General features: G+C 42.8%; 1 protein-coding gene across 1 annotated transcript; it reads left to right on the forward strand.

Annotated features, from left to right (window-relative positions):
* The first annotated feature begins 16,057 nt into the window (after positions 1-16,057).
* nectin1b (nectin cell adhesion molecule 1b) lies at positions 16,058-111,475 on the forward strand. Its single transcript, XM_034701050.1, has 6 exons — positions 16,058-17,009; positions 77,472-77,843; positions 79,815-80,114; positions 81,198-81,315; positions 87,408-87,559; positions 105,214-111,475. The coding sequence occupies exons 1-6, from the start codon at positions 16,958-16,960 to the stop codon at positions 105,717-105,719; spliced, it is 1,500 nt and encodes a 499-aa protein (XP_034556941.1). The 5' UTR covers positions 16,058-16,957; the 3' UTR covers positions 105,720-111,475.
* Positions 111,476-121,896: the final 10,421 nt, after the last annotated feature.

Genomic DNA, 121,896 nt, shown 5'->3' on the forward strand with positions numbered 1-121,896 from the left:
TGTCCTCTCCAAATTCAAAGTATTTTCCTCCAGGCTGGAGGGTCCAGGTCCAGACTCACGTGCCCGAAAATGAGGCACCAAGAGCAGGTGAAATACCTCCATGATGACCCTCGGAGGAAAAGCATATTTTCCTCTCCAAATTCAAAGTATTTTCCTCCAGGCTCCACGGGCCACGTCCGGACTCAAGCGGCCGAAAATGAGGCACCGAGAGCAGGTAAAATACCTTTGCGATGACCCCCGGAGGAAAAGCTTTTTTTCATCTCCAAATTCAAAGTATTTTCATCCAGGCTCCAGGGGCCACGTCTGGACTCATGTGCCCGAAAATGAGGCACCAAGAGCAGGTAAAATACCTCCTCGATGACCCCTGCAGGAAAAGCTTTTTTCCTCTCCAAATTCAAAGTGTTTTCATCCAGGCTCCAGGGGCCACGTCCGGACTCACGCGGCCAAGAATGAGGTCAACCTATATGTTCCAGTTGAATATGTTCATCTTCAGTCTTGCGCAGACATAATTTTGGAAAAACTTAAATGGCTCCTTTTAGTGGGGAAAACTGTGTAGAACTACTTTGTTCCCCCTCAAAAAAATACTCAGGAGAATTGATAAGGAATTGGATTGATAAGCAGAATCACCAATGGCATTGACATTGATGAAATCTTATCAATTCCCACCCCTAATTGGGAATGCTTATTTCTATGGGGTATAAATGTAAACATTAGATATATATACAGGAGCTTACAAAGTTTTGGAGGAACAGGAGCAGGAAGTAACTTCTTTTTATGGCCAGAACTTTTTCAATGCGCTGTATTTGTGACCGCCAACCACAGATAATAATCCCACTCAAAAGACAGACTCAAATTTATCTCCTGCCTGCAGTGCATTTCCTGAAAGCTAAACATAAGAACTATTGATTGAATTTGGATGCACATCTGATGGCGTTTATAATTGTTAATATTGATGGCAGTGCAGAATATTACATTGAAATTTGCAAGAACACAGGCAGTGAAATTACTTTCTGTCTGCTGCTATGCTGTTAAAGGCATTAAAGTGTATTTATGGAGTGCAGACACTGTCTGTCTTCCTTATTACGTGTATGAATCAGCAGACAGTCAGCTCCAGAAAGTCAAATCATGTCTTACTCTCATATTCTATCATGATTCATTAAAAGAACACCGCAACTCGTTCCTGCCCTGAGTCCCTGTCGGCTGCAAAGTGAGACAAAAGATGGTTCACACAATATCATGACACATGACCTGATACTGAGGGCAGCATGATGATACCTTGTGTAAATGTTATTGTAACCTTCAAGACATGCACTTACATCATGAATACAGCCATATTGAAGGAACAAGAAATGTGTTGATGAAGTTCAACATACATAAACATAAAGAAAAACAAGATGTTGGTCTGTATGGACATTAAAATAGTGTCTAAACGGCATACACACACACAAACAATACTTCTAGACATTACTATCATTATTACTCACCATAACATTGGTCACATGATATAGAACATTTGTTTAGAGATTGTCCAAACTTGCTTTGAAGCTTTTCAGTCTATACAGACCAACACAGAAGTTTAAACCTTCTGTAGCTGACACAACTGCACTGGAAAAAAAATGCCCCTCCAAAAACAAGAACAAAACACTTATTTCAAGGTACTTTTACCTTGAAATAAGCTAAAAAATCTGCTAATAGAACAAGCAAAAATGTGCTTGTGAAGATTTCTTAAAATAAGACGTAATATTTAGAAAACTGGGATCTTAAAATTAGCAGGGAAACTTATTTTAAGCAATATTTTACAAGTATGTTAAAGCTTAGTGTCTCAGAATAAGACAGGAATGCTAACAATTAGTATTTTTCACTCAAAAAAGATTTTTGCACTTATAAATGTCATGTCAACTTCTTCATTTGAGATATATTCACCTTAATTTGAGTTGTATTATAGCAGCACTTCTCTAGGTTTAAGAACATCTTGTACTTGAAATAAGATTACAAAGTTTAATTCGAGCATTTTGAGATATAATGTCTTCTCATAGTGAGCTGGATATACTAATATTCAGTCATGTTGTTTTTTAGGATAAGCCAGCTATGCTCTAAAGTAGGTGTTTCATTGTGTGTATGTAGTTTGAGGATGAATATTTTTATCTGATTTAGAAGAAACAGTGCCTGAAAACTGAAACCCACCCTTAAAAACAATCTTTCTTTCTTGCTTTTATCAATGGAGCTCTTTTCTGATAGATTATCCAATAAAATGCATTGACTTAAATCAAGTAAAGGGTTTGTCTTAAATCAAGATTATCTGTCTTCTACAAATAAGATCTCAGCTTGAAAAATGTCTGAAATGTAAAATAAACCTTGTTTCTTCTAAATTACAACTCAAAACAAGATCATTTCAAGATTGTTTGACTTAACAAGATATTTATAAGATGTCTTAAAACAAGTCCCTCTATCTTGCTCAAATGTTACTTGTTAAGTAAATGTATCTTAAATCAAGAGGGATAAGACATTTTGACTAAAAATGAGACAATTTCACTTGGTAAGATTTTGAGTTTTTGCAGTGTGCATTGCAATCTGGAAGCCCTGGCTTACTCATGTCTCCCTGTTGCATCCAAAGCAATCATCCACTCCTGAGCCGTAGTATGATTACATGACTACATTATTTTGATGTTCCTTTAGTGTCACAAAACCAAAAATGAAACAGCTGATGTTGAATTCTAATCTAATAAACAATATTCCAGACAGACGGTAAAAAAATGTACGACTCCAAACCAGTCTAGCTTCGACTGACTCCTCCCACTGTCTGTGCCACACACGATCCTGTATTAAAGAGACAGTGTCTTCTCATCAAAAAAGAACCTAAAATATTATAAAACAACAAAATCCACTTATAATTGTTACATGCTTTAACAAAACAATTTCTTAACTATACTACCGCTAAATAAATCTATAAACAGTCATTAATAACCTGTAACATCACTTTGCCTCATACATCTTCTGTGACACATTTTTGTTATTAGGGCCCGAGCACCGACAAGGTCGGCGAAGGCCCTCTTGTTACCCTAAGGATTTTTCTTTCTTTCTACCTAGCAAAGTAAATTGCCTTTTTGCCCGAAAACTCACCAAAATTGACACACTCATCTGGCCTGGCAACATGTTGATACTGGTGCAAAAAGTCCCAAAAATGGCTCAATAGCACCCCCTTCTTTCCAACTGGGCACCCCCGCAACTGAGTTCAACTTACATGCATGACACGTTTTTTCACATATCTATCATGCCAAGGCCTACATAAAAGATACCTAATGTCATGGTCAAATCCCAACAGGAAGTCGGCCATTTTTCCCCCTCAATTTTTCACCTGATTTGCAAAGGGTACATATTTAAGGGATCATGCCCTAGGCCTTTTCTCCAATAAAGTCCAAACCACGCATATTCTGTAGAAGACACATAGAAGATTCAAAGTTGTTACAGGCATACTGTTCAGACTAAAATTGTGGGCGTGGCAGACATTCAGGCTTTGCATCAAACGCACGTCTCACCATAAACATGAAATGGATTTTTGGGGGCTTGAAAATGCCCGAAATCTCACCAAATCATCATGTGGTGGCTCACATGAGGCGGTGGTTGCAGGTGTGCGAGGGCCTGGTCATCGCCATTTGCAGCTTTAATTCTATTTATGACACATCTGTGGTTTTAGTAATATAACATGATACAGTGCTATTCAGTGATACTTGTTGTACCAAAGAGGAAACATTTCCAATCCAATGATAGCTATCCAGTTTCAATGAGCAGATGCAATCGATGGTGGAATCCAGTAATCTGTAAATTTGTGTTTGTGTAACCAATAATGTATCTTTGCCAAATTTGCGTGGGATGGTATTTACATTGAAGCGTTTTGCTTTGTGAGAAAAATTTCACTCCAACAAGTCAGGACACATTTTAAACCTGCTTCTTGAACTTTCATCAAACTCTGCATAAATAAATGAAACACAGGTAAACAGTGAGTCAGCACCGCTGCTTCAACATGGTCTCTTCTAAATTTGAAAGCATTCAGTTGACTTGTTTAGAAGTTTATTTTCATTCTCTGCCTCTAACTCCAGCTTATTGGAGTGTTTTTTGCATCCATGTGAGAAAACAGAGTGGCCTTTGTGTCACTTCATCCTGGTAAATTTATGCTAATAACCTCCTGGTAAATAAATCATGAAATATAAATAGAAGTTAATAGGCACCAACAGAAAGCATGTGTCTGTCTGCAAACACTTTTAATGATGTGTTCCTTTGAAATAAAGAAATGAAATCGCCGCCTCAGGCAAACGTCTGGAATAGCCTGAGCAAGATGCAGTCAGCATTCAAAATGTCCAATCTAGGCTTTTGTACATTTACTTTGCATTAATTTACATAGTCCAAGGAAAACAACATTTACTATAAACCTTTTTTTCTCTTTCTATCATCACCCAATTTTGTTGTTTTTGATTGTCTGACTGCATATATCTGTTTGTGATTACCTGCATTCAAAAGCACAGAAATGGCATTCAGTCTTAAATATAAGAGGAAACCCCCGTTACTGCAATAAGTGATACTTAGTTCATGCAAACAGCACATTGGGGTGCACTGTTCTGGAAAAAACAAGGGATGGGGTTTAATGATTGTAGGTGACACAGTGGAAGAGAGACAATGTAATTACATAAACAAGTAATTTGGTTAAGTTAGTGCTGAATCATGGAGCATCCAAACTGGAGGACTGAGTCTCTGAGAGAAACATGGTGGCAGAGCAGCTGTGTCACCTTCAGGTGTCCTCTTCACACTCTGACAGAAGGAGATTTCTTTTTTTTTTTTTCCATTATCACTTTGTAAAATAGCTGATGTAGTCTGTACTGTATGATGACAACATTGTGGAAGTTTTCCCCCACATTACTTTTCGACCTTGCAGATATTTGCATTGACTCTCCGCTCTCTCAGAGTGTAGAGGTGTGGTTTGTGGGTGTTGCTGATTTCAAATTGTCCTTAAATATTCGGAGATGTCCTGACGCCAAGGTAATAGAAAAGTCTTTATGAGCCATGCAGCTCCACTCGCTTGTTTTTCCCCGCTAAAATGCTAAACCCTTGTTGTATAGGACCAGGAAGCTTGTCAATTATATTAGGTATTTTATCAGAAAAGGACAGGCAGGGAACATTTTCTGCAAATTTGTGAAGCACATGTGCTAAACCGTGGCTTTGAATGCGGGCACAAAAGCTGGATTCAATTCGTTCTCCATTCAGCAATCAATTCAGCAAAGTGGTTATTCTTCAAAAATTCAAAAAACTGAAAAGCTTTTGGCATGAAAAGGTTGTCACAGAGAACTAGCAGATATCACAATGAATACTCAACCATTAGCAAATGAGGCAGTTTCTATTTACAATGTGAATTGATTGGACTAAAAGCGAATCAACCCTGGCTGGCTCACATGGGCATTAGTGACAGTAACCTGCCTTCCACAGCTTTAGAAGGCACAGTTATGCTAAACCCGGGCTATTTTTAGCTCTGATGAGTGAAATAAATGTGGCTTATTGCCACCAGGAAGGGTGTGATTAAGAAACCGTGAGTGATTTAGGGATGGCTGATAGCACTCTCAGAATGATAATTTACTTTGCATGTGGGCCTGAACTCTGGTGCAGAAACATCCACATTTTAACAAGGCAGGCAGTCAGAGTGGAGACAGCCCAGCCTGGGTTTAGGGGGCTGAAGTGGCTTGAAAATGAGCTCGTTGATAGATAGTTAAAACCATGTAAGTTAGCAAGCGCTGCCATGCATGTGATCCATCTCATTATCCTCAGAGAAGAGATTTTTATCCTGCTGCCGCTGCAAAAGCTCCCCCGTGCTGAGATGTAGCGGCTGGAGCCACAGTCTGCAAAGATAATGCAATCACAACACTTCTGCACAGTTTCAACAAGAGCTGAGAGGCACAAAAAATCAAGTGTGAATGGATTAGCATAGCTTTGAATATGTAAAAATATAAACAATAAATGTCAGGCAGTGAATTCGAACTTGAGAAATGCAGATGATAAGTTCTACCTGATGCATTCATGCTCTTAAGGAAGCATTACTTAGCTTTTTGATACAGAAACAAATCTGAATCTGTTTTAATGTCCTCTTTATTTCATGCATGTGATGACATACAACAATTGGGACATTGTCTTTGAGCCAATGAAAACCCTCTTTTCTGTCTGCTCAGCTTTCTGCCACAATGACTCTTTAACTAGCACATAAGCTAAGGCTAACGCTCTCTCATTAGTGTCAGCTAGCTAGCAGACACAGGTCAATTGTGTCCCTGTGTGCCAGTGCATCTTACCCTGACTCACTCTCACTCAATTCCTGGCTGCCTAGTTAACTCTGCTGCTGTTGTAGATGAGCAACAGGATGTGACTTTAGAGCTCCTTTATTGGAGATTGATTTCCTCTTGAAGTAAAAAACAGGCATTTTCTTAAATGTTCCCTCAAGGAAACATTCTTCCAAACTCTCTCACACATTCACATACACACATTAGCGGCACACACTCACACCTACATGCTAAACTACACCATATTTCTTTGTCTGGAACTGAAACACATCAGTATTCATAAATAAAAGACAGAATCCCAGCTCAGTACTCATGCTTTGCGATGCTGTTGGCTACAGTACGTCATCAGTATTTCTTTGGGAAGCCATTATTTGTGTGTTTTGGCTTGTTTTAAATTATAAAAACACAACAGCTCTGAACTGTGCATTTGGCTTGACAAAGAGAAATCACCACTTTTTCTCACAGTAACAAGGTAACTTGTTATCATTAGGTGATATTTTCTCTTTAGTACAAAATCTGTATCCAGTCGTATGAAGGAGGAGGATCATTAGGTGGTTTTCTCGTGACTAAGCACCTATTTGGTTCCTAACATCCTCCTGTTAACCTTTAAAACACCAGCACACATCTCAGATTTAACCACAACAGTCACCTAACCCTAATCCTAGGGTTAGGTATAGGTTTGTAATTAGGGTTAGGGTTATGATTAGGGTTAGGGTTAGGGTTAGGATTAGGGTTATGATTAGGGTTAGGGTTATGATTAGGGTTAGGGTTAGGATTATGATTAGGGTTAGGGTTAGGGTTAGGATTAGGGTTATGATTAGGGTTAGGGTTATGATTAGGGTTAGGGTTAGGGTTAGGGTTAGGGTTAGGGTTAGGATTAGATTAGGGTTAGGGTTAGGGTTAGGATTAGGGTTAGGGTTAGGGTTATGATTAGGGTTAGGTTTAGGATTAGGGTTAGGGTTATGATTAGGGTTAGGGTTAGGTTTAGGATTAGGGTTAGGGTTGGGGTTAGGGTTAGGATTAGGGTTAGGGTTATGATTAGGGTTAGGGTTAGGGTTAGGATTAGGGTTAGGGTTAGGGTTAGGTTTAGGATTAGGGTTAGGGTTAGGGTTAGGGTTGGGGTTAGGGTTAGGGTTAGGATTAGGGTTAGGGTTATGATTAGGGTTAGGATTAGGGTTAGGGTTAGGATTAGATTAGGGTTAGGGTTAGGGTTAGGGTTGGGGTTAGGGTTAGGATTAGGGTTAGGGTTATGATTAGGTTTAGGGTTAGGATTAGGGTTAGGGTTAGGGTTAGGGTTAGGTTTAGGATTAGGGTTAGGGTTAGGGTTGGGGTTAGGGTTAGGGTTAGGATTAGGGTTAGGGTTAGGATTAGGGTTAGGGTTAGGGTTAGGGTTAGGGTTATGATTAGGGTTAGGGTTATGATTAGGGTTAGGGTTAGGATTAGGGTTAGGGTTAGGGTTAGGGTTAGGATTAGGATTAGGGTTAGGGTTGGGGTTAGGATTAGGGTTAGGGTTAGGGTTAGGATTAGGGTTAGGGTTAGGATTAGGGTTAGGGTTAGGGTTAGGATTAGGGTTAGGGTTAGGGTTGGGGTTAGGGTTAGGGTTAGGGTTAGCGTTAGGGTTAGGATTAGGGTTAGGGTTAGGATTAGGGTTAGGGTTAGGATTAGGGTTAGGGTTAGGATTAGGGTTAGGGTTAGGGTTAGGTTTAGGATTAGGGTTAGGGTTAGGGTTAGGGTTAGCATTAGGGTTAGGATTAGGGTTAGGGTTAGGGTTAGGTTTAGGATTAGGGTTAGGGTTAGGGTTAGGTTTAGGATTAGGGTTAGGGTTAGGATTAGGGTTAGGGTTAGGATTCTGATTTGGGTTAGAACCAGAACCAAAGCATAACTCAAGCAAACAGAACCAGGACCCAACCAGAACCAAACCAGAACTGAACCAGAACCGAACCAGAACCAGAACCGAACCTGAACCAAACTGAACCAGAACCTGAACCCGAACCTGAACCGAACCTGAACCGAACCGAACCGAACCAGAACCGAACCAGAACCGAACCAGAACCGAACCAGAACCGAACCGAACCAGAACCGAACCTGAACCGAACCAGAACCGAACCAGAACCGAACCTGAACCTGAACCAGAACCGAACCAGAACCGAACCCGAACCAGAACCAGAACCAGAACCAGAACCGAACCAGAACCGAACAGAACCAGAACCAAACCAGAACCGAACCAGAACCGAACCTGAACCTGAACCTGAACCTGAACCAGAACCAGAACTGAACCTGAACGGAACTCAAGCAAACAGAATCAGAACCAGAACCAAACTCAAGTAAACAGAACCAGAACCAAAGTCAAGCATGCAAGCATTGCCGCCATGCTGACCAATCAAAACAAAGTTCTGTTGTGAGCAGAGCTGGGGCTGAGCACTGAGAGCTAAGCAGCGAAAGGCTCTTCTGATTCAATATAAAGCATCTCTCAGAGCCACAGCTTTTGATCATGACACATCACTAATGTGCTTACTAATGTGCTTAATCTATGTTACAACTATGAGGGGTCCTTGGACAATTTTCTCACCTGTAAGGGGCCCCTGGCTCCAAAAAGTTTGAGAACCCCTGATCTAAAGAGGCTGAATATGTGATGGTTTTTTGCAGCTTCTTAAACATTGTAATCAGCTAAACGTACCACTATATGCGACCTTTCAGCTCCAGATTGAATTTAATACATGATGCGTTTTCACTGATTTGTCTGATTACTACCTGTATAACAGGAAGTACGGTCTTGACCTGCTCTTTTTGTAAAACGTTTGGAGATGGGTTTATAGGGTGTGATTTATGGATAAACAGCACAATAGGAAGACTTTCCCCTCCCTCAAGGGATTCAAGACAGATAGCCCGGTGTGTGTGGAAGTATTTTTAGCATACTGAAGTAATGCAGCATCTAAAATTATACCGAAAAAGATATTTAAAATGATGTGATGGACCACAGATGAAAAGATGTGAATAAAATCACCCTCAGTCTTCATCTTTTCTTGTTAGAAATCAGGTACTAAAGTGGAGCTGCTTGGTGCAAACAGCAGCTAAAAGTGACGTTTTCTTCAGTTCATTTCATTTCATCACTTTACTTGTCTTTCACTGGACCAATTCTAGGGACTCCAATGAATATTCAAGCAACATTAAACATAACGCACAGAATATATTGTAGTTTTCACATGGCTGAAAGCAGAGACCAGATTGCAGGAAATGGGAGGAACTCAGGTGTATAACCCACTGTCCATAGTAAAGAAGCCCATAAACCCACTTATTTAGATTTAACCTCTGGATTTAGAGGCACGTTATCTTACTTTGTCCAACACTGAGGCGCCAGAAGTGAGACAAGTCTGACTGACTCCTGATCTGGTGTTTTCCTGGACTTTTCTTCGGACCTACTGAGAGTCAAACTCTCTAAAGCTTCCCCCTTTCTTCTCCCACTGGTTTTGGAGCTCATGCTGCCGATGCCAGAGAGCCGGTATCTGTCCCTTTGACTGATCTTTGAAGAAAAAAGATAATACAGGGTCAATAGGAAGGACTGTAGAAGCTTGATAAGACCTTTTGCGCTCACTCTGAAAGAGATTAGCTGCCTCATACGATGCTGCAGATATGCCTTTCCCCTTCTATGCTGCATTTGTATTCTTAGGTTTGGGAACATGATGATTTTGTAATGCCACTTTATTAACTGTAAGATCTTGCAACCAGTTTGCCTTCACACCTCCTGTTACAGTATGTGTCTGTAAGGTGATCTATAATCATCTGTATCCTTGTCTTTAAACTTCAAGGAGATTTAAAACTAGCTAAGAATAAAATCATCATTAATTTGTTGGCTTCTGTATTTAACAGGTTCACATGTCTCTGGTGTCGGTCTGTTAGACAAAAAAAATTGCCATCCACTTTATCAAGCTATTACTTAAAATTGTCAGTAATTAATTTTCAACAGAATAATTGCACGGTATGAAACACTGAGGGCAATCATTGAAAACCAGCCTGCCAGGGGGGAAGGTTTGTCCAGTTATTAATACAGGGCGTTCGGGGTGAAGTTTGCACTCTGGATCATGTTTTCCAAGAGTTTCATATGTTGAGATTTAAACATCTGTGTTTGTTCACAACAGACACACAGAGCTGCAGACGGTTCCTCTCCGACACAGATTTGTCTATCACATTTTTTTCAGGCCAGGGAAACAAACAGTTTTGGATCAGATGAGTCTTTTTCTCTCCAGGGAGGAAGACCTGGGTCAGGCCCAATGCAGATTTCATGCTTTTTCTGGACTGCTGAAAACCTGGATTCTGTTTTGCTCATCAGCACTTTGCCAAAGTTCTGCCATCATTTCTGTTGCCACAATTTCAAGTTTGTGACAGCTCACATCGGTCACCAATAAGACAGATGTCATGGTTTATAAATCATGTTTGCATCACTGAAGATGATTTGACTCACGCCCTGTGTCACAGTTATTGATATGACATAATGTGACTGAATTATGCTGTTTTCCTGCATGGCTTTTATTTAGAAAATGTGCCTACACAGACTTACAGGCTTGTATTTAACCACATTTTCATAACCAGATTAAGTAATTGCATTACATCTTATAAACAAGAATATGAAATGATGACATGACATGACATCAATTATTATTTACATGTATTGAACAGCAGCTATAAGGAGTGGACTAAGCCACCCTGACTTCACCTCCAGGTTCTTAGAAGATCATGGCTCTTGCCAGCTTGTCCTTTTTAAGATCCTGTATCGACCATATTTGGACACCATGAGGCATGTGGACCAGATTGAGGGGTCAGGAAACACCAAGTTATCAGGTATTGGCAGTTCTAGCAGGTTCAGCAAGGTGCATCCGTGAATCATTTTTTAATCATTCAGGGTGTTTGGCAAGTAACTAACAGAGTTCTTTCAAGGCGCTGGTTTGTTATAGTGAGAAAGTTGCGTTCTGACCCATGTACAGAAGCTATAGTCGTCAAGTCGGCGGCTTGGGTTCCATTCCTGCATGTCATTCCCATACACTGTATAAATAATGGACGTTGTTGGAGCTATTTACATTGTTTCTTATATTTGATTATTTTCACTTCAATCAATTCATTTATTGTTATTACATTCAAGGTAATCATAGGATTAAGTTTGATGCCATAGGGGTTGTTAGTATATTTCGTTACTCACTTTTGATTGGTTTTGCACTGGGTGATGTGTATATAGATGGGCACAGGTAAGATAGGAGGGGCAGACACCAGGGGGAGGTGAATGTTTTTTTTACTTGGAGATTTGAAGGCTTAGAGACGTTCCCTTTTGTTTGAGTGTAGCCTTTTTTGTGTTTTACAATAAACCACCAAAATACTGAATACTTGGCTGGACATTGGCAATCTTTTGGGTACAGTGTACGATCCACTCTCCCCGTGCCCCGTGGCAGTTTTGAGTTATGTAAAGTTGACCAAGTCAAATAGCCAATACAGATGTAGTATCCGTGACGCCACCCATCTGTTCCTGAGCGCTGTTTTGAAGCCAAACGTCGGCGGGAGCCATATCGGTAATGCTTAACTCAACCAAGCTTAGTGTGAAGTAAAGAGGCGGGGTTTGAGCCTCCTAGCCAACAGCTATGCGTTCCTGCCTGTCAGTCAAGTCAGTCATGTCCTTATTTGGGCAAAAACTCACGATCCTAGTATCTTCTGAACCGTTGCATTAGAAAAATTTCACCCCCATACAGTGTGTGCAGATAGAGAAATTAACCACGTAGACCCAAGCTGGTTTTTGTACCAGGCTGTAAACATGTTTATTAATGCTGCAAAGATTAACTTTTTTGAATTGGTGTGTATGTGGTTTCCTGTGTTTCCGCAGCCAGCCTCAAGTGGATGCTCGATGAATTGCAGTTTATAACACTTCCACATGGGCTTCATATTTTGAGACTGGAGGATGCTGCTTGGTCATTCCCCACTCTCTCTCACAGTTCCCAGCTATGTCCTGGTCTATCCTCTTTGAATGAATGCATAGAAGCCTGAAACATATAACCAAGAAAAAAAGTCTTGCACAAAAATGCACTGTCTTGTGGCGCTCTTAAGTGTACCCTGCTACCTTCAATTGCTATCTTTAATTCTTCTCTTAGGGGACCATCATTTATAAAGAACATTATTTTTATGATATGAATTAGACTTGAAACACCTAAATAATGAGTAAGATGTCTATCTAGATAATATAGCAAGTGTAAAGGGGGTATTTCCTTTCAGCTTCCACAGACACCAGTGGAGTCGCCTCCTGCTGGCCAATGGAAAAAATGCATGTCAATGAGAGATTAGTATCGGCTTTACTATCTGGATCCAGAGGTTGCATCCACTTCTTATACATTCTACACTTGGATAAGTATGAAGTCAGAATCTCTGTGTAGTCTTCTGTTAAGTTAAACTCTGATCATCTTTTATGCTTAAAGATAAGTATTTATGAGTGCATCACTGCCTTTATTGAAAGATATATTGGGGACACCTTCGTCAGCAAAATATCAATTACTTTTCTTTGCAGTGCAATGCATCATCACTGCTTATTTGATTCTGATGTATTAATCATAAAACCCTTCATCTATCACTTTTTATTGAGCAGACGATATAATACAGTCATTTTCCTGATGGATCTCCAAATATTCATGCAGAACAGTTCTTAAATCTCCACAGAGGCTCAGGCGTCGGCCTTGAGCAGAGGCCCAAGCTGTAGTTCTGAATGAGTGTATCAAATTTCATCAGCTCGCTTGTAAATCAATCACAACCTCGGCCGCTCGATGGAAGGGGCATCGGAGTTAATGCACCAAAGTCAAGAGGCGAGCTCAGAGTTTTTTAGCCATTATCTCTCTCGCCTGTAAAGTTTGTCTGGAGCTCTTTTGACTCAAACTGCTTCAGATGCTTGCTATGAGTAAACCGTCTGGATGATGCCTTGCTCTGAGTAAACCTTCTGGATGATGCCTTGCTCATGGGCACATTTGGGGTAGCTGCCCTTGAAGAAGAGGATTTCATGTTCAAAGTCTATCAGATTTAGAGTACTTCCCTGCTCTGAATACCCTCAGGCAGTCGCTGCTGCTGCTACTTCTGCTGCTGCACTGACCTTTTCAAGGTTTATGAAGTTAACTTATTATCTGCCAAATGGTAAAATGTAGTGTAGAATTGATGTAGTTAATTCATACTGGATATATTTTATTCATAATGCTGAAAATACTCCTGCTATCTTGCATGATACCCAACAGACAGTCAATAGGCGTTAATCTATTTCAGTTGCAAACTCTATAGTTCATCCAGCCGACAGGATTCCATTTGCTGAAACCATTAGTTTGGGATAAGCACACAGAATTTCAAGCAGCAGCCTTTTTGTTTTTTTGTATTTGACAAACCAAATGTCAAGTGTTGGGTTTATCTGTATTCTCCAGTATGAATGCGCCGCTCTTCTTCTGTTGTGTTTAACAGGATTGTAGGCTTGTTTATTAACTACACATCCCTCACTTAGAGGGATGGTGCAATGTTGCACAACGTCCTCCACTTTACACTCTCTGATTTATGTTGCCATGCCACAAACACTACACTGACCTTAATAACCAAGTGGCCTTGTGCTGTTTTGTCAAGCTAGGTAATTCCTCTTTCTGTTCAGCTGATAATTCTGTACCGTTCTCACTAAATCTCAAGCAAAGACCAGATTTTGACCACACAACCCCCAATGCACATTATCAAGCATGTTGGTCTTTTGTCTGTTGTAATTATCTGAGGAACTAGTGTCCACAAGAGGGAAGTGTTATCACACTCATCCTCCCATTCATTTACAGGCTGCACCTTCACATGTCTGATCCTGTTCAGTTGCTTTGGGAGGAAAGGATGAACTGGCTGAAGAGTGAGGAGGATGGAAGGAAGGAAAGGAGGAAGGAAAGGGGGGGAGTAGGCTACTGTTGGTCAGCTCTCACAGCTGCACATGAGGTAAAATAGACACCCTCCCTTCCTCTCTACTCCCGCTCCTCTTGCCTAAAACACACTCCTTTGTGGTTACAGATTTAAGGCAATGTTGACATTATTCCAGGATGTCACATGTACTCCCAAGACCACCAAAATAAAAGCCCTCATTCTATTTACTTTAAATCATGACCTCACTATGAGAATATGTGCAGATGACTATTTGGTTAATGTTTGATTTTAGTTCACTGCCCCTCCCTGGCTTGTTTATTAGACTTGTGGTTCGCATGAGGTCTGGGGTGCGGCATGAGTCAAAAGGGGATCCCTGATGAGTCCCTGCAGAATAAAATACCACATTTTCTTATTTATGATCTCTATCTTCCTCTTATGTGAGACCTAAAGGGAAATATGCTGCTGTTTAAGACATGTATGGATTTGTTTTCCCCTAATTGTAAGTATATGTTGTCCTATTTTAGAGCTATTTGAGAAATAATGGAATTTACTTTTGATTTAACTATGTGCCATTTTGCTTGCATTTCCTATTTCCATTTACTCGAGGGTTTCAGTGGCTCTGGGATTTCCACATGTGACTGTTGTCTCACTTAGCATTGTTACACTTCTGCATGCCAGTGCACACAGTTGTATCGTCCCACACACATCCTCTGTGATCTCTGGGGATCTGTGTTCAGCTCTTGAGTGACCCAGCACTTGGTACCTTGGTCATTATTGTGGTGAGGTTAATTGTTGATGAAGATAATGGAAGGTCTTAAATGGTTTGGTTGCTTCATTGTAGATGTTCCTTATTTTATTATTATAAGAGAAAAAAAAATCCTTATTTACTTTTGTGCATTGCCTTTACACTGCTTGTCAGTACCTGCACCCAAAAGGACTTGAATCACTGTGTGACTCTTACTGATCTTGTTTCCTCTTGTCTGGATCTTTGCTTGTGTTGTTCTTGTTCTCCTATGTACTCTCTCAACTCAACTCAACACCTTTCATACATAAAAACATGTAGCCCAAATTGCTTCACAGAGTAACAGACCGTCAGAAAACAACAGGTGATAAAATGATAAAAGGCATGATTAAAAAAGGAAATACTTAAAAAAGAAAATCAATACAGTAAAATTAATAAAATAAGCAAGAGTGGAAAGAAAAGTTAAAATAAGGTAGAGTTAACGAGATCAGATGAACACAAAATAAATAAGATAAATAAATACATGTTAAAACAATGGTTTAGATAATAATGATTAAAACAATAATAATAATAATAATAATAATAATAATAATAATAATAAAAATAATAATAATAATAATAATGATAATAATATTAATAAATATGCAGTCTAGGGCTAAAATAAACTACTCCAAATTAAAAGCTAGATTAAAAAGGTAAGTCTTAAGTTTACTTTTAAAAACACCCAGAGAGCTCTCCGTTCTGATGTCCAGTGGCTGAGTTCCACAGCCTAGGGCATAAACACAGAAAGCTCTCTGGCCGGTCCCTGTGTGAGACACACGAGGAACATTTAAAAGGGAAGCATTCGATGTACATCGCTTTGGATAAAAGCGTCTGCTAAATGACATTGTAACATCCCAATCCTAGTCTTTGCGTCGGATGTTTCCCTGGAATTGTTTTAGATTTCTCCCCTTCTGCGTAAAAACACTCATTGCTTAGATACAAAAACTTTGAGTCACTTCCTAGAGGGGCTTCCAGGCTGCTATAGCTTTTTCCAGGCTGGTGCGTTTTCCTTTTTGCAGGACAATCCAGGCTCCTCCCTTTGCACAACGTCACCCGATCCCGATCTCTCCCAAAGCGTCAGCGATAGTCAGCAGCACACTGTGGTGGCAGCAGATCAGCGGGGCGGTACGCAGAGCGGGATAAAGCAGCTACACTGTATTTCATCCAACAGAAAAAAACCTAGAACGGACAAAAAGGGGGGCTCATCCCTCCATTTCCAGACTTCCAGCTAACTTCACCCGGCCTGCTGTGTGGATCCCTCCGGCTGTGTGTTGCTGCAGACCGGGGAGAAACCGGGGAACTTATAAGGAACTAAAAAACCAGGGACGGTGCCCAAGCAGATTATCTGTGAGGTGCTTGTGTCAATTGCGCAGACGGAAGAAAAAAGGCGACATAGGAACTCTCCAAGTGTTGGAAACTTCCCCAGCGCAGCATCGATCGAGGACCTCCCGCCCACTTTACCTCCTATCCACGATCCTGGAAAGGGGGGAGAGAGAGAGAGAGTCCTGCAGCCGCTGCAGTGGATGGAGCAACAAAAGGCTGGATGTTTAAACTAGAAGAGCTGCTCTGATAAAAAAAGAACAAACTCTGCTTTTCTCTCCTGCGTCTCTTACAGACTCCATCACCCCCTTAAACAGGCTCATCTGCAGCCCGCTTTTGGATCTCATTTTAAGGATCCGGACAGGTTTTTACTTTGTGCCAACTCTCCACCAGATAAAAAAAAAAGGGGGGAGAATCGACGCAGACGTGTGCAATTGATGCTTTGCTATACGGAGAGAAGCGCACCAACGATCCTCTAGTTTTGCGCAAGTCTCGTGCAGCAGCTCAGTGAAAGGAGGTAGACTTAATAGTTGGGGGGTCGAAGTGGGATTTTTTCAGAAGTTACATGCTTGGTCTTTGTCGTCACGAGTGAGCCCGATTCATCCAGTGTCAGGTTATCAGAGAAGATCCGGATAGTTGAGGAGCCATGGCGATGTGTGTGGGGATGTGGATCCTCCTGTTAGCGCTGCACATCCAAGGTAAGCTGGAGAAACGCAGACCACATTATCTGACTCATATCTGCTCATTTTTATCATCACTGTGTGCGTCAATGTGTGTGTGTGTGTGTGATCCGTGATATTTGGCATGACCATAGACATGATTAATGCATGAATGGGTGGATCGATGTGACTGCTGGCTCTGTTTTTTTGCAACATGTGCAAATGAGTGAGAGAAAATTGGAAAGTGTTTCAGTCTTGGACTCTCTACCCCTTCACAAACGGCTGCAGAATACTTATTTGGCTGCACAATAATGAAGTTACTCTTGCAGCAGGCAGATGGCGATATGTGCGAACCGTGCAGGGGCCAGCACTCTCCAAGTTTTCCAATATCTCATTCCAATGGCAACTCTGAGCCTCGGAGAGCTCCTGAATGATAATTGATACCCGTGGCCTCTCCATCCTCTCTTGCTGCTGTCTGTTATAGTCATGTCATTAAATGCATAGAATGCAGCAATCAGCACCCATTGTGTTTGAAAAAGTCCTTTATTTATAGTGGAAAGGAAATCCTCAGGGCCTGTGCTGCTCTCATATTCTATCTTTATATTTTCAGAGGAAGAGTGAGTCAGGTTATGGTGACATTTGTCTTTGGCTTCAGTCATCCTCATAAATTATTCTGAATACAGATTTAAGGAGACAAGGAGAGAGAGAAGGAGAGATAGGGAGTGTGTGTTGGGCGGATGTTTAGCTGTGGAGGAAAACACTACTGGCTGATAAATGGAGTGATAATTTGACATTGATCACACTGACATTAAAGCTTCCCAAAGAGGGCCTAATCATTTAAACGCATGCGTAAAACGTGTATCTGACTCTCATCGGAAGACGCATCATTATTCTGGTTCTATTGACAACCTGCTAATTGGGAAACAAAACAAACGTCATGCATTTAAATCCCTGTGTGTGTATGTGTGTTTGTGTATTGTGCTGTAGGGCTTAGCTGAAAGTTTTCTGGCTTGTTTATATGTTGGATGAGTAAATTCTGTCTGGCGCCCTTATTTTAAGAAAGGAATGGATGAGGGTCAAGTGTGGTCAAGAAAAGTCAGAACATGCTTGGCACTAATGCACTGTTATTCTCCTTTTCACTGAATGTCCTGCCTTTTCAGTGACCTTGTTTTCACTGCTCATTTTCTCATCTTAATAAGACTAAAAAGTTAATTCTGCACAGAAATCTTGTCACATCTTTGTTTTTATCAAACCTCCCCTTGAGCTCCAGAACAACCACAGTGTTGACCTTGTTCAGAGTGAGGCTTCTTAAAGCATCATGTGTTTAAGACTGATTGAATACTTTGATCAAAAGCCCCTGTCTGATTTACATTGAGATGATCCCTTTGCTTGTGCAGAAGATCAGGATTAGCTGGTTCCCTTGGGATTCACGGTGGAAATCTTTTGAAGCTGTTCAATCAAGGGAGTGGAAAATGTCTCAAAAAATTGCTCTTAAAGCGTCCGGGAGATGCACCCGGAGGTGCTTCCTGAGACTAATTAGACATCATACGAATACACTTTGCCCTTATTCCTGTTTTGTTCAGCTGCTGTAGTTTATTTAAACCAGAGTGTCTGCATAATTCATGCTTTCAGACATCTTTATGGAGGGGAGGGCTTGGAAATAGTTTTTATTTCAGCTGTTGTTTGGACCCATTTCTTTTGACATGCAAAAACAAGAATCTGCCTTTTCACCCTGAGGTTAAAGGGCGTTGCCATAAATGCCCAGCGTCTTTGATGGCTTAATTGATATACAACATGTTCCAGACTCTTCCCTCATCGCCCAAGCACAAACAAGTGGGGGAAAATGGTGCTAACAAATGCAAGTGGCTGAAAAGCCTGTTGCAGTCATCCATTTGGGAAAGCCATTTGTGCTTGTCATTGTAATAACCATTAGTAGAAAACACTAGAGCGCCAAATTCATAAACAGAAAATATCCTGAGCTGCGTGCCAAATAGATTATCAAAAAGGAACATAGAGAATAATGGATCTGTGAATTATAACAGCAGCTCTGTTCCTGCTTTCCCATATTAGCTCCTGCTCTCTCCAGCATTGCACACTGGTATTTAATTGGGTGTGAATTGAGTTTGCAGCCAGGTGGTTGTTTATGACTTGGCTCCATCCCGGGGTCCTGCTGCTGTACGAGCCCATATAGATATCTCTCTCAGCGGTGGGATAAGGAGATTTTTCAGCTTTAATTCCTCATCTTAGTTGGATTAAACATTTGGGAAATGAAATGCAGGATTTGTGGACAAGCATCAACTTTTGAACGTGCCATTATGCAGAACTGAAAATGTGTGTTAGATGTGAATTATAATCTTTGTTAGAACTTGGCAGCGTGCAGCTCTGAAATCATTCTGCTGGAGACCCCTGTTGTGCAGATCTGTCACTCATTTCATGCATGAGTATTTGGTAGTAAGCGTCTCTTTTACTATCACAACACAGCTGCTTTATGTGTGTGTCACTGCCCTTTAACTGTGTTTATTTCCCTTCCTGACATCCCCTGAGAGATGGGAACCACAGGTGATGTTTCCCGGTTTAGTTTTGATTGACATCTTTATTGTTTCAACATTTTAGGGTTAATTGCGCAGCTAACGGTCTGATTTCTATGCACGAGCCTGTCACTGCAGCCTGAAACACAACAGTTGGTTTTGACTCATGACAGTCGCATGCTGAGCTGCTGCAGCGTGCGTGTGTTTTTCACACCCATTTGAAACACATTGAAGTCAACCTAAGTGTGTGAAATGTGTCGTACTCAGCTGATTGATTGATTGATTGAACAGTCAGGGAGCATGAGGACTGGCTGCATGTTCATGTTAAGTGCAGAAGCAGATGCTTGTGATGTTCAGCAGCACTGAAAAAGGCAGGGAAATGTTTCACCAGATGCATCATGGGACGAAAGCTGCAGTGACTTTGGAACAGCATCATTAGCGCTCTGACTTTGCTAATTCTTTCTGTCTTTTGAAGGAAACTGTAATTGCTTCTCTGTGGCATTTTGCATTTCATTGAGCTGACAGTGAGGCGCAGAGAGGCACTGTGGGATTGTTGGGCCTTGATGGTTGGAGTGTGGATGCAAATTGCTCTGATCCAGGCTCCTTTGGGGAGTCTCCCTTTGGTCCCTGCTGAGGTGATGGATGGGAGAGAGAGCTGCGAGTCCTGGGAGACTGGCTTGAGGGGAGCTGACAGGAGATTAAGCTTCTCTTTTTTGCCATAGAAACTAATGGAGGTACTGGGCCACTCAAACTTCATCTCTTTGAGCATTTAGCTCATTGTGGTTCTGCTGTCAGTTCTTTAGCAAATCCCTCTCACAACACTGCTTGAAATGTCTCTTTAGAGCGTAGTTTCTCTTATTTTTTCATCTGCTATGACTCCAGCAATGGATTGACCCTTCATTTATTTCAGGAGCTGCTCTCAAACAAGTGATTTTTCTATTATTCGGCTATAAAATATTAGTATTGGCAAAGTTTAATTCCCCATGCCACATCCTAAAGGCACATTGTCATTTCTCTGTGCATGTTCGTGAAGCACATTTCCGCCCCTGTGGTCCCTGCATACAGGCAGCGTATCACAAAATAGATGAATAAAACATGACGATAAGCACTGAACCTAAATAATGGAAAGGTTACGACAAAATGGAGTGTTCTCTGCGTGCGGAAGACTGAACAAATAGTATTAAGGGCTGAATGAATGTAAAATTAAGTTCAGCTCTGCCATTGTTTGGAGATTATATCAAGCATTCTTGTCATCATGATGAGAATAAATAAATGAGTCATGGCTTACAGCTCCTCTGCATGTCTCTGTGTGATGATAAAGCAGTTTGGATGTGGATGAGACCACTTCAGGAAACTAGAAGTTTAGTCAAATAACACAAGTCATGTTTGTCCCAGACAGCAGCAGTCTAAGGTTACCAGAAAGCCTGTTTGGTCAGAACACACAGTTCAATGTCTCTTTTTCATTTGGCTTTAATTTCAGGATGCATCATGCTTCTCTTCTGCTCCCTCACCCCTGCACACCAGACAGTCTCCATGTTGGATCAGGATAAAAAACACATTTATCAGCAAGCAGCAGCTGCAATTTTCTGCCTTTTTAAAATTCTTCTCTGTTTCAACTCCAATCGCAGAATCAGCAAAGTAAAGAAAAAGGAAATCAATAAGTGGGATCAAATCTCGCCTTGAGCTGTTCTGATTTGGCATTAATCTGTCGAGTCTTCCTCTTTCTTTTACACCGGGTCTTGTCAAAGGGATTAAATGGTTAAATTCCTCACTGCGTTGACTGATTACACTTGTTCCATATTTTCCTAGTTTGTCGGATAACTGTTTTCAGCATCTGAGGAAAGACTTATTACTTCTCCTGAGTGGATGTAAATCTCCTCCTCCTCAGAAGAAAGTAAATAATCTCACATGTTGGAGGGATTCTGACAGCCTGCTCTGTTTTTATGGGGCACTATCTAGGCCTGCCAATAGCTTGTAGAGTTTGTCTGCACTGTTTCCCCCCCTCCCAGTGCTCTGTTACTATAGTTACTACCTGTAATCAGTCATTTCAGTTAAAGGCAGATCGTATTAATGTCTGCACGGAAAAGCATCCATTTCTGTGTCTTTCCCTGCTGCTGTGTGGAGGGAACGCAGCCTTTTAAAACATCATTAAAACATTTTTATGCAGTCGTCTCGTATTTTCTGCTCCGGCGCTTTAGGGGAAGAAGCCATAAGGGAATACCGTTCTTTGCTCATTGTGTCGGGGTTTACAACTGGGGCACTTAGTCATGGGCTGATCTGGGATTGAGAGAGTGGATAATTCCTGGTGTTCTCGCTAAGGCTGTATGCCTTTAAAATAAAGCAGATCTGATCAGTGCAGCCCCCCACCCCACCAACCCCTCTCCTGTGTGACTGCCTGAACAAGTCAATTTACAGCAGGCAGCTGGGCTGATGTGCCTAACTAGTCAGTGAATAACCTGCTGAGTGTGAGGGGAAAGAGGAACACGGAGCATGCTAGGTGGAAACGTATTATTTCAGTCATCAGACTGTGACCTGATACAGGTGTTTTAGAAAACATGAAGCAGAGTCACTGGGATGATATGGTGCATATTGTGGTATCCCAAGCCAAGCAGCCAAGCATTCCAAGCAGCAATTTCCGGTCCAAAAATATGAGGCCAATGCGGAAGTGCTAAAAACTGCAGTTCATAGAGGATCCGCTTGAGGCCGGCTCTGGAAGTACAGGAAACCACATACACACCGATTCAAAAAAGCCGATCTTTACAGCAGAAATAAACATGTTTACAGCCTGATTCAAAAGACGAGTGTAGTCTGGATAGATCATTTCTCAATCAGCACACACTGTACCGGGGGTGAATTTTTTTATTAACGCTGCAATTTCTAAGATATTTAGATTAAGAGTCTTCCAATGAGAGGCACAGCTGACTTGATTGACAGGCGGGAACACTGTAGCTGTTGGCTAGGAGGCTCAAACTCCGCCTCTTTACATCACACTCGCTTGACAGCAGTTATGTTGAATTCAACATTTCCAATATGGCTGCCGCCGCTGCCAACTGCCCTCAAAATAGGGCTTCAGAAACAGATGAGTGATGTCACGGATACTACAAATACAGTCTATGGTGGAAACATTCTCTCAGTCATCAAATTGTGACCTGATACAGGTGTTTTTAGAAAACATGAAGGAGAGTCACTGGGATGATATGGTCCATATTGTGGTATCCCACTGGTTACATCATCTTTGATGATTTGTCCCATTGGTTGTGTTCCAAGTGGCAACCTCCGGTCCAAAAATATGAGGCCAATGCGGAAGTGCTAAAAACTGCAGTTCATAGAGGATCCGCTTGAGGCTGGCTCCAGAAGTACAGGAAACCACATACACACCGATTCAAAAAAGCCGATCTTTACAGCAGAAATAAACATGTTTACAGCCTGATTCAAAAGACGAGTGTAGTCTGGATAGATCATTTCTCCATCAGCACACACTATACCGGGGGTGAATCTTTTTCTAACGCTGCAATTTCTAAGATATTTAGATTAGGAGTCTTCCAATGAGAGGCACAGCTGACTTGATTGACAGGCGGGAACACTGTAGCTGTTGGCTAGGAGGCTCAAACTCCGCCTCTTTACATCACACTCGCTTGACAAGCAGTTATGTTGAATTCAACATTTCCAATATGGCTGCCGCCGCCGACTGCCCTCAAAATAGGGCTTCAGAAACAGATGAGTGATGTCACGGATACTACAAATACATTCTATGGTGGAAACATTCTCTCAGTCATCAAATTGTGACCTGATACAGGTGTTTTTAGAAAACATGAAGTAGAGTCACTGGGATGATATGGTGCAACTTGTGGTTTCACAAGGCTCAAGGAAAAACAATCATGTGATCATCTGAATGCATCAAATTAGAGACAATGAAATGTAATTTTAAATGTGTTGTTATTAGTGATGGACTGTGATGAGTAGCCTATGTGTTGTTTTAAATGCTAGTATGTTTTCATCATTTGTACTGTGCATTGGTTTACATCCTCCTGCCCAGGGACCATGGATGAGAATTAGCTTATAGCTAACTCTGGCTTGACATTTTTGTTTTGCAAGGCCCCTGTCAAGTAAACTAATAAATAAATAAAAAAATCACACTGGTTAGATCACCTTTGAAGATTGGCCACATTGGCTGTGTTCTAACATCAATCACTCTCAAGGATACAAAGTTATTTGTCTCACTCAACTTTGTGATCTAGTGGAGTTGGACTGGGACTCATTTTCCATCTTGATGGACTAGTTGTCGTGTTGCCGTCTGTCTGCAGTTTGACTCAGTTGGATTTTGTGCTGACTTGTGCAGACTGTTGACAGTAGCTGGCCTGCAGCTCCGATCCTCCTGTCCTGTGTCAGAGCGATGTATCAGCTGGCTGCTGTCGGGTCGGTATAGCCCTTCCATTAAATATTTAATAGACGTACCTCTCTGACGACTGTGCTATTCTGAGGCTGCTCTTTGACACTATTTTATTATTCCCCCTTTAAAGAATAATATAATTTAACCGTTCAATCGCTTTGACTAAAATACATTTTCAAAGTCCTTTTATATCTTTTGGATTCTTCCTCAAGTATTTCAAAGAGTCGTTTTATTTTCAGTCTCATTGAAGATTTATTGTGTTTTTGAAAGTCGAGTGCAGAATAAGAGGCTTTTTCATCCTGCGATTTCTGACATTTTCTTAAATAAATGACCTCAAACTTATAAGGCATTAAATCTTTGCACAAGCTGTCTCCAGCTTCAGTCTGAAAACACCCATACTGCCTTCAAAAACCATATCTGTCAATCCCATTACAAGCCCTCAGCTCACCCACTGCACATGTCGTCCACTGATAAATACCCTCCAGGGCTGCAGCTGAAACACATGATTAGCTTGGAGAACAACATCCAAGCAGAAATAGAAATATGTCTGATATTTTTCTGCATTTTCTCTCTGTAATGTTTAGAATCAAAGTGCTATCAAAATGTTCTCATGGTGACACAGAGCTACAGAAGTAACACAGAGCTGATCTCTTTCCAGAACTTTACATTTTCCCCTTCTACTTTCTACAAACTTGGGTGTACTCCCGCCCCCTGAATCTCATCTCTCCCCTTTCCTCTCCCTCCTGACTCCCCGCTCTGCCTTTGAGGACGCTGCTCGCTGAGAGTCGGCTTGGTTAGCACTTGATACAAAAGGGGGTTTGTTTCATGAAATGTTTCCCTTTTTAATGAGTGATGGTGTTCGCTCATTTAATATTCCGTGCTGATATCTCTCCGGGAGCTGACTGCGCTTCAAAGCAACAGCGTGGTTGTAAATGGGAGTGGGTGGGTGGGTGGTGGGTATAAGGAGAGGGGGGGGAAGGGGGAAGGGGGCTGCTTAGAAAAACACAAACACAGGTTTATTTATTCTCCCTGACATATAGCTAAGCTTCCAGTGTGCTGCAGCTTGGTGCAAAGCTCCTTAGTGGCCTCGTCCTGTGCAGACAGCAAAATATGACTGATAGCAGGTCAGCTCTGCGTCTGTCATATTTCTGTCAGTGTGCGTCTTTCATTCATGTTTGCACCGACCCCAGCTGTGATCGACTTTAAAGATAAGTGCTCAATCAAAAGGATTTTTATTACTTAGATGTGAGCATTTCTGAAAAATATTAAACCTACCATTTTATTATTCCATCCCCTGCCTCAGCTGACATGATAGTTTCCCGGTGTTCATCATTATGCTCAGATTGAGGTCAACCTACATGAGTGACAGAATTCTTCTTTTTCGAGCACGTGGTTCGACTCCTCTGTAAAAGAGATGAAGATAAACTCAGAGAAAGCCTGCAGTTTGGCATTGATCCTTCCATTTTGTAAGTAGGGTCTATGCCAAAGCAACTAATGTAGTCTGCTATTGATTCCACTGTTTCAAGCCTGGCTGAATTTCCCTCCAATGTTGCATTGTTTTCACAGTCAGGTGTGCCAAACAGCCTCCTCTTCCTGTATGTCCCGTGTCTCTCTTTTTTAACTGCCTCTACTCTCCTTGTGGTTGTCGGTTGGTTTTGTATCTAAATGTGGGTGAAAAAATAAAAAAGAGGTGAGTGGGTGGGTGAGTAATCGAACCAATAGCCCCACCTCAGAGCAGGGGAACAGGCTCTGTTTATCCCTTTATCTCTGGCTGTAACGGACAGAGTCTGCGTCAGCACTGCACTTGTTTAAACTATTGACTTGTATGCATAAAAGCAAAGCTGTGGAGTGCAACTTGGCTCTGCATCAAATATATTTACTCCTTTAAATGCAGTGCACTACAGCACCGATACAAAGCGTTGTGTGTCAGTGAAGCAGAAGAAAACAGGGGAAATGTCATTAAATACACTTCTTCTCATATTTGACATTTATGAGAGGCTTATACGATCATGGAGCAAAGGGACTCTTACCCTCTACTCTTGAGGTCTCCGTCAAAGACAGTGCACACAGGGCTGCTGCAGTGTCCCGAATGCATTACAGTAACTGACTAACTCACTGGAACTCTGCCTCATGAGGAGGCACCTCTGCACCTGGAAGTTCCCCGTCAGCACCTCTTTCTTCTAAAGCCAAGGCTGAGGCTTATTATGCTTCACATATATTTGTGTTACACATAGTACAGTATTGCATATGTTGCCTCTTGGACAACTGATATGGTACATCAAATGTACAGATACAAGTCTTAGACATGATATTTTACAGCTAAAAAAAACCATGATTACACAAAAGAAAGAAAGCATAGTTGCTAATAATGTGCTTTTAAAAAGCAGCAACCTCCACAGTTAAAAAATGAAGCCAGTGTAATAGTGCAGGAGACCCCATGTTGTCCCATGTTGTACCAAGCTTTACAGCAGGAACAAACATGTTCTTCATAAACGTGTTCACAGCCTGATACCAAATCAATTTTGTTCTGACTAGCCCATTTATCTCTTCACTCATTACTCCTCACTGTTAGGTGGGGTTGAATTTTAACTCATAAATTTGGAAGAAATGAAGTTTACGAGCTCTGCATAATTAGGTATAATTAGGGGCGTGGCTCGTTTGACTGAGAGGCAGTTATATTAGCCAGAGGGCGAAAAGACCCGCCCCAACTCTGCCTGTAGCCCTTCATAGGTCGACCGAAACTTAGACTGAGTCAGCACTCCCAGTCTGGCACTGCCATAGGCTTCAAAACTGAGACAACATCCATGTTTCATACAGTTTATGATTTATTTTTTTAAATAGTTATATTTTGGGCATTTTCGTCTTAATGGACAGGACAGCTGAGGAGAGACAGGAGGTGTGGGGAGTGGAGAGTGGGGGAGGACATGCAGTGTATGGGGCGTGAGCTTAGACCACTAGGCCAACGGCGCCCCAGTTTATGAGAAAATAAAACATAGGTCAAAAACAAACATTAAAAAAGCTTCATTAAACATTTCTTCTTTGAGTTTATGTTGCTTAAAGCTGCTGTGAGGAACTTGGCGCCCCCTGTAGGTGAAGATGCACACCTCATAGCTTTTTTAAGATCTTGTCCTGTACGTGTCACCGTGACAGAACATTTCATCCTGCTTTCTTTTAAAAGTAAAACAAGTCAGTTGTAAATACTTGCGGTTGATCATCTGCTCTGACACCTACCCTCTCATAGCAGCTTCAAGGCATTGACAAATACAATAAAGGAATCATCAGTCTTGTTGCTGATGGTCTCACTTGCCTCTGAAGGTCATAAAGGGGCAACGATGTTATTTTCAGTCTGTTTCACAACCAGTTAGAACTCCTCACAGTAGCTTGAACAAACAAGGTATTCATGTAAGGTGTCACCTGGATTTCTGTGTTACTAGTTTGAATCACCAGTTTCCTCTTCAGGTTACTGTTTTATCTCATTTGCAAAAGTTTTGCATAGTTTTTGCATTTTCCAGATGAAGACTTTTTTGAGAGGGAATGATTGTTTTGCAAAGATCGCATTGACAGATTCCATTAAAAGACAGTTGGCACAGTTGGTATTCATGTCACATCACCTCACTGGGTGTGTAGTTTATGAATTCGGTGACAGTCGTCATGATATCCAAAAAGACAATGAGCTGAAACTGTGAGACATCTAGAAACTTTCGGTGAAGGTTACAGAGCGCTTCAGGTCCTAGATGACCTTGATCTGAAGACTCTAGTCAACACTGACGATTCGTCTTTGTTACTCTTCACTATCTCCCCCTGAAGGTAATCTCTTCTTTATGCAGAACAGTTGCATTAAAAGCCTGCCTTCTCCCCCCTTCCTCTCCTCTTCTTGCCTCTTCCAGCTGAGTTACTTTGCCAGAGGTTTCCACATGGGAGCCTCCACTCTGGCAGCACACGTCTTGCTTGGCTTCGAGTATGAGAGTGGAATTAACCAGTCAAGAATCTGGAGAGCGCTTTGATAGCAGGAAAGGAATCACGCGGGGCCATTTTGTAGTTCACAGCGATTGTCAGTCGGGCCATGAAGATGCCAAATGTCACGCCAGGCCAGAGAAACAGCAAGTTGGGAGGGTCAAGGGTTTCATCCTCCCATGCCCACAAGTCGAGTGTTTGAGTTCTAACATTTATACAATGATAAGTTATGCAGATATAAGTGGCCACCAGAACACCCACTCTCTGACCCTGCACCCACACAGCTCAGAGAGTGAACAGAGCGTTTTTCCTGCCTTTTATTGGTGTATCTGAGTTCAGTTTCTACCTCCACCTAAAGCATACATTCTGTTCAAATGTAGCACAAGCTTTGGAAATGTTTATTTGGGATGTTTTCAGGGGTTGGCAGTTGATCCCGGCACTGTGTACCTTCTTTGTCAGCATTATGAAACTGGAAATGGGAGCTAAAGAGGAACAAATGTTGGAATGGGAAACTTGATACACAGGCTGTTTAATACCGCAGCAAAACTCTGAAATACTTTCCCTCTTACGGCCTGCAGACTCATACCCTTCACAATGCCAAGTTTCAAATTGTTCTGCAGAATGAGTCTGAGGTTTGTGCCCTGCTTTCCAGAGAAGTGGGGTGGAGGGAGAAGCAGCAAAGGAAAATAAAGACGTTAATGTAAAGAGGAAAAGGGGAAATGGAGATTTACATGCAGAAGCTGCGGGGGATGGGAGTTTGCAGAGGGTCATGCTGTTCCTGAGTGAGGCTTTCTGTCCAAAGGTGACTCAAGTTCGCCTTGAAATGGTGTTCTTGGCTGAGGTTCTATTTAGGCGGGCGTTGGGGGCTGCTCGCTGAAAGAAAAGACTTGAGCAAATAAAAGTTCATTCAATTTTTTCCAGCTCATTAGGCCTTTTTTCTCTCTGTGCAGGGAGCCAGTGGATCCCCCCCTTTCCAAAACTACCTCATATTCTCCATTAAAGCTATCCTTAACCAACGCATTGCCTGTTGCCTAATTATAATAATATCATTATACATAAAACAGTTAATTAAATTAAATTAGAAGCTCTGTAGAGTGCTAAAGATCATATTGTCTGCTAAATTAGTTTAATTAGAGCTTTTCTTAATAAGAGGCTCGATCTGATTATTATAACAAGTGGGTCCAAGTCAAGATGAAATGGGAGTCCCATGTTTCAATAGATCCTCAGTATGAGATGAAAGTAGACTGGGGCTGAAACTGATTGGATTTCCCTCACATCACCAAAGGGTGAGTTTCATCCCTGCTGTTTGTGAAATTTTGGTTGAATAGAAAACACACCATTCCTCATGTAGTGGTGCTCCAGTGAACATAATCTTCATAACAGGGCGTGATTCTGTTTGTGGTTGCGTGGGATTTAAAGAGTTAATCCAATCGATCGGGTGGTGGATTTGCTCGCGTGATTCTGCAGGAAGTTTTTCTGACTCCTCATTGGAGAGATCCAGGGGGTGGGTGGGGGTTTGTTTCTACTCTGCCCTCACCCCTCTCTTCATCTTGACACTGCTGAGGCTTTGTGACCGGTGTGGTGTGGTGTGGGTATTTGTTTTTGGTGGAAAGACCCGCGAAGGGTTCCACCCAGGCGTGAACTCACACGCGTGTGTGCGCCGACCGAGTGCGCAAGTGCATACGTCCGCGTGCAAGGCAGGCCCGAGGCAGAGGCAGCTTCTCGTTTGCCGGCCCTGCCTGCTCCCCCCCCCCAACAACCCTGATCCTGACCCACTTTCCTTTCCCCGCTCGTCGCTCCCTCTTTAATTGCCGCGCGGCACACTGAGGCCATCTGCTCGACTGAGGCCCGTCGCCATGGAGATGCTGGGAGGCTTTTCGGATTTGCTGTGGACTGACCAACAGGGAAATAGAGGTCAGGGAATGGGGGCAGGGTGTTGGGCAGTCACAGGGGCACCACAACTGTGTGAGGAGGGACTAGTTTGTCAAAAGTGCACCTGTGGGAAACATCTGGAGCAGATGCAGCAACAACATCTCTCTGCTTTGTGGGAAAGATGTTTGTCAGGCAAAAACCAGCTCAACAAGATCAGCTTTTCAGGATGTGTGATTCAAAAAGACGAAAACTGCAAGGGCAAAGAAAATGCGAACCCACCTGTTAAACTAGAAACACGATGAGAATGAAAGTTGGACTTCCATGAATCTGAACTGACATCAGTGGTTATCTATAAATGTTCTGAACTACTAAAAAGTTTACAACTTTTCTCAGTTATATTTCTTTTGGGTCCACAGAGAGAGATAAAGTTTTTTAATATAACAAAGGACTCATTTCATTTGAGCTATGAGTGCGTTTGCAGACAAAGGACTATTTGTCAGCGTTAAGATTACTGTTTCCACAGACAGATGTGTATTTAGCGTTGTTTCATCTGCCTGCTCTGATCAAACTCCTTTATTCTCGCGAGTGTCTTTGTATATTTCGCTGCTCCTGCTTCTTTGCTTTCCAATGACACGCCTCAGTGAGGAAGCAGTTGTGCCGTGTTTCCAATTAACACTCAGGCGTATTTCAGAGCCGCGGTTTGCACGGTTAGGTCGCCGCTCTCCTCCTCCGTCTGTCAGCGGCCCCCTGCATCAAGCCCACCCTGCGTGTGTGTGGTTCAAACATTTAAATATTCTCACCCTGTTCCACGGGATCATTTCACCAAGAAGCTAAATGTGGCATTTTACTCCAGGAGTATGTATCACTTATATTTCTCTAATGGAGTCGTGGTATTGACCTCTAGCACATGCACACAGCTAAGCTTTGGGAGACACTCCTTATATTCACTCCTCCTTTTAAAGGTCAATTTTGGTAGCTGTCATTTCTGAAGTGCCATTTATAGGTCAATAGCTCATTAGTAATCTGCAGGAGTTTGGATCAAATGCAGCTGCCGTCTTGTCTCTGTCGCTGAGCTGCAACCAATTCCACTTTCAAGTTCAGAGCAAAGCACAAAGGATTCTGTTACAACAATGCACAACCGAACTTGTCAGCAATCTTCTGAAGTCTAAGGGACTGTTATCATCATTATTACTCTATGTAGGTGTGTGATAGGAAGATATTAGATAAGACAGAGTGATCGTTGCATCGGCACATTCTGTGGTTATCTGTTGCAGTCCTATGCTTATAAATCCAAGCATGTTGGTGTCGTTTTTAATGAGCGCTCTGATGCAGACAACAAGCCAAACAAATGGCACGTCTGTCACATCCAGTGAAGTCTTTACAAAGTATAAAAATACAAAGCTTATCTTTCTTTTTTTTTTGTTATTGTTCGTTATATTTTGGAGCTTTTTCGCCTTTATTGACAGGACAGCTGAAGAGAGACAGGACACATGGGGAGTAGAGAGTGGGGGAAGACATGCTGCAAATGGTCGACTGGCTGGGAGTGGAACTGGCGACCTCTGCGACGAGGACTATAGCCTCAATACGTGGGGCGCTTAGACCCCCAGGCCTCCAGCCTTGAGCCTTATTTTTCAAAAGTTATCTTTTGAGGTCGTTATTGCAAATGAGAATTGGTTCTCAATTAACTCACCTGGTTAAATAAAGGTTAAATAAATAAAGTTATTAGTGTTTTGTGACACGCTGTGTATTAACGATGGAGCAACAGACTCTGTGTCTCTTTATATTGGATTGTACACACTCGGTGTCCTGCAAAGATGGTAAACACAAAGACAGTCTCACTCTGTTTATAGAAAAAAATCACACTGAAATTATTACTTACTCTATCTTGTTGATCATTTGAGACAAATGCACAGCTTACTTCTGTCTGACATGAATCAAGCAGAATAAAACAATGATCTTAAAGAGAGGTGATTTAACTACTGCAGCAGATTGAGCCTGTATGGGTACTTTTCTGTATGGTTATGCTGGCGTTTGAGTCTTGATTAGTTGATGAATTCTTTATCTCTTTTCAGTTAGAGTAAGACTTCCTTGTATCTTTTGCGATACCATCAGATTACAATGTCAATCATGTCGCTTTTTATCTTATTAGAAAGTGAAATTCAAGAGGGAAGTACTTCTAATTAAAATGAACAGTTACATGCTTAGTGCTGCCTCAGAAACAAAAGTCACACACTGATATGCTAACTTGATAAGCTAGCTGTTCCTCAGCAGAAGTGCACTTAGCCAAAGTGCCGTGTTATTTACCTTTTTCAAACAAATGTTAATTTTTGAATTACGCAATAAAAAAAAAAAGTCTGAGGCTGAGTGTACCTGCAGTCTTTTCCTTGTCAAGGTTCTTGTTAAATGTCAATTGTGCTTGGCACAAGTAGCCAAATTGCACACACAAATTGAATCTGATCAAAAGGGCACTTTGACCTAAATGGTCTATTATTCCTCTCCTTGTAAGGACTCTATTTTTCAGATGGGGAAATTTGGTTTTATTGGCCAGTATCTTGCAAAATAGTCTCAAAAAAGAATGGTAGAGGTTGTGCCATTAAAAAAAGAATTAATGTAATATATTTTTTCCATATCACCCACCCATCACTCAGTGTGCTGATTATTAACTCAGTTTGACGTGTTGAATAGAATGAAGTAGAATAAAGTCTAACCTGCTCCTCTGTTATCCTGACATAATTTCCTGTTATTAGTTGAAGGAATGATTGATTGACATGACAAATTCAAAATAGCTTCTAACTGTGCATAATTATAATATGTACCTTTAAGACCATTTCAAAGAAATCTGTATTAATGTTAAATATATGAGCTGAAAAAGTCCTGGAGGTTTGTATTCTCTACTGAATGTGAGACCAAATGTTTATTGATCAGCTAATCACAATCAGATTGGAATCAATTGTTTCTGCTCTGCCATCAGACTACATGAGTCGATTGTCGACCTGTAGTGGATGTAAATGTGTCCCATAGTGTGTATTAGTCTAGAGTCAACATGTCATGACGGTCAGATTAAACCATAGAGGAAGGACTACGCCTCTGTGAATTTTGTGCACTGTGTGTCATTGTTACACTGCATTGCTACTAGATTGCTGAACAAGAGTCAGACCTCCTACGAAGCCTGTCAGAATCCTCCGCCTTTGATGCCATCACTATCTGCATAGACGCCACAGACAGCTTATTCTGCTCTTCCATCACCCGCCAGTGACAGAGTAACACAGGAGGCTGTGACAGCAGAAAAGGTAGCTCTGTCAATTTCGACTCCAGCGAGCGCTTGATCTCTGAGCTGCCCAAATGTACAGTCTGAGCCAGAGTTAACAAGACAATGTACCCAGCGCCTGTAATTGGACCGAGCCCCTGTTTCAGCGAGTGAGAGAAAAGATAGAGAGAGCCCGTCTGTCAGCCTGCTCTCCAGTCAAGGTCAGGGTGTCGAGCTCTGGGTGTGTTGTAGCTGCTACCGTGCCCTTCGTCCTATCACAGCTTATCCAGCTGCTGCTGTGCAGAGGTGGGGTGTGGACTGCTGCGCTCTGTAGGCAGCACACTAGATTATGTGTAGGGAGAGATTAATCAAATCCTGTGAAGTTATGCTATCAAAGAGTGACCAAGGAAAATTTCAGCCAGCCTTCCTGCAAGCGTATATGCCCCTGAAGCTTTGTAGTTTTTGTTTGTCCTTCCTGTCATTGCCAAAGGGACGGTACATTTATATCAGGACATAAAGTGGTGCAATAATGAGTAATAAACACACTTTCTAGGGGATTATGTCATGGTGGAGCACTGTGGATGGATCTAGTTAGCTCAAGTGATTTTCATAGTCCTTGTTGTGCCAAACTCCTGATTGCAGTTTGAATGGAGGCCACGCTAAAGGAGGACTCTAATTACCTCTGCTCAAGAGCACATGCTGACTGTGCACTGGTGCCTTTTTGATTGGCTTAACAAGGGACGTCTGCCTGCTCTCTCCTTATGTGAACTGAGCTTTACCACTACTTTTAGTATCCTGAGACTGCGGACTCTCTCCTGCGTCTGTGCGCAGCTGTTTATGCTCAGAGGCCATGGACTAAAAAGCATTTCTTCTCCCTTTTCTATGGACGACATGGGGGGGAAGTAAAGGTTGTTCTCTATTCAACAGAATGCAATCCACTCCACCACTCAACTGAATATATATTTATTTATTTATTTATTTACCCTCCCTGATGCCATTTTGGTCTGCAGAATCCCTGGAGAGGAAAATGCATTAAGCCACTCACTGTATTTACTTGCGTCGGATTGACGCTGATGTGTGAGGGCAGGCCACAGGACGGAGGATGGGAAATTGATCATCGGTGAATGAGTGTCAGGGGAATCTTGATATCCACAACTCCTTTTCACGCGTCGAGCTTGAAGAATCCGTCAAGCAGAAACTGGGTGCCATCTGAGAATACAGCTACTCATCACACAGATTAAGACGCTCCTATGTGCTTCAGCGCTGCGTTTTAGTCGACTGTGCGTGATAATTGACTCATCCTGCTTGATTGTATCCTTTTCTGCATTAGTTCACATGAATCCAAACATACACACTGAGCAGTGATTCATTTGGTGATGTTTTTTCTCTCACATATTAAACGTGATAACAGGTTAGAGGAAGTGTGAAAATGAGGCCCCTCCCAAAGTTACACTTCACCTAGAGCTGTGTTCTTGTATAATAATTGGATGGATTAGAGTCTTACATTTCCTCTCAAAGTTTATGGCATCGATTCCAAACCGAGGCAAAACAAAATCCCACCTTTTAAAAAAGAACACCACAGGTCTTACAAACACCCTTTGATTTGCAGCAGTAGCATTTTGCTGGCATATAAGCTGTCATCATCCTTAATTATCCTGCAGTACATCAACTCCAAATCAACAAACATCGCCCTTTATCTGGAAATCACTGTCAGTCTTTGCTCTTTTGCCAAGCATAAACATAGAAAATGTCAAATGTCTTGATATATTTCAGAATAACCTGCAGCACAATTAGACGTCCTCGGTCTCCGCAAGATCAAAATAAACAGCGATCACAGCGTGAGGAAGTGGTTCGAACACAGACGTCTCCGGTCTGAGGGAAAATGGGCAGTTAGGGGAGTGTAAGTGAAAGGTATTGCTTAAAAAAAAAAGGGAGAAGTGATGGATGGATTAGCAGTCGGTGCGCTCCCTCAAAAGAGCTCTGCGCAGAATACTCTGTCATTTTTATGATAGTGTAATAGTACCGTCCTATTGTGGATCTTTCTATTGAGTATGAGGATGACAATCATGCATTTGTAAGGTAATCCCTGGAGCAAAGGTCTGGTTTATTTAACATTTACACAAAGAACGTCTCCAAAACTAAGCGCAGCTAAGAGTCTGTATTCTGCAAATACAGTTTGAATAATGAAGGCTGTCCTTTTTAAAAATTCTCTGCCAGATAAACAAAAGCCAGGAATGAAAGGCGGCTTATCTTTGTGCCTTTGAGGTTTCCCTTCCCACACACCTTGAACACAGTTTTCCTCTGACAAATCATAATTTTTTCTCTAATTCAAAAGACCTGCAGAATGTAAGACCAGAGCCAATGAAAACTGCCATTAAAGGATGTGTTATAGTTTGAATTAAAGCCATTTCAAGGATGGGTAGCAAGATCTCCCAGGCATGAATAAGCTCTTTGTGTTGCACATGTAGACTCATTTGTTTAGCTGGTTTAGAGGTAGACAGTACTGATTTCATGTGGTGGAAGAGAAAGTGGTGTTTATGAATAAGGAGTGGATTACAGGTATTACTGTTTCATGATGGTGCAAGTTTACGTGGATCCACATAATTGTAGATTATTTCCCAATCTTTCCAGGAGTGTAATTCCAGCTCCCACAGGTTTGATCCAGAATACGCCGGTCGCCAGTCTCCGCGTTTCACATTTCCAAGTCATTAATGTAAATCGGATTTTGTTCTCAGCTGATTTCCCTGCTTAAACAAAGGTTTAATTAAAAATTAAACGCCACACACTGAATTAGTGAGCATATTTTGTTGCAGTTGCTTTCACACAACTCTTAAAGTTAGAAACATCATCCTGATTCTTTCAGTCAGGTTCTGTAGCCAAGGGCGACAGAGACGACTTCCAGTGCTAGTTCCTTCACAGGATTAATTAAATTTACTTAATGAATATTCTCAACTGGTTATGTCTTTCAGAATATTCACCAGCATGACTTGAACCTTGGATTTATGATTAATATTTATAGAAGAGTGTCAGGAGCTGTCAGCTTCATGAATCAACATGGCTTCAAAAATCCAGAGCCCTGTTGATGTGCGATAAATCAAAGGCTGAGCAGGAGAAATCCCACCATGATGAATAAGAAAGGACCCATTTAGAAATGTGTAATCTTACTGCAGGGAGACTTACTCTCTGATTTATGAACACAAAGATTTAGACTCCTCCCCCTGTTCTATTCTATGTTTTGAGTATGGGAGGAAATGAAAATGTCTGAGAGTGTGAATGAGCTCTGGCAGCATTCTCACAGCTCATGCATTACAATAGAGTGTGTGCATGCAGGCCTGCCTTTCATGCGAGGTCCCCAAAGCATGCACACATACACAAAAGTGAGCTACTACTATACTATACTGTGCAATCCTCCAGAGTGTGCTTGCATGTGTGGAGGTATTTTTAACAGCACACACACTCAATCACACTAACACACACACACAGTGGTTTCCAACGCGATGTGTCAGGACGGCATCATGTCAGGGACTCAGTCAGATGGTCCTTAACGCTTCGCCCTGAGCTCTGCAGAAGGGATGTGTTTGTACCGAGCTCCGGAGGGGGGTCACGTGCTGACCTCATTGTGTGCACGAGTAAGTGCATTCTGCAGCATCAGTGTGCAGCTACTCTCCGTGTTATGAGTAAGAAATCAGATCAGCATATATAGAAGCTAATTGGTTATTTAGCACAAGTACCTCGAATCCAAAGAGTTTCTAATCTTCTGAAGTCGGTTAAAGAGGCAAGTGCTGCTTTAAGAAGTGAAAATGACCTCCTTCTCTGTGAATAGTAATAATTAATATTTTAACCTCTTCAAACTGACACGATTTATCCCTCTGCTACATCACCCCGCCCATCCCCGACACAGGGAAGCTACAGTGGTATGGAAAAACACTTGGCAATAAAAGAAGGAGACTGCTCCTCAGTAAACACAGAGGTTAATGTCTTATTTACAAGCTGCAGCCCCCACGGCTGACATGTTGGCACAAACGTCTCGCTGTCTTTCTCATTTAGGACAGACAGATCCATCTTCTGTTGTTGTCTCCTCAGTGTCTTAGCCTTACAGAATTCCCATAACCCCCTTTTCCTGGACCTTCAAAGATTGCAGCTGGCCTGCGTCCTTCATCGGTACATTAACTTGTGCAGCCCGAGCTAACGGCTTCACTGGAGCAGATGCAGCCAGAAGAAAACAAAGCTGGCAGGCCAGGGGGGTTAATCACACTCATCTAGAGGTCTGCAGTGCTGTTGCCAGGTGTGTCACACTCAAAGTACACTTAGCTTCCTTTCGTTGCTGCTCTTTGACCTCTGCCTTTCACACCAAGTGCAGTATGTGTTTGTGTGCACATAAAAAAAACAGGATCTATTCAGGATCCTTATCCTGATGGATTCGGTTACAGCCTATACGTTAAGTTTATACCCAGGGCGTGTGGAACAGGCCGGAAGAGGGGGATAAATGAGGCTTAGAGTTCAGAATTGTGTTGTTTTTCTGAAGGATTGGAGTAAAATAGTCACCAACACTTCAACAACGTCGTCCCTGGGTTTGCTTGAAGGTCATTAAAAGGCCTCTGAATCCTCCACGCTGTCTCTGAAGGCCGAGTTAAGCAAGACGACAGAAACAAACTGCTGCTGTAGTCAAAGAGGAATTACAGAAAACCTTGGATTTATATAAGATATCTTTTTTTCTGTTACAACTCTGATATTTGATTTTACCTTGTGTCCCAGCATGTGTCCATTCCTTTATCTGATAAATTGTTACACAATACAGCCGGCCTGCCTACACGCATATGTGTCAGAGGAAAACATGTTATTCCTTTTCCTTCCCTGGATTGTAACATTTGTGTTGTAACTCAGTTGGTATTGCTTGTGACAGATTGTGTCTGAGTAAGGCCAGAACTGTGCATCAATATGCCTGTGAGATTTCCTTCTTGCCAGCATCCTGACTTTGTTTACATTTTGTAACCAGCAGGGAGAAGAACTTGCTTCTTTAAAAAAGGAATCATAAACAACTCGTTCTGGCATCCTCAGCTCATTAGAGGATGAGCTTGATACCTACTCCAGAACATCAAGGTTGCCTCTCGGCCTTGTATTGTCACGAAATACAATGTGGAATTTTCCAAGCTAATGTTGCCATGGTTAAATTCCTGATAAGTCTGTTATATGCTTCTCGTTTCTCTTGGTTCCCCGTGATGCATGTGTGTGGTAAAATGCCAATTCCCTTTTTTTGAATGCGTCTCCTAAGACACAGCTGCCTGCTTAGATAGCTAATGGCTGTGTTTTGTGCTACAGAGCTGTGAGCTGAGTGTGGCGTGATGGCATTTGTTCTGTCTGCCCGAGGCCCGCTCTGTCATTGTGTATCAGGCCGGCCAGTGGCCGTGACTCACACATGAACCCTCTGGGTGCTGCAGCTCACCCAGAAGACACAGGAGTTTAATGTCCAGCACCGGGAAACACATATGTCGGAGGCAGAGGTTGGGGGGGATGAGGGTGTTAGTGAACAGTCTTTTCTCGCCGATCTTGGTCTCTGCAAAATCATCACCAGTTTTTTGTGCATTTGTTGTACTTTTCTGTGCAAGCAAACAGGCTGTCCAGCACGGTGGCATCTGCTTCCTTGGATTTTCTGTTGATTTAGTTGATCTGTTTAGACCCTGGCCTTTTCTGCGTCTGCTTAGTCATACTGCTGCTCATCTCAATCCCCCCCCCCCCCCTCCACTTCTCTTGTTTGTATCCACAAATTACTGTTTTCTGCTTTTGCTCACTTTAACCTCAACACTTTCTGTGCTGTAGGAGATTTTCCCAGGAGAGTGAGGCAGCATTTTGGAACAGAAAATATCAAAGCTTTCACCACTCAGGGTGGTTAGCGTTTTTATTTTATCACCTAATGATAAAGAACAGCAAAACAAACATTTACATAAATGAAAAGTCACAGATAATTACCCTGAACCAGGTCCTGTAGTTGCTCCCTGATACTGTCAGGTTCATTTTTTTTCATGCCCTCTGCTTGCATTTTCTGCTTCCTCTGATGGCTCCATCTCACAGGCTGACAAATTTTGAGAATCATATCCATCAATAGATGTCAGACAGAGCCCCCCACCCCTCCCTGCTCACTGACAAAAACAGTGGCCGTTGTATAACATCATCTATCATCCCTCGGCCTTTGTTCAGCATCCTGTCTGGTACGGGGGGCGAGCAGCCAGTGAGAGGGTGGCATTCTGTTTGACGTGCCGGTGCAGATGCTAAATGACAGTGACACAAAGAGGAGGCCCACCACGCAGGTCCTGACAGGGCTGTTTTCCATAGAGCACAGGCTTGACTTGACTTAAAGGCCCAACCCAAAATCAGATTACAGCCCTGCTCTTGACACCTCTTTGGCTTCGTTTTCATGTTTGTAATTTCCCTCGATAGGAAACACTTTTCTCCTGAGATGATCTGACTGCTGGATGACAGATTTGAAATGTTCTTTGAAGCTCTCGGGGGTTTCTTTGCCTTTGGCTAGCTTGAAATTTACTTTTGTTGACACTTAAATATCTACAAAAGATCCCTTTTAGTTTGAAAGGATTAAACTTTTAGTTTGTTTTGAAGTTTGAAGTTGGAACATGAATTTTTCCACAGCTTATCTAACATGCAACATCAACCGTGTGTCCTCCTTAAAGTGTCCTGAAGCCAGAAACTGAACCATTGTCACTTCTATCATTGTACTTTGGATGAGTTCCCCAAATGCCTCAAGAGCAAATGTAACGATAATATTCATCTTGACATTCCAGTTTACATGTATCAATTTTCTTGGATGCCTTGGAGCAGAACTGACGCTCAGAACTCTTTTGTTAAGTGCTGAATATAATTTACAGTCAGACCTGCAGTCATATATTGATACACAGACATGTCAGATTACACTGTTGCCTTTTGCAAAGTTGTCTTTCTTGCTTAGGTGTGTCGATGCACTTTTTATGTGTGTGTGTTTGCAGTCACAGTTTGAGCTGAGGGCTGTAATCTTGCAGGATTAGTGTCTTTCAAAGCTTTATTGTCTTGCACAGTGCCTTTCTTGCTGTAGTTTTCATGTGACTCGGCCTCAAATGTCCAGTATAAAGTATCTCAGAACATCCGAACATATTTGGATGATCAAAAGTTCTTTCGGGCAGATCCATCACAATGTGTTCCAAATGATGTCCAGCCCCAGAAAGAGAAGAATTACATTAATGGCCTCATTTCAAAGCTCTTTCTATGCATCTTTGAAGTCTGGTCAGTCTCACTGTGTAGGATCCATTAGCAGGAAGGAAAGCTCGCCTTGATTTGCCTCTAGTGAAATAAATGAAATATAAATGTGGGGTATTTATAGATCTGAGGAGGCTCTGTGAGGATGTTCATCTTTGAACCGAACAGTGATGAGAAGCCAGATCAAAGCAGAGGACGTACTGCGTTACTCACTCACAGGTGACTGATTGTCCACCTGGAACAAACGCGTCGACACATGCGTATCACTCATCATGATCTGTTGTTGCTCATGTTTGTCGTCTGCAGTCTTCTATGTCATCTACAGATCTGAGGTCTCTTTATGTGTCAGCAGGGAGTCCATCTCATTGAATGGTTAAGGCCACAGGCGAGGAACACATTCATCATATTAGGTGGACCTGCATCAAGTGAAGTTTAAAAAAGATTCGCTCACTCTGAGAAGGTTTATTTTTATCATTTGTGCTACTTTCTGCAGAAGTTCTGGCTTTGTGTGATTTGAGAATGGAGGTCATAGGTTATGAAACCTTCCTGGATGAATACAGACTCTGAGTGCTCTCCAGTAAAAGGAGAATCAGTGAATCAGTGACTTATTTACTTAAATCAGGTCACTGAGACATACATTTCTACACACAACCTTTTTTTGTATGTAATACAAATCGCAGGGACTCTCCACTTTCCTCTTTAGGAATGCTCAATGAAGCCACTTGGTCCATCTGAAGAAGTGGAATTAAAAGAAGAATGACACACAGACATTACTGCACTTGATCTGCTTTCTCTTGAAGTTTGTGGCCTCGCAAATAATAGATTTTTTTCCCTTAGTTTCCTGAGAACTAGTGTTGGTTTCGATGAAGTGAGGAAATAGCCCCGTCATCATCCTACTGTCCCAGACAGAAACCCATTCCTTTATTCTTTGAAATACAACATGGGATTGCCTCATCATCAAGCGTCAATAATTGCTAACACAGAAGGCACCACAGCTCTTTAAAACAGATGTTCTCCTCATGACTGAGGCCAGTTGTGACTCACTAGTATGACGCCAGGTGGACGACAGATGAAGAGACACGGTGAACAAACTGAGGCTCATAAACAACCATACTCAGGCCAACACATTACACGCGTTACTCACATATACTGTGTAAAATGTGGACGTAGAAGGGGTGAACGGGGTTGGTTGTCACACTTTTTACTGTTTTGATGATTGCTTATCATCAAAACATCTTTCAATAGTCATTCCTACATTAAATTGAAGCTTAAGGTGTTGGCTTCAAATGTGTATCCCTCTCATTTTCCAACTCATTTTAACAAAGAGGCAATTTACTATCAAAGACACTCTGACACATTGTGACAACCAACCCCATCATGGGGATGGTTGTCACACACTATGGGGTTGGTTGTCACACACTATGGAGTTGGTTGTCACACACTATGGGGTTGGTAGTCACACACTATGGGGTTGGTTGTCACACACTATGGGGTTGGTTGTCACACACTATGGGGTTGGTTGTCACACACTATGGGGTTGGTAGTCACACACTATGGGGTTGGTAGTCACACACTATGGGGTTGGTTGTCACACACTATGGGGTTGGTTGTCACACACTATGGGGTTGGTAGTCACACACTATGGGGTTGGTTGTCACATTATGGGGTTGGTTGTCACACACTATGGGGTTGCTTGTCACACACTATGGGGTTGGTTGTCACACACTATGGTAATGGTTGTCACACACTATGGGGTTGGTAGTCACACACTATGGGGTTGGTTGTCACACACTATGGGGTTGGTTGTCACACACTATGGGGATGGTTGTCACACACTATGGGGTTGGTTGTCACACACTATGGGGTTGGTTGTCACACACTATGGGGTTGGTTGTCACACACTATGGGGTTGGTTGTCACACACTATGGGGTTGGTTGTCACACACTATGGGGTTGGTTGTCACAATGGTGTTTCAATGGGAAAAATCTTTTAAAACAGGCAAGAAATTTGAAAGTTTAATTGCACTGACATGTGATAGGTCTACATAACTTAATGCATTTTAACATAAAATGAGCAAGGAACATGAACAGGAAACACATCTGTAGGCCAGCCTATATAGCAACATAAAGAACAAAACAAACAGGCCTAACAATAATGGCCGACTCAACTAGGCTACATGCAGTCACTGTCTGAGTCACAGTGATGGCAAATGTAGGGTCTGCGCACTCCAACTCATTTCACCATGCATGATTTTGCCAACATAGGGGTTGGTTGTTACATGTGACAACCAACCCCAAAGAGAATGTGACGACCAACCCCAACTGGAATTTTTTGCTAGCATCAAGGCTAACAACCATCTAACAACTACTTAGCTAGCTAATACAAATCTAAACTATAGATTTCCCCTCACACTTTGTAAGGGTAAAACTTGTTTTGTTATAAACCCATCGTTTCAAAGCCTAGAAGAAAAATACTGAGGAGCTGAATATTTACAATTTGACATGAAAAACACAAAAAGTCCTCTCACCTCAAGTTCAGCTGTCTTACTCCAGAGAAGACTATGTAGGTGAGCTCTGATCCTAATTCTGGAAATGTCCATACCCCAATTTGAGAGACAGCGCCCTCTAGTGGCGAGATATAACGAGTGTGCCAACCAACCCGTGTGACAGCTAACCCTGTTCTCCCCTATCCGTGATGTCACCCATAGTGCTGTTTTGAAGCCAATCGACGGCGGCAGCCATATTGGAAATGCAGAACTCTACCAGGCAGAGTGTGATGTAAAGGGGCGGAGTTTGCGCCTTTTAGCCAACAGCTATTTGTTCCCAACCGAGAGTCAAGTCAGCCATGTCCTTATTTGGGCAAAAACTTGCCCAAAAAGTTTGAGTTAAGGAGTGACACTGAGCTTTTGAATAGTGACAATCACTGATGGCTCATAAATGTGTCTTTAACTCAGAGGGTTGAGGGAGCTGATTAGGGACAGGGGGGATTCTGCACTCACAGAACAGGTTGTTTTGACTCGGCTCACACAGAAGGACTCCTTTTGTTCAGCTCTGAATGGGTTTACTCGTGTCTTGAAAGGCAGACTCAGTTGTGCGCTGGGGGAAAATCAGACGACTTTGTCTTTTTTGCAGCTTTAAAAAAAACAGCTGTCTGTCCTTTTAATGGCAGCGTTTCTGACACCATCTCTCTGGGAATGACACAGCTACATTTCTGTTCAAATGGGTCCTTCACACTTGCCATTAGTACAGATATGGATTTAGTGTGCAGTCTAGTGAATCAGTATCTCTGAAAAAAAAAAGCCTTTGTATCTCCAGAGAAGTGCAGAATTGCTGGTGTCAGCTTTAGCTTTTAGTTGCCTAAACGCCTGACATTTCCTGTAGCATTAGCAGCTTCTCTGAAACTTTGTGGACTGCAGGGACATAAAACAAGAGATACTAGAGAGTTAGATGCCACAGGTCCTGCCAAACATTGAACCGGCCATTGAAATGTTGGGAAACTAAGCACCATTAATATCCTGCTCACTGCAGAAAAGGCTGACTCATCTAAAGAGGGCTCACTTTCCTCCTTATGGAGGGAGTTTTACAATTTTATTTGCCAAGCCTTCTGTCGTGTATTTTTAGTGATAACCCAGGGAGACTTTGTAGTCCAGCTTTTTGTCAGCCTGCACCACCTGATCCCTCAACTGTAACAGCATCCCTCCTTACACCTTCATTCTCTGCTGCAGAGCTGAAATTTCAGCCTGCTTTCTCTCTGAGAGCACTCTGCAGTCATCTTTTTTTTTTTTCATATGCTGCTGCACACCCCTTCATTTACATAAAACAGACACAGAGCAAGCAGTAAATTATGTTTTAAGAACAAATCTATTGGTGATGACACAGACATCTTCAGACAAATTGGCAACAAGTGAGTTTTTTGTTTCAGGAAATGAGGACTTTGTAAATTCTTGCCTTAGAGCTCTAATAGGCGACAGGTGAGAAGCGCTCTGCCGAATGCAAGCTGTTTCCTGTGACAGCTTCATCTGTGAAACCATATTCTCCAAGGGCTCAAAGCCTGCCCAGGGATCACTGAGACCGTTTAAGATTACATGTCTGCTGGCAGGGAGCAGCAGATAGGTGAAAATAATTGGCTTTGTCACCATCAGCCTTTCCGCCTCCCCTCCCTTCCCCCTTCTTATACTCCCGGTGACGACAAACAGCAACACGGTGAGGTAAAAGGAACCTCCCAAACACCCACCTGAGCAGCTAGTGGAGTCGAAACCAACTCTGTTACCCAGCTCCTGTGGCATATAATCAAGAGAGGGGACCCTGCTGCCCCCCGCTGATTGGGTGTAAAAGAGGTTGCAGACCTAGTTTCATGCAATTAGTGGAGGAATGCCAGACGCTAATGGAACACAGAAGTGTTGGCAAAGCATTATGATGGGAGTGTCGGGGCCACGGCAAGTAAAAAAAAGAGGACATTTGCCCAGAGGAAGAGTAGCAGTGTACAGTATATGAAACAATAAAGTGGAAAGGACTTAGGGGAAATTACCCTCGCACAGCATGCTGCTGGGGCTGATCGGGGAGGGGCATTGTGGGAAAGTGAGGCTTCCCAGTGTAATATGATAAATATTATGGAAGTAATGCAGATGGTGGGGCGCAGGGGAGCACTCTGAAGGGGGAACAATGGTGAATGGGATTTTCTGTAGCAATTAAGCTCTAATTTGTGTTGACGGCAGATACGTTGTTGATGAAGACTCAGCCAAATCTGATTGGTGACAGCAGAGGGGAGGAGACCTTTTGTGGTGATACAAAGCATCGCAGAGAGAATGAGACAGCAGAGCATTAGAATCAGAGAATAGTAATATTCCTTTAATGAATGATTTAAAGGACATGTTCTGAATATGTGAAGAGAACCACAGAATGATATGCTAGAGGATCATACTCCTGACTTTAAAAAGGGCTTTAGAAAGGCTGGGAAGTTTCTGGAGTGTGTCCAAATTGCCATGTGCAGGTAATTTGAGTTGTTTATGTACTAAAGCATTTACAGGATACCCCGTTGAGGTTGTTAGGCAATGATTTTTTTATGTTGAAGCAAACTTAAAGGTAACATGTATGGAATAGATAGTGTATTACTAGTTTGTTCATTCTGTAGAAACTAGGGATGGGCATTACAAGCCAAAATACTATTTGATAATCATTGACATCTATACGAGCCCCCTCCACACACACACCTGTCCCATTAACAGCCTGTTTGTGTGGCAGTCATGGTACCCAGCAGCAGGATGAGGTGCTGCTAGTAAAAGGGACTCTCGGTGTCTCTCTCGATCTTTACGTTGGTGTTTCTGTGATGCAGCGTGTGTGTTTACATTTTACAGCAATGCTCAGTCTCTGGAAATACGTGTGTCATAGTGTGAGATTCAGAAACTGAGAAAAATCGCTGCAAATGATTTCTTCTTCTTTTGCTTTTTAATGCAGTTAGCATTCTTCTTCTTCTGTTTGCTAATGCGGTCAGCAAACAGCAGGCAAACTGGCAGGAATACCATATTACAACCAGACAGAAAATGATGCAAAATTGTACTTAAAATGAGAAAATGCTCAAACTAACTTTTCAGTTTTTGCAAAGTGAATGAATATTCGAATATTTGAAAATCATGGCCCATCCCTAGAAACATGGCGATGCAGAATGGCAGCCTCAGAGGAAGGGGACCTGCTTGTATCAATCAATCAATCAATCTTTATTTGTAAAGCGCCACATCACAACAAACGTTATCTCAGGACGCTTTTACAAACATAGGAGGTCTAGACCACTCTATGTCAAATTATGAACAGAGACCCAACTTCAAGACAGGGTAAGACTCAGTCTGACCCCACCTTCATCCATCATGAGCATTGCACATCGCAGTATTTAGCTAGTTACAGTGGCGAGGAAAAACTTCCTTTTAACAGGCAGAAACCTCAGGCAGAACCAGACTCATGTTAGACAGCCATCATGCCTCGACTGAGTTGATTTAAAGCTATATTTTTGGGCCTTTTTGCCTTTATTGCATAGGACAGCTGAAGAGAGACAGGAAATATGGGGGGTAGAGAGTGGGGGGGGGGACATGCAGGAAATGGTTGACCGGTTGGGAATCGAACCGGCGACCCCTGCGGCGAGGACTGTAGCCTCTGTATGTGGGGCGCTTAGACTGCTAGGGCACCAGCGCCCCTCGTATGTAGATTTAAAAGGCTCATTTTGAGAAATCAGAAACAAAATATTTTTTATATCCTGGTGATTTTACACTCATTGAAACATACTTATGAATGTTATATTCCATTTCTACCAAGTTTCTTCTACTAAATGGTGCTAAATATTACACATTGTACCTTTTAAGTGTAATTTGAAAGGACGATAAAAACAAGGTAGCATCAAACACTGTGCCATCATTTTCTTTTCTAGTTAACCTTCATGATAAGTGCATGGATCATTGAGTTAATGAAATATCAGAAACAATCCAAAACCTGAAGATACCAAGGTTTCCAGTAACATTAAAGACAAAAAGCAGCAAATGTATGAAGCAAGCGGCTGGCATTGTTCCTGGGCGTTTGACTGTAAACATATTGATTGCCGTTAATGTTGCCGATGAATTATCTCTGCTTGGACTATTTGCTTCAGCACTTTCATAAACCTCAAGATGCAGGATGTGGTTTCTAGATGAAAACAAGGATCAGACTCTCCTGCCACACAGCAGCTTGATAATGAAGAGTGTTACTTGTATATAGCACCTTAAAGCGTCAATGTATTATTCATGTCAAGTCTATCAACAAGGAGTCATACAACCAGCAGGCGTTGCAGAAAATAAAGGTGCACCATGGGACAGAAGTGGCACAGTGCTGGTTCAGCAGTAGTTGGGTCCAGGTACACCTCTTGGTTGGCTTTGTTGTGTCCCTGTTAGCAGAGCAATTAGAACCCCAATGCATCCTGGGTAACATTAAAGCAGCACAGTTGAATTCAGAAGTTTCAGTAAGTGTGGCGGATGCTCTGAGTTAAAGGGGGGGGTTGTATTATCGCCACCTCTGCACCTTCCGGGACATCTGAACAGTTCCTCCAGCATCCTCTCGGGTACTCTTCTGCTTTTTCCTCTTTGTCGGCCCTTCCCCCCTCAAGAAACGCCGGGCTGCCAAAGTGTCACTGGAACTTCTAAATAAATAATCACAATATGCACTTATCAGATGACAGCTCGGCATTCTCTCCTCCCTCAGACACTCGTCTCCTGGAAGTTCAGGTTTGAGCTGTGACAGGAAGGACAAGTCGCTGCCTGCACCTACATTGCCAGAAACCAACCGTCTCTTAGCCACTGTTGAAACAATTACTCATAATTCCAGGAGCTCAGCCCACTGAATAGAGCTGTTGTTCTGTTGCCATGTGACCACTCCTCACATGAATCACGCTTGATGCTTCTGATCCTTGACATTGGTTCGCACAGATTCTGACGGGAGAAGGAGGTATCAAAGTGTCACCTAAGACAAACGTACAATAAAAACCATTTGTTTGGTAGGAAAACCAAACAGATGGGTGAGCAATGAAGAGGAAGGTGCTTCCCCCCCCACACACTGAGGCTCTGTTATTGCCTCTCTGTTTCCCTCCTGAGGCTCGGTGTCCTTGGTACAGATGTTGAGACTTCATGTGTGGTTGAGAGCATTTTCATAGCCTTTCAGACACACTGCTCCTGCTGGATAATGGCAGGGGATGGGCCCAGAGTGGCTGTCAAACCTTGAAGCTTGTTTGCACAAAGCAGGGACTGAGACGTGTTTGGCTGGCAGCGGCGCTCGCTGGAGGTTTCAAGCGTCTCATCTTGGCCATGTCGTGGTTAGTGAAATGTGTAGAAATTATATGTGACTCTGGCCAGAGAGTAAGCTTGCGGCGGAGGTGGCCACACCCGACTCGCCCACACGTCTGCACCAAACCGAAAAAGAAAAAAGGGAAGAGGAAAGCAGCAGCAGCAGGCAGTAGAAGCAGCAGCATGGGTGACATCAGCTGTGGACCGAGCTGTTTAACCGGTCTGTGAATGGGAGTCGTAATCTAGAAAAGCCGTTAAACTCACCCTGAGGTGGTTTGGACGGGAGTGTGTGTACGTTTGTTAAAGATGGAGTGTTTGTTTAGTGTGTATCTCCATTAGGGATTTGTTTGAGTTCGGGAGACATGTATTGAGTGTGTTATTTAGACACTGTGCGAGCGCTGGGGATTAGTTTGGTCGAGTTTGCACAAGTAGACCCTGCCATTGCTAAATAGGGTCAGAACTGTGTTGTATTATGGAGGGGTAGTGATAAGCCTCTGAATAGTAAGCCCAATGTATCTCTTTAAGACCGTCCTGAGTGGATCATGTTTAAGCAAAGCAGAGCAAGGAAACTATTGAATATAACCTCATCTAGATGATTCAGGTGCAGGTTACATAAAACTTGAAAAAGTCTCTTAAAACCAAATTCAGCCTGTTTTTAACAAAGCAGTCTAGACATCTTTTGACCTGTCAATCACTAAAACTAAATTCCCCCCACTTGAATCCACTAACCTTCAAATATGCAGCTTTCATAATACAGGAAACCTTCTCCATTTACCTGATTTAAAGGAGGTACAGTCATTATGAATGTGTCCTCAGTGGCCAGTGTGACAGCAGTAACAATGCATGGATCTTTTCTCAGGCTTTTGGCGGACCGCTGTGAACAAACATGTCTTAATATGAGAGCAGGAGGATCAGGGACGAGCGGCTGCATTTTAATAGAACAGTTAAAGTAGAGCCAAAGGCAACAGGAACACATTAAGTCACTTCATTATACCCAGCCTGCTGCTGATATGTTTACCTGGAATGTTCATTTGGACAAAGTGTCTAGAAAACACAAAGGATGTCCTTCAGCGTTGAAGGATTTAATAAGGGACTCTCTTCTCTGTCATGTCTTTTTTTTAACTCTGCTTGTTGACTGTTTTTAAATGTCACTTCACATTCTTTCTTCAAACCTGAAAGACCCGGACGTGTCTACCTGAGAGATGAAACTCACAAAACTCACAAAACTCCAATGTGCCACTTGCACCTTTCAATTTTTGTGATTGAACTTCAATTTGAAAACCATCTGCACTTTTGAAAGTGGGATCGGTTCTGACACCGTTTCCACACCATTCTGAAATCTCACAATTTCAAACTGCAGACTATAAACCGGCCTTATCTCAGCAGCCAGCCCTCTCCATCCGCTGCTGTTAGCTCTGCTCCTCTCTCTCTCCTGTCTCATTCATAAAGTCCACTTCAAATTTATTACCCCTAATCGAAACTCTTTACATTTGATGTATCATATTTTCTGAAGTGTGCCTTGTGAGTTCTTGCTCTATAGCCTCTTCCTGTGTCAAGATGCCCTCAGTGCATTGCTTTATTGACCTCCACTGAAAGAAACGAGGCCTCATCTCTGAGTTATTGAACGTGGAGAGAAGGAAAAAAAAAACAAATGGACATTCTTCTGCGTTGTTTTGCACCGAGCGCTGTGTTCACACGTTTTTATTGGACAAAATTATTAAGCAGCCTGCCTGCAGTTTAATAAACGTGTTTTATGCCTGTGAATATTATAATCCTTTGGGCTGTTTACTCATTCTTTTTACACCCACATTACACAGCGCAATTTCTCCTCAATGGCACATCTGTTGTGTGCATCTGTGAAGCGGGTGCCAAGGCTGGGCACCAGGTGTGCCGCAGAACAAGACCCAGAGTATTACACAGTGGGTTAGTGCTCACGTCTCTGACACGGTTTTTTCATCCCTCACTCACTGATGACTGCAGCAGAGCTCTTCAGCAGGATTGCGCTCTGATACGTAGACACGTTGACCTTTCATTTTTTGAAAGGGACTCTGATTTTTTTGTGGAAACAGAAATCAAGTTTCTCAGAGGTTTGTTTAGGACAGGTTGTCAGGAAGAAAGACAAAAGCTTGTCAAATGTCGGTTCAGCCTTTTTTCTTCTTCAAAGTTTGTTTGTTTTGCATTTGTTGTAGTGTGCGCCTCTCACCGGGTACTCATTCATTCTACTGTCTTCCTGTGAATAGGACACTGATTGATGTTCTTGTAAAAGTTACTCTTGAAATCCATCCTCCTTGGACATTGTAGAATCCCTCCAACATTTTGTTCATGCCTCAAATAAAAGGCATAATAACTGTTTTTAGAGGACTTGAATCCACAGAGAGACAAGTAAACTATGTCAGGTAGCTGCATAAAAGAGGGTGCAGCTCTATGGTATGCTGCTTTAAACTCACATTACACTTCACATAGAATGTACTCATGTCGTTTCTTGTGCCACTTGTGCATGCAAGCATCGTGTCCCCGTCTGCATCGGCTCTAAATCTTTTCATAACACTGACCCATGAGTGAAAACGAAGAGCTCTTACTCTCACAGCTACGTGCCTGCATGAGAGTAGATTTACTTTAGCTGTGAAGTGCGTCTTCACCAGATTTTCATGAAAGGACCACACATGCACGCCTGTGAATACGAGCCGTGTTTACAATCAACAACTCCCACAGTCCTGACATGTTGGGTTTGTGTGAGCTTTTTTGGCGACGATGCCTATGGAGACATTCCAGTACATGTTTACCCAACACAACAATACTGGAAGAAGACTTGCACTAAAAGAAACTGTGCTTGAGCGAATCTGCTGTTAATATGTGCATAAAAATTAATTGAAATGTAGGTAAAGATTGGACTATAATTGTGCACACATTACATTATAAATCCACATTTTGCTTGATGGGCCCTCACTGTCCTTTAATTAGCTTAATTAAATCATTCAACTGTGTTCTCAGCGCGCTCTATAAATACGCCACATTTTTATTCAGCTGTTCCTCAAGGATATTTTCTGCTGCTTTGGTTCCATAATGCATTCCTAAGCTGTGCACTGATGCTCATATGAAAATTTGATGCACTACACGCTTGGTTCTCCTCCATGGCTGCACAGGGGCAAAACAAGCCCCTCTGCTTCTCTCATCCCTATTTGATCTGTCACCCCAGATGTTCCTCTGCTGCCTGTCCTCTGCATCCACCTCCTGCTGCCTCCCCTCTTTTTTTCCCATCACCCTCAGCTCTCTCTCAAATGTGCAGAAAAATTTAAACTTACAGGCTTATGTGTGCCTGTGCAACATTGGTGTGGTACTTGCTGATTTTCAGAGGGGGGAGAAGCTTATGTGTCCTCTCCATGAAAAATTCCCCCTTGGCTGACCTCTGAGGTGTCAGGATCTGTAAAGTGCTGGAACATGGTTTCTTGGTGCTTTTAAGAAACTACCCTCGGGAGGACTGCAGAACTGTCCTAAAAAGCCTTTAAAGTAGGACTGTGGTCACCTCTTAGGACTATGTTTTCCAATTAACCATTGATTCTAGTGGAAATCAATAAAAAAAACTATCTGAATGATGCAGAGCACACCAGTGATTGTCCTAAAAATCCAGTTGTTGAAGTCTCTGAGAGATATGAGGTAGAAATAATGAAATTCCCTCTCACTCTCAGCTTGCTTAACACCTTTCCCTCATCAGGAACTTTATTGTTTACAGTGTGGGCGTTGCACATTCACAAGGTAGAGTGCAGTATCTCTCTAAACACATAAAAGGAGACAAAGGAGACAGCAAATAGAAGCGGTGTCTGATAAAATGAATCTCTGAGGAATGAAAGTGCTCATCTGTGTCTTTCTCATCCCACCGTTTGTCTATTTTTGTGTCTCTGCCTGCCTTTTTCTCTTAAAACTCCCCCGCCTTCTCTCATTGTGCCGTCCCTGAGCTGTTTAATAGTAGTGGGCTACACTTATCCTCCGACGTGGCAGTGTTTGGGTAGTGTGAATGAAAATTAAAACAAAGATCTTCCCCTTCAGAAAGAAAACAGGCAGCGTTTTTTTTTACTTTTGTTTGCCTGTATTTTTCAGTTTCCGCTGTCAGCAGCCCCTCAGAGGAGCTTCTACATGCCTGTGAAGCATGCAGAGCGGCCCATATATTCAGTGTAAACATGTCAGAGCCAAATCTCAGGGTGATAGCCTCAGCAAGGGCAGTGAAGGACACACACACACACATACACACACACCTTACTATGCAGTAATGCTGCTGGTTTATCCTGCGCTCTCTGTGTTGGATTTATTGAATATTTAGACAGGATGAAATTCAACTGTATCTCACTGTGTTTTTATTCATTAGCAGCTTCAGGTTTAGTGAAGTGGGGCATTTCAGGTCAATGCATTCTGATGGAGTAAACCTTATTCTCTCCTACTTTAATCCCATCTGTGGGTGTGTGAATCCAAATGCCTCGTACAGTAAATCAGCAGAATAATCTGCTAATTTTTTCAGAAAGCTAATCTGCTGAGTATTTCTGTTTTCTTGAAAGGTCTGGATTAATGTCTCACTTTAGACAGCTGCACCTTCAAGGGCATCTCTTTTACATCTTCAAACACACAATTGCAGCAGTCCTCCGAGAAAGAACAGAACTAATCATCAGCTCTCCGTTCACGGCATGCTGCGATGATAAGGAGGAAAAGTGTCATGCAAGTGCTCGACAGCAACATGTCGGATTGCTTTATACGTCAGCGTGGCGGAAATAGAAATGTCAGCTCGGTGTGTGTCAAATTGTTGCCTCAGATGCGGCCGGGCGAGCGCTGAACGCTATAGCTTTCTATAATTCATGGCACAGTTTTTGGAATTGTTATTACTTATAGTGACATGCAGTGGGCTAAACTGAGCTCATTGCTGCACTGAAATGTGCCACACTCCCCCCAGTTGTTAAACTGCCCGCTTCTCCTTCTCAAAAACTCTTCAGACTTGGCTCACTAACTCAGAATCCAGCGCTCAGGGACGGAGCGCAGGCCGGATGATTAAAACGCCATCATTAGTTTGGCATTGTGATCATCTGTAGAGCGTTTAATACGGGAAGCTTTCATACTTTATGAGTTAGAAATTATAGTCTTGTGAGTTAATTTACCCCTCTGGCATTTTGCAGTGTATAGAACTTTGGACTGCAGTAAAGGTGCCTTTTCAAAATAAATGCATCTGTGTATGATTATGCTTAATTATTTCTCTATGCTGGAATCCCACATGAGTTTTTAACTAAACCTCTGTGTGAGCTCCTGTTTTTCACCAGGCTAGTGTTTAATAATAATAATAATTAAAACCGCAAGCGGCGATGAACGGGCCGCCACATGTAAACCACCGCCTGATATTTGCCACCACATGATGCGAAAGCAAGATCTGAGAGTATATACTGGCTTAGGTGGTGCAAATGTTCCAAGTTTTGGGCAGATTGCCAAGAAAAGCTCCAAACTTGACAGAGTGCCACGCCCACAATTTTAGTCTGAACAGAATTTCTTTAACAATAAATTAATCATCAATATGTCTAAGTTAATAGCGAAAGTATGCTCCCTTATTTTGGCCCCGTTTTTCATGTTCAAAGCTAGGTGGCGCTCTTCCTGTTGAGTTTGGGACATCGGTGCAAGAGGCTTTTTTTGTGCGTCCTGATGCCATTAATATGTGTAAGATTTTTCATGCATGTAGCTCAAAAAACTTGATGCATAGGGTGTTATTTTTACCTCTAGGGGGCGCTACAGAATTTGGCAAAGGCCCGGTCCCCCAAGGTACGGTGCTTGGATTTAGTAATGGGAGTGAGGAGGTTGGAGTCAGAGGATCGGAGGCGGCGGGAGGGGTGGTAGTACTTGAGAAGGTCAGTGAGGTATGGGGGGCCAGGTTATTGAGGGATTTGTACGTGGTGAGCAGGATCTTGAAATGGATGCGCTGTTTTACGGGGAGCCAGTGGAGCTGTTGAAGGACAGGGGTGATGTGGTCTCTGGAGCGGGAGTGGGTGTGTAGCCGGGCAGCAGAGTTCTGTACGTATTGTAGTTTTTGTAGATGGGAGGAGTTTACACATTTCATCTATTAATCACAGACTCGTTTACATTTAAACTCTATCAAACTTGACTATCACATGCTACTTTTTTCTAGGCTGCATAAACATTACACAGAAGTGACAGCCTGGACAAAGGAGACACCAGACAGAGTGATGAAGCAGCAGAGGAACTTATAGCGAGTTGAAAACATGTGAATATGTTGGTACCATTTCCCTGTAATACATGCAATGAAAGTATCTAGACCTGTTACCTGTTTACTGAGATGCACTGACAGAAAGAAGAGTATATAAACTTGACTTGAAACTTTGACTATTGACATCTCTCACCGGTTTTAACAAAATACAAGCAGTAACCTCCTGTCTCAAAATATGAAGCCCATGTGGAAGTGTTGTAAACTGCAATTCATTGAGAATCCACTTGAGGCTGGCTGCAGAAACACTGGAAACCACATGCACACCCATTAAAAAAAGACTATCTTTGCAGCAGAAATAAACATATTTACAGCCTGGTTCAAAAAATGGCTTCAGTCTATGTAGATAATTTCTCTAACGGCACACACTGTATGGGGTGAATTTATCCAGAAGATATTAAGATTACAAGTTTTTGCCCAAATGAGGACATAACTGACTTGACTGACAGGTGGGAACACATAGCTATTAGCTAGGAGGCTCAAACCCAGCCTCTTTACGCCACACTCTTTGGGATGAGTTCAGCATTTCCAATATGGCTCCTGCTGACGATTGGCTTCAAAACAGCGCCCAGGAACATCAGGGTGACATCACGGATACTACATCCATTATTTATACAGTCTATGGTTGTACCCCTGCAATGCAACTGTGAAGAAAAAATAGTCAGACACAAGCCTCAGCTTTCTCAGAAGTTGTTTTTTTAAAAGACAGTTACATTTTATATTTCAGTGAATATAGATTATAGCCCAGGCAAGACATCTGCAAACAAACACTCATTACACTGCTTGCTGTATTGGCCTGAAAGGATGACCCTGATTAGAAGATTACTGATTACAAGAGTAATCCTAAAATGTAAAACATTGTGTAACAGTGCAGAAAAAAAATCATTTACTTACCTAATCACATTATTTTGCTAACATTGGCTATTTGACTGTGGTCCTGTTTGTTCAAGCTTAATGAAGTTTTGCTCAAATTTGCTAATAGCTTGTTGAATTTAGCATCTCAACAGCCTGTTAAACTAATGATTTATTATTTTAACACGTCACAGATTTCTTAATGGTTATCAGGCGCTTGCATTTTTCATATAAACACATAGGCTCCTTTATTGAACAGAGATATCAGCTGCCCCACTGTTATCCAATCCAATTAAGCTGCCACCCACCCAGGGGCTAATCAAACTTTTAATTCTCTCATGGCGCCTCATTCTGTAATTGGTTTATGCAGTGAAACCAACAAACAGTTCACATCTCGTCTAGTAATCCCCTGACAGGCTCACATGCTGAGTCTGCTAAATTAGCTCTCAACAAATAAACAAAAAAAAAAAAAAAAAAAAAAAAGGGAAACTTTGGAGAACTTTGAGGAAATCCGACCCTTGTTAGGTGGATGTGGAGGGCCAGCAGGGAGCTGTCACTGAGTGTTTGGAGAGGAGTTAACAGTCACTTTAAGGGATGAAGGACTAAGCCAGAAGAACGATTATACAGTGAAATAGTAGTTTGCTATAATTGCCTCGCTGTGTGATTTTCTTACTGTTTGCCTGGTTTGATTTTAACAACCTATCATTGAAGAGAAATTAGTAATTTTCTCTTTTCTCTCTGAAGGAAGGAGCGATAATGTTAGTTATTCACTTTAATTCACTCTGTGAATGTGCTTTTTTATCTCTTTGAGTCATTCAGATTCATTGGAGTTTAGTGCTGATGTTGGAAGTTTTGAATCCAAACCACTTGCCTCAAGCAAAACCTTCATGGACATCAGCTCCTTTAAGGCTGGAAATGGATGCTACACAGTCCCAGTGGTTGTGTTAGATTGCAGTAATAACACAGCAGGTGTGGAAAAAGGTCCTAGCTGTAAATATTAGGTGTTATCTTTACTGAAAGTGGAACCTCGACAACAACAAGGGGAGCAGTTTGCATGACTTTTACTTTTCCTAGACACGGCTCACAAAAAAAAAAAGCTCCTCATTCTCAGAAATGTGATCTCCGTGCTGTAACATGAACAAGAATTCATCTTGTGGGAATTCATCATACCACTTTAAGAGGGTTCTTTGTATAATAAGCATGCAGAGGTTTGGCAGCTTCTCTCACGATGGGATTTTGTCAAGCTCAAGTAAAAATGTACAGTGGTCTCACTGATTGCTTCTGTATAGCAGCCCCTCATGACCCCAGCAGGATGTTGGATTCTATTTCGGCAAACGTGAAGGAGATGTAGAAGTGCAATGGTATGAGGTATGCTGTATGTTTCATACCTGCAGAGAGGTAAAAAGAGCAGCGCAAAATAACAACCTTTCAAGCACAAGAGGCCCTTTGTAACACCTCTCAGTTGTGAGGGGAGAATTATCAAAAAACGACCAGCCGAAAGTGCTACAGTGTGCTTTGAGACCCATAAATGGTGCTGATAGGCGCTCTAACTGGGGTAGAATGGCCTCTCTGAGTGATCTGAATAATAATTTTCAAAGCCAAGAAATCTTTTTGCGCACCCTTACTCACAAACTTTTGTTTAGATCAACTTGTGAAGCGAGTTCCCTGGAGTTTCAGTGCTCCCGAGGCTGCTATCACTGTACTGACTCATTTAAGATTGTGCAAGGTAAATCATGTCGGGGCAGGTTTCGTGACGTTGTTTATGCTCCTTCTTCTTGTATGGAAACACAAGCAGCTGGCTGTACGGGCTGCTACTCTTACATCCTGACAGTGGGGATCCTTCAGGTGCTCACTGGAGTGTGTCACGGGTGCAGCCGAGCCAGCTGATATGAAGGTTGAGAGCCATCAGCAGAGTTCTACAATGTTTCACACTCCTGCCTGCTGAAAAAAGCAAAAAAAAAAAAGCAGCACAAACAACCTTGGAGTTGTGTCCCGTCACAGTTCATCAGCCAAGCAAAGTCAAGCCGGCTGAGCTGTGGGAAAAGAGGGGCGCGTCGCCTCAGCCTGTCCGGGCCTGCTCACCCTGCAGGGGAGTGGCAGCACATTAACAAAGAGAGGAGCTACGGCCTCCTGCAAGCAGCCACGGTTTTGTCCTTCAGCCACCTAATCAGCCCAAGGAGGAGGACACAGACCTGGCTGGCCCTCGCCCCGGCTAACAAACTGTCAATAAGGATCCTCGTGAAAAGTATCATGTTGATGCGGCCGTTTCTGCTTGGCTAGTCCCTCAGATACAGGGCGAGCTTCGTCGTGTGGCATTCTTCTAAGTAGGTCACAACAAGTTTCATTTTAGTGCAGCCGAGCGAGATCAGCTTGTAGCTAGGAAAATGGATGTATAAATATTAAACAGTTTTTTTTAATTCATGTATTTCTTCCTCTCCTCACAACAACAGGATTAAGAAAAAGGGGGAAGAGACATTTGTATTCATAAAGTAAATTGCATTTCAAAACTATAAAATTATGGCGAGCATGATAATTGCCAAATAACTAACTGTTTGGGGAATAGAAAAACAATACTCTGCTAATTGCTGCACACCATCACTGTTCCCACCTCCTAGGAAACCAGTGTCTTTGATCCTTGCTGGAATAGAACAAAAATGCAGTTAAATCTAAATGCGTCTGCTATTAATACCAGTTTGTTGTTTAAATCTGCTTTCATTAGACACAATAAGATGACATATTAATAAGCTGCTGTTGTACTGGAGACTTACAGTGCATCAAGCTTGGTGTAGCCATGGTTTTAATAGACATATCTAATATAATTTGCCACTTTTTTTGCTTCCATTTATTGAAAATGAGAGTCTGACATGAGTTTAAATGCCACCTTTGTTAGCTAGTGTTACAAATAATATTTCCTCCTTAACTGAACTGACACAAAGGAGTGAGAGTTAATGTCAAAATGATCAGCAATCATTTCAAAAATACAACATGGTGCCATCATCAGCTGCTGCTGCTTCTTCGTTATGTATGTACATATGGTTACTGCTTATTACCATGAAGCATTCAAGCCTGATGAAACAGTGGCACAAAAAAATGTCCCTGCCCTGCAACAACCTTTGGCCTCCAGCAGCTGTAGCTCCCATGGACACCAACACATCTATTATGTATGAAGGGTCGGCTGTGTCACTGTACAGCATGTGAGCATACATTTCAGCCCGGCTGTTGCAGATAAAAAGCAGCTTTAAGAGCCCAGTCTCTCTTGAAATCCTTCAGCTCACCACTGGCCTTCATCGCTCAGTGAGGGTGGCACAGTGTGAAGGGTTAGCATGTAAACCTTGGGCTGTAAATGTATTTTTTAAACACAATACATCATGTATGTAAATGTATGTGTACACTCTGCTTGGAAGAGCAAGGCTAAACTCTTAAGAAATGATATACAAGTAGTATTTATCACTGAATGAATGAATGAGTGTGTAGCTCCAGTTTTCCTGAAGATAAAGTGACTAATGCTTTTATTTTTCATGTTTTCTTTTCCAATCCAAAACATATCCATCATTCTGAAATTAACACAAGCGGTAATTCCCACGTTGATATGCATGACAGATTAATGCACCACACAGAGTGAAATTTTGAATAACTTTCAACAAGATTAAACACAAGATTGTACCCACAAGGGATCCACCTGCCACAGCTCACTGCCCTTTATTTCTCTCTGGCCCTGCATTGAGCCATATGTCGCGCTTAGTTCCAGCATCCACTCGCAGCCCGTTTTGTGTACACCTCTCCTCAACTTCCAATGCACTAATGTAATTTTGTCAATTTTCAAGACAGCTCACTCGCTCATTCCTTCTCAGACGTTTTTCCAAGCAGCTCTGAGAGTCTGGGATTGCAGGTGAGTGATGAGAGGGCAAGCAGGTACACTCACAGTCTGTGGAGGGCGCAGGGAAAATGAGACATTTTCGCCCCAGCTATTATTATTTTGAAGCAACAGATACATGCTCTACGCCGTGCACTTCAGCTGGGAAACTGGCATTTATAATCCTGGTGGCAGAAAAGCGTTCCCCAAGTGTCTATAAAAATACCCAGACTGCACTGCAAAGGTGTGATTCTTAACTAATGAGAAACTATCTGTGTCTCATTGTTCTAATTGTCACTGGTGTAATTACATTTACTGCTACAAGTGACGGTAGAGATAATAGCATTGCTCCTTGGATTTTATTAGCGAAAAAGTGGTGTTAGAACTGCTGGGCTTTTCTTTCATTACGGGATTCAAAATGGCAGAAGAGGAGTTTATATTGAGGACAGAATGTTTGAAATAATGACTAAATGTCTAAACCTTCCAACAGGATTTTAAACATGTATCCCAGGGTGTCAATACAATACTGGTGCAATTCTCTATATTACTTTGAGGCATATACAGTATCTCACAAAAGTGAGTGCACCCCTCACATTTCTGCACATATTTAATTATATATTTTCATGGAACAACGCTGCAGAAATGACACTTTGATATAACGTTAAGTAGTCAGTGTACAGCTTGTATAAACAGTGTAAATTTACTGTCCCCTCAAAATAACTCAACACACAGCCTTTAATGTCTAAACCCTGGGCAACAAAAGTGAGTACACCCCTCAGTGAAAATGTCCAAATTGGCCCAAAGTGTCAATATTTTGTGTGGCCACCAATATTTTCCAGCACTGCCTTAACCCTCTTGGCCATGGAGTTCACCAGAGCTTCACTGGTTGCCACTGGAGTCCTCTTCCACTCCTCCATGACGACATCACAGAGCTGGTGGATGTTAGAGACCTTGCGCTCCTCTACCTTCCATTTGAGGATGCCCCACAGATGCTCAATAGGGCTTAGATCTAGGAGACATGCTTGGCCACTCCATCACCTTTACCATCAGCTTCTTTAGCAAGGCAGGGGCCGTCTTGGAGGTGTGTTTGGGGTCGATATCATGTTGGAGTACTGACCTGTGGCCCAGTTTTTGAAGGGAGGGGATCAGGCTCTGCTTCAGTATGTCACAGTACATGTTGGCATTCGTGGTTCCCTCAATGAACTGTAGCTCCCCAGTGCCAGCAGCACTCACGCAGCCCCAGACCGTGGGCCCAAAGTGTCAATATTTTCTGTGGCCACCATTATTCTCCAGCTCTGCCTTAACCCTCTTGGGCATGGAGTTCACCAGAGCTTCACAGGTTGCCACTGGAATCCTCTTTCACCCCTCCATGACGACATCATGGAGCTGGTGGATGTTAGAGACCTTGCGCTTCTCCACCTTCCATTTGAGGATGCCCCACAGATGCTCAATAGGGCTTAGATCTAGGACACATGCTTGGCCACTCCATCACCTTCAACCTCACCTTCTTTGGCAAGGCAGTGGCCGTCTTGGAGGTGTGTTTGGGGTCGTTATCATGTTGGAGTACAGCCCTGTGGCCCAGTTTTTGAAGGGAGGGCATCATGCTCTGCTTCAGTATGTCACAGTACATGTTGGCATTCGTGGTTCCCTCAATGAACTGTAGCTCCCCAATGCCGGCAGGACTCACGCAGCCCCAGACCATGGGTCCAAAGTGTCAATATTTTCTGTGGCCACCATTATTCTCCAGCTCTGCCTTAACCCTCTTGACCTTGCGCTCCTCCCCCTTCCGTTTGAAGATGCCCCACAGATGCTCAATAGGGTTTAGATCTAGGAGACATGCTTGGCCACTCCATCACCTTCACCCTCAGCTTCTTTGGCAAGGCAGTGCCCATCTTGGAGGTGTGTTTGGGGTCAATATCATGTTGGAGTACTGCCCTGTGGCCCAGTTTTTGAAGGGAGGGGATCATGCTCTGCTTCAGTATGACACAGTACATGTTGGCATTCGTGGTTCCCTCAATGAACTGTAGCTCCCCAGTGCCGGCAGCACTCACGCAGCCCCAGACCATGGGCCCAAAGTGTCAATATTTTCTGTGGCCACCATTATTTTCCAGCACTGCCTTAACCCTCTTGGGCATGGAGTTCACCAGAGCTTCACAGGTTGCCACTGGAGTCCTCTTCCACTCCTCCATGACGACATCACGGAGCTGGTGGATGTTAGAGACCTTGCGCTCCTCCACCTTCCGTTTGAGGATGCCCCATAGATGCTCAATAGGGTTTAGGTCTGGAGACATGCTCGGCCACTCCATCACCTTCACCCTCAGCTTCTTTAGCAAGGCAGTGCCCGTCTTGGAGGTGTGTTTGGGGTCGTTATCATGTTGGAGTACTGCCCTGTGGCCCAGTTTTTGAAGGGAGGGGATCATGCTCTGCTTCAGTATGTCACAGTACATGTTGGCATTCATGGTTCCCTCAATGAACTGTAGCTCCCCAGTGCCAGCAGCACTCATGCAGCCCCAGACCATGACACTCCCACCACCATGCTTGACTGTAGGCAAGACACACTTGTCTTTGTACTCCTCACCTGGTTGCCACCACACATGCTTGACACCATCTGAACCAAACAAGTTTATCTTGGTCTCATCAGACCACAAGACATGGTTCCAGTAATCCATGTCCTTAGTCTGCTAGTCTTTAGCAAATTGTTTGCAGGTTTCTTGTGCATCATCTTTAGAAGAATTGTGAAAGGTGTACTCACTTTTGTGAGATACTGTACATGCATTTTTCTTAAACTCTTTCATTTGGCAAAAAAAAAGAAACTCTTAAGTAAATAGAAATACGATGGCAACCAGTAAATCCCTGAATAAAGCATAAGTAAACACGACTAAAAATACATTTTCTGTAGCTCCAGGACATCGCACCACATCCTCCCTCTCATCCTCCTGCCTGACTTCTTCTTGAAAGCAACGTCTCCAAAATAAAAGAAAGACGATGCACAGGAGAGAGAGTCAGCCACAGAGCAGCTGCAAAAAGAGATGTGACCTCACACTCCACCCCCACCCCCACCTCCACCTCCACCTCCACCCTTTCCACCAGCTTCACACCTACTTACGACACTGCTGTAGAAGTGTGAACTCGCTCCTTCTACTTTACAGTGCTACGTCTTCATCAAACATCTAAATGTGGAAAAAACACAGCCATTAAGGGCTTACGCTGTTCTCCAGGTTGGTAGTACATTGTAGCGGCTTATTCGGTGTGAAGAGTCATTTAGCAGTTCATGAACAGCCTTTAAAGAGCGAGGCTTCTTTGGAGTCGACCTTTGTTGTCAATCACTGGAGCTTTAACAGTGAACTGATTTTAATCAAGTGAATTAAAGGTGTCTTATCGTTGCTCATTAGTGAAACACAAATGATTATGACAGAAAATTGTCAGAGTACAGTTCCTCATAGCTGAGAGATGTGAAAACGAGCAGGTCGGATAGCACTTGTTTGGCAGTGTCTTAAAAAATGTCTTTGTTCACTAAGCCAGTTTATTCAGCGACTTTATTTTCCCACAGCAAACACAAACAAGACTACAAAACATATTAATGTGATAAAAAAAAAAAAGGTGCTGCACAAAGCGCCTCTGTGCTCAGCCGCTGAATCATATCAAGACAGACCAGCTCGGTGAGTGTGCGGGGGAAGGGATCTGGAAAACCTGCGGAAATGGAAGTACTCATGAGATGAAAGTAGCGATGAGTGGTGTGTGGGACACGGTTCCAGATATCTGTGGTGAAAGTCACCCATCCCTTGAAGTCTTATCCCATGGCCTAAGCTGTGGTATTAGGTTTCATTTCACAGATAATTTTGAGATACAATGTCTAAAGAAGAGCATTTTCTCTTCTGTGAAGCTGCAAGTGGACGGGATGAAATCGGGAAGGTATTTTCAGGAGCACGTATCTTAATTCACCATCATCCAAACTCTGGGCTCAAGTAAATTGAAATGTCCATTTCAGGATTACGACTCCAGTGAGCATGACCAGCAGTTTCAGCTTCTGATACCCTCTTTTTTTTCTTGAAAGAAAAAGCGACTACAGTGTGAGAGGAAACGTGGCCATGACACCATAAACTCTGTGATTCGGGTAACTTATTTGGAGAGGCTTCAAGTGAACTTCAAACATCTCTTTAATGATCTGTAATCCTTTGGCAAATCTTCAGTGGCAGCCGGGCTTTCAAAGTTATTTTTACCAGGATGTGGAAAGCCATGATGAAATTAGGTCTGAAGCTGGAGAAAAATACATTGCAGTGTGAGCTTGTCATTCTGCATTTTATTCTGGAGTTTTTAGTGAGAGCAAGGCGAGCTGCTGCCCTCAGCAACACTTCCCTTTTTGAAAGAATAAAAGAGGAAAGTAAAAGAGGAAGACTCAGGTGAAAGGTGGTTTGCAAGCCAAAGTAGCGCTGTCAGGGGAGAAAAAAAAAAAGAGTCCAGGTTGAGTCTTAATGGAGCCATTGATCCTGCGCCAGCCGAGGACACACCCAGTAGGGGACTGGCTCACAGCGAGCAGACAGGTGTTCGCTCGATATCTGTCCCACTTCTCTGACCTTAAAGCTTTTAATCAGCTCTGCCAGGGAGCTTGTCAATCCTGTCAAACAATGAGCAGCCCACAGTATAGACACAGTAAGGGGAGGGCAACACGAGGCTAAGAGCTCCAAATAATGCTCCTGCAGCCCTGAGGAGGAAGTCTGCTTTCACCCAGTGCAGCTATTTCACCCCCGGCTCCCACCGGACGGGGCCCCGGTGTCTCTGAGCCTGCTACAGTAGCACGGTAGTCTTAACTCTGTCAGCAGATTTCAAAGGCTATTAATGTCAAACTAGTAGGTGTTCATGTGAGCGCTTCACCCTGGAGGACGTGTGTTTGTGGCTACAAGAAGCGTCAGGTTGACTCATATCCCATGACTAATAGCCGCTTGTTTCACAGCAGACGGTTCCTTTTGCCTTCTTACTGGACTGGCATGCTAATCAGAGTTTCAAAAAAAAAAAAGAAAAGGGAAAAGAATTGCTGCTAAATTGGTCGAGTGAGTGACAGAGATTTCAATATGGCCAAATTGAGTTGTTGAATCTCCCTGTGACTGTCTGCTTCATTTTCCCTGCCTCTGATCAATAGTCATACACTATCAGGATTTGTCAGCCATACCTCTTTCTCTTTGTTTCATCAAAGCTCCACGAGCCACAGCCCATTCCATTCCTGCAGGCTCATTTCACAGAGCATCCTCCTGCATTTTTTTTTTTTTTTTCGGCGCGCTGTGAAGTTTAACTACAGAATATCTTTTAACATGTGGGGTAATTACGGCGCTGGTTTGATTGCAGTTAATAGCACAAGCTGTCAGTGAAGCAGTCACACAGTTACAATTTGGCCACACTGAAATTGCATTGAACCACACAATTATCTCCAGTTGCTGGCTGCTCTCTTTACCATTGTTCGTTGTATCTGGAAGCTACTTAGTATTCATTTTTAAACTGAATTGTTCAGATGGGTAGCAAGTGATTGTTGATCCCATCGCCTGTAATTTTGGTGCAGTTTAATTCAACTCTCACTCCTGAACATGTCAAATCCCACCGCTTCATTTTCAACAGCTACACCTAGAAAAAAAAAAACAGGTATGAGTTCATTTCCTGGCTTTTTTTTTTTTACCCCAAGCCCGCAGCCCACCCACTGTGGAGAGAAACCCCAGAGTCATGTCATGATTTTTGATTCCTTTGATTGATTACATCTCCTCTTCGTTCTTCTTCTTAGTCACATTTCAGAAGCACCCATCCTGTTTTTTCTTTGCCGCGTTCATCTTTGAGAATTCATCGAATGTTTTTCAGTACCCTGGGTCTCTGTGTCAATACACATTGTTAGACTTCTAACGACCAGTGGAGACTGGAGTAACTCATACCAACCTCGACCCAGCTCTCAGGCTGCTTTTTTCCCCTTGCTGTGGCTTTGTGGTTCCCACTTCTGTCTCCATGCCAGTTGCTTTTCTTTTGAAAGGCCAGTTGCAGACCCTGCAGACATTTAAGTGTTGTTATTTCATGTGTTCTCTCAAATCTTTCCAGCAAAAATAGTGTCACAATATGAAGAATGAAAGATGCAGATGCCCGACTAATAACTCTCAAGATAATTGCTTCCCTGGAAATTATGATGTCTGAGAAAGTAGCTCAATTAACCAGTGGTGTTTATTCTGTCTTTTCTGGCGTTCTATTGTTAAAGAGAAATGGATGTGGTATTTGAACATCCAATAAGAAAGACAGTGCATTTTTCACAGTGTTCTGTGTAGTGTAGAGCTGGGTGTACTGAGCTGTGTGAACTGTATATGATGAGGCTCAGGGGCCGGTGGGAAAGACAATACTTGGTCCCAGCTGGAAAGCACATGCAGCAGAATATGAACACAGTCCTGAGATGTGGTGAGCATTCCAACGGTTATATGTATGTGGAACATGAAGCCGTACTCGCCTTGGAAAGATAGGCTGCGGTCGTGGTTTAGGAAATGGTTCAGGACTGGTCTCGGAGTTCTGCCGAGAACCGCTGGATTTCATAGAGGTTTCTGATCAAAACACACATGAAAAAGAAGAATTTGGCTCAACCAGAATCCAACATTTATGCTGAAACGCTGCATGTTCTCATGTAGCCACCTCTGCCACATGTTAGCATCAATCCTGTCACTTTGTTTACATGCCAGATGATGTTTATGTTGATGCGTGTACTGTTTCTTTGAGTGTCAGAGGAAGTCAGCTCGGAGTCACGGTTGAAGAGAGTGCAAAAATAATCCTCAACAAAAAACCTGACACCTCCTCCTGAGTGTGCAGCCAATCGCTCACTTAAACCACGGCGAGGACGGTTTGTTAAAAATATATTCATGCGTAACAATATTTAAATAACAAGATAACATGTTCAGAGCAGAATGAGTGTGGCATATCTAACTCTATCGGTTTAAGTAACTGTGCATATCCATTCCTCCAGTGGTGAGAACATGATGCTAATCCATGCAAAATGATGTGACTGCAGGGCAAAATTCATAATCGTGTTTATTTGTACTTAATTCCTTGTACACGTGCACAGACATGACTGCTTGGTTACAGTATTAGGTTGATGCTGCTGGTGAGATGATTTTATTGCTGTTATAGTTGCATGCAATGCTGCTGCTTTAGACCATCACATGTGTTAAGCAGGTTGGTAATCAGATAAAGTGTGGCTATAGCGACAACACTTGTTTTGAGCAAATGTGCAGCATTTGTCAGAGTCCCATGGTGATCATGACTCAGACACATACTAAGTGTGCTTGTTAATTGATAGCAGACTGGGGCTTCAGCCCACTGCCCACTCCAGCTGGAGTGTGAATTCCCTCTCCTATATGTTAATGGAGCTGCTGTATAAATGGCCTGCGCCAGCAATGCTGGAGAAAAATAGCGACAACAAGCAGAGGCGCTGCACGCTGCCCCTGCTGTCCTGTTTATGTCCCAACCACAATTAGAGATGCACTTTGATGACAGCCACTTCTTCTTCTCTCTATTTTTTCCACACAACTTTAAAAATGTATGATGCTCACAATATTTATTTCTTCCAAGAAGTCTTCGGGGGCTGTTCGGATATAATGTAGAGGGAAAATGTTTGAAAAAAAGTGACTCTAATCAAATATTGATTGTACGCTCCCTCTCCTTGGATTAATAAGCCACTGGTCATGCTACAGTGCTCCTTGTTATGCCTATACTAGGCCTGTTTACCCCCCCGAGGGCTTCCTCTCTCCTGCATGCCCGTGAGATATCAACTGGCCTTTGTCAAAAAGTTTCTGAATAAAGCTCACCGGTAAAGGTCGACACAGGTCAGACGCCAAAAACGATAGTCTATGCTCTCACTGAGTATTTGTAAAGGTCACCTTGAGCGAGGTGTGTGGATTTACAGCCGTCAGATGTGTTTTCACTCACCAGGCAGAAGGTCTCTGCGTCCATCACACGTCCATCCCTGCCTCATGTGCTTCAAATAGTTGATCCTCCAGCTTCAGATTAATTGTGTGATTTTTTAAAACTTCATATCTCAACACATGATGCTCATGAAGGTATTCAGTGTTTGTGCTCTGTGGAAGACTTATCTTTACTTGTGGACAATGGAACAGATGGTGTGAGAGAAGGATTTGTCATGCATGGTTGTACAGGGCCAGACTCTTTCTTGGCACTTTTTGGCAGGACTTTATATGCATTTCATGCTGTATTTACAGAGTGCCTGACAGAGGTGTAGGGCACTGCTGCTGCTGCTGCTGTACGGCTCAGAGCGACTCATACGCGTCCATATGTCCCACTCTGAAAGCATTCTAAGAGATAGTCCTGCAGGTTTCATGGTCTGAATCAATGAAACATCAGCACCAGGAAACAGCAATAGATCCTCACTCTTAGGGTTTACATCTTTGCTTCATGAGTAGCTTAAAAAATATATCCATATCAAAAATTGTCATAGATTTATTTTTATTAATACAGGCAAAATGAGCAGATATCAACCAATGCTAAAGACTAAGGTTACATGCAAATTCACCTGCCCATCTTCACATGAGCTGACATGAACTTTAGTCCACCTTTCAGTGACAAACACATAGAAATACTCTTCATGTATGATGCTAACCTAAAGGAATGGTAAAGCATGCTCCTGCAGCAGTGGTGTTGTGCTCCTGCATGCTCCTGCAGCAGTACTGCTCTGCACTGAGTTGTAGTGAGAGTAGACACAGTGGTCCCTGTGTCACCCTGTGTTAACGCTAAGACTTCCACAGGAGGTGAGTTGCTTGCAGCATCGTCTCGCCTCCGCTTTAATATCCTGAGTGCTCTAATCTGCTCACCGCGTCTGATCCACAGCGTGTCACTCTCACTACTTACCCTCCCCCCCGTCACTCCCCCAAAATCCTCCACATCACATTAGTGTAACCCCACCCAACCCCTAAGCCCACCCCCCCCCACGCCCAGAGCTTGTATACCTGCAGCTGACGGGGCGCGGCCTGTCTGGGAACCATAATGCATCACTCTGCAGGGCCCCTTTTTATTTATTGATCAGCTCCCTTCCTATTAAGACGTCCAGCAGCTGCCCCGGGTTTGAAAGCCCCCCCCCCCCCCCCCCCCCGAAAGAAACTTTTAAATTATTAAAAAAATAAGCAGAGCACAGACCCCACTCCGTGATGAAAGGCTTTGTTGACTAATTGTCTGGTTTGTGCTCCACAGCCTTTGGCTTGAGATCTGTCTGATAAAACATATTATTATGGAGCTGCTTTCAAGCCACAACATCTCATTTGTGAAACCAGACTTTGTCTTCTCCAGCACCTGGATCTCTTCCCTGTTTTTAAACCTCAGTTTCAGTCAAACAAGAACAGAAACGCTGACAGTCATTCATTTACCAGACGGTGGAGGGGGGGGGGGCTCTCCCTCCCTACCTCCCGTACGTTGCCTTTTGTTTACTGACAGTTGCTCTCAATCTGGTATCAGTGGGTGATGTCATCTTGCCATTTGGTCAGGTAACGTCAGGGCTGTTTATTTTGTGTCGTAGAGCCGAAACCGCGATGGCCTTGTTTGGTTAAGCTGTAGGGGGAGGGTCAGAGCTCCCTGATACTGTGTTTACACTCAATATATGCTTCTTTCTCTCTCTCTGTCTCACCCTCTCTCTCCCACTCTCACTCACTCTCTCTCTCTGGGGCAAAGGCTTTATTTTTGGCCCAGCTTTATTCGTCATTGCCGCGGTCAAAGACAACTAAAATCCCAGATTACTTCAAGCATATTTCCTATTAAAGCAGAATAAAACAGCAATAATTACAGGGAAACTGCCAGCGCTGTTTACCTCTTTATATTGAATCTTAGGGATGGTAGTGAAAGGCTCCTAAAGAGGGCACAATCCACTTTGCTGTGTCATCGATGTTTGGTTCTTTGAAACTGTACACTAACAAAATGGAGCAGCAGTGTTTTCCAGAGTTTGGTCTGAGGATGAATCATTATCCACTGAAACAGGATGAGAAGCTCCGTTGCGGGCGAACTGATGCATCCCCCTGACATTTGAAATGCCTTAAAGCTGCTCGAGGGGGCTTGTATGTGTGTGGTTGTGTGTGTGTGGGCCTGTGCTCTGAACCTCCCGTTGCCTCAGAAACGATGGATGCAACTACATTAGGTGTGAATCGTTGCGTTCGGTTGAGCGGCCAATGCTACGCGCTGCCAACCTGAAAGTTGTAATTTTATAACCCCTCTGGAAAACACACGACTACTGTGCCACAGCGCTCGGTCATTATGCTCCTCTCTCTCCCCCCCCCAAAACAAACGGCCGTTTGGGAATAGTAAAAATGTAATTCACAGCGCCGTTTATGGAGCATTCCCGGTTTGGGAAAGTTGCCTAACATAATAAATATTCCCGATAATCATTAACATTTACAGCGCAGCAGATGTTACATTGTCCTCAATGAGCGAGTGTGTTGTACAAAAGACTATTTCAAATTTGAACCAGATAGTGGAAAATGAGGAACAGGTCTACTAACCATCTGTTTCAGCGAGGTTTTCGCCTGCCTCTGCAGTTGGATGTTTGCTCGGGGAGACGGAGGGTAAAGAGAGCTGCTTTGGCAGGTACACCAGTGTTTACCCAAGAGACCCAGCTGAAGCACCATCAAATAGTGCCTGAGTGTAGATTAAAACAAATCCTCCAACACATTTAGCTCAGTATCAGAGAGCTAGAACGGCAACAGTCAACAAATAGCAACATTAAACACAGAACATGGCTTGCTCCAGAGAAATGAAGGGTCATATCTGGATCAATCAATCAAGCTTTATTTATAGAGCACCTTTCATACAAATAAAATGCAACCCAAAGTGCTTTACAGTGATTGGAAACAAGAAAGAAGCAGAAATGAAACAATGGCAAGACATATTAGGGGAAGATGATAATAATGATAATAATGAAAATAATAAGAATACAAATTAAAAATAAGGACAACATAAAATAAAATAGAGACTAATGCACACCAAAATAAAATATGTGTAATTAAAATAAGTTAAAGCATCAAAATTAAGAATAGAAATAGTTAAAGCTAGGGTTGGTAGTCTCGGAAAACCAGCATGAATTTGACTGTAGCTTTTCCTCAGGACTCCGTCTAACCCCTCCCCTCCTCCCTCAGAGCTCCTCCAAAACGACGCCCCCCCCGCTCACATGCACGAGCGCCGCTGATTCATGACCATATGATCGTGACTGATTCAAAACCGGTCCTCACCAAAACATTATCATAGTGAAAGTTAAAAACACAAACAAACATGGCTGCTGTTAGCACTCACAACTATTATGCTAGCATTATCCAGTTGTACCGGTGACACGATATCAGGAGAAAAGTTATAACACATATATAATACTGTAACAACTCTACTGTTTGTTAAACGTGTTCAGTGTAGATGTTCTTAATTCCTACAGTGTTGACGGTCAGTGAAGGCATCAGGAGAGGTGTAGAGTGTGTGAGCGGGAGAGAGGAGAGGAGAAGTTCTTCATTCATTCAAACATTGATTGTTGTTTTGTTGGTTGGCGTGATCACGGCCGACAGTGACCGCTTATTAAAGCTCAACGTGTTCACGAATCGGCTCGTCATCCCTACAGCGTCTGGACGGACGCTACAGTACATCTACATTTTCTGTAGGACTTACTGAACGTCATTAATTCTTCTGCTTGTTGGTGAGAGCTTTTTAGACTCTGATCCGGACTACAGTCCTGAGCAAAGCACCTCATCAGGTCAGAGGGGACAGGCCCGAGGACGAGCGAGAGGGGCAGTAAATAGAGTCAGGGGAAGTAGAGGCAGGAGACGGGGACTCGGAGGAGTGCACGCCGGGGAAATGTACGCGCAAGAGGAGGGCAGAACGGCTGGACGGGATTTGATTGGTTTAAAATTTAGGGAGCCAAAAAACGGTGATTGGTTGGTGTTTTCCCAGGTTTACTCCGGCTGTAGATAGCAGCTTTTTTTCCACTCTTTTTTAGGAACACATCATGTATTGATTGCCATCAGGACATAAAGATCATTTTAACCAGTATAACAAAAAGTGTATCTAAATCTGATTACCAACCCCAGCTTTAAAATAAATAGATTTAAAAGGTAAGGATAAGAGTTGAAAAATAAAACTAAGGCTAAAAATATCAATAAACCTGAGTAGATAAATAAAATGAAATAAATGAATGAATAAATACATAAAAATAGAATAAGATAACAGTTAAAATTACTAACATAGTAAAGCAACATTTAAATCAATATTATAGTAAAAGGTAGGTAATAAAATTGTTAAACCCTCCATAAAAGCCAGACTGGATGTAATAAAGCACCACACACTGCGAGACATCCCAAAGTGAAGTAGTGTGATTTATGTTGTGAAGAACTTTGAAAAGCTTCTATCTGTTGAGAACATAAGGAAAATACCACAGATGAAAACAGACAGAAAAATGTTCCAGCAGAGGAATAAACAAGCTGCTAATGGGAGGGTTTTTGTGTGAAGATTTGGACTCCCCCTTAACACCCCATGTGTGGTCATGAATAGGGGAGCACAGAGGCCTGTGCCATTGCCGTGGGAACTGGGGCTTCATTAAACAGTCATTATCCCCGAGTGGCTCAAGCCATGTTTTATCTCCCAGCATCCCACTTAAGAAACAAAAGAGCAACCAAAGCATATCGAGGAGATGATGTGTCTTATGATGATGAGCTTGGAAGCTGCTCTGAGCGATGTTTTTACCAAAATACATCTAATGCATCAGCTAAAACACACAGTTATCTCCACACACTGTGTTGTCAAAGCTTCAACTCGCTTGAGATTACAAGCGTCGATAACAGAGTCGTGGACAAAAGCAGAAAAAATCCTTTCAGTTGACATGAAATGATAAGTGTTCACTCTTCACTCTCTCCTCCCTAAAAGCTGCTGAGAGGACAACATTTAAGTCCAAGAAAAAGATGCCGCTTTAACGACATCACATTACACATTTTCTGGGTTTTGAAGTCTTCAGAACTTCAAACAGCGACGTCTCGCTGCCATTTGGGACCGACTCTTTGCCAAGTTCGCCTGGTGCGGCTTAAAATAGCAAGACATTAATGAGCGCCTCTTCTGAGATATGCATCAAGTCCTATTTAATCTTTGCCTCCCTCGCATTGCTGCAGCGAGAGGTGAATTATTCTGAACTTTATGTGACTCAGACACAAATGGATTTCTGTTGGAGGAGCTCGGCCAAAGTAATGGCAAACGAGCCAATAATTGTCTTCAGAAATGTTGTTGGTTTTTGGCCAGTTCAGCTAAGAGGAAAAAAGACAATGTTGTTACATATCCATGGCGGGATGAGCTGCCAAATAGCAGTTGTTTTATAGAAAAAGAAGCTTCTCTGGCTTTAAGAGGGAGAGAGAGATTTTCAGTTGGAGTTTTTATAGTGTTGTTATTGTTTTATATGTAGAATAAGCTCTGGGTTTACATTATACTGAAGAATACGTGGGAACAAACAAGATGAATGAATGTAGTATATTTAGCATGAAACTTTAATTAGATTCTCTTTTCTCTGCGGCAGAGACAAAAAGCAAATATTAAAAGTTAATGTCATGTTTCTCATTCATTTTTGATTTGTTACAGAAAGGAATCAAGCTTGTTTTTCATCTCTGTGTTTGTTTTCCTGTGTGGGTAATAAAAACCTTTGATTGATTTAAACACATTCAACCCTCGGCATTTGTTTTAAGCAGCATTTGCCGTGGAGATTGCCTTGCAGGTTTTTATTTTCCTGGATGTTTTCCACAAACATTAGGAAGGTTATTTGAATGAAAGCTGTTTTTTTTTTTTTTCTTCTCTGTGCAGCATGCTCGCACACTGTCCAATGCACCATATGCAAACATCACAAAGCACATGCTTCTCCTTGCTGCCTGGCGGCCCAGATCTTATTACAGTTGAATGTTGTGTGCACAGCTCTGTGCCGAGGCCTTGTGACTCTCTTGCTATCAGCACAGGGCCAGACGGCACAGCAGCTGTTTTAATAGTTCCCCTTATGTCCCCCTTGATCCATACAGCTCACCTGGAGTGAATCGAGCCACTCTTCCTTGTTTTTTTTATATTCTGCCAGCCTGGGCACACTTTCTGCCATGTTTATTTGTTGTGTTGCTGCGTTTCCTTCCAGAAATGGGCTCCTCTCTTTACTGGCATCTGTCACAGCAGTGTGTAGCCTCAGGTGTATTGGAGCATGACTGTCCCCCAGTCACCTTCTTGTCAGTGTGAGAACAAAGCAACAGCAGCTCAAATGCCAACGCTGGCCAGACTCAAACCAGAAGCACACCTACAAATCTCCCTAAAGCTCCGCCTTCCTCTTTGTCTGCCTATCTCTCTCTTTCTCTCTCTCCCTCTCACAGTTCTGCATCTCCACTTCTCTGCTTGTCTCCTTTTTTTTTCTGCTGTTTTGCTCCTCTGTTTCTGCACCGCTGCTTCTCATAACTCTCACAGAATCCGCCGTCTTAATGCCTCTTGCATGTATGTGGCTGTTGCTCTTGCTTGGCTTTGCCGCTCTGTGGTGTAGTCTGTAATTACAGCTTCGGCTGTGAGCTCAGCCAAGGACTCCTCCAGTCCTTGAGTGAAAGGGGTCCCCGTGGGCGTCCCTGGTCCTTAAAGGAGGGAGGGGGGTTTGTGCTCTGTGGCTGTGTAATCATGCCTTTTCCTCTGGTTTCCATTTGTGCGAGCTGCTGTTTATTTGGTTCAATGTGAGCTGGGAGCATCAGCCTCAAAGGATGAAGGGCAGAGTGAGGGAGGGAGGGGCTGCAGCTTTTCACACAGCCAGACCCTGCCACTATTGTTTTAGCATTCGAGTGGGTGAGATCTTGCCAGGTACATATTTATGAGTTCCTCCAGCCCTCCTGTCCTCACTTTCTCTGTGACTTAAGATTAAACTTTAACTATTGTTGTCACACAGTAAATTGTGTTTGCTGTTTCAAAAAAAAATCATACTATAGCTGCCAGGTCTGCTAATCCAAGCTGTGATTAAACGGGGTAAAGCATTGGCCCGGGGTGCACAAGGACACAGGTGTTTCTCAAGGTGCGGATGACAAGGTTGCCAGTCCTTCCTGTCAAACTGTATTAGCGAATCAATCTGTCATCTTCAAATCCCCAAAGTTTAAATCTCTATAGACAGAGTCTTGCTGATGTGGTCAGACGGAAATGAAAGATGATGTGCACTCAGTAACTGCAAAAGGTTGTCACTTTGTTTTTTTATATGATTAGATGTAGGCAGGGGGTGCTGTACTTGAGTGAAAGCACATAACAATGGATAGAAATTGCCTTTCTGTGGTACTGCATTGCTTCCCGGCCTGGAAGTTGTGCACCCGCCGTGAAAGATGGAAAGATGTACGTTGTTCACCTTAATGGTCTCCAGTCTGCGCCAACCCTTCCCTCTCTTCATGCATATGTTTTGCTTTGGTGTCCTTCGCCTGCCTGCCTATAGTTCTTATAAGAAATGTCTTTATAACAGTCACTGCTGCTGCTGCTGCTTCAACAGTTTGACAGCACGCAGGCGCTGAACCCCCCGCCCTTATCCTCGCATCAGATCCATGTACAGTTGGAGATAGACTCCATCAGTGTGTGCACAAATGGATCTCTCTCACGTATTCTTCCACATTTTAGAGCCCCCTGTGGAAACTTAATCTCAGAACGCAGTGATTATCCATCATTGCGATGCACTAACTCAGCGTTAAAGAGCCGCTGCATTTGTGGCAACGTGTGTGTGTGTGTGTGTAAGCCCCCAGCCCTTCACTTGAGGCCACAGCATATTTTACCCTGTGTTTATGATCTGATTCACCGGTGGCTTTATGAGTCCGATGTGATTAACGGAGGAATTTCAGTCTTTCCTCCTCCTGTGGGTATCCTGCCCCCTCCATAGCAGGAGATAATTATAGCTGAGGCTGGTTGTAAATACAAGCCCCAGCCAGGGGTTGTCCGACCAGGAAATGGGACATCATCAGACTTCACCTGGTGAGGAACATAAATCAGAGGCTGAGATAACAAAGATGTGTCGTAGACAACGGGATGCAGGAGCCCTGCAGCATGAACAGATGTGTTACTGAAGTGCTGCAGCCATTTCAGACCACAGATCAGTTGTAAAACAAAGACACTGTTCTGCACTCAAGACTCTCAAGTTGTTGGAAATAGAAGGTTATAAACACTTTGCATGATACTTTACTCTGAATCATAGACTGTATAACAATGGACGTAGTATCCTTGATGTCACCCATCTGTTCCTGAGGGGTGTTTTGAGGCCAGTATTGGAGCCATATTGGTAATGCTGAACTCAACCAAACTTAGTATTTGAGGTGGGGTTTGAGCCTACGTGCCAACAGCTATGTGTTCCCACCTGTCAGTCAAGTCAGTCATGTCCTTATTTGGGCAAAATCTTGTAATCTTAATATCGTCTGAACAATTCACCCCCCGTACAGTGTGTGCCGATAGAGATATTAGCGACGTAGACCCAGGCTGTAAACATGTTTATTTCTGCTGCAAAGATCGTCTTTTTTGAATTGGTGCGTATGCAGCCAGCCTCAAGTGGACACTTGATGAATCGCAGTTTTTAACACTTCTGCATGGGCTTCATATTTTGAGACAGGAGGTTGCCGCTTGGGAAAGAGTGCACATCATGTCTTTGTTTTGCGATCAAATTTTTAATTGTTTTTAAAGATATGCAACACAATGAAATATCAACTGTATAGGGTAAGACAAGGCATAACAAAAAGTAAAACAAAGAAAAAATTAAATAAAATAAAAGAAGGTATGGCGACACCCACCCCAACCCACCCCACCTCAGAATAGATCTCTGTATGATAACAACAGGGAATATTGTATTCACAGTGATAAAGGAAGTGAATAGTGACAATGACATCATTTATAACATTAATGTAAATACAAATAAAGACAACAACAGAAGGAAATGGTCAAGTAATACCGTAATAATGCTCAGTTAAATCATAAAGTTGGACATATTCTTTGAAATTAGTTATGGATTTTAACCAGGATGAGATAGTGGTTCCTGTGGCTCCGTGCATCTTGGAGCACTGAGAGCTCCATAATAGCTATATCAAGATAGGTATTAAGCCACATCATGTCTTTGTGATTTTAAAGTAATTTAGGAAACACACAGGTGAACTATTTAATAAAAAGTATATGTTTATGTAGGTATACATGAAGATGTTGTATTCTACTTTGATTAGAAGCAACAGGTCTCTCTCTCTCTCATGTGCAGGTGTGGGTGAACATTGAAATCATCAAATACTATCATACTATGCATACTCTCTCTCTCTCTCTCTCTTAATACATATATGTATATATAAAGTTACCTTTAGGCTAGTCAGTCAGTGTTGCTTCTTGCTTTGAATTCTATTGTATTAGTTTTTGCTCATGAGGTAAATTAGTGAATAAACAGTGCTTTTCTGATGTAGCACCTTTACATCATGTCTCCCTTTCACACAGACATTAATACACTCATAGTTAGTGTGTTTTTCTTGACACAAAATGCCTTAAAATTGTTAAAAATCTTCATGCCTGGCCCCAAAAAGCATCTTTAAATAGCTTGTATTGCCTACATCTTGGTCCCAAACCCAACACAAAGAAGCAGCAAATCTTCCTCTGAACCAAGCACATGTTTGACTGATTGCTTCATCAATCACTCGAGGGGTTGATTAATCATCTTATTTTGTCAGAGTTGTTTATTTTCTTTCAGCTAATTGTTCCAGCTTGAAAGAAAAGCAGACCAGCTAAGCAGGGAGCAGCTTATGTTGACACTTGAGTTAATCAAGAGGTCAACATATTATGTAAGACCGAACCGCAGGCGGGTTTACTCTAGGTCTCTCTTTAATAATTGACCTTTTTTTATTCCAAACTCCTCACAGCTTCAGATTGTGTGGAAAGGGGAATAATGACTTGTTTTTTTTTTTATATAGCCTATGTGTGTGTTCTCACTGTTTTGAGTGCTTCCACCGGACTGCACATTGTTTCTCTTAATGGGAGCTCCAGGCAGTCATTGAAGTATTAGGGAGTAAAAAGTAATTAAAATTACAATGGGCCAGCCAGTGTGTTGCTGGGGTGTGTGGAGGGCAGAACGGCAGACGATGACTTGGCTTCAACTCACCGCCCCTTGTACTCATTCATTAGTGATGCATTGGTTCTCGCTCGGCCCTTCCATCTCATCAGAAACAGGACCCTTGTGCACGGAGACAGGGCCTGTATGGATGTGGCTATTATGTTAATAACTCCCGCTGCTTTCCACAAAACCTCCACCATGTAGCAACTCTTTACTCTGATGTACACGGAGCAGACTGTGCGACAAAGCAGGAGTGTGTGGCTCCAATCCATGAGCTTGACTGCGATCATTGTGCGTGCATGTACTACTCACCAGGCGGAATTGACTCCTTGGCTTTCAGTGCATGTACTTGCTATTGACTGGAGTGTTTGGCTTTGCCTTGGACACTTGTTAATCGTAATTAAATGTTTTTTCTCTCTCTCTCTCTTTGTCTGTTACTTCTAGCTGGCCACGGACAGATGGTACAGATGGACTCCAGTAAGTCCGGCTTTGTGGGTTCACAAGTTGAGCTGCGCTGCATCTTCAGCAACAGTAACCCTCCAGTCAAGATCTCTCAAGTCACCTGGCAGAAGCAAGTCAACGGCACCAAACAGAACGTGGCCATCGCCAACCCGGCTCTCGGCGTGTCTGTTCTGCCGCCGTTCAAGGAGCGGGTGAGCTTCAAGCAGGCGGCGGTCCGTCATCGCACGCCCTCGCTGGAGGACACCACCATCATCTTCTCCAACCTGCAGCTGTCTGATGAAGCCGCCTACATCTGCGAGTACACCACGTTCCCCGCAGGCAACCGGGAGAACACGGTCAACCTCACAGTGTTTGGTAAGAACTTGGATGGAGATTGTGAAATGCTCTGGTTTTGATTAATCCACCACACCTTACATTTCAAAAGATAGTACTGACAAATATTTGGTGTTCTTGCAACAAGAAACCACACACACCCACTCTCACAGATGTAAATCTGAGCAAAATAACCTTTATTTTCCTTGGTTGCAACTTTTCTTTGTTCTTTCACGTCCACATCTGATTTATCTTCATGCTTTACTTTGCATAAACTTTGAATTTAAGGAGCTCGAACATGCATCTCTGAAGTGTGAACTCTGGAAATAACGAATTAAAGGCGAAGAGCTGCATCAATATTTTCATCAAAATGTTGCCTGCCTGTGGAAAACATGAATCCCCAAAACATAAACTATGAATAAGCTGAGAGTAGCCAAACCCTCTGCGCTCACATTTGTGGTCTTACATTTCGCCCATGATCAGCTTGGTTTCTTAAATTGTGTATTTAGCGTAAGAAATATGTTTCCTCAGCCCACAACTGAAGACTTAATCCTGAGGTTTGTTTCAAGAATACTTTATTTACCAAATTTGGAGAATCATTGTATTTATTTAACATTGGTGAAAGGCAACAATAGTGAAAACAGAAAATACCAAAGTCTGGTTCCTTTCATATGAACGTTTCCACATGCCTTGCTCTGTAAATGGTCATTTTCAAGCTCCTACATGCAACTGTTAACAAAAGGTTAAGGAGTAATATCCTCGGACATGTTACTGCTGGTCTGATGAGTTTCTGAGGAATGCACAATCCATCCCCTGAATCTCTCTTTGACTCTAGGCAGAGAAAGTTCAGTGAATCAGATAACAAAGGGTCAAACTGAAGATGTCCTCTTTTAGTGAAAGGAACAAGAAAACACTCACAGCTCTTCTCCTGCAATGTTACTTTTGCTACAGGCTCTGTCATAAACCAGTCTGAGTTCCTTTGAACACCTCAAACCAGATGCTCCCTCTTTGTTAAAGCTGCAGCTCAGACCGTGTTGTTTACAGTAAAAAAAGTCCCAGCCTGTGATTGGTGGACAGTCAACAGGGCTCTCGTTCCTCAGAGGACCTTGTCATTGAGTGTTGCATGATCAGCACAGGAGTGAAAATCATTTTGACAAACTCATACGGTGAAGACTGGGGATGTCGCGTCCTTTAATACCGCTCTTATTTTGCTTTTGTAAAAATGGGAAAGTGCTCCAGAGAGCGGTCAATAAAAATGGCAGGTGAGACGGAAATCAATGAGGCCACTTCAGAGTATGTAATTTGTTTGAATAATCTCATCTTCTGGGAAAAAGAGGAGCGCCTTGAGATGCAGTTTATCTTGGAAAGAGGCAGCTTTGAAAAGGTCTTGCGCTGCCTCTGATTAGAGACCTAATTAGAAATTAAGTGTTGGTGTGTTTTCCATTAAGTCCCAGTAAAAGAAGAAACACTTGGCTTAAGTAGTCCCTGTTGCCGGGCTGCTTGTCAGCTCCCAGTCCCTATTTTGTGTCACTGAGCCTCTCAGGTCTTTTTAGGCTTCTGCGGCTCAGTGAGCGGCAAAAACCTGGGTGCAGATAACCGAGCAGCAGCGCTCAAAGAGGCCTCTTCACGGCCTATCTCTCTCTCTCTCTGTTGTGCATTCGCTCCAGCTCAAGCCTTCCTTTTGATGTACCAAGAGTAGATTGCTAATTGGCAACTCACAAAGGATTCAAATTGGATGACTGTGCATTTGGGTAGGCAAGTGGGTTCTACATCTGTGAGGGCTTTGACAACCGCCTCAGCTTTGAGGAAGAGAAAGACGCAATACTTACCCTGATTTGAGTTACAACCTTGTTTTCATCCCTCATCCCCTCAATTTAATTTACTTCAAAGCTGATTGTAGGTGAGGAAGATAAATTTAGACACCAACATGAGAAGACAATGTAGAAAACATACATTCATTCTGTTTGATGAGCTTTAATTAGCTTCATTGTTTCACTCTTTTCTTCTCTGCAGCTCGGCCCATGACGCGTATGACCCTGACAACCCCCACCATCGTGGCAAGAGCTCAGAAACGCAAGATGACCGTCGCCACATGCGTGTCAGCCAACGGGAAGCCTCCAAGTGTGATCAAATGGGACACCAGGTTGAAGGGAGAAGCAACTTTCCAGGAGACCCGCAACCAGAACGGGACGGTGACTGTACGGAGCAACTACGTGGTGGTGCCGAGCCGAGAGACCCACAGACAGAAGCTCACGTGTATCGTGACGTACCGGAGCGAGAGGATCACAGACAGCGTGGTGCTCAACGTGCAGTGTAAAGAAACACATGCTTCCTTGTTAACACTACTTTTTTTTTTTGTTTGTCTGACTGAGCCTGGACATTTCTTCACCTAGATTTCATGTTCTCATGCACTAAAGATGTTTCCTGCTGAAAGTGTAAACCGATCACCACAGTTTACAGTAAACAAGCTCCTCGTGTAAACACGGCTCTGAAACTTTTCCATTTCAACAAAGAGAAGAGGAAAGGAAGCAAATGAGCTGCTGAATATGAACCAGACTCCCACTTAGAAATGTCCAAAAATCAAGTTTTGCCAAAGTTTTTTTTTGGCATGAAATAAAGTTTATTTTTATTTTTATTTTTTATATATTTTAACAAATCTTCTACTCTTCTGATCATTTATAAAAACAAAGAACAAAGTCAAAAGCCAACTTAGAGCAGTGTGCAGATGCTGGATCAACATTTAGGATACTTGGAAAGCAGAGGGTTTGTACACTTTCCAGACCAAAGTAACCAGAGACTGGCAACCCTCACTGTTGTTCTTATTTTTTCAAAGTTACATTTTTGGGGCATTTTCGCCTTTAATGGACAGGACAGATGAAGAGAGACAGGAAATGTAGGGAGTAGAGAGTAGGGGAGGACAAGTGGTAAAATCCTTAGAGACCTTGAGGGCGCCAGACTCTCCTGAATTTACTTTGAAAATGCTGAATGAGAAAAATGTGGTATCAATGGAAAGCTGAGAATTTACCTGTAACTGAGTTTTTAAAGCTTGTTGATTGGATTAGCGGTTCAAAAGTTATCAAACATTTAAGAACAAGAAGCCGCCGATGGCTGTCTAGGTCTTTGAGGGTTAAACCACTAGGCCAACGGCGCCCCTAAATAAAGTTTTAAATATTAAGTCAACTTCACTTAATTCTAAGAGCCAACATCATGAAACATCTTGCTCCAAATGCATGTAAAAGTTAACTTCTGGTAGGATTTCATTTCTTACCAGTCATTATTTACACTAAAACTGGATTTAACCCTAACTACAGTAACTGAGGAAGTTGCACAGATGAAACTGTTGATACTCTAGAGTGTTGGTGTGATTTGACTTTGTTCTGTTTCCTCATTTTGCAGTTGAACCTGAGGTGAAGATCGAGGGCTTTGATGGAAACTGGTACCTGAACCGCCCGAACGTCCAGCTGACCTGCAAGGCCGACGCAAACCCCCCTGTCACCATCTACCAGTGGAAGCTGTGAGTCTGACTAAACCCTAACAAAAGTCCTTAAGGCTCTCAGGACCAGACAGCGTGGCTACGTGTTGCTTTCTCACTGACAAAAAGAGTTGTATATGTGTGTGTGTGTGTGTGTGTGTGTGTGTGTGTGTGTGTGTGTGTGTGTGTGTGTGTGGAGGGCTTACAAAGAAACAGGAAAGCAATCTTATGGAAGGGCTTAATAAAAATGGAGCTGACTTCTCTCCAACATTTGTTCCAAAGCATTTATATACACACACAAAAAAAAGTCATCTTCAGAGATAAAAACACCCCGACTTCCTCCATCATTTCCAGAAATGTGTCTCCATTTAATGTTTGTTTATAAAACCTGTAATGAAGATAAGACTTGGACCTGAGGCAGAGCACAATGGGCCTATTACTGCTGCAACACACACCCCTATCTGCCTGATACTCACAGATACACAGAGATAAATGCAAACAGACCACAGCTCGCATGCTTTGGGGCTTTTTTTTTGTTGCCTTGAAGTGTGAGGACCTGCACACAGGTAAGAGGGGACAGGGAAGCCTCATTGTGAGTGCTGCTGTGTTCTCAGGAGAGAGTAGAAAGCAGCGGTTTGTCCCTGACACACACAGAGCCGGACTAAGAGTCCTGGATTAGGCTGACATACCGCAGGGCTGACATCAGTGTTTCTGCCTCTGAGACTATCACTGCAAATACATGAGCGAGAGGAGATACAAACATGTATTCAAAGCCTCGGGGAGTCACTAAATAACCGCGGGTTTGCACTGCTTTGAGTAATGGCATGAAAGTTGGTCGTGCAGAAATGATGCTGTTTGAATATATAAGCACAGAGACATGGAAGAAAACAACAACTAGAGAGCAGAAATGTTTGTACAATTTGCCTTGATCAAACTTTTTCTGCAATTCGATGTCAGATGCGAATGAAGAAAGAAGTCTGTGCAGCCCCTCTTTGAATATTAACAAACTTTTCTGAGCGTATCACAGTTTTAAATGAAAGTATTATACGGTAAAATTGAGAGATAAATGTAGCAATTTGTCCTATAATTGCTTGGTGAAGGATGGGTTGAGAAATATGTCATTGGACATGAGTGGATGTGGATTAATAGACCATTGTGGTCTCATTGTATCTACTCTACAGGCCGCTGTTGGATTTTAATGAGGCATGAGGAGTCTTTTTTTCTCCTCTTTTTCTCCTTTGCATAGATTTCTCTCTCAGGGCAGAAACGGTGATACACACACACACAGCGGCAAAACAAGACGACAAGATGCAGACGATTTTGACCTGATGGGGTTTTCTTCTTGTAAAGGGGGGCACAGGGAGATTTAGGCAGATATGGGAGGATAAGGAAGGAAGGAGAGGAGGAGGAGGAGGAGGCTGAGGAGATGTGATCTGGAAAGACGAGGGCACTGTGCTGACAGATACGAGGGGACGGCCATCGCTGCACTGAAAATGAGATGCCAAATCTGTTGTGAAGGTTCCCCTGGGCTCTGCTGTGGAGGTCAGCACAAGGCTGTGACGGAACGATCCAGAACAGGCCGGCAGGATTGCGTCACACTGAAACATAAACACACACACACACACACACACACACTACTACTACACACACACACAGAAAGATAAATACAACACATGAGGTGTAGCCAGATCCAATGATTATTAAAACAGACCCCAATTTTTTTCCCTGAAACCTCCAGTTGTTTGAAGAACTCCTGGTATTCAGTGAGGTTATGTTTCATTATTCATTCGGGTGAGTGTGAAAGCCAGATTTCAAAATAAAGGAAAGAACCCATAAAACTAAATTGAACCATCTGCATTTACTTTTCGCGCTTTGTTTCCTCCAACTTGATGAGCGTGGAGAAACCCTCAGCATATAAACAGTCCTTCAAGCTTCTGTGAAGAACTCCAGTATCTGTCAATGTTGGCGCCTCTTTAGAACAAAGTGCTCTTAGCTCATCTTGTCCTCTGACAAAAAAAATCTCATCCTGCAGACTTTTGATGGTCAGATCTATTCATTGTGAATGTGAATGAATGTTTAATGTTCAGTCTGTTGTGTAACCCCCAAAAAGCTCCCCACAGGAGGTTTGAAGAAAACATGAAGGATGACTGAAATAGCAGAAACTCTAGGAAAGACGTACGCCCTGATCATAGACTGTATAAATAATGGACGTAGTATCCGTGACGTCACCCATCTGTTCCTGAGCGCTGTTTTGAAGCCAATTGGTAATGCTGAACTCAACCAAACTTAGGCTGTTTTTGAAACTGCCTATTATACTAGCAGTACATACTGATTTGGCCACAATTCAGTATGTGGAATGCAGTATGTGAACAAAAGCAAAATCTGCAGAATGCCAAAACTCCCCTGATGTCTTCCTGATTTGGGAAATTTCTCAGTATGCATTGGACCAGTCTCCCTCACGTACTGTTTCCCATAATGCACAGCGCTCGTTTCTCTTTATTTTCTTCTTCTTTATTGATAGGGGGAACTCCGTTTTTAGGAAGCGGCAGCCTCCGGTCTCAAAATATGAAGCCCATGCACCGTGGAATTGTTATGCACTGCAATTCATCGAGAATCCCCTTGAGGCTGGCTGCAGAAACAGGAAACCACATAGACATGAATGGGGAAAAAGACGATCTTTGCAGCTGAAATAAACATGTTTACAGCCTGGTTCAAAAAACGGCTTGGCCCTTCGTAGCTAATTTTCTATATCGGTGATTTTTTTTCTAACGCGACGGTTCAGAAGATATTAAGATTACAAGTTTTTGCCCGAATAAGGGCATGACTGACTTGACTCCCGGTTGGGAACACATAGCTGTTGGCTAGGAGGCTCAAACTCCGCCCCTTTACGTCACACTCTGCCTGGTTGAGCTCCACATTTCCAATAAGGCTGCCCCCATCGATTGGCTTCAAAACAGCTCTCAGGAACAGATGAGTGACGTCACGGCTACTACATCCATATTTTATACAGTCTATGGTTTTTAGGTGCTGTGAAAATTATTAAATCACATATAAACCACTTCTTATCTTTTTAAATCATAAGTGATGCTGAAGAAGCCAGATTCTCTATCAGCTCGGCCGTTGTTTACTTCCGCTTTCTGAAACTGGAAATCCAGTGACGTCTGGCTCAGCATCCTGCAGACCAAACCCAACATGCTAAATTCAAACGCAGTATGTAGTAGGTAGCAGGCAGTTTAAAAAACAGCCATAGTGTGAGGTAAAGAGGCGGGGTTTGAGACTCCTAGCCAACAGCTACAGTGTTCCCGCCTGTCAGTCAAGTCAGTCATGTCCTTATTTGGGCATAACTCTAATCTTAATATCTCCTGAACTGTCGCTTTAGAAAATTAATCACCCCCTGTACAGTGTTTGCCGAAATTAGCAACGTAAACCCAAGCTGTTTTTTGAACCAGGCTGTAAACATGTTTATTTCTGCTGCAAAGATTGTCTTCTTTGAATTGGTGTGTATGTGGTTTCTGGTGTTTCTGCAGCCAGCCTCTAGTGGATGCTTGATGAATTGCAGTTTGCAACACTTCCGCATTGGCTTCATATTTTGAGACCGGAGGTTGCCGCTTGGCCCCGATTGAACTTTGTTGTTTGTTTCTAGAAAAGTTAGTTTGTAAGGCGCTCATTGTGCAGTCTGTTTTAAGTGTGTATGGTCGTTAGGAGTGGGCAGTGGGAGCAGTAAGTGGGGGGATGTGTTGTTTATCATCTTAAGTAACTCAGTTAGTTGTGTGCTGACTTGTTTTTTCCCTTCATTCACCAACTCTCAGTGCATCTTCAGGTACTCACAGATATGAATTTCAATAAATACAGAAGCGGTGTTATTGTGATCACCCCTGAGCCCTCTATTATTAAAGTGTATAGTTAGATTATTCATCTCTGTTGTGTAAATGTTACTGTGTTGTTTATGTCAGTGAAAATCCTCCTCAGGTGAACTCTGGGTTTCAAGCTGTGGATTTAACTCAAAGATAACTTAATGCTCCTTCTAATGATATCTGAAGCAGAGCTGACTGAGGCTATGCAAGCTGATGTCCTTTTTTTAATGTAAGCAGTCACTGAGTATTGCTAATGTTGTCACTATCTCCTCAAAGACAGATCTCCTACATTAAACATTAAACATGAATGTGAGGCACTTTGAGGGCAATGAAACAGACGCACGTTTGATTAAAGACATCGTCCTTTATTGCTACTTAAGACACTTTGAGGTCCAGAGAGTGATCTTCATTTCCCTTGTCTTAATGAATCTCACCACTTCTTCTAATCAGCTGCCTGTTTCATGTGAACTCTCGTATTTTTAGACCTGATTAAAAATTAGAAAGGGAAACATTTTGGCCTCTAAGCGTATACAGTATGTTTTCTCTGCCTCCTCCACACCATCACGCAGCTTATAGTGAATCAGGAAGCCGCTTTGATGTGTTGTATTCTTGAGTCCCCTCACCCAGCCCTCCACACACCCACATCTGCACACACACACATCACACACACACATCATGAGCTGGCCAGCCAGGCACCAAAGAATCTGCATCACTCTCAAGCTGTTTGTTAGTCTTTCATTTCACTGGCCCTCAGGCTCCCTACATACACACACACACATGCATGCACACACTCTGATGTCTCATACAAATGCAGACATGGCGGCAGGATCTGTGGTGAATCGCAGTTTGCCAGCCTTTCATTCTGCAGCAAATCAATTGGGCTTTGCAGAACTCAGCATTAGATGGCGGCTCACAAGGTAACCAATTATTGAATCGTGACATACAGTATGGAGGGTTGTTTGCGGCTCCATCACCGGAGTGGCATGTGAGAAGCAACACGGCAGCTCCTCGTATATTGCTTTTGTTCTGAACTGTGGTCACTTTGATTCCGGGGGACGAAAATACTCCTTTTTGTCCTGACTTGTCCTGAAAATGTGTTCGGCAAGAAACATTAAACCACAGAGGGACGTGTGCTCCTTCTAAGTGACATTTTATGATCGATTAATTAACAAATTGCTCATCACTGAGTCTTTGAAGAGCCTGTTTAGTGCAGCTCAAGTGCTTGATGTGTGGCCATTGTAAGCATGAGACCTAATTTTGTTGCCTCTCCATAATGTCATTAAGTTTTTTTTTTCCTCTCTGTGTGATAAATGGAGCATCACATTGCTTTTAATGTTCTGGCAACAAAAGCCGATCGCAAAGTGTCTCTCTCCCACTGCAGCGACGTGAAGGAAGGAAAAAGTCTCTGCAGCACTTTGTTGTTTAAAGAAACCAAAAGTGTCACCACAGTCACAGCAGAGAGCTTCTTCATATAATCAGTCACGTTTGTGGCTCGACTTGGATCCATTTAGAGCGGCTGATGAAGCCGATCGAGGGAAACAGGAAACGACTAATTGTCATGAAATGTGATACTTCAGCCTCCAGGCTCCATTAAAACCAAAAAAAAAAAGAGTCCAGATAATAGAACGAGGGGTTTTGCTGTGCTCGTGATCCGTGACCTCAAAGTGTGCTGACCTGATCAAAGGACACAAGCAGGTCTGAACACCGCAGAGATAGCAGAGCATGAAGACAAACACCTCAGGCAGGAGAAATCGGGGCTCTGGCTCTCATTGACAGCCCAGCATTTGGTGGATTCTGTATTTATCGCTTGATCAGCTGCCTCTCTCGACAGCTCCCCTGAGTTTTGAGTTCAGCCATGTGAACGGTGCTGTAGTCGAGGAGAGAAACCCCCTACTCGCTTGCCCCCCTTCCTCCTTGCAATGTGTGTTTTGTATTCCACATGCCAAAAAGGCCTGTGTCCCCGGGCATCAGCTATGTCTTACCTGTTTGGGCCTGCTGGGAGTCTCTGTCCTCCATAATTTTGTTTGGACTTGATGGATGATGGCTGAAATACAGTGCTGTCAAATATTCCTGGTATTTATCTCACTCCAACTCACATGCACACACACACACATGGAGGTTTGTTTGGCAGTGGAGACTGTATTTTTCATGCAGTTTGAATTGCTTTGCTGCTTCTGGGAGACGAATTTCTGTGTTTTTTTTCTGCTGTGGTCTGGAGTAATCCAGCGTCTTTACAGTCTCTGTAATATCGCCTCTCTCTCTCTCTCTTTCTCCCTGCAGCCTGAACGGCTCTCTGCCCAGTAATGTGGAGATCAAGAACAACACTCTGTTCTTCAAGGGGCCCGTGACCTACGACCTCGCCGGCACGTACGTGTGTGACGCCACCAACGGCATCGGGACTCGCACTGGCGTCGTGGACGTCAACATCACAGGTAGGTTTTAAGAAGCGGTCGTTTTTCCTTTCTCTGGCTCTTAACTCTGGCATGGCTGGAATCAACACAGCACCCTACTGAGGATTTGACAAAGCAACCATCAGACCCCCTCATTCTACCAAATAAAGCCAAACTCCTTGCACGTGCAGAGACCAGCTGATTGTAGCAGAGTGTCTGTGTATGAATTCAACGCAGCTCCCACCTGCCCCAGCTGCGCGACCCCCTGCTGCACTGTGTGGCTGGGTGAGATGGAGGAGAAAAAGAAGCGCCTGTGTTTGTGTATCAGAGCTCCGGCACACAGTGTGAGAACACAACAGCCGCCCCCTCCCACCCAGAACCTGCCTCGCATCCAGGCACATGTGTGGGAGCGATATAAAGCAGGCCTATTATCAGCGCTTAAAATAACATCAAGGAAAAATGGGGGTTTGAGGTGAGGGTGCTGTATTGATCATAGTTTGCTCGCATCACGCTCACATTTCTCCAAACAGCCTCTTCTGTAGTCGAGCTCTGTGTTCGCTCTTTTGTCTCTTCTGTCTTCTGAGGAAAAACAAAATGCTGAACAAAACTGATTCAGTTCTCTCGCCTTCCACATAATTGCTGGCACACACGCACTGTGGTTCCTCTGGGTTCTTATCCATAGGAGAGAATATTTTTCTCTTCAATATATACCAGATTCCACTTCGCTAAATGTACGACAGAAGTGGGAATCATCCTCTATTGGTCCCAGCTGTGTGTGTGTGGTATTGGGAGACTGTCACAGTTTTGCTCTGGTCGGATTGGAAAGACTTTTTTCTCCCCCCTCCCTCCTCGCTCATTGTGCTGCCTTGTTTCTGGGAAGCGGGGGTGTTCTAACTTGCATTGCTTTTGCATGTTGACTCATGTTGCGTCTCTGAGAAGGCTGCGCTTGCTGTGAAGTGAACAGCTGTGCCTTACTGTATCATTGCATACCTTCCTGTTTCCTTTCTTTCAGCGTGTTCTTCTTTTACTGTAATAGTAAAAAAAACTGGGACAAAGCAGCTTTGCAGGATGTGATATCATTACCGTGCACTGTGAGGAGTTGTCAATACGAAGTAGGCGGGATAGCAGTGGGATAATCAAAATCTCAAAGGAGCTTGAGCAGTGTTACGTATCAGACAGGAAAGTGAGGAAGTAATCTGCTGTCAGGAAATCACCCTGCACCAGCTCCTGTTGAAAAGTGGTGTTGTAGAGCGTTTGTACTGTTGGGCATAAAGTGCTGTTTCTCTCTGCAAAGGCAAAACAAAGGCACCAGAGTCATTTTCTATTTCTGCTTTTTCATTGATTGCTTAAATTAACAAACCACGTTGCTATTGTCCCTGAAGTCTTTCTGTTTATTCTCATCATTTGTTTGTATAATTTTATTCAGTGAGTGAGGTGAACAATGCGTGGGTTCATAATGTGAGTGCATTCAGTTACAATTTGTCAGCATTTAAATGCTGTTATTTTTAGCTGCAGTTTCTTTTTCTTTTTTTTTTGTTCTTTAAAGGTTTGAAGATTGTTCAGCGGCAGGTTTCAGGGAATGTAATGATCGATCCAGAAGCTGTGAAAACAATCTCGGCTCTCAGCGGGAGGCACTTGTTACTTCCTCTTAATCTGAATGTTACAATAATTACAACACTTAATTGTTACACATTGTTTAGAGACCTGCAATTACCCATTAATGCAGAGATTCTACTCCTGAAAGCTTGTCATTTCTCCTTTGGGTGGAATAACTTGATATTAAAAGTTACACCACATACTATTTATTGTATTTATGTATTTATTTAAAGGGACAGTGCATATTAATGAACATTTCATAACACGTGGAAACAGCACATCATGATAGCATGACAATAAAAACAACAACACATCACAAGAACACATCAATCTTTATCAATCAACCTTTATTTGTATAGCGCCAAATCACAACAAACGTTATCTCAGGACGCTTTTACAAACATAGGAGGTCTAGACCACTCTATGTCAAATTATGAACAGAGACCCAACTTCAAGACAGGGTAAGACTCAGTCTGACCCCACCTTAATCCACCATGAGCATTGCACATCGCAGTATTTAGCTAGTTACAGTGGTGAGGAAAAACTTCCTTTAACAGGCAGAAACCTCAGGCAGAACCAGACTCATGTTAGACAGCCATCATGCCTCGACCGAGTTGGGTCTGGAAAGACAGATAGAGGGGAGTAAGAGAGAGAGGTGATAGTGATGAGACGAGTCGTAGAAGCTGTTGCCGCTGGAGTCCAGATCGTCCACAGCAGGAGGACGTCTACGGCAGCTCAGAGGAATCTCACATATAAGTTATACAAAAGTGCAAGTTAGTGCATTAAAGTGCCGTTCAGCAAAATCAGGGGATACAGTTGTGCTCACAAGTTTACATACCCTGGCAAAATTTGTGGGGGTTTTTTTGGCCATTTTTCAGAGAATATGAATGATAAGAGAAAAACTCTTTTCATATCAGCAGGTAAGACACAAAACTCAAGCCCGTATTCCTCAGTGTATGCTGTTGCTTTTAGAAAAGAAGAACTGTCATTCTGTGAACGGACACTCTGCCATTATTGTAGTTATAGCATTACTGTTAGGCAAATATATCACATGGTAATGGGTAATCCTAGGGATGCAAATTGTAAGTATTGCCTGTAATCGATCTTTGGAAATGTTAATGATCAATTATCAATTAGTCCGGGAGAAAAACGTCGCTGTTTCCTACGACAAAAACAATAATAATGCATATAGCAAACAGTATTACATAGCTACAGAACATACAGTCTTACAAACTGATCAACACCCTGAATATTAACAGGCTGAACAGGCCATGTCTGGAGTTGGACCAAATAAACATGGACCAACAAATCAGAGTATCACAGAAGTAAAAATGCATACATTAGACCTGTAAAATAACACACACATGCACACACACACAGCAAGAGAGAGACAGGGAGAGAGCATAGACTGCATAAGATAAGGATGTAGTATCCGTGACGTCGCCCATCTGTTTCTGAAGCGCTGTTTTGAGGCCAATCGGCGGCGGCAGCCATATTGCTTCTGTTGAGCGCTTGTGACGTAAAGAGGCGGGCTTTGAGCCTCCTAGCCAACAGCTACAGTGTTCCAGCCTGTCAATCAAGTCAGCCGTGCCTCTCATTGGAAGACTCATATCCTCAGATCCTCAGATCAGGGTCTGCTTGCTGTGCCTCGTGTCAGGCTTAAAACTAAGGGTGACCGTGCCTTTGAGCATGTGGCTCCATCTCTCTGGAACAGTCTTCCGCCCTAAGTGCGCTGTGCTGATTCAACTGAGACTTTTAAAAAGCAGCTTAAGACACATTTGTTTTTTTATGGCTTTTGACCTTCTGTCATAATTTGATGTCATTCTGTCTGCTTTCTTTATTATCTTACTTATTGTTCTTGTGTCTTGTTGACATTGATTCTCTGTAAAGCACTTTGTAACTATGTTTGTGAAAGGTGCTATACTAAAAAAAAAGTTGACTTACTTACTTACTCATAATCTCAATATCTTTGAAATTGCAGCGTTAGAAAAAAAATCACCCCCGTAAAGTGTGTGCTGATCAAGAAATTAGCTATCCAGACTACACTTGTTTTTTGTACCAGGCTGTAAACATTTTTATTTCTGCTGTAAAGATGGTATGTGGTTTCTGGTACTTCCAGAGCCAGCCTCAAGTGGACACTGGATGAACTGCAGCTTTTAGCACTTCCACATTGGACTCCTAGAGACAGCAATGGATACAAATTACTGATTACAGACCTGATGTGTCCTGAGCCATCCTTTAAGATGGGTTGTGAATATAGGGTAAGCGGGGCATTCCCTTATTGTGACCGGTATTTTGTCCCAGACCTCACCTCCCTTATCAAACAGCCCAGATTGACTAAATAACACCATCATGTCCTCACATATCCTGGATATCAAATTCCACACAGCACCCAGCGGTCTGTTTGTACCCTCTGTAGTAACACGCTGCCTGGATTCAAGCTACAAGTGCTGATTTACACTGTTGGACTGCAAGAGTCTTGAAATTCTGTTTAGGAAACACTCCCAAACGGTCCCGTACAAGCCCTTAAAAGCATGTTGCCAGTTCCCATAGTAACAGTGACAAGTTAGTGGGAGACGAGCCAGTCTCCCTTCCTAAAGCTCACCACAGAGCTTCAGCTCCAACATGGCGCCCAGTCAAGTTGCAGGAGCTCAAAAAAGGGGGGGACAGTTGATTCAGGTTTCAGGAGAGGAGAGTGTACAAACAGGGACAGAGCTGCTGGTGCCCTTGTGTGTCATGCAGGTGTAACATAGATCCCTGACACAGGATCATTCGATGCCGTGTGCTTGTATGCTCTTTGCTGACGTTGTGAAATGTTAGCATGTCAGTTGTGTCAGCATTTAACCTTACACCTCCATGTATTGCCATGCAAAGGAAAGACAGTTCTATGAATGCAGATCCGCTGCTGGGAATCTCTCAGTCAGTTTGGATAACACCAATGAAAGTCTGTTAGAGGTGAACTTGAGGGGCGGACACAGCGCTTCCTGTTAATTCTTTGATGTGCTCTGTGCAGCCTTGACATTGGCTGAGCATAATGACCCGGTGGTGGAGGTATAGAAGTATGCTGATGCTTCATTAACTTCAAAGAGCATCTTTGTGCCTCCCTGCAGCCTCTGATGGGCCCGGGCTGAGACGAGAGGCAGGTGAGAGAGTCGGCTGCTGGCTGTTGTTCAAGGCTGCAGCAGAGGGCCTCGGTTATGTTAGCCTTAGTGTTCTCTGCAGAGAGGGAAAAGGTGAGCAGAGCTGATAGCTGCAGCACGTTTGTTCAGAGAAAACCAGAATAAGTGCTGAGGAATGATAAATGAGTGTTTCTTTGTTTGTTAAAGGGTACAGTTTGGTGGTTTTGGGGGACGTTTTTGTTCCTGGAGTCAATAATTCAGGTGTCATAGCGGGCCTTTTTTTTTAGCCTGCAGGACGCTGTATCAGTGACAACAAATGTGTCACTTTTAACAACCTATCAAACATTTTCTACCAACATCCTGCACAGCTCTGTCACCATGAAGAGCAAGATATATCCTAATGCACGACTCCGACGAGCTGCATTATGCATGGATTAGGCAGTAACGCTCTTTTGTTTCCATTTTGAAGCTGATGTTTAGATTGACACGGCAATATACACCTGCCAGAGAGACGGCCCTGCTTCCTCTGTCAGGAAGATAAAATGTCCAATGTGACAACTTGTTTGTAGCACAGAAAAGCTATTTTCTCTCTCTGGGAAACAACACTGATGGAGCACTTAAGAGAAGCACATTTTAATCAAGCTCCTCAGTTTTCATGGACGGATTTGTGGAAGCTGAATAACTGTCACCTCGGCAGATAGCGGGGCCACAGAGCACCTTGTTTCAATTAGTTTGGGGGGGGTAGTGTTTGCCATGGGGATGGCATCGACTCCCCCGTAAGTCACGTGGGCAAAGATGGCTTTCTCCAAGGACGTGCGCTCAGCAGATATGGTGTCTCTTGTCAGGATCTAATGAACCACTCTCCTGTTTTAATCAATCCTCGCTCTCAGAAAAAAAGGAGGTGAAAGAGGAAAAGTGAGGTAAAATAGGAGATGAGCTTCATGTAATGGGCCTCTTCTAAGCAAATAACCCCCTCGTTCACATTCACATTCACATTCACAGTCCAGAAGTCTCCTGAGGGAAAGTTGACATGTTGTCACATCAGATTAATTAGTAAATTATCAGCAGGCATCAGAGGTGTTGTGAAAAACAAGCCCTGGAAGGGAAAGTTATTTCTGATGATGTATTTGCCAGTCAAACAGTGACTCCATTTAAAATATTGCAGCAGAGGAAGCCACAGGAAGAGAGCTGAATAATGTGGTTAAAACCCTCAAAGATCCTCCCCAACTTTAGAGAGCACAATCAGTCTTTCATTAAGATAATCTGCTTTTCCAGCATCGCACTCTGTTTCTGCGCTCCAAACAAATCGATGCTGCCATTTTAAAGTTCTCTGCAACACATGATGAATGGCCTTTTTGTCAGGACGGCCTTGCAATTATGTCATTATCACCCTGAGAAAGCAGATATGTGTGGGGTTTTTATTCCTAAGTATGTGGGAAAGTTTCCTCAAGGGACTGCGGCACATTCACCACAGATATAATTTGTTTACTCACTCCAGTAATCATTGAAACTTGATTAGATATTTTTTAACCTTGACTCGGCCACACAACAGGGCTAATCTTTGTGAGACGGGGGTCCGGGTGGAGTCGGAGACAATGCATAATTCCTGCCACATTAGCCGGATCAGCTGTGAAGGATAATATCCGATCAGCTCGGGGTCAACCCGTGTGTGAACCGTCGGGTGATTCCACTTTCACCCTCCTTTTGTCAAAGCTGCAGCACAGAGCGGCTTTGGAGAGCAGAGGTGCAGTCAGCTCTGCTACAGGCCTGCTTACCAGTCGGGTTAAACTGGATGGAGTGAGAGCGCTCTCTTCAATTTAGCAAGAAAGCGTGAGGATGGATCCTTCTATAAGCACAGGCACCCGGCGCCAACATCTGTTCACGCTCGCCTGAACAAGCAATAGTTCGCTCCCGTGTGGGAAAATGAAGTTCAGAGAGAAGAGGAGGAGGAAAAAAAAAAAACCCTTAACCACATGGTGAAAATGAGCTGAATAAAACACAGACAGTCCAATGGAATATAAATAAGTAAGCGTGTCCATGTGACTGAAGAAGACGCTTCAGTGCGCCTGATTTGGGGAGTTTAGCCGGAGAGGTAAAGTGGATTTGAGAAACGGGCTCCCGAGCAAACAGAAAGAGGGAGTGGTGCAGAGGTAGAGGTGGAAGAGAGGGCAGGATGCTGTTTACATGACTTTATGTAACAGCCTGTACCAACTCATAGTGCTCGCTGCTTGTCACTTCCTCCATCCTCCAAAATCCTGCCGTACGATGATGAATAAAGACAGGCAGACACAGAGGGAGTGCAGGGGGCTGCGAATCTCTCAAAAAAGTACCTTTGTGGACTTTTTCACTATTTATTTACCAGCTAACTTTATCTTTATTGCTCACACTACCACTGGGAGCAAATGAGGCCACAGCTGACAACATTAGCTGTGTCTATATAATGATTCCAAATACTCACCACCAGGTTGGCAGGCTGCAGCAGCGGGCTGTTGGCAGATGCAGTGGGAGCTTTCTCAGCATAAATTTGAATTAGTGAGCCGGAGATGTTCCTCTGAGCTGATATAAGATGTTTTAATTGTCCTAAACACTTATTACAACTTGAACTGGACACTAATCACACACTCTACTGTTGCAGACATAGACAGACCTTAAAAAGACATTTATGCTTTTTAGATCATTTTCTAAAAAACACTCCATGGTTCCTGTTTTTTTTTTTTCCCTTAAACTTATTTAACCCTTTCATGAAAGAGACTCCAGATCTTCCTGGAAAACATGATGTGCAAAGTTTCAGCAGTTTCCTTCACCCTGTCCACCTCCCCCTTTGATGGATCGCCCCTTGGTTTGCACTCGTGATTGATTGCTCACCTTCTCGTGTCCAATTGAAAATTCTTAAAATTCAGACGTGATGCTACAATTTCATGGAACTTAAGGGGAGGCTTTGTAACAAGAACCTCCTGTGTATCCTCGTGGTGAAGACTTCTGCTTTTGTCCCCAGAGGCCGCAAAAAATCCATCACAATCCCAAACTCTTTAAAATGACTTGAACTCGCACAAATGAGCTCAAAATGAATGTAGTGACTATTCTGACCTTAGTCACTGCCTGGGTGTGGAAGTGAGGTGTTCTTGAGGCGCTTCTAAAAGAGTCAAATGTCCAATCTGAGGTTATTGTTGCATTATTTCTTGCCATTTATTGATCCAAATGAAAAAACAGGTACAGACAACTTACTTTGAAGGTGATATACGTGATGAGGGAAACAGTGATGTCTGCTCTTCTAGGGATAGACCGATTATCGACCGGGCTGATTATCGGCGCCGATATTCGACATTAGCTTTTTTTCTTTTTAATCTGACGGCCGATAAGAGATCAATTTAAAACTTGGTTATTTTGGCTCATTTCCCCCTGGAGTATCTCATCACAGGGGACGAGCTGAGCAGCATCCATTGTGGCCCCTACAACTACTAGTGATTAAAAACTCATACAACCCCACTTCAAAAACACTGAAATACCCCTTTAAAACAAAGATAAGAGAAAGATTAACATTTCACCTATATTGAAATTTTGAAAAACTCTATTTACAATAGAAAACTTTAAGGAGCTTTCATTTAACTTTATAGGACATGCTGCTGAGCCCGGGAGCTCCCTTCACTTTTTGTTAGAATTTTAAAACAAAGATGTTTATTGTCTAAGATAAAATAAAACCTTTAACATGTTGCAAATCTGAAAAGCTGTTTCAGAAACATATTTACTGCAAATGAATATCGGCTCTAAATATCGGTTAGTGGCCTCCTTGACTACTAATCCTCGGTATCGGTATCAGCCCTGAAAAAAACATATTGGTCTATCTCTATGCTCTTCCTGTTCCCAAGATTACTGCTTCACCTGTGCCCCTTTTGTAGCATTCACCTGCCTGTTTACCTGAAGTGCCCCTTGTGGTGATTGTGTGAGTGACAAAACCAAAAGCAGCATAGGTAAAATGGCTCATACAATGACTGTTGTCATTCTTGTGCCACCATCAGATAGGCCTTCAAGGAGGTCTTGGTATCAACAGAAACATCAGTCATGCACACAACCAATATTATTCACGTTAGCTCACAGACATGATGACTCATGCATTTCTTACAGCAATAAAGAAGTCTACACAGCAACAGCATTGTTGCTACATGCAACTAGAGATCATGAGACATTAGCAAACAACAACAGTGCAGGGCTAGAGAGTTTTACATAATGCAAAGCCACCTAAATGTCAGCAGTGTTTTCCAGTCTGACTTTTTTATGAACTCAGAGCTGCGATTATTTGAACTATTAAAAACAGTTTCCTGTTTATGAGCTCAGCATGTCAAGTCCAACTTCTTTATAGGTTAGGATCCTGTTAGTGACCTCACCAGTACAACAATAGCAGTCATATGAAATCCTCACAAGGTGCGGGGAAACACTTGTTAAAAAGTAATAATAATAAACCCCAGTGTGACTGCTTCGTCTACTTTAGTGTCCTCTATTAAAAATATTTTTTTCCCTCCACTCCTCCCCAGTTCCCCCCAAACTCCAGCAAACAGTAAATACCAGGAGGTGTTGTTGGCATGGTTCATTTTTATCAGCGGGGGAACAGGCATGTTGCTCTCCCTCCGTCACCACCAGGTCTGTCGGTTTCCAGAACATGATAGCGCTCTGATTGCTCCGTGTGATAAAAACTTGGGACACGGCAGCGAGATCGTCCCTGAATAAAAACAAGTATCACACCGTATATAACTGACATCTAACAGCAGAGCCGCTCCACGCAGCCATTTGTCTCTTTCTTTACCCTGACAGAGACAAGAGACATTATGATGTCGGCTTTGCTGAGGCTCCCCCAGCAATGTGAAATTTGTTTGTCTTCGCTTGTCATGGTGGAGTGTGTCTCAATCTGTGCGTTATAGCATATTGCTCTGTCGCCTTCTCACATCGGCGCTTGCATTATTCATAGATCCAAAGGCCACACATGTATACCTTGTATATCATTACTCCCTCACTTCTGGCTGTCAGGAAGGTTGAAGAGCACTTTTTTTCAGTGTCTTGGTCTCCTGTTCCTTCTGCCAGCTCTTCATCACCCTTGAACTTTCAGATCTTCAAAACCCAGAAGGCTTTCTGGTCTTCAGGCTGTTAGAGCGACTTTTTAGCCCCCACGTCTTCACTACAGGAGGGGCTGCTCGCTGCTCAGATCCTGCCAAGAATACACCTCATTATCCAAATGAGACATTAGCATGAGCCGCTCCCGCGCTTGCACACTAGGCCGCCCCATAAAGCCTCTGCTGTGCAGTGCTGTGCCAGGGAAGCAGTGAGGGGGAAGACATTGTGGCTGCAGCTCTTTTTGCATAAAATGGAGGGAAGAGGAGAGAGGGGTGGGGGTGGGGGGGGGCGCTCAGTGTGTAAAGAGGTCTATTTTATTTGGAGAGGAAGAGATGGCTCGGCTGTGGGAGTGAAATGGGAATGTCACCAGGGGAGGGCATGTGAGAGCAAGAGCAGCTGAGATCGTAGTGATTTATCTTAACATTTGTTTCTGCATGGCTTGCTGTTTCGGCTCTCCGGAGGATGTGCAGGGGAGAGGGATGTGGCAGACAGATGGAGCAGGGGGATTGGCCGAGCCCCTTCAGCCTCAACTCTGCCGCTCCTCCTCTTCCTCCTCCTCCTGCTCGTCCTCACTGTCCACCCGTGTGGTGTTGGATCTGTCACGCCTCCCTGAGAGCCTGATGAAGTAGGTCAGACGCTGTCCCAGGGTCTGACCACTGGCTCCAGTGCTGCTGCTGCTGCTGCTGACGCTGAGCTGTGATTCATTCATTACACACACACGCACACACACACGCCGCTCCAAAATAACAACAAGGAATCTAAAAACAACAAGAGTGAAAAAAACAGGAGAGGAAAAGCTGATGGTAGGATGGTGTGGTAAACAAACATCATCCGACCTCTCCTGGCTTAACGCGCACTCACATGCAGATTTGTTATGTGCATGTGTGTTGACCTAATAACTCATCCTTACAGCTCTTCCACTTAGCAGCTCAGCCACATGCAGGCTAACAGGGAAATGCATTAATAATGGTTGCTTATGAGCAAACATCTTTTAAAAAAAAGGCCGTGGTGTTTGGATGATGGTGTAAATATTCATTGCTCATTAAAGGAACGTCAAGAATGATTACTACAAATGGCATCGCGCTAAATGAACATTTTATATCTGCAAGGGTGCAGAAGGTGTTTCTTTTCAAGCACAAATATTTGACTTCAGTACTTCAAATCGCACTATTGATGTGCATTCTGTGGCCCCGCTTAGTGCTGACTTTATTTCAGCTCTGAAACCACCACACATGCGATTCAGAGGCTGTTGATGTTGTGAATCTTTTGGTCACCAGCAGAGGCCAAAAAATAAAATAAAAAACCCTATCAGAGATTACGTGCTGTGTCTGCTCCCTGGAGATGAAAACAAGAATCGGTCTCTGTTTTCCCCCTGACAGGACGACCCTGCAAGTCTCTGCATGTTCACAACACGCCACAGATGATGTCACCGGCGTTTTTGATGCCAGTATTTCACAGAGTTATCTCCAGCAGCACATCCCGTGCCTCTTATCTGTTTGCTTTTTAACAGGGGATTGAATTTGAATTACCAGACTGCAGGTTTTAATAGTGAAAGGAGGAGTTTACTTCTATGTGAAGCAAGTTTATGCCGCTGTAAAATCACTGATAGCAAAAAGGGAATGTGTTGACAAACGGAGAGAAATGGGAGATATTGGAAGAGAGGGAGTGCGATAGGGTGAGAAAGAGCTTTGCCTCGGCTGCGGCTCCCTGGGCGGCATGTTAAATTCCTGTCAGTGATGAGCTTTTATTCGTTGTGGCAGCATTACATTTCCATGACTTCACAACCACTGGCGAATTCAGACAGGGGAGTAATGAGGATCGTTGGAAATCACCGAATTAATGCATCTTCACCGATCGTCCCCGCTCTCTCTCTCTCCCTCATTATGCCATTCTTTATTTGCCATTGTCTCTCTCCACCCTTCTCACTCCATCTCCTCTTCTTCTCCTCCTTGTTGCCACTCCTCCACCTCTCGGGGTAGCCTTTCATTTTCTTTTCATCCTCTCTTGTCAGCTGCTTGTTCCTCATTTAGTGGGATTAAAAACACCACTCCCTGCACCGCTCTTTGAAAATCCTCTCTCATTTTCCCAACCCCTGTCATAACACCTCATCCAGGTGATTGTGCCAAGACTCAGGAATGTTTGTACCTGCATGTCTCGCTCCTCCTGTCTTCATGTGCAGACATGACTGAACACACCCAGAAACATTTACAGGACACATTCTGATACAGTGTCCTTCAGTTTTAAAGCCCCCTTCTCCTTCACACATTCCTCCTCTTCCATATCTGTGAATAATTCCCACTGCAGGTTTGTTTTCGACTGCACTTACATAAAAAAACCTTGTTATTTCTTTAACCACAAATCTGTACCTGATGTGTCATTTCCACAACCAGTTGTCTGCCTTTTTTTCTTTGTGCGTGCTGCATTTGTTTCCCATTTGTTTCCCTTAAAGACTCAAATGACTCAGAGGGAAACACTCATCGAGTTGTGAAGGAAACGGATTTTGTCACTTAAATGTTCAGAGGTAGTAAATCATCCACTCCATCCAGTCAGATGTGAGTGTTCAGAAAAGTATGATTAATGCAACACAAAATACAGAGGTAGCTTCAGTGTTTCATGTTTCTCTTCACCTGTATGAATCTATCATGCCTCCTTGTTGAATTATAGCCTTTCATGGCACATCTTGGCACCTATTAATCTCAATCCTGCCTTTTTTTTTTGTTGTTGTTGCAACTCAAGGTTAGCACACTGTCTGCATATTCCCAGAGTGGTGTTAATAGACACAGCCTCCTTTTGTTGCCTGGAACAGAAACAGGGGCTGCTGTTTTGCTGCTTTGAGGTCTTTTTTATCTTTCTGTTGGCAGGTGTTGCCGGTAGCGATGGCATGCCGGTGCAACGCCTCCTCTCTCCTCCGTGCTGTCAAACACCCCTACAAACCCGCACCATTCCAAGTGTGTTTTATTATTAGTGTTCCTGTAATGTGATTAGTTCGCACCATAGCCTCTCTAATTTCATATACTCAGTGCACAGGCCAGACAAAGCCACCATGCTGCAGAAAAGGAGAAATATTTAGCCATACTGTTATCTTCCTGTATGCACAAGGCCAGTGGGCAGGATGGGAGGAGGTGTTGTGATGTGACCTTGTGGAGGGATAAATACTGAGCAGGATAACACGGTGAGAACAGGCAGTCCTCTTTTGCCAAAGCAGCTCTTTGCAAAATAAAAGCTGTTTGTTCCTCAGCTGCACTGAAGTGATCTGATCTGAGCTCTTCTTCTCTCCTCTCCCCCTGCCTTTAAAAACACCTCCATTACAGAGGTGGAGCCGCACCAACACCACCACTCCTCCCTTCCATTCCAGCGTGTCGAAAAACATCCGAACATCTCTGTTAGAAACTCTGATTCCTTCTTTTCAGTGCAGCCGTTTACCTCCACAAAAATACCTGGGATTTACAACCGCTTTCATGTCCGTGGTTTGTGTGGACGACAACACATTCTTCACTCTTTACTGTTGACATTTAGATTCTTTAAATATGAGTGTCAGGGGCGGTGTCACTTGATCCTTTATAGAACTGGAGGTGATGGGGAGCAGCTTTGAAGGCTCATTGCAGCACCATTTACTGCCTCTACTGTGTAGCTTTAATGGATCTACCTGGTGTTTTTCACCTCTGTTGGTGGTATATATGCGGCCCTGGGAACCTTAGAAGTGTGAGGCTGAAATCTGCCTCATTAAGACTGAACTTAGGGCACCTGAAGGGAGGAGAGCAACACCAAGTCCAACAGTCCAGTCCTCTCAGATTTGCACATCTGCATGTCAAACTGTGAGAAGACTGATCCACTATTTAGCAATTCAATCTGAGTAATATAGAGCAGTCCTGTCCAAACTGTGATTAGTCCATCCTCGGCTCATGCCGCACATTTTCATGAAGTTTTACTAAACAGTAATGGTGCTAATAAACAAACAAAGGTCGACGTAAACACACCCTCCCCAGCCGAGGTAATAAGGGAAGAGATGAGAGCAAGCACAGGTCGCAGCAGATGGAGGCGGTGAAAGTTACAGGAGAGGATTACAGGTGAACCCTTCTCCCTTTTCTCCTCTCCTCTTCGTCAATCCTCTGGATTTTCACCCTCTTTGGACTTGGTGGGAGGATGTGTTCCCGAGCAGGAGTGACCTGGCTCTGCTCTCTCATTCATGTGTGTAATGAAGGCCTGTGTCTGAATAATCCCATTAGGTGCTCAGATTAAAACCTGAGCTGATATTTGAGACTGTGCCCGGCGCCGCTTTAGAAATTGGAGAGCTTTGCTGTCGGCTCTGGGAGAAAAGGGGTGCGGCGGCGGCGGCGGAGGAGGAGGAGCGGCTGAGGAGAGTGATGTGTTTGGGAGGTCTGTCCTTTGGACTGATAGGGTGCCTTTGTAATTAAAGGGAGAGGGAAGGCTTCAGAGGGTTCTTTACTCTGACCGATAGCATCCTTTTCTGACAGAGCTCCAAAGAAATGTAATATTTCTGCTCAAACCAGCTCTTATAGAGAGAAATGGTTCTGATGGAACAGTTTAAGACTATCATTTGAAACTGAGATGTGGCTGTGAGGGAATTCATTGTTTTTGGCTTACATGATGAGGATGGTGGAGGTCATTGTTTTTGCTGTGATTTGACTAAGAGTTAGGTTAGGTTAGGTTTTTTCCCTCCATAACATAGGAGCTGTAATGTAAAAATCCCAAATAAACACAAACAAACAAATCACTGAGGGATTCAGCAATCAACTATCAATTAATTGATTAAGAACTTACTCAAAACACACATTTTTGTTTTCAATTTTCCATCACGTGGAACAAACATCATGTGGTCTAATATTACAGTCAGCTATCAGGGAGGTGTTAAAGTTTAAAGCATGTTTGGATGTGAATCAGTTAAACGTGTTGCACACAGCAGAGACGCTCAGCTGGCGGCTGCAGCTGTGCGCCAGGTCTCCACGTGCACTTTTTAAAGAGGATCAATGATAACTTTAAACAGGACAGTTCCCCACCTTTAGATACAAAGCCAACAGACTGGTGGGGATTGCTAGTGAGCTATGTTTGAAGACAAGCAACATCAGAGCCGCCTGGGCTTTCCTGCAGCTGGACTTATTATGACCCGGTTGCACTCCCAGCTGACACCTGACCGCATTCACATGCTCATTTTTCTCAATAAGAATGACTAGGCAGAAAACTAGACACTGTGAGTCTGAAGTACTTTTCTGTTAGTATTATGGGCCTTCGCTTTATTAGACTGTCCATGGAGAATATTATTTTTATGAGCCTGGTTGTTGATATTCAGCTTGTTAAACATGTACCCGTATTCAAAACCTTCAGTTATGTGCATTTGTTGCTGTGGAAAATATAATTTAGGGGGAAAAAAAGTTATTTGGCATTGTTTTTGACTTGAGAATAACAATGTTGTTTTTATGGATTCATCAATAATTGATTGTTAACATTTCCAAAAATTGATCATGGAAAATACTTGAAATTTGCATCCCTAATACAGACATATACATACACACATATATTGATTTGTACATGCATACGTACACATACACATGCATGCATACACAAGTACATTCATGCATATGGAGCATTGGTATGTCTTTCTTTAGAAGGCCATACTACAGGAGCTGCCGTCTTATTTATGCTCCGTCCTTATTGACTCCTAAAGTTGGCACTGGCTGTCATCTTCAGTCACATGGACAAATTCTTTTTGTCATTCCTCTGACTCGCTCTGTCTTTGGTAAAAGTGCTTTTAATGTCTTTGCTCCCTCTTCTTGGTTTGAGCTTCAGGGTTGCCTGAAACTGGATTCTTTAATTCGATTGGAGGATTTTAAAACTAGGATAAAGGATGATCTGATCAGCTTGAGCACGTTTTAGAGCTTAACACTGCTAATTTATAAATCCATGTAATAGTTGTCACTATATGTTTTGTCCTGTTCTATTTGTGAAACTTTTTTATGCTGCTGTCTTGGCTGGGACTCCCTTGTAAAAGAGACTTTGTATCTCAATGGGACTATTCCTGGTAAAATAAAGGTTAAATAAAAAAAATAAAATACATATAAACATGCATACACATCCACATATATTTTAGTCAAACACATCCTGACCAAAAAGGTGTCAGACTCACTGCAAGACAGCACCAAGGGTTTGATATCTCCAAGGATTGTGTCACAGAAAGTGAGCTGAAGTGAAGCTCAGTTATCATCAGCTGTTTTGTAAATCCATCAATTCAAGTCTACTTCATTAAATGTTTAACAGTTTCCTGTGTTGGATGGTGCAGATTTACATTTTAGCAGCTGTCACTGCAGTCACATCAAATCTCCATTGATCATTTCTGCATGTAAAAACTGTGTTTGATGGTGATGCCGTTTGTTGATCAGTGAAAAAAAGATGAAACAGATTGTATTTGTATTTTTTAGACACCATTAATATCTACCTCTCCTTGATTTGGTTGTTTAAGATGATATATCACAACATGTAGCAGGACTCAGGAGTAGTAAAAAAGGAAGTGAGTCTCATCTGTACCACAGCTGTCTTCCCTTGTTGCATATAGAACATAATGTAGGAGTCTGCGGTTTGACCTGCGTGAACGGGAAGCTCCTTCCTTTCTTCCTCACCGTCTCTTCTCTGCAGTCCTCTCTCCCACACCATTTGTTTAGTAGATGCTGTAACTCTTTGTTGTTTTTTCTCCTCTTATCTGTGCAGGATTCTGCGTTTTGCTATTGAAGTTAAATGTGCCTCTGCCGGTGCAGGTTTAGACATGCACTACCTGAGCGCCTCCAGGCTTTGATCACGTTTCAGATAAAAGTGTCCTCTGTTCGTTCTCTGGAAGGAGCTCTGCACGTTTCTTTCTGGTTTTTAGCCGTATGTTTATGTAAGGGACGTGGTTTGTAACACTCACTTCGACTGTAGAGCATTGCTTATCTTCCTGTTAGGAGGCTGCATGCTTTCCAAAATGGAGGAGTGGACGTGTTGGTTCAGTTTCGCTGCAGATACGCTCATGGCTGTGTTTGTATTTAAAAGAGAAACATAACTTTTCAGTGTTTGTAAGAGGAATCCTTCACACTCTGGCATCTTAGTTAGGGTTTGTCTCTTGCAGGCCATTAGTCTTTGTCACTCTGTTCTGGATTGGAGCACATCTCATTTGATAATTCTCTCTCTCTTGTCTGCGCTGTCTGTCCAGAATAATACACACTTTTCTCTGGAAGCATATTCTAATTTTTGCTGTCTGCTCTGCTGCCTGAATAGAAAAGCTCTCCTGATGCATCGTGGCTGTGAATGCTTGGCTGCTGATAATCATCTCTGGCAGTGTGCTTTCATTTCATTACCGCCACACTGATGATGAAGGTGGTTATATGTCATGGTGTTCTATTTCATGCTGGACTGTGCTGCACTACTTCATTCAGTGTGTTTGCTCTGACTTATGTGAAACCTAAGGAGCTGAATGTATTAACTAAGAGGCCACATGAATTCATTCTTACAATAACAGTTTATTAAGTTGTTTAATTTTCCCTCAAAGCGAGGAGCTGCTGTTGTGTGCATGCTGGAAATCATCACTAACTTGAATCTCTTCAGTCCTCCGCCTCTTTGATGCTGTTCTTTGTGGACTGGCTGTTTATTTCCTGTGTGAAACTGCATGTGCTTGTAATTAACTGAGCCTCGCCGCGCTGTCGCTGAGGACTCTTTGGGGTTGGGGGGTTCTGTCGTGGGGCCGGGGGTCCTTCCTTTCCCCTTTGCTTTTCCGTCCTTGTCTCCCTTACTTCATCTTTCCTAAAAAAAAAAAAAAAATCTGCACCTGCACAAACGCACCTCCTCCCACCAGAGCACTGACACACTCCCTTCCATCTGTCTTTTCCTACCCAGAATTCCCTAACAACCCAACACCTGATGGCGATGAGATCACGCAGGAGCAGCACAATGCAGGTGCCGCCATCGGGGGCGCAGTTGGGGGCGTCGCCCTCTTGGGCGTGGCAGCCATACTGCTCTTCGTATTCCTGCGCCGCCGCCAGCGCACCTTCAAAGGAGACTACAGCACCAAGAAACACGTGTTTGGGAATGGGTACAGTAAGGCAGGCGGCCTGCCCGCACACCCTCCCATCCCCAAGAACCTGCAGTACCCCGACGACTCGGACGACGAGAAGAAGCCCGCCCAGATCGGCGGCCAAGGAGGGTTTGAGGCAGGAGAGCGTGATTTTGATGGCGAGCAAGAGGACCTGAAGAGGCCCTATTTCACTGTGGACGAAGGCGAGAGCCGAGATTATGACGAGCGGACTCTGGCCTTCCAGTATGACCCTGAACCTGAGATAGCCGATGATATGATCTCTCAAACCGATGGCTCTGTCATTTCTAAGAAAGAGTGGTATGTGTAGGGGCATGCACCTAGCAAACCAAACAACCCTTTTGTCCCCCACCTGCATTCCACTGCACCCTTCACCTCCATCACGTCCCCCGCCCGCCCATTCGTCACACTGCACCCTTCACAGTCCCACTCCTCTTTTGGTCAACCCAGTACCCCCTCCCCCATGACTCCCCCCACATCAGAGCCCATCCAACTAATCTCAATAGAAAATCAAGCGTCTATTTAAAGTGCTAGCAACATCAGCGTGTCAACAGGACAGCTTTGGTTTCAGTTCATCAGGTGAACGGGCAGAAAAACAAACTAAGGTATGTAAACGGACTCGCTGGCACCGACCAGCGAAGCCCAGGGAGGTGATTGGTTGATTAATACTGGTGTAATATTCTTTTTGTGTATTTTTTCATGTTCTAAATGTATTAAATGTGTAAAAAGAGACTGCAGGTTGAGGTGTTGCTGAGCACATTTGTGAAAGTCCTACACTGGATGTGCAATTTGGTTTGTTTCCATTGCCATTGCCGTTTTGTTATTTTTATAATGTCCTTTTGTATGATTTTTAAGTGACCTGACAATTGAGAGTTTAATGTCTGACATGATTACAGGTGGAGTTTTATGTGTTTGTAATTTTTGTGGTCAAATGTTTCACAGAGAAAGAAAAAAAAAGGGTCATACAGCACCTGTGTTATTTCTCCTGGTTTTCACTGGGGTTAACGCCCATGAAATTAACCATTTTTATACATGTACAGCATTAAAACGGATATTTAATGCGGTTTTCCAAAGAAAAGCTGTCATTTTCTTGACCCCCCCCTGTGTTTATATACGTAGAGTCAGTCAACTGAGCCATCTGGACATGGCAGTAACAAATAGAAATACGTGTTTTTTTTTATTTTTCCAAACTTTTGATCACATTAAGTTACTAATAACATCATTGAACCAGAATAGCAGGGGGAGAGAAGGGCTGCAATCCTACCACAACAGTTCACCTTTTCAGTGGTGCATCACAATCACGTCCAAAAGTGGTTCGGTGATTCTCGTTGTCCACAGAAACCTTTAATACCGCTCTGAAATGTCATGATTGTCACTTGACTTGAACAGGTCGACCTGTGTGCACGAGCTCTCACTCTGACCACTATAATGAAATGTCTGTTTCTTGTGTTGAATTGTCATAATGATGTTTTGTTCTCACCCCTCTGTCAGAGAAAAGTGTCAGGGGAATTTTTCCCAGTAATGACTCTGTCTCTCCTCATAATTGTGTGACTCTGTGCTGAAGATTGGTTTAAGCCCTCCCTGCTCACACCAACAGCATTTTCTATGAGGAGTCGTCCACGGACGCAAAGGACTCGAACAGGAGGAAACTGTGGATTTGATGCTTTGATTTTACGTCTACAGAGAAATTATTTGAACATGTAAAGGGAATTATGACGGTGGCCATGTTGAGTATAACACGTCACCTGCTGCTTTCATCACGTTTTTTGGTACATCTTGTTGTTTGTTTCTTAAAATGAATTTCAGTGTGTTTGGGGGATTCAAAGGAATGAATGGTCGTCCTTCCCTCTATGTTGGCATCTGAACCAGCCAGTGGGGATACAATGACCCTGTCTGAAGGCATTATATATTTCTGGCTTTATAAATCACTGTAACACGTGCCAGTGGATGCTAGCATAGCAAATTACTTGTTTCTGTCCTCAGCTTCGAGGTCCATTACACAATCAGCAAAACGCATTCGCCTCGAACAAAAAAACTTGAGTGTGACGTATCGGATCAAACAGAAGCAAAAGGCATAAATCTGTGGATATAAACAGCAGGCTCTGAACAATATAAATACTATACCAAGCCTTATTTTATGCATGTTTTTGTGTTGGAGTGGATGTGTGCGTGTTGCTATTTTTTCTGTATTGATTCCAGTGCGCCTGTCCTCATTTGCAGCTCTAAAGACAACACTTTGTCAGTGTTGTCAGTATTGACAGAGGTATGAGTTTATGGGCACACGGTGCCCAGCAACACTATTGCAGTTAACACACAAAAAAGTAAATAAACATATAAATATAAATAAATAAAGAGGAAAAAAATAGCATCCCTCTGAGAGCAGATCCGTCTGCCAGCTGGAGATGTGAATGTTTTACAGTTCATGCTTGTCTACTGTATGTTTTTAGATGAGCATGTTAATTATGAGCCTCAATTTCTATAGCATTTTCAACACAAATTAACACAACGAGATGAGAGATATCATGTTTGTATTAAAGTCTGTTGAGTTCAGTTGACTTTTTCTGTTGATTCCAGTATCTTTAAGTTTCATTTTCTACAGCCTTATTTCTGTTTTATATCCAAAACAGTTTGGGAACGACACTTCAGAGGGAGAGATAACTAATCTATGGTAGCAGGGTTGCTACTTTTTTAAATTGCAAAAGCAAAATACACTTTTTTTTTTAGCTGTTAGTTTATATTTCACCTGCTTTGATGTAGCGCTTCAGTTTTGCGTCACAGCATGATAGAGACGAACGTGTGGAAGTCGCGTTTTTATCTTTTTATTTGTGTTCTTGCATTCAGTGCCTATCAAAGTCGGGAGACATGAGGTAGTCCGAACAGTTGCTGCTCCATCATCTGAGTTCTTCATGCCGCAGAAATAAAAAGTACTGGTTCATGACCTGAACTGCAAACCTCTTTCAAACAGACAAGTGGTTTTCACTTGCTGATGATTGTAGTTAGTCTAAAGAGGATGTTACTCCATCCCAGCTCCAGCACAAAACCAACAGAGTCTGCGTTTGATCTCCAAATCAATTGGTCTCCTAAAAGCTGCATTCATTACCATATTAAAGTTTAATGCTGGCTTAATGGTAATACAGCACTTTTTTTCCCAGCTGATACTGGATAAGTTCAAGTCCTAAAGAGATCGAACTCTTGCAACTTAGTCGCACATCGCTGACTTTTCTAAGCACAACAACTGAAATCGAGTGAAAAGAGATTTAACTTGTAAAGTGAAAAAAATACAACTTTGGCCCAAAGTGAAGATTAACTCTGCCCCCCTCCCCCCTTTTTAAAGCACAAGATTTGAGGTTTCATTTCACTTTGTTCTGCATCCATTATGAAACCACTGCCACACTTGCTTCTCAGACATGACGGAGAGAGAAAAGCATTTCAGTTTTGAGTGGACATTCTGTAAACTGGTAGATGTAAACATTGTCTTCATGTTGTCGGGGTGTTATGAGTTTCTATTTTGTAATACTGACTGTAACTTCATTCCATCCTAATCTACTTTTTCTATTCAGTATGTTTGACATTCCACTGTAAATACTGTACATAGGGTTGAGATTATAGTCGGGATTTATTTAGGGACGACTGCATAGGGACCCTGTTCGTGTAAAATATTCCTATTTTGACTGCAAACCTAGAGACCCCATGATGATAGCAGAGTGGATGCATAGCTTACTTCCAAAGTCCCAACTAAAAATGTTCCTCCAGTACCTTTTTAATCTGCCACTAGTGGCTTCACTGTCATTCAAAGGGGTGATGCATACAGTTTGTGGAATTAATGTTATTGAGAGAAAAACAAAAGAGAGACATTGTCTGTATGCAGCCATGTGAATGTATATTTCTGAGGGTGTTACAAATATGAAAAAAAATCTCTTGTTCAATTGTGATGACCCAGTGAAGTAACTTGTATTTGTTTTAAGCATTAAATGAGTTCAATAGTCAACAATGTTCTGTCCCAGTTCACTGATTGGGTAGATGTGTGTTATCTGATTGAATATGCTCCATGACTGCAACACATTTCTTATCGCCGAGTATTGATTTTAGTAATCGCAGCACTCTCCCAGTAGCTTGAATCTGAGATGTGTCCCTGTCGCCTCATGCAGGTGCTTATTTGGATTTATCCTCCAGCATTACCAGTCTCTGTGAGCCTGTAGGACAATGAAAAAAGGTTTGTTCTGCTCGCAGACTTTTCTTCAGTAAGAAGAAAATAGTTATCGACTATTAGGACAGTATTTAAACCCAGATGTTGCTCTGCTCCCTGTACAAATGTCTTTTTGGTTAAATCTTCAGCTCAAACAGAGTTCAGGCATCCAGCCATTAGACTGAGCCACAGTTCTGCATTGCAGCATCCAATATTCCGCTCTAGGTTCGTTCCAGTTTTAAGAATTAAAAGGCTACAGAGGCGGCTGCAGTGCTAATGCAGGATGATTCTCTTTGGAGCAACCATAGCTTCCTCCATTGTTCTCGCCTGTTTTCATGCCTGAGCATGAGACCAATCCCATCACAATGAAAGCCCATACAATCAAACATGGCTTAGAAACGTCCCATAATTTAGATACAGTTTATTTTACAAGTGTGGAACACATTTTCCACCTTTCCACCGTTTTTTCTGTCGCTTAAACAGCTTCCAACAGCGAGAAAAGGCCATTTCAAAAAGCTTCAAGTGTAATGCTACTGGTTGCCGGTAATTGTTTTCTGACAGGCTAACAAAGGGCAGTTAAAAGGTTACATACAGACCTATAACAAGGGTCTGTTCTGGTTATTACTGTAGCTTTTAGAGGGTTTTTCCCCTTTTTAATTGGGAGCAAAAACTGTCAGGCAGATGTTGGTCGTGAGTTTGGGTGCTTAATGAAGCGACAGTGATATGATGAGAGCGGCCCAGTGTAGAGCAGACAGATCTGTCTCAGACTGTGGGACTCGAGTGCAGACATCTGCAGCGTGCACATTAAGAACAGCCCAGAGTTTGCAGCTGTTGCCATCCATTTGCTAAAAGAGCCCTTTGTAGCCCAGGGGGCTTTGATGGCACATAGGCTTTTAACATGCATGGCCATCTCGTTTTTTTTCCCCCCTCTCCTATCAGAGCCGCCTGTGAAATCTACAACATTTGCTCTATGTGAGCTCTCTGTGGATGAAATATGGCTGGATTTGTCTTCTATATGTGTTCCTTATAGGCTGTAGGATCAGAAGGGAGTTTCCTAAGGCACACATGTTTGTCAGTTTATTCAACATAGGATGATATCAGGGAGTGCAGATAATGTAATACTGCAAGACCAAAATCTCAGTGATGAAAAATGATCACACCTGAGGCGAATCGGTTTAGATAACCTATCTATTCCAAATAAACAAGTCTACATAAAAACAAAGTAGCAGTTGATTCTCTTTACATTCTACTTTTTCAATCAGGTTTCAACATCGAGTTCCTGCAAACGATCATTTCAGAAAAAACTTCCCCGTAGATCGAACTCTCAGAGCTTCTGTTTGATGAAACTTTTTGCCACTGTGAAATGTTGAGCAGAATTTATCAATCTAAAAGGCTTCAGGAAAGCAAACAGGCAGCCAATTCCACGAGTCGTTAAACAATAGTGATTAAATTGTTAATGGACTTACTGTATATGCATGAGCGATTCATTGGGTTGATGCAGGGAGGAGAGGGGAGACTTGTAGCTGTGAGGCCAGTTTGTCTGCAGACACACAAACTATATATATATATAAAAAAAAAAAAAAGATGGAAATGTTTGATTTCATCAGATGACAAGTGTTTAAATTTAGGATCGTTATTCAGTGGACTCAGTAAGTATTGTTGTTGTTGTTAAAAAAGCAACCTAACCTGTGTCACAGCCTGTAAAACTAGAAGGTACTGTTGTGTCATCATGTTTCTGCACAGCTCTTTCTAACTACCTTTCTTTGGATTAACAGATTGTTCATGGCTTTTCTGCCTTTGTTTTCTACTTGTTTCAGTGTGTACACTTTGAGTCACATGGGGTTGTCCTGTCCATAATAAAAACGTGTTACTGTAAATGATGCCTGTGCTCTCATGTTCAACTTTTTTTTTTAAAGGGTTGATTGGCAAGTTTTCCTTTTTTATTTTTTACACTTCTCTGAGGTGATGGAAGACTCATCACTCCCACAGACTTCAGCCTTGTAAAGCATAAAAGATGCGTTTCATCAGTTCAGCTTAATCAACTTTTACCATCTGAAAGGTTTATTATACAATTTTTTTATGAGTGGTCTCAAAAGTAAATGTACTGCTTAAATGTTAAAGATGAAAAGGGAATAAGGTAAAAGATAATGTGTCCCAAGGTGTCTTATTATATAACAAGATTAAGAGTCTAAAGGCATGCTGGCAGCTTTGTGAGGCTGTAGTTGGGGGAGGATGTCTCCGCTCACTAATGCAAGAGACTGGTAAAAGCTATCTTTGCTTCTGACAGTAAAAAAAAGGAAGCAAGTGGAGGTTCAAAATACAGTTAAACAGTGAAAGTCTATTCAGCCTCTGCTGTGATATCAGTGTGTGAAGCCAGGAACGCTTTGCTGCCCTTGAATTAGAGCTTGTTTGTAAATGAACAGAAGGACCATGGAAGCCTTAAAATGCTTAGATATGTGAGCATAGTGTTCCTCTTAGCGAAGTGTGAACATCAACATGCACAGGGACAATACTGTCATGTGCAACAGGTCATCTAGAAAAGTATGCTAAATGCAAAATCATTATTATTCTAGATGTTTGAATGTGATGTTCAAATAAATAAAGCAGGATGAAGATGGATGCTTTAAATACAGTTTGAATGCCATATATGACGCTGTGAAACAACAACCCTTTCATATTACTAAGTAGGGGAGAACGGGGTTGGTTGTCACACTTTTTAATGTTTTGATGATTGCTCATCATCAAAACATCTTTCAATAGTCATTCCTACATTAAATTGAAGCTTAAGGTGCTGGCTTGAAATGTGCATCCCTCTCATTTTCCATTTCATTGAAACAAAGAGGCAAATAACTATCAAAGACACTCTATGGTAGGTTGTCACACACTATGGGGTTGGTTGTCACACACTATGGGGTTGGTTGTCACACACTATGGGGTTAGTTGTCACACTATGGGGTTGGTTGTCACACACTATGGGGATGGTTGTCACACACTATGGGGTTGGTTGTCACACACTATGGGGTTGGTTGTCACACACTATGGGGTTGGTTGTCACACTATGGGGTTAGTTGTCACACACTATGGGATTGGTTGTCACACACTATGGGGTTGGTTGTCACACTCTATGGGGTTGGTTGTCACACACTATGGGGTTAGTTGTCACACACTATGGGATGGTTGTCACACACTATGGGGTTGGTTGTCACACACTATGGGGTTGGTTGTCACACACTATGGGGTTGGTTGTCACACACTATGGGGTTGGTTGTCACACACTATGGGGTTGGTAGTCACACACTATGGGGTTGGTTGTCACACACTATGGGGTTGGTAGTCACACACTCTGGGGTTGGTTGTCACACACTATGGGGTTGGTAGTCACACACTCTGGGGTTGGTTGACACACACTATGGGGTTGGTTGTCACACACTATTGGGTTGGTTGTCACACACTATGGGGTTGGTTGTCACACACTATTGGGTTGGTTGTCACACACTATGGGGTTGGTTGTCACACTATGGGGTTGGTTGTCACACACTATGGGGTTGGTTGTCACAATGGTATTTTAATGGGAAAAATCTTTTTAAAAAGGCAAGAAGGCAGAACTAAATTTTAAAGTTTAATTGCACTGACAAGCGATAGGCCTACATAACTTAATGCATTTTAAAATAAAATGAGCAAGGAACATGAACAGGAAACACATCTTTAGGCCAGCCTATATAACAACATAAAGAACGAAACAAACAGGCCGAACAATAATGGCCGACTCAACGAGGCTACATGCAATCACTGTCTGAGTTACAGTGATGGCAAATGTAGGGTCTGAACACTCCAACTCATTTCACCATGCATGATTTTGCCAACATAGGGGTTGGTTGTTACATGTGACAACCAACCCCAAAGAGAATGTGACGACCGACCCCAACTGGAATTTTTTGCTAGCATCAAGGCTAACAACCATCTAACAACTAGTTAGCTAGCTAATACAAATTTAAACTATAGCTTTCCCCTCACACTTTGTAAGGGTAACACTTGTTTTGTTATAAACCCATCGTTTAAAAGCCTAGAAGAAAAATACTGAGGAGCTGAATATTTACAATTTGACATGAAAAACACAAAAAGTCCTCTCGCCTCAAGTTCAGCTGTCTTACTCCAGAGAAGACTATGTAGGTGAGCTCTGATCCTAATTCTGGAAATGTCCATACCCCAATTTGAGAGACAGCGCCCTCTGGTGGCGAGATATAACAAGTGTGTCAACCAACCCGTGTGACAACCAACCCCGTTCTCCCCTACCGACAGTCCCCGTCATCACACCTTCATACTTTCAAATTGATCCTGCAACCGCAAAATATTGCCGTGTGATTTCCCATTTTATTACCGTAGCAGAAGCACGAAAGCTTAGCATACAGCCACACAGCTTCACATATAGGCTACACACTCTCAGACATACACACACACACACACACACATGTAATGCCACCTGATCTGTCTGCCTAAAGGGATCACTTCTCGCCCCTGTAACGCCTCTGTTACATCCTCTGATGCTGGCACAGCATGAACCCACTGTTACGTCTCTGAGACATTCGTATTGAAGGTGAGACATTATAGGAGAATACATACCGTGCCTTGAACTGGCAAGTATGAAAATAATTATTGAAATGCTTTCAGCTGTAGGAGGCAATTTCAACATACTCACTATTTAAAAGCGTACACTGAGTAATGGAAGCAGGAGAAATCCATTAGTGAGAGCAAATAAGCTTTGAAGGCTTCTTAATGTGTCACATTCAGAGGAGTTGAGGAACATACAGTACTGGTGGTATAGAATCGTTCTTGTATGCACTAAATAGTACAACCAACAATGACTGTCGGAGGATTTACTTCAATAGGATTACTAAAAAAGAGAGTTATATTTCATTTATAAAGATTTAGGAAAGGTAGAATTTTGACCATACGGTGGCACCAGATGAAAAGCTAAACAGTCATCCAAAGAGAACCTAAATATCATCATTTTCTTAGACGGGACTCCAACCAGATCTGTGTTCAGGTCCGCTGCGGTCCGGCTCCGTGCTCTATTGTCCGTCAACACCCATCGGTTGCGTTTTCAGAACCCAGCATGGAGCCGGACAGCTGGAGTCATGTGTCAGAGGTTTTCCTGCGGTACTCACTGAATCATATTGTCTCTATTGGCCTCTGAAAACCTCTGACCTGTTGACTCCAGGCCTGGCGATAACACAAAGTGTTTTATTCTGAAAATTAACCGGATGTTTCCATTTTGTTTTGGTGCCTGACTTCCTGTCCTGCTCCATCTGCTCTATGCTAATTGGGTATCTGATCCGTTGCTTTTCGGCGTGCCGTATCAGAGACCAGTGTACTTTGTCACTATATTTAGCAAGTTTTCAGACCCCTCTAGCGACCCTTTTTCAAAAAAGCGACTAGCGACAAATGTAGTGCCTTTTTCTGGTGTTAAATGGAGACTTTTGGAGACTCACATGAAAGTTCTAACTACTCAACGAGCAGTGGATGCTGCTGTGAGTCCCTCCTAGCTGCATTCAGAGCAGGAGGCGTTCACCCCTCAGCATCCAGACTGCAAAAGTATCACGCATGTAAGAAGACACCGCTGGCTGATCCCGCCTACTGTCTCTTTTTGGTCCATTTAGATAGTTAATGTAGATTGTATATAATAAATATCTTGAAAATGTAATGGTTGAAAAATGTAATGTTTTACTTTGATTTATTGTAGGCTCCTAAGTGTAGTTATTAACATATTTAGGGTATTTTTTAACCTCTTTTTGTCTCTCTCTCAATGTTACACGTCTCTCCTACAGCCTCCAATACAATTCAGATTATGCAAATGAAATGAGGACGTCAATTAGCAACTTCTAGCGAATTTTGGGACAGCCAATAGCTACTTTCCTCACTGAGGAGTTGGCCACACTGTAAGAGACACAGCTGGAATGCAACGGAGCGGATCCAGTGGAAGTTAACACATTGACTAGAATAGAAACCTATCAGATCCGGTGACAGAGCGAACACGAATCTGGTGGAATTTGGCCGTTAGTCACTTCTTTGTAAGTTAAAATAAAGAAATGTGTATTTTTTGCTGTTTACTGTCTGACAGATCCACGTCCCTAAATCTACAAGAGAAACACATAAAGAGTATCATGACCCTTCCTCTGTGACCACACTGCGAGCGTGTTTGTATCATCCATCTTTAATACCTCCTCTGTGGTCAAAATATGCGGTTTCTTCATGTTTTTACTCACCAGTGAAAATCACCGGGTAACTTTTTTTTTTCACAAAGCAGCCGTGCTGTTGTCATGGTAACCTACAGTCTGATCTAACCTGCGCCCTGATTAACACAACCGGAGAGTAAACAGCGGTGTGTGCGTGAGATGTTTTATGATTTTAATGAGCATCCGCGAGCTATCACAAACAGGTTTCTTCTCCTCTTCTTTTATGTCCTCATATATAATATGCATTGTATAATGTTCCCTGGGCTGCAGCACCAGTTTATGCAGCCATATATAATTTAAGTAAATAATGCTGATATATCAGTGTGCCCTGAGGAGACTGTAGTTAAAATGTTTCTGCAGCCTGGAGAGAAGTCAGTGAAGGATTTTCTCAAGTGTATCCCTTTGCTAAAGTAATATTATAAAGAGGTCTGCAGCTTTAACTGAAATAATAAAAACAAGTTGAATGAAATAATTTAACCTCCTTTGAACGATGCCAACACACACACAACTTTATGCATATTAACTTTCCTTCCAGTGTAACTGGAGCTCTGGATTGACCACAAAGCTTACATTTACTCAGCTAAATGTCAAGTTTTCTGCCACTGCTGGAAAAAACAACAATCTGTGGTCACAGTGTCAGAGAAGTCACCGCTCAAGAGGGTGCAGCTCTAAATCTGACAGAAGAAGAGTAAACATTTAATCATTATGAAAATATGTGAAAAGGTCTCAACTTGGATTACAGTTATTTTATTCTGCTACTTCATCCTGAGTCTTGATTTGGAGCTCCTCGATAGACTTTGTTAGATTTCCTTCTCTTGCACTATTTTCTTTGGTCATGTGATCAAAGTCGTCCTGCAATGACTTGTGTCGTCTCCAACTCCCTTTTCTGCATCCTCACCCTCAGTTTGTTCTTCATGTCCCCTCAGATTTTGCTCTCACGATTAGACTTGACACAGGTTTCACTCAGAGCTCCTTCCAGAGCTCAGCGCCCGCAACTCTGAGAAAAAAAATTCCCGCCGTGACCAAAACAAGACGAGAGGGCAAAAGCACATCTCTGAGATCACGCTGTTCTTTCCATGTCCCTGAAACGACAGGGAACAGTGAGCTGTGTTTGCCTCAAAAATGCTTCTAATGACTGAATATTCACACGGTCACAACCTGGACTGCAAATGAACACATGACAGGTGTTGTTTGTGAATCACAGATGCTGACACCTGCCTCGGTGTTCCTGCTTTGCTTAGAGCTGATAAGATGTTTTTCTTGTTATGTTCCACCTTCCTGTTGACCTTGTGAAGTAAAACATGTGAACCTTAAGCTCATTAAGTCTATAGCTGCTTACAAAGTTATCACGGAGGGAGCAAAATGCACGTAGTAGTTTAAACTGTCTGAACTGACCCACGTGCAGCAGGGACAATGCCCTACTCTTTCTGAATACAAGACCCTGCTGCAGGGACTTAACCCAGCTCCCAGGTGGGCTCCACCTCTGTGTCCTCCATCGTGCTGCTCCACCGGCTACGTCTGGGAGTTTAAAATACGAGTAAAAGCTGCTTTAAGCTGCTTCAGACTTGATACAGAAACTGAGTAAAGGGCCGTTGAAACAAAGATTACAGTGTTGAAAAGCTTTTTGTAGAGAGTTTATCGTTGCTGTACAGAGTTTGCTCTCAATAACAAACACTAACACAGGATTTCCACCAGATCTGTGTCCAGTCTGTCTCTGATCCACTGCGGTCTGGTTCCATGCTCTCTTGTCCGCCTACACCCACCAGTTGCATTTTTCGGTGCAGCACTGCGCTGTAATTCCAAACAGCTGGAGTCATGTGACCAAGGTTGTAATTACTGCATTAATGAATATCCTCATCCATGTTGTCTTTATGCTCCCCTGAAAACCTCTGACCTGTTGACTCCAGGCCTGGCTCAGCTCATCATGACATTTTTTTGTCATAGTTAATGATCTGAAGATAACAGAGTGTTTTATTCTGAAAATCAACCAGATGTTTTTATTTTGTTTTGGTGCCTGACTTCCTGTCTCGCTCCATCTGCTCTGTGCATATTGATGCGTCGTGCTCCGGCATCCAGCAAAAGTAGAAGCCTTGCGCATCTGATTCGTTGCGTTTTGGCATGCCAGATCAGAGATGCAGCTGGAACGCAACAGAGCGGATCCAGTGGAAGTTAACACATTGACTAGAATAGAAACCTTTCAGATCAGGTGCTGTGACGGATTGGAGACTGACCGGACACAGATCTGGTGGAATTTAGCCTTAATAACAACTAACTTGTGGGCCATGTAACACATATTGCAGTCACCTGGTATTTCCCAACCTTTCTCAATTCAATTCAATTCAATTCAATTTGCTTTACTGGTATAAACATAGACATGTTGTTGCCACAGCACATAAAATTCATATACATACATATATATTCATTACATATTGTATAAGCATTAATGAAAGATGGTGTCACCCATACAGCATTTCTCAATGTCCTCACTTGATGCGGTATGCTCATAAAACCATCACCTGAAATCAGATACCATGGGCTGGTGCGTCCCTCAGGCTGTGACAGGCAGACACATATTTAGCAGCCAGAGGAGCTGCTGACCCTTCCCCCAGGAGAACTGACAGTTTCTGTCTTCTGGGGGTTAATGTTGGGAAGTTTGGTACCATTTGAGTAATTCCCCTGTAGTGGGAATCTCTTAGTAAAGAGAACTTGCTACAGTGGAGGAGGAAGTGCATCTCTGTCTCTATGTCCCCCTGTAGAGCAGTGAGCACAAAGACGCTCCTCTCTGGGCAGCCTGTGTCTCCCTGTCTCCACAGCTAGCTGGTGGTCACTCAGCCTGTATTTGGTCAGGATACATCTTTGTTTTGTATCTCTGACACTGTACAGATATTCAGATCATTTAGAATCACGGTTTAGGGTCAAATAACAATTCATTCTACTTTGGGTCTTTGTTTGGTTTCTCCAGTGTTCTAAATACAGAACTCTCTCTCTCTCTTGAAGAGCTCTGCTGCACGACAGGGTCTTTTCTCACGCTGTTGTGATTCTAATCTGCGTAACCACCTGCTCACTATACATTATCCCTTGCTTATCCACTACACAGGTCAAAAACTGTGTCTATGCACAGCACTTATTCTTTGAAATCCCCTTGCAGTTTTTATTATAAAATCAGTGTTTTTAAAAAGATGAGTAACATAAACAAAAATCAATGAGTTCCTTTTCTTCTCAGGGAATCTGTCAAAACTGAGCACACGTCCTAATTGCTTTGATGTCGGGTCCAAAATTAAGTGAATTTAGTCAGAGCGTGAATCTGAGACTCACCGAGCTCTATTGATCATCCACAAAAAGCATCAACCCCAAAAGTGACTCATAGATAAAGCTTTAATGTATATTTTGACTCATCCTGACACACTGTTATTTATATCATGTCCCTTCTTTAGAGGCGCCTGTCTTCTTTAAAAGGAGTCACATTCATGCTGTGAAGTAGGCACCAATTTCCCCTTCTTCTTTGTCTTCATGCAGAAAACTTTCAATGACAGTTTGCTCAGATTTTGTCTTACTTCAGTAAAACATGTTTTGCATACAACCTGATAGATTGGGCACGCGGTTAACCCCCCAATGATAGACAGACCAAGTCAATTCTATTTCCAGAAAACGTGAAATTATAATGAATTGGCAATTATTTGGATTAACCCAGGATCAATCTGCTGAAATTATTATTGCCTATTATTTTGCAAATGAGACGCTCATAAACAAACCGCTCGGATCCCATGAATAAATTTGTTGGCATCTTAAGGGATGCCTGCAGTGGCTGCTATAGATATACACACATACATACACACACACCCTGGTTTCACGCCCTCCCGTTTTCAGAGGCAGTCATGGCGTGAGCGGCTCTGCTATCCAGCTGCGCATTAACGTTCTCCAATTAAACTCAGCCATCCCAGAGCAGAACGAAAGGCCTAAACCCTCTGGTGAGAAAAGTGCTGACAACCCTCATCTCAAAGTCCTGCTGGGAATTCTCTGTCCCTGTGACCATTTACTCAGCCTCAAAGAAGCTCCGTGTGTGTGTAGACGTGTGTGTGTATGTGTGGGTTTAAGAGGGCCTGAGAGGGAGTTAGTGTGCATACCCTTCATCTCTTTGTTGACCGATGCTTTTTTCTGCACTGAGCCTGAGTGACCTTACACACACAATAACCCTTAAATTACAGTTTGAGCACACACTTCAGATTTCAGCCGGAGAAAAAGTCTGAAGGAATCTGTGATATTTGCTGCGAACTTCTGCGTTAGGCAGCAGCTGAAAAAATGTTGATCCTGGGTGAGGTTTCAATGATCGCCTTGTTGACATGTAATGCATCATAGAAGTCCTCCCCTTTCTCAGGCTTAAATTAAAATCTCTTTAAAATAAGAATTCATTTAGGAAGCAGGTGATAAAAGAGATTGAGACTGACAGTGTCCCCAGAAATCCTCAAATTACACGGAGAGTGGGCGTGGCCGCAGGAACATAAAAGATGGCTTTCAAGGACATGATGTAGCTCTCTATATTTAGAACACATGATGCTAATGCATGGATGATGAATATACATCATTTTACCAGTTATATAAAAAAACTAGAGATGCTTTTTTCCCCTCTATTTTCTGATTGTTGGTTCCAATTCTAAATTTAGTGTGCAGATGCCAACAAAAACATGCACAGATTTCTGTGAGCTGAAAAAAACATTTGTTCTTTGTGCTGATTAATGCATTAACCTTACAGTTTGTTAAAGACAGCACTCTGTAGGAAGTATAGAACTTAAAGGCCAAGGAGGTCTTCCATAATGCAGATAGAGAGGGATCATGTATGTCAAAGTGGAAGCAGAGGGATCATGTCCAACCCTCAAAAGGTTACGACCTCGCAGGAGAGGGAATGTACATTTGATGTAAGGCGATTCTGAAAATGTTGTAAATGCAGGAAATATGTTGCTGCCCAGCAGACCGATCACAGGGGTTGTGTTGTCCGTGACTTTGCGATGCATGGTTACATTTTGATGGAGGTACACATCAGGCTACATGTGTAGGAACAGGGGTATGTAGACCTACTCTGCAACAATTCAATGCAAAAGCATAAACCAGGCCTTAGTCGACCAGAGACTGTGATCAAAGCTGCATCCCTACAGGGACCTGCTCCAAATTGCAATGTTTTGCTCTCAAGAAAGCAGACCGTTGCTATTAAATGGTGTAATATAATGACCAATCAGAACAAAGTAAATATCACAGGCAGAAATAACACATCAACAACCTCTTTAACTTACCATTTTGGAGAGAGGGCAGCCCTTAAAGCTCCCACTGACCCAAGGGTGCAACAGATTAAGCCATGCACCAGGTCCTTGGGGAGCTGGCTGAAATTTTGGAAGGCTGCAGGCAAGTCTGGCACAACAACCACCCTGTCACTGATAAAAAAACCTAATCTAGATCATCACACCTGCAGAGAGTGCCACAGATACAAGTTAGTAAGCTATGAAGACGTCTTTCTCCAGGCGAGGATTAAAACATGATGGTCAGCCTTGGTTATGTGCTACCAACTTCCCAAAATACTCTGACTCTGTTCTAATCTCTGGACATGTTTTCCCCTCTTGCTTATTATTTTAATGTGGTGTTAAAGTGAGATGATGTAGAATGAAGTATGTCCACTGGGGTTGATGGTTGGGTCAACATCTAGGGCTTTCGGGCAGCAAACCAGGGCTCAATTCTTGTGTATACGAAATTGTCAGTGTCGGCTTATTTCGAGACGTTGACATCGTTATAAGTTGCATAATGTTAGCTCTTAAGTTTAGTCATACACACTTATATCCAAATAAGGTGTTTCAACAGAATGAGTAATGATGCAAAGCTCTGTAGAGCTCCACAGACCTGGTAGAGGTTTTGGCTTGAACTGAGGGTTTAAATCCTGCACTGGAGCCAATCAAACAAAGACAGCACCCCTAGCAGATCTCCTCGCTACATCTCCACCAACATATTTAACCAAATTATAAGAAGCAGAACATGTTCCCTCAGCTGATGATGGTGTCCAGCCCTCTTCATTATTCTTTAACAGC

Source organism: Notolabrus celidotus, chromosome 14 (genome assembly GCF_009762535.1).
Source record: "Notolabrus celidotus isolate fNotCel1 chromosome 14, fNotCel1.pri, whole genome shotgun sequence".
Taxonomy (NCBI): Eukaryota; Metazoa; Chordata; class Actinopteri; order Labriformes; family Labridae; genus Notolabrus; species Notolabrus celidotus.

What these genes read in the sequence shown, in the direction of transcription:
- nectin1b (XM_034701050.1), top strand. Translation starts at nt 16,958, where the DNA reads ATGGCGATGTGTGTGGGGATGTGGATCCTCCTGTTAGCGCTGCACATC. An exon ending in GGTCAACCTCACAGTGTTTG is followed by an intron (nt 77,844 to 79,814) that starts GTAAGAACTTGG and finishes TCTTCTCTGCAG; the next exon opens with CTCGGCCCATGACGCGTATG. An exon ending in CGTGGACGTCAACATCACAG is followed by an intron (nt 87,560 to 105,213) that starts GTAGGTTTTAAG and finishes TTTCCTACCCAG; the next exon opens with AATTCCCTAACAACCCAACA.